General features: G+C 43.9%; 3 protein-coding genes across 4 annotated transcripts; 2 read left to right on the top strand and 1 right to left on the bottom strand.

Moving 5' to 3' along the window:
- The first annotated feature begins 8803 nt into the window (after nucleotides 1-8803).
- Ap4e1 (adaptor related protein complex 4 subunit epsilon 1) lies at nucleotides 8804-71822 on the top strand. Of its 2 annotated transcripts, XM_036185664.1 has the most exons (21): nucleotides 8804-8984; nucleotides 11206-11277; nucleotides 14667-14790; nucleotides 21215-21288; nucleotides 30178-30299; nucleotides 34287-34446; nucleotides 35714-35880; nucleotides 42248-42321; nucleotides 46315-46437; nucleotides 46541-46650; nucleotides 49883-50022; nucleotides 50947-51059; nucleotides 51143-51261; nucleotides 52923-53225; nucleotides 55082-55196; nucleotides 57486-57609; nucleotides 62207-62465; nucleotides 63566-64102; nucleotides 66385-66575; nucleotides 68044-68201; nucleotides 70551-71822. In XM_036185664.1, the coding sequence occupies exons 1-21, from the start codon at nucleotides 8838-8840 to the stop codon at nucleotides 70709-70711; spliced, it is 3393 nt and encodes a 1130-aa protein (XP_036041557.1). In that variant the 5' UTR covers nucleotides 8804-8837; the 3' UTR covers nucleotides 70712-71822. The 2 variants fall into 2 exon arrangements, with proteins under 2 accessions (XP_036041557.1, XP_036041558.1); XM_036185665.1 differs by lacking the exons at nucleotides 30178-30299; nucleotides 34287-34446.
- Nucleotides 71823-75434: 3612 nt separating this feature from the next.
- On the top strand, nucleotides 75435-97615 carry Blvra (biliverdin reductase A). Its single transcript, XM_036183101.1, has 8 exons — nucleotides 75435-75486; nucleotides 81498-81614; nucleotides 84138-84256; nucleotides 86721-86840; nucleotides 87420-87517; nucleotides 92434-92541; nucleotides 95405-95576; nucleotides 97262-97615. The coding sequence occupies exons 2-8, from the start codon at nucleotides 81603-81605 to the stop codon at nucleotides 97515-97517; spliced, it is 885 nt and encodes a 294-aa protein (XP_036038994.1). The 5' UTR covers nucleotides 75435-75486; nucleotides 81498-81602; the 3' UTR covers nucleotides 97518-97615.
- A 2454-nt stretch (nucleotides 97616-100069) lies between these two features.
- On the bottom strand, nucleotides 100070-129662 carry Ncaph (non-SMC condensin I complex subunit H). Its single transcript, XM_036183223.1, has 18 exons — nucleotides 129561-129662; nucleotides 123736-123976; nucleotides 123121-123211; nucleotides 122133-122225; nucleotides 121708-121846; nucleotides 120811-120935; nucleotides 119070-119259; nucleotides 117657-117748; nucleotides 116739-116944; nucleotides 114216-114364; nucleotides 113616-113722; nucleotides 112416-112538; nucleotides 107903-108013; nucleotides 106314-106499; nucleotides 104983-105099; nucleotides 103388-103479; nucleotides 102927-103002; nucleotides 100070-100553 (listed from the first exon to the last, which is right to left on the bottom strand). The coding sequence occupies exons 1-18, from the start codon at nucleotides 129577-129579 to the stop codon at nucleotides 100494-100496; spliced, it is 2217 nt and encodes a 738-aa protein (XP_036039116.1). The 5' UTR covers nucleotides 129580-129662; the 3' UTR covers nucleotides 100070-100493.
- Nucleotides 129663-143299: the final 13637 nt, after the last annotated feature.

The following is a 143299-nucleotide window of genomic DNA, read 5'->3' on the forward strand; positions in this document are numbered from 1 at the left end:
CACGGCAGAGGTAGGATTCAGAATTAGCTGTCTGGGCACAGTTCTGTATAGGTAGTCACCATTCCTACTAGCTCTAAAAGTCTGGTTAATAAGGTTACGTTTAGTCATTGCTCAGTTAAAACCAGACTTTCAAAGGTGCCTTAAACTGTTTTCAACAGGTACAGCATGTTCTTTAGCCTGTGGGACCAAATGCTTTTATGATTCCATTGCAGGAGGAGTCAATTAAGTACTCAGTTAATAGCCAGACTTTATAGCTAAGTTAATAGAAAAGCCATCTCACCCTGGCAGTATTTTGCCACTCCAGCCACTTTCAAGAGTTCATGCTGATTTATGCCCCTTGATAGCTTTTACAGTCTCTGGGTCACTATAAAAATGCATTCTCTCAAAGGCGGATCTCTGTGAGTTTGAGGCCAGCCTGGTCAACAGAGCAAGTTCCAAAACAGCTAAAGCTACACAAAGAAACCCTGCCTTGAAAAACAAACAACAAATGCATTCTCTCATCACTTGTTACTAATGCGTTAAGAGTCGTTACAGTAGCAACAATACTTGTAAGTAAGCTATGGTGAGTATTTGACTGGTGTAGTAAATCACACTAGGATTAGGAAATGGGTAAAATGCTCATCATGCAAGTGTGAGGACCAGAGTTCAATCCCCAGAACCCATGTAAGCCAGACATGGTGGTAGTATGCATTTGTAATCCCAGCACTCATGTGGGGAGGTGGGAGGCGGGGACAGGAGAATCCTGGGAAGCTGGTGGGCCAGCTAGACGCAGTAACACACTTGGGAGAAAGTGCGGAATGACATTTGAGGTTGCCCCGTGACCTCCTGTGCAATGACGTGCAAATGCCTGCATTCACACATAATAACGCACACATGAGCACAGCACATATACACGCAGAAGAAAAGAAGAAAGATAGGATGCCCACATGCTTTCTTCAGAAAGTCAATTCTAAGCTTTTGGTAACTTCTCACAAGCTGTTGTTTCTGCAGCCTTTGATTTCCACGTGAAGTGAGAATATCTGTGTAGCAGACCAATGACATTATGGATTTAGAAAGAGGTCTAAGTAAACTTTACAACTCGTGGACGTGCAAAGGAGAGAGGATGTCGAGTGAGGTTTCTACTGAAGTGGAATCAGTTAATCAATGACGTTTTAACGGTCATTTAAAAATTCTAAACACTCGTATGAAAAACATCCACAGACATATATACCACCAATGTACCAATACTAAAGAATCAGCATTATCCAATCCAAATCCAAGAGGATTTGTATCTATGTGGATCTTGATCTGATCTAATATAGAAGCTTGCAAATGTTATGGAAGTTTGTATGAAAATATAAGAAATTCTATGTGGAGAGCTGCCAAAAGTACTTCAAACATGGACTTACCAAAATTTTGCTTGGTACCTCTCCTGTGAATTCTGGTCTGAGAGAGAGAAAGACACAGGAGAGAATAGAATCAACAAGTCATAGCTGGGGATTAAAATGCCTGACTGTAGTCTCAGCACCTCGGAGGAGGCAGAGGCAAGACGACAGATAGCCTTGGGTTTGAGGCCAGCTTGGTCTTACAAAGCCAGAACTACTAAGTGAGAGCCCTGTTCAAACAAAACAAGAACAAATAACAAATCACCGAAGTAAAATAAAGAAAGAAGCCACAAAATGGAAGGTAGACTGTGATAGCCATTAGTTTATCTTATCCAGAGGAAGTGGATAGCTTTCTGAGTCTTTGAAGACAGCCACTCATATTTCGGAACACACAGGGCCTCTCTACTGTTTTATTATGGGAAGAAGCCCACAGGAAAAGCCTAATTTGGTTTACTCCCTCTTTGGAATGATCTGGGACCCAGTTATTTTCTCTTCTTTCTCTTCTGGACATACTTACACAGTCATCTAGTGACAGCATGGGGAACTACAGCTCCCCTCCAGCTGCTGAGGAAGCTTGTCAACTCATCTGTCATTTTGGATCTGCAATGAAGGGTATTAAGTTGGCACCATCCACCATGACAGAGACCACCTCAACACTGTCATCTGTAGACTGTCCCCTGGACACTCCACCAACACAGACCACCTCAACACTGCCATCTGTAGACTGTCCCCTGGACACTCCACCAACACAGACCACCTCAACACTGTCATCTGTAGACTGTCCCCTGGACACTCCACCAACACAGACCACCTCAACACTGCCATCTGTAGACTGTCCCCTGGGCACTCCACCATGACAGAGTCACCTCAACACTGCCATCTGTAGACTGTCCCCATGCACTCCTTCCACCACAGATCACCTTAAGGAGCAACTTTTTAGATTGTTTTCTTGTGTCCCTCTTCCCTCTGAGAATATCTTAAGAGCCTGATTTGTTAGACTGCCTCTTTGTACCTAACCCCCAACAGAGGTCAACTTAACAACATGCTTTGTCACAGCGTCTCCTGTGTGTCACTGCTAGATGGAAGACCTTTCCATTGTGAACAGCCCCCAACAGAGACCACCTCTTTTTTTCCTTAAATTTTTTAAGAAGATTTATTTATTATGTATACAGTGTTTCTGTCTGCAAGGCAGAAGAGGGCACCAGATCTCATTACAGATGGTTGTGAGCCGCCATGTGGTTGCTGGGAACTGAACTCAGGACCTCTGGAAGAGCAACCCGTACTCTTAACCGCTGAGCCATCTCTCCAGGCCTCATTAAATTTTTTTTATAACTCTTTGAGTACTTTGTACATCACATCGAGTCTCTATCACTCCATGCCTTTCTGCACCCCTTAAACTCCTCTTATGTTTACCCCCTCCCAATTCATGGCCTCTTCTTTATTATTTTTGCATATACATACATATGTATGCACACATATATGCATACATGTATGTGCATCCTCTGAGTTCATTTAGCATTGCTTGTATGAACAGGTCCCCAGGGCTGACCACTTGGGACTGCACATCCAATGCAGGAGCTCATTCCTGGAAGAAAGTGATTCTCTTTCAGCAGCTCTTGTCCATCAGAGCTTCATTTAGGACTGGGACCATGTGGAATGTCCCTTGTCCACACTTGTATGTCATTAGATGTTGTCTTTGTGTCGGTCTTGTTCAGGCAATCATATTGTTGAGATTTCATGGGTGTATTTTCCTTGTCATGCCTAGGAAACACTATCTAGTAACAAGTGTCCTGGGCCACTGACTCTTACAATCTTCCTTCTCCTTTTATGGTTTTCTTTGATTAGAGTTAGGGGTTGTATTGATTATGTATTGGTTGGGGATAGGCACCCCACAGATCCTTAATCTCTGCTTTTTGACTGGTTGTGGATTCCTATAATAGTGAGACTATTTGTAACAGACTACATCTGTTACAAAAAGAAGCTTCTTTGATAAGCAGTGAGAGCTATCCTTATCTGTGGACACAAAGATACATTTAGGATACAGTTAAAAATTATATTGGGCTGGGTAGTGGTCATGCATGCCTTTAATCCCAGTACCTGGGAGGCAGAGCCAGGTGGATCTCTGTGAGTTCAAGGCCAGCCTGGTTTACCAAGTGAGTTCCAGGAAAGGCGCAAAGCTACACAGAGAGACCCTGTCTCGAAACCCCTCACCCCCAAAAATCAAACTTGTAGTCATATTAGGTATGTTTTCAAGGTTAAACAGATGTATTTAGATGGATGGATGGTCTTCATACACCTCAAAGACCTACAGAATATGACATTTAATGTTTAATAACTTCAGACTTTTCATGACAGTGAGACATGTCTACTCTTGGCAGCACCAATTTGCTTCAAAAGATGATGATGGGCATCAAAAAAACCTCTGTATGGAGTTTGCTTTCTTTATGGCAAAAGTTAGCCATGTGGGCAAAGAACTGCCCTTGCCTCAATTTTTGACAGTATACTATCCAAACTGGACCAGCAAGATGCAAAAGAAAGTGACTGCCAAACTTTGCCAAGACAGGGTAGGACAGTCCTTCAGAATTCCCCACTTCTCAAAAATGTCTGTCAGATATACTAGGCCTGTAGGTCAGAGTTGGATGGCCCAGTGTTACAGAAGAACTTTGGGTGACTGTCCAGGAAGCCAGATGTTTCTGTCATTAGGTAACATCTCACCCTTCTGGGGTCTTTGATGGAGTTAAAGACTAAATAATTAAATTTATAGTTTTCCTTAGTTATGATAAAAAGTAAATTAGGTATAAAACTTTAGACTCACAAAGAGTTTTTCTCTAATTTTGCCAAATACAAATGGAATGGATATTGTATCTGTAATTCTTACTTGATAACTGTTTTTTTATATATAGTTTTACTATGTTAAGGTTAAAACCTTTTTTAACTAGATAAAAGGGGGAAATGTTATGAAATTATCCTTTGTACACTGTGAAGATGTGTCTTTGCCAAGGTGCCTTCTGATTGGTTTAATGAAAGAGCTGACTGGCTGGTAGCTAGGCAGGAGGTATTGGAGGGACAGCAAGACACAGAGGATGCTGGGAAGAAGCAGGGCAGAGCCTGGAAAGCCTCAGGCAGACTCAGAGAGAAGCAAGATGAATGTGCTGTATTGAAAGAAGGTTGGGGATTTAGCTCAGTGGTAGAGCACTTGCCTGGCAAAGGCAAGGCCCTGGGTTCAATCCTCAGCTAAAAAAAAAAAAAAAAAAGAAGAAGAAGAAAAGAAAAAGAAAGAAGGTACCGCCATGTGGCAGAGGCTAAATAAGAAATATGGGTTGGCCAGGCAGTGGTGGTGCAGGCCTTTAATCCCAGTGCTTGGGAGGCAGTGCCAGGGGGATCTCTGTGAGTTCAAGGCCAGCCTGGTCTAAGGCCAGCCTGGTCTACAGAGCGAGATCCAGGACAGGCATCAAACTACACAGAGAAACACTGTCTTGAAGAAAAAAAAAAGAAAATATGGGTTAATTTAAAATATAGGAGTTAGCTAGTAACAAGCCTAAGCTATCAGCCAAGTATTTATAATTAATAATAGTAATAAGTCTTTGCCTTCCCTGCCTGCTGCTACATCTTTCCCACCGAGAACTGCATGCCTTGGGAAATGTGAGCCAAGCTGACTTTCTCCCTTAGTGTGCTTTCGTCAGGGTGTCTATTACATCATGTGAAGCATCACACCATTTTTTTTTCTTTCTACAGTTTTATTTAAATCCTAAAGTTTATTGCAAAATCATATTCACATATGAGAATATCATATCATTTGATTCTCACAGTCGCCCTAAAGTGTAGGGATGAACAAAAGTTTGTTTGTTTACCCAGGCTTTTCCGACTGGTAAAGACCGAGCATTTTGCTAAGACTGCACACAAGTTTGTTAAGTCCCAGTTTAGAGACTTTATCACTTCATACTTCAGACCTGAGAGACTCCTGAAGTGACTGTGTTTCTCCACCTTCCCCAGTCTGGGCTTCCTGCCTCGAAGCCCCTTGCAGATGTCTCTGTACTGCATTCTTTGAGGAAATGGGGCTGGCAGTAACTTAGTTTTCTGATGAAATAATTTATGAGCTACTGATTTTTAAACTCGTGTCAGGGCTACTTCAGGGCTGTGTGTGTGTGTGTGTGTGTGTGTGTGTCTTGGTGACCATGGGGAAGTCTGAGGACCACTTGAGGCCATCAGTTCTTTCCTTCCACCATGTGGATTCCGGGGAGTGCCTTTCCCCACTGAGCCATCTCCCTGGCCCAAGGCCCTGCAGTTTTCAAAGACTTGGTTCTCACCAGTCAGTAGAGATTCAGGTTGCAGCAGGATGATTGCCTCTCTTGGAAGTAACTTTGACTCCCTTGAACCTGATCAACTTCTGGTGGCCTGGTCACTGTCTGTACCTCTGTGGATTAGGTGTGTTTGGACATTGCATTCCTACCTCTTACTTCTGGAAAGACTTTTGTTTATTTTGACTTGAGCTTCTTTCTTTTCCTTCTCCTGGATCTTGAAGACTGTTAGGAAAAGTCCTTACAAAGATACTCCTGGAACTGGACTTGTAAAGAGGTGCTCATAGGAAAAGACTCAAAGAGCATAGCATGCTGTTTTTACTTTTGTGTGTTGTTTGTTTGTTTGTTTTACTCTGCTTATTTCTTAAGCTACTTGGGGAAAAGCCAAAAAATGTAGATTAAATCTTTTTATGCTGGGCAGTGGTGGCACATGCCTTTAATCCCAGCACTTGGGACACAGAGGCAAGAGGATCTCTGTGAGTTTGAGGCCAGCCTGGGCTACAGAGTGAGTTCCAGGACAGCCAGGATTACACAGAGAAACCCTGTCTTGAAAAACCAAACCAACCAAACAAAAAAAACCCTCTTCACAAGTAGTCCAACTGGACTGTCTAAATGCATGGTGTGGACCAGAATTTTGTTTCATGGACTGTGGCTTACTAGTGAGTCAGCATAAGCTGAGTCATGGAGGATTTCTAGCCAAATAGAGATTTTCACCACAAAGAGTTTGCTGTAGAGGGATTTATCCAGAAAACACAGAACTCTTCCAAGCTAATGCCAGGCTGATTTGGGTGGGCCGAGGAAGTGGGGAAACACGGTGGACGTAGTCTGCTGGCCAGGGGTCAAAGCAGAGTGAGGAAAGCACAAACAAAGTTCTGTGTGGAACGGGAGTGACTGAGAACTCGGGAGGATAAAACAGGTCATCTCATCCTGGAGTGGGAGGGAGCCTCTCCTTGGAGCTCGCTCTTTCTTTCTTCCTTTCTTTTTCTTTCTTCCTTTCTTCCTCTTTCTTTCTTCCTTCCTTTCTTTCTTTCTTTCTTTCTTTTTTTTTTTTCTGAGACAGGGTTTCTTTGTAGCTTTAGAGCCTGTCCTGGAACTCACTTTGTAGACCAGGCTGGCCTCGAACTCACAGAGATCCATCTGCCTCTGCCTCCCAAGTGCTGGGATTACAGGCATGCGCCGCCGCCGCCGCCGCCGCCGCCGCCGCCGCCGCCGCCACCACCACCCGGCTTTTTTTTTTTAAAGGATGTATTTATTCACTTTATTTTAATGTGTATATGTGTGTGTCTCCATGTATGTATGTATGTTCACCCCATTATTCAGGTGTCCTGCGAGACAGAAGAGGGTGTGCAATCCCCTAGAACTGGAGTTACAGGTGATTGTGAGCTGCCCCACGCTGGGAACAGAACCTCAGAACTCTGCAATAGCTGCCCTGGCTCTGAACCCTGAGCCCTCTCCCTAACTCCGAAGGCCATTTCTTTTGACTGTGACTGTTGCCCTTCCCTGGAGAGTCTAACTTGGCTCTCCCTGATGCCTTTTCAGATTCAAGCTAATTCTCTCCTCTCAAGAAAGAAAGAGAAAGAAAAAAAATAAAAAAAAAAAAAAAAAAAGACCTTGAAAGGTCTCTTTTTCTAAGAACCTGTGCCAGAAATTCAATGAACTTGAGATAGCATGCAGAGCCAAGAGCTGGAACGGAGTCAGGTCCGTTCTTCGTTCTTCTGGCGCCCCCTCGTGTATTAAAATGGAACTTTTTTGGGGGGGGGTGTTTGGTTCGTGGTAGTAGTAGGGATTTTTTGTTTGTTTGCTTTGGAACATAACCTTGGTTGTCTTATAATTCACTCAGTAGACCAGGCTGGCCTCGAACTCACAGACATCCACCTGCCTCTGCCTCCCGAGTGCTGGGATTAAAGGTGTGTGCCACTATGCCCTGCTTAATTCCCCATCTGAAAGTTTTCTAGATCCCACTTGCAGTACGAAGGAATCACCTTCTCTTTTGGCCAGCCTCTAGGGTCACGGACCAACTCCTGTTCCATAGCCTCGTCCTGCAGGATTAATTTTTTGAGCCTCTTAGCGTCATTTTCTAGCCGATTCAGCACAATAATTCAACCTTTGTAAGATGTTTCAGTGGTACTTTCTTTGAAAAGTGGCAGCAACAGAGCTTTGCTTACCTTAGCATGTCTCTGTTTCAAATGTGTAATTTTCCTCCCTGCTCTACCGGCGCCAGGCTACAATTTGAAAATGTTCCCCTGGATAAGATACACTAAGGTGGACATCTTCCAGGCCAGGGTAAAGAAAGCGTCTCTGTCTTCCTTCTGGCAGTGTTACCACGTTCCTTTCCCCTGAGTCAGAGAAGTATCTGATATTGCTTTTCCAGCACTTTTGGATGCAAGACAAAAGATTTGGGGGGTGGAGAAAATTAAGAACGGGTTTCATATAGCCCAGATTTGCTTTGACCTTGATGTGTCCTTGATGATGTCCTTGAATTTTCTTGCTTTTCCCACCCCCAAGTGCTGGGATTACAGGCAAATACCACTCACTACACATGCCTGGAAAGTAAATTTTCTAATCTTTTTAAGCTAATGGAAGTGCCTAGATTTTCTTTTTAAAGTAAACAAAATTTTACTTTGGCATAAAATATTAAATTCTAACAAAACCTGTTTTAAATAAAATTTAAATATTGAGAAAATTTTCAGCAAGTTAAAATTTATCTTTGCCGAACTCGTCTGTCGGGCAAACTTTCCCCTTTGTTGAGGTATAGGAACAAAAACAACTGAAAGATTTTTTTTTTTTTAAACATTTCACTTATCACAGACATTTCACTAACACAAGTTTCCGGTGTTAAGAGCACGATAAAGAAGATGGTGGATCAGGACTGTAGTTCCTGTACCCGGAGCCTGAGGCAGGAGAACGGCATGAATTCATCGTCCTACTACTAGGGAGAGTCTAGAAAATACAAGAATACTCGAGCGCACGCATTTCACCGCTACCGGGAGTGATCTCCACGGCTCTTGAGAACCCTGCTCTCCCTCGTAGACTCGCGCGCCCCCTGGCGGTCTCTCCCGGAACGTCGCCCTGCTCGCACCGCCCCGGCGCGAATAAAGATTTCTTGTTCAAGACGCCGGAAGTGACTACGGAGGCCGGGAGGCTCAGCGCGAAGTATCCGCGACGGGAGGCCGCGATGAGCGACATGGTGGAGAGGACGCTGACCGCACTGCCGGGGCTCTTCCTGCAGAACCAGCTGGGAGGGCCTGCGGCCTCCAGAGCACCCTTCTTCTCCAGGCTGGGCGGCCTCATCCGCGGCGTCACCGCGCTCTCGTCCAAGCACGTAGGTGGCTGGGTCGGCAGGGCGGGGTGGGCCGGGGTGCTTGTCAGCTAGCTGGACGCGGCCGGGCGTCCGCCCCGAGCTTGGGTTTGCTGCCTGCACGGACCTCAGGGAGGCCGGCTCTCTGATCTGGAGGCCGGAAGACCTCGGTGTCCCTTCTCAGCGTTAAACCGGTGTGTAGTCCATGGGAGTGCTTTGAGGACCACATGAGCCGTCAGTCTAGTGAAAATAGCCAGTGCGGTTTGAGTCCTGGACCGCAGTCTCCTACGAAGTTTTTCTTCCCTGTTGAGTTGTAATGTAGTTCCTCTTTTCTTGGAGGCATCACATACCGCAACTGACAACCGTCACTCCCACCCCCGGCGGGGCTGTTATCTTTGCAGAACTTGAGGTTCTTAGGCTGGACCAAACGGCTGGGGCAAAGACGGGCTTTGAAAACGAGTAGTTAGAATAGAAGTTATTAAGTTCCCACGGATTGCGTATGGTACTGATTCAAAGCCTCAAGGAGTGTATGTCTTAAAAACATAATGTTGTGTCATAATTTCCTCAGCAGATATTTATCTAACACAACTATGCGTTAATTAATGAGGAAAATAGTAAAACACAACTCTTTCTAGCAAGGATTAAGTCATCCATTTTGGGCTTAATGTAAGTGTGAGTACAATGTAAATGCCAGGAGAGGAGCAAGAGAAACAAGATGCCTTTTAAAGGTTTAAAATGTGCATGTGTTTTAATTGTAAGCAGATGTGTAGCGATGCTGAGTCGGTCAGGGCTTACTGCACATGCACATCCCACAATTATTATTTGTGTACTTAACATATCTTCATGATTTTCTTTTGCTAATTTGTATGAGGCCAAATACAAAAAATATGTGTATGTACTCTGTGTGTGTGTGTGTGTGTCCGTCCGCGTCAGTCCGCGCTGGCGCGCATGTCCTATGGTAGGGTTCAGAGGACAACTTTGGGTGTTGGTTCTCACCTTCCACCTTGTTTGAGGTAAGATCTCTCTTGTTCTCTTCTGTGCTATGTACTCCAGGCAAGATGGCCAGGGAGCTTCTGGGGGTTCCTCTCTACCTCCAACTCTCACCGTAGGAATTTGGGGATTACAGATACACCTCACCACATCTGGCTTTTTATCTGATGGATTGTGATGCTTAGGCTTATGCAGCAAGTGCATTTATACACTGAGCCATCTGCCCCTGCTCCTCAATGAAACTTTAAAGAATGTGTTTTTTGGCTTAAGTTGCAGTTTGAAACTTCACAGGCAGCTAGATGTGGCAGTGCTTCACTTCTAGGTTTTTTTGTTTGTTTTAGTTTTTTTGTTTTGTTTTGTTTTGGATTCTGCGTGTGTGTGTGTGTGTGTGTGTGTGTGTGTGTGTGTGTGCGCGCGCGTGTGTGTGCATGCGCGCGCACATGAGTGCAGATGCCCTCAGATTCCAGAATAAAGTGTCTGATCCCCTAGAGCTGGAGTTTTAGGCAGATGAGAGGCAATGTGGGTCTGGGAACTAAACTCTGGTCCTCTCCAAAAGCAATGTGTAGCCTTATCTGCTGCATCATCTCTCCAGCCCTCACTGGTAGTTCCTAATTAGCTACTTACTGGCTCTGCCTCCACCACTGCCTCCACCACTGCCCAGCAGCTATCTACTTAATATCAGTAATTTGGTGTGTGATTTATAGATAGCATTGTATAGCCAGGCGGTGGTTGCTCACGCATTTAATCCCGTTGGGCAGAGGCAGGAGGATCTCTGTGAGTTCAAGGCCAGCCTGGTCTACAGAGTGAGTTCCAGGACAAGCTCCAAAGCTACACAGAGAAATCCTGTCTCAAACAAACAAACAAACAGACAAACAGACAAACAAAGACAGCATTGTATTAGGCAATAGTTGGGCCTGTGTATAAAAGTGCTGAATGGGATTGTAACTGTGTGACATGACATGTGTGTCTAGGAGTCAGTTCTTTTGTTCCATCAGGTGGGGTCCAGGAATTGAACTCAGGTCCTCGGGCTTGGCAGCACTCACCTTTACCCCTGAGCCATCTTACCACCCCCATTTCGAATTAAAAAAATTTTTTTCTGCCAAGCTACACTATCAAATGAATGCAATGAAGAGGAGTGATAGGTTATTCTGGAAATAATTCTTCTTCCCAAGGAAGGTTGTATGGGTCAGGGAATGTAACTTTTTTAAGAATGATATTTCATTTTAATTGAAATGATTGTAATTGTATCTTTCAGGAAGAAGAGAAATTAATCCAGCAGGAACTGAGTAGTCTGAAGGTGACTGTTTCTGCTCCTACTACAACACTGGTATGTTTGTACAGTTCAGCACACTTGCATTTGAAGCCTGGTTCCATACACTACGGATTTCCAAATTCACGAAGCAGCTGTTTACTAAGTAGCTGGTTACTCTGTGTTGGCCACTGTGAGGCTGTTTGCACATCTTCAGATTAGGACCTAGTTCTGTTGACGTTTTCTTTTTTAATTGACATGTACTATGTCTTTATGGGGTTCACTGTATCAGTTAAACACAAAATGTACGCAATATGTATTACTACTTAACATTTATTACATTTGAAACTTAGTGTGTGTGTGTGTTTATGTGTGCAAGCCATAATGTGTGTGGAGATAAGAAAATAAGTTGTGGGAGTTGGTTCTCTCCACTACCTGTGTCTGTAGGATTGAATTCAGGTCATCACACTTGGTGGCAAAGACCTTGACTTGCTGAGCCATCTTGCTGGCCTGACACTTGTAAAAATGAGATGGGTGGGTTTTTTTTGTTTTTTGTTTTAAATCATAAAATATGTTTATTTTTATTTATTTGTTTATTTTTGAGGCAGAGTCTTGCTATGTAACCCTGGCTGGCCTAGAACTTACTATGTAGACCAGGGTGGCTTTGAACTCAAAAGGATCCACTTGCCTCTGCTTCTAGGTACTGGGATCAAAAGTGTGTATCAACACACTCAGCCTGTGGAGTCTTTTTTGTGCATAAGTCATTGTGGAAATGTTTATCCCTCTAGGAAATATCAAGATGATAGTTTTGCACAAATACGTGGTCATAAACATGAATATGTGAAGTCCAAGAGAACATAAGTGTTTCTTTTTGTAGTTATAATATTCAGGGAAATAGAATTCAAGACACCATTAGTCTGGTATCTTTGTATATATACATATGTATGTTGTGTATATAGATATGTACATCTGTGTGCATGCTTTGTGATACTTGATAGGAATGCTAAGCAGAAGTAGTTTTCCTCTTTTGCCTTCACACGGTTTTCATTAATGTAATGGGTGTCATTGAATACGGTTCTTGTACTATAAGTCTGGTGTTGGGTAAAACTGGTCACTGGACACAGAGTTTAGCAGTGGGGTAATAACTAATGGTAGCCATGCAGACAGGTCAGTTGTGCGTTTCTAAGGTGTTACAGAGCTGGGACAACTGGAAGGAGACTGTAAAATGAAGCCCAGCATTGAGAATGTCCTTTCTTCTCTAGATAAAGGAACAATAACATATAACAATTTTACTCTGAAGTCATGAGCTGGAGAGACGGCTCAGCAGCTAAGAGCACTGGCTGCTCTTCCAGAGGACCTGAGTTCAGTTGCCAACAACTTTCAAGCATGCAGATGTACATGCAGATAGAGTACTCATATACATAAAATACATAAATAAAAATTTAAAGAAACAAACAACTACAACAAAACCTTCTGAAGTCATGATACATATCCAGGATTGAAACTTAATGGCATAAATTAACATTTTAGGGTTGGGGATTTAGCTCAGTGGTAGAGCGCTTGCCGAGTAAGCACAAGGCCCTGGGTTCGGCCCTCAGCTCCAGCAAAAAACAAAAACAAAAACAAAACAACGAAAAAGAAATTACACACATTCTAACAAATGTTAAAACAAACTTAGTAGTCCTAATTAATATGTTAACGAATTAACTTTTACTGTTTTAAACACAAGTGATTTGAACTAAACTGTATTTCCCTAATATTTTCCTAAGATACACACACACACACACACACACACACACACACACACACACACACCCTCTAAATACTGCTGTCTTGCTTTAAGTTTTGCTGTTCTTTTGTTTTTGTGGTGAGGTCCCGTGTAGTCCAGGCTGGCCTCTGACTCACTGTGCAGCTTTGGATCCTCCTGCTCTGACCTCCAAGGACTGTGCATGCACTGCCACACCCTGTTTGTTTAGATAGTTTAATGTTTTGTCAGCCTTTTATCTAATTATCTGATAGCAGTTAACTTTAACACACACACACACACACACACACACACACATACACACATATATTGAGAGAGAGAGAGAGAACTGAGTGCTGGAGTTAAACATATGCCCACCATGGCCAGCTATATTTTTAAGATTTTTTTTTTTTCCTCAGAGCTGAGGACTGAACCCAGAGTCTTGCGCTTGCTAGGCAAGTGCTCTACCACTGAGCTAAATCCCCAGCCCCTAAAAAAAATTTTTTTTTTTTTTTGGTTTTTCGAAAAATAACATATAACAATTTTCCCTGTGTAGCTTTTGAAGCCTATCCTGGAACTCGCTCTGTAGACCAGGCTGGCCTCAAAGTCACAGAGATCCACCTGGCTCTGCCTCCCGAGTGCTGGAATTAAAGGTGTGCACTGCCACCACCACCCGGCCCTATTAAAGAATTTTAGTTTTGGTTGAGTGGTGGTGATGTATATCACTCAAGAGGCAGAGTCAGGCAGATCTCTGAGTCCAGCCTGGTCTACAGAGTGAGATCCAGAACAGCCAGGGCTACACAGAGAAACCGTGTTTTGAAAACAAACAAATAAAAAAAAAAGTATGTTTGTAAGGCCACATTGTTCATGAAATTATGCCTCTTAGTTCACAATAATGTGAGCTATTTAAAAAGAGAAAAAGAGCACTTATGCAGCAGATGATTATATATCTATAGTATAATAATGCTGAAGAAACCTATGTTCAGTTTGACTTTTTTCCTGTTTCTTGAGATGGGTTCTTTATTCTAGTCTCCAACTCCTGGGCTCCTGACAGTCCTTTGTCAGCCTCCTACCTCAGTTCCTGACTACTAGGATGACAGGAATACAGGGGCTTGCAGTTTGATATTTAAAATTGAATATTTTCATTACAGAATACATTATTATCAACTTGTATCAATTTTCTAGATGTTTTCATTTGGCAAAACATATTCAAATTGACTCTCCCACCTCCCTGGTTTTTTGAGACAAAGTTTCTCTGTGTAAGTACTCTGGCTGTCCTGGAACAAGCTTTGTAGACCAGATTGGCCTTGAACTCACAGAGATCTGCCTGCTTTGGTCTTCTGAGTGCTGGGAGTAAGGCTTGTGCCACCACCGCCCAGTTCTTACTGATTTTAAATGCTAACTATGATCACCGTGGATGAAATTTTGTCTGAAGAATACCTCTAATCTAACTTCTCTGGGCACATAGAATTAGAAGTAGCTTCAGGTAGTTTATAGTGTCATTACCAATAAAATATTGAGCTAATTTTTTTTTACATTAATAGTGTTGGTGATTGTTAGAAGCAGCTTTTATTTCTATATTCTAAGATTAGGCAATTGCTTTGTAATATGTTTATTAGTTCTTCATCACCAGGATAAATGGTTCCATTGCTGGACGAGTGTGACATACAGAAAAAGGAAAGCATTCATTGTTCACATAGTGATTGGGTGTTTCACTTTTCAGAAAATGATGAAGGAATGTATGGTGAGACTTATATATTGTGAAATGCTTGGATATGATGCTTCTTTTGGTTATATACATGCAATCAAGTTGGCCCAACAAGGAAACCTCTTAGAAAAAAGAGTGGGTATGTATATGCTTAAGACTTCTGTTCTTACTGTTTTTTTTTTTTTAAGGTGTTAACCACTGTAAAATGATGGCTTGTATATAGTATGTTTTTAGAGTATTGTGTTATATGTTTTTTTTCTTTTTTATAGTCCTAGGAAGTTTTTATAGTCCTGGGATAGACCCTCATGTACTAAGGCAAGTTCTCTACCACTGAGCTATATCCCAGCCCAAATTTCCAAAGCTAACACTTTAGAACACAAAGCCTATACATAAAATCAGCTTTCTTGGATATGAATCATTTTGGAGTTATAGGGAAGATGAAGAGGTGCTTGATTATGGGATGATTATAGTGAGATGCTACATACACATATAAAACCCATTAAACTGTACATATAGAACAGGTGAGTTTCTTGTATATAATTGTTCTTTAGTAATTCATGCCTTAAGAAGCCTAATTCCATTAATTTAATGATGAGAGGCAATTATTAACATAGTTAATTGGGTTGTTTGTTTGTTTTTCGAGACAGGGTTTCTCTGTGTAACCCTGGCTGTCTTGAACTCACTCTGTAGACCAGGATGGCCTTGAACTCAGAGATCTGCCTGCCTCTGCCTCCCGAATGATGGTATTAAAGGCATGGGGCACCACCGCCTGGTTTAGTTAATTTGCTTTTTATGGCTTTTTGAGACAAGGTTTCTCTGTGCCTGGCTAAGAAATGACTTTTGTAAAATAAAAACTGAAACAAACTAGAATAATTTTAAATATACTGTTCTTACTTCCACAATGCTATATATACATTAGTCAAGAACTTGGATCTGTTTTCAATGGTTTCAGGTTATGTGAAAATCCCCAAAGGAGTCTCTGGGATATGTGGGGATAGAGCATGGTCTTCATCCATGAGCATGGTAATGTCATGCTCCTAGGGATGAGCAGTCTTCATGATGGAGGAAGAGTGGAAGATGGTAGGCATGCAGCCTCCCACATGCTGAGCCCCACTCCACCCCAGATCTTGGTCTGTCTCCCAGATTAGCTGTGGCCTTCTCTCTGTCTTTTTTTTCAAAAGCAGATGTCCATTGGCATCTTCCTGTCCATATTCCAAATTAAATGTGAACTCTTCCAAGATCACTGTTACTCCCTCCACTGGTACCTTATGGTGATAGGTTTCTTTCCTTACTATATAGTAATGTTTCAGCTTTCAAACTAATTCAAACTTTTTATAATCCTGAACTTTTTGTGTTATTGAAGAAATCTTTATTAGTAATTTACTTTAAAATTGATTTCTTTTAAAGCTTCACTACTGCTGGGATTTAGTTCCGGTAGCCTCTCTTTGTCTTCAGGAGGCTCTTCCTAAGGCTCTCAGGCTGGCTCTGCAAGCATTTCATTTCACTGGCAGAGTTGTTCGCATAGCCAAGGGGTTCAGTCGTCAAGCAGTACCTTAAAAATCCCGTTCAGCAGGAGGTTCCTTTTGGTTGTTCTGGTTGTTTCTTTCTGGACTAATCTGATGTGCAGACTGCCCTCTAATTTGTCATATAGCCGTGGATGATCCTGAACTGCCCAGATGCTAGGATTACACCACCCTCCTGGCTTATGTGAACCTAGGATTTGGTGCTTTCTAGGCACCCACCACACAGAGTTTTCATATGTCCAAAACTTTTCTTATTCTTTTTTATGTTAATTGATGTTTTGCCTAAATGTATGTCTGTTTGAGGGCATCAGAAGCCCTGCAACTGGACTTATAGACAGGTGTGAGCAGCTGTGTGGGTGCTGGGAATTGAACCTGGGTCCTCTCAAAGAGCTGCCAGTGCTCCATCTCTCCAGCTCCTTTTTTTAAAAAAAAAGTAATTAATTAATTTTGTCTAAAACTTTTTATTTTGTTTTGGAGCCTGTCCTGGAACTCACTCTGTAGCCCAGGCTGGACTCGAACTCACAGAGATCCACCTGCCTCTGCCTCCCAAGTGCTGAGATTAAAGGTGTGCGCCACCACCGTGAACTGTCTAGAAGTTTTCTAATGATGATCTTCTTTTATCTTCTAACTGGTTAAATTTGGAGTCTTTTTCTCATATTATTTGGTTTTGTTTCTTAAGTTTTGTTACTGTTTTCTTTTCTTTTTGAGACAGGGTCGCATTATCTAGCCCCAGCTGGCCTTGAACTCACAGAGATCCACCTGCTTTTGCCTCCAAAGTTTGGGGATTAAAGGTGTGTGCTAATATGTCTGTCTGAAAAAAATATTTTTTTTTTTACATTATTGTTGAACATTATAAGAGAAGTGAAATTCAACTTCATCTTTTTCATTTGTAAAGGGAGGTATATTAGATATGGATGTATTTGAAATGTCTAGAATTCAGTCCTGGGAGGAGATGGTTATGGTAGATTCCAGATTCAAGCAAGTCTGATGTTTCTTTGTTTTCTTCCTTCTCTGTCTTTCCTTCTCCTCTCCTTTTCATTTTTCTACCTTTGCTATTTCTCTCCTTCCTAACAGTTTTTCAACATTGAGCTATTGAGCTAGCTTGCTTGATGTCTCTGTCTGTCTGTCTGTCTGTCTCTCTTTCTCTCCCTCTCTCTTTGGTATTCCAAGACAAGGTTTCTCTATATAATAGTCCTGGCTGTCCTGGATCTCACTCTGTAGACCAGGCTGGCCTCAAACTCACAGAGATCCACCTGCCTCTGCCTCCCGAGTGCTGGGATTACAGGCATGCGCCACCACTGGCTGGCTAGCTGTTTTTCTTTATTCCCTCTGTATATTATCTTTTTTTAATTGAGAAAATAGTAATACTCCCCCCCCCTTTTAATATTTAAAACACAAGCTAGAGGGATGGCTCAGCAGTTGGGAACGATGGCTGTTCTCCGATAGTTCCTAAGTTCAATTCCCAGAAACCACACGGCAGCTCACAACCATCTGTAATGAGATCTGATGCCCTCTCTGGCATGCAGGTGTAATGCAGACAGAACACTCATACATAAAAATACATAAATAAGTAAATAAGTCTTTAAATATTTAGAACAATTTTTAGTGTCTTTATTGCATGTGTGTGTGTGTGTGTGTGTGTGTGTGTGTGTGTGTGTGTACATGCCACAGCACGTTTGTGGGGGTCAGTCAGTTCTCTTCCTGCTGTGATGCCTTTCTTAGTGTTAGCTATATTGTTAAGGACTCTGGAAACAGATGCAAGTGACTGCCCATTGTGTGCTCCACACTACAGTCCCACATACAGGTGGATAACTTACATGGCTCCATTTTGAGACTCTCTGCAGTGGTAGGGGAGGGGATAGAAACACACTCAGAAGTTAGTAGTTATCATGGTAAAATTACATTCAGGACTATGGAGGATGTGGTGTTCTCATATAGTCAGGCCCGGGGTATCAGTGGAAACTTGGTTTCCCTGCTCTCTGAGTCTGTGCGGAGTATACATATCAAACCACACAATAGAGTTCTATAGAACTTCTTTAAATATTGAAGGCTAGAATTTAGACCTAGCTTTGTTCTAGCCAATTTTTGTTTTGGTTTCCTTTGGCAAGGAGATGGGACTTCAGCCTACTCTCTTGTTCCCTGGCTGACCACTGTGTTGGCACAGGCAGGAATTCTTGAAAATAACAGGTAATTGAAAATACTGGGGCTGGTGGTGGCGGCAGATGTCTTTAATCCCAGCTCTCGGGAGGCAGAGGCAGGTGGATCTCTCTGAGTTTTGAAGCTAGCCTTATCTGAATAGCGAGTCCCAGGCCAGTCAGAGCTATATCGAGAGACCTTCTCTCAAAAAACAAAGAAACAACAATAAAAAACAAAATCAAACAGAGAAAGATAATACTAGATAGTTGGTGGTGTCTTGATTTGCTTTCTACTGCTGTGGTAAATCTCTGACAGTACTAGTTGGGGTTCTTTAGAGGAAGAACTGATAAGATGAATATTTATATGTGGGATTGATTTATTGGAGTGGCTCTCAGACTGTGGTCCACCCGGTCCAACAGTGGCAGACTCCTGACAGAAAGGCCAGAATCTGCCAGTTGTTCAGCCCCCAAGGCCGATGCCTTAGCCAGCCTTCAGTCTAATGCCTTAGTGACAGGATTGATGAGCTTGCCAGTGAGATGAGGGCACACAGGGCAGGCAAGAAGCCAAAACGTCCTTCTTTGGTTTCCTTTCATGGAGAGCTAGCTACCAGGAGATATGGCCCAGATTTAGGGTGGGTCTTCTCACCTCAAATGCTCCAATAAAAATCTTTCACAGGTGTGCCCAGCTACTTGGGTTTTAGTTGATTACAGCTATTGTCAGGCTGATAACAAAGATTAGCCATGACACTAACCAAAAGCAACTTGGGGAGGAAAGGGTTTGTTTCCGTAGTCTGTCACTGAAGGAAGTCAGAGCTAAAGCAGAGCACATGCAGGAGTCTGCCTCCTGCTTGCTCCGCCAAAACTTGCTTTCTTATAGCACTCAGAACCACCTGCCCAGAGGTGGCACCACCCCAGTGGCCTGGGCCCTTCCACATCAATTATTAATTAAGAAAATGCCCCCACAAACTTGCCTCCAGGCCAGTCTGCTGGAGGCATTTTCTTAGTTGAGGTCCCTCTTCCCAGATGACTAGCTTTTGTTAATTGACAGAAAGACTAACCAGCATAGGTGGTGTGATTACTTTGAATAGCTGTTGCTACATTTTGATTTTTAGACTTCACATACATTTCTTTTCATTTCCAACTTTATTTTTGCATCATGTACTGATCTCTGCTTCTTGCCTAACGATACAGTGTGATCAGCTGCCTCCAGTTCCTGCCATGTCCTCTCTACTATAATGACCTGCCCTCAGATTGTGAGCCCAAGCCAACCCTCCCTTCCTTCCTCCCTCCCTCCCTCCCTCCCTCCCTCCCTCCGCTTGTTTGTTTGTTTTGAGACACAGTGTCACTATGTAGACCTGGATGACCTGGAACTTGCTGTAGAGGCCAGGCTGCTCTTGAACTCATGGCTATCCACCTGCTTCTGTCTACTGAGTATTGGGATTAAAAACATGTACACCACACATGGCTTTAAGTTGCTTTATTAGATATTTTGTTCCAAGCTTTAAGTAGCTTTAAAAAAAAAACCAGTTTGTTTATTTATTTTATGTGTTTGTTTTGTTTGCATGTATGTGTGTGCACTGTGTGCATGCCTAGTGTTGGTGGAGGCCAGATTGCTGTCACTTCTTATTAGCCCAAATGCTGGGATTGCAGGCTTATACCAATATGCTCAGTTATATGTAGTGCTGGGAATTAAATCCAGGGCTTTGTGTATGCTAGGCACACCCTCTACCAACTCAGCTGCATCCCTAGCCCAGTACCTCATTCCTTGTCATATCAGATATACTCTGTAGTCATACTTAGTTGTTCTTTGTTACATCTGTTTGTTAAATCACAGAGCATCTTTTTCTTTATTCTTTGTCAAAGCAGGATGTTTGGTAATAGAATTAAGGTTTCTTTAATATGACCTTTGAACTACTTTATTGACTTTGGTGTTGGTGACTCGGGTGTGGGTGATACCTTCACTGAACAGGTGAGTTCTGAGCAAGAAGACAGCTTCTGTTTAAGAGCTCCCTGGCCTTGTCAGCTTTTTCCTCTCTTGTAGGAGAAACAGCTTTCCCCTCCATCATTAAAAAGTTGCGTCAGTTATGCTGCTCCTTTGTGGTCGTGAGACTAGAAGCTGCTGAATGGTTTCCCATGTTGGACAGTGGACACAGACACACAGTGCCTGGGTAGTTGGGGATCGCCACCGTTAGTACCTCCTGAAAGGGCTGAAAGAGCTGAGAAAAGGGGAGTGAGGATGAGAGCTAGGGAATCAGGCCATGGGGACGGACTCGTCTGGGCTTGAGTCCTGCTTCCACCATGTAGTAGCTAGAGACTTTGACCAAGGCCCTGGGTTCGATCCTCAGCTCAAAAAAAAAAAAAAAAAAAGAAAAGAAAAGAAACATAATGTTTAAATAGAAATGCTTGTTTAAGACAGTGAGTACATTTAATGTGGTAGACCGTGTGCCTTTCCTTAACAACTGGTACTTACTCAACACTGTCTTCAAATTGAGAAAATAAGATATGAGTAACATTGTATCAGACAGTCCGGTTTTAGATAGCTCATATGATAATGTAAATAAATCATCAGTGACTGATACTAACATAATGACTTAAGTTTTTGAATAATTGTGTGGTTAGCTCTAAGATAGAGAATATTTTGATTGGTAATGCAGAGATTTTCACTAGAACTCTGTGTCATTCACAGGGCTTGTAGAACCTGTAGTTCTGAGTGTGCCAGATTAAGGACATCTGGAATCTTTGTAGAGGAGTGTGTTAACCTTGTACTTTACACTTAATTTTTGTAGTATCTGTAACTGACATGTTTCACACTTAAAATGTGGGGTAGATTATTGCTTTGACTTACTAGGAAAGGAATTTTTGGGGGATATGTAATAATGAAAACTTTTCCTTCATTTTTCAATAGGTTATTTGGCTGTTTCTTTATTTCTACATGAAAGTCATGAACTTTTGCTTCTCCTTGTGAATACAGTGGTAAAGGTACCGTATCTATTGTGTGCTGGTTAACATGAAGTCTACTTATGTTGGCATATGACATTTCTCTTTAGTCATAATTGCTTAAGTAATTTTGAAAGTGTAGGTTTACTTATGGAATCAGCTTAGAAATATAGTTTATTTGCTCTTTTGTGTGTGTGTGTATGTGTGTGTGTGTGTGTGCGCGCGTGTGTGTGCGCGCGTGTGTGTGTTTTGGCTTTTTGAGACAGGGTTTCTCTGTGTAGCTTTGCACCTTTCCTGGAACTCACTCTGTAGACCAGGCTGGCCTTGAACTCACAGAGATCTGCCTGCCTCTGCCTCCCAAGTGCTGGGATTAAAGGCGTGCACATGCACCACCACCGCCCGGCCAGAAATATAGTTAGTTAGTTAGTTAGTTAGTTAGTTTATATTTTCCAGAGCTGAGGACTGAACCCAGGGCCTTGTGCTTGCTAGGCAAGCGTTCTACCACTGAGTTAAATCCCCAGCCCTATAGTTTATTTCTTAAGACTTATTTTTTAAATTATATGTGTGTGTAAGTGGGAGGTCAGAAGAGAGCCTTAGATCCTTTGGAGCAGAATTACAGGAGCAGAACTCCAGTCCCCTGCAGGATCTACCATTGAGCTACCTCTTCAGTATCTAGGAGGGTTTTCTCTTGTCTGTTTTTGTTTTTTAGACTCTGGTTGGTTTGGAGCTCACTATGTAGACCAGGCTGGTGCCAGACTTACAGAGATCCGCCTGCCTCTACCTCCTGAGGGCTGGGATTAAAGGGTGCACTACATGCCTGGCTGGAGAAAACAGGCCTCTGGTATACTTAAGGTTGGCCTTGAACTTGTGTTTTTTTTTTTTTTTTTAAATAAGATTTATTTATTATATATACAGTATTTTGCCTGAATGTGTCCCTGCAGGCCAGAAGAGGTCGTGAGCCACCATGTGGTTGCTGGGACTTGAACTCAGGACCTTTGGAAGAGCAGTTGGTGCTCTTAACCACTGAGCCATCTCTCCAGCCTGGGCTTGAACTTGTGATCCTCCTGGATCCACCCCTCCTAAGTGATAAGATTGCATTGTGCACCATTACAACTGGTTTATGACATTATGGATTGTGAACGTAGGGCTTTGTACATGCTAGACAAGAATTCTACCATCAGAACTGCATCTCCAGCTGTTACATTTTTATTAATGTGTGTGTGTGTGTGTGTGTGTGTGTGTGTGTGTGTGTGAGTGAGAGAGAGAGAGAGAGAGAGAGAGAGAGAGAGAGAGAGAGAGCGAGAGCGCGAGCATGAGCACGCGATAAGGACCTGTTATTCTCCCCACTCCACCCTTCTTTCTGAAGAAACAGGATCTCATGTTTCTCAGACTGGCCTCAAGCTCACTCTAGCTGAAGATGGTGTTGAACTCCCGATCCTCCTGCCTGTACCTCCACAATGGAGCAGGAATATAGGCATGTCTATCATGACGTTTTCATACAAGTATGTACTGTTGTTGAGCATGAAAGGGTTTATCAGTCTGAGAGTGTTCTGGTGGAGTCTTCAGGTTTTAGTATGGATAGAATCCTGTCTGTAAATAAGGGTACTTTGGGCTTCTTCCTTTTGTGTTTCTGTCTTTCTTTTCTTGTCTTGTCTTGTTGTTTTGAGGTTTTCCACATTGAGTCTGATGCTGGCTGTAAGTTGGCCATATGTGTCTTTACTGTGTCCTTCTATCCCTAGTGTCCTCAGGCTTTTATCACGGAGAGGTGTTGGATTTTGTCAGAATCCTTCTTTGTATTTAGGTGATCCTGTGATTTCTGCCTTGAGTCCACTTACGTGATGTATTCAGTATTAATTTGCAGATGTTGAACCACCCTGCACCTCTGGAATGAAACTGACTTGATTATAGTGCATGATCGTGTGATTTTTTCTTGGATTTGGTGTGTTAGGCTTTGTGTGTTTGTTTTAGACAGGGTCGCCCTATGTTTCAAACCCTGGCTGGCCTGGTCACAAGTTCTGCCTGCTTCTCCCTCTTGCATGCCGGGATTAAAATGTGCTCCACTGTGCCTGACAGTTTGCAAGAGTTTTATCAAGAACTTTGACATCTGTGTTCATCAGAGGAATTAGTCCTTAATTTCTTTTCATGTCCTGATTAGGTTTCATGAAGAGAGTTTGGTAGCATCTCTTTCTTTTTCTCTTCTAGAATAATTTGAGAAAGTTTAGTCCTACATAGTTGTTAAAGGTCTGGTAGAGTTAATCTGCTTTGTGACTTCTGAACTCACAGAGATCCACCTGCCTCTGCCTCTCCAGTGCTGGGATTAATTAGGAGATTTTATTTATTACTGTTTCAGTCCTCTTGCTTGTTGTAGATATATTTAAATTATCTCATCTTGGTTTGATTTTGTTAGGTATGAATCTAGAAATTTATTTCTTTTAAATTTCCCAATTTAGTGTAATATAAATTTTTAAAACATGTTCTAATGATTTTCTGAATTTCATTGGTATCTGTTGAAATGTCTTCCTTTTATCTCTGATTTTATTAATTTGAGCCCACTTTCTCCTTGTCTGTTTTGCCTAAGTGTTAAAAAGTTTCAATTCAAATTATTATTATTATTATTATTATTATTATTATTATTATTACTACTACTACTACTATTATTACTATTACTGGGTCTGTGTGTGTGTGTGTGTGTGTGTGTGTGTGTGTGTGTGTATGGGCACGCGCGTGTGTGCCTGCCACAGAGTGCATGATGTACCGTGTAAATGTCAAAGGACAATTTGGGGGAGCTGGTTCCTTCCACTGTGGATTCCAGGGATTGCACTAAGGTAGTGAGGCTTGTGAAGCATATACTTTACATGCTGAGCAAGGAGGTTCCCTTCTTCAACTCTTCTGACGAATTTTAGCTTAATGTCTATTTTGTCAGTTAGGAGAACACAAACACCTGCTTGTTTCCTAATTCCATTTCCTTGGATTCTCTTTTCTGTCCTTTACAGAAGGCTGTCTGTCTCTGAGTGTGAAGATGCATGCTGTAGAGGCAACAAATAGAAGCATGCTGTTGTGTTTGTTGTTTTAGATACAGTAAGACATTCCGTGTCTTTTGTTTGGTAAAATGAGGCAGTTAGTATGCATAGTTATTACTGTAAGGTGTATATTAATTCTTGCCATTTTGTTGATTTTGTAGTGTTGGCTGTTTTCTTGATCCTCCTTTACCAAACTAATGTTTTTGTGTGGTTTATTTTTCCTGGGCTTCTTGAATATGCTCATCTTTCTTTTCAGTCTGAAGAATTTCTTCAAGTGTCTTCTGTAGAATTGACTTAATTTTTTTTTTTTAAATTCTTCAGCCTTTTCTAAAAGGTTGTTTTTTGTTTTTTGTTTTTTGTTTTTTGTTTTTTTGAGACAGGGTTTCTCTGTGTAGCTTTGCGCCTTTCCTGGATCTCACTCCGTAGACCAGGCTGGCCTCGAACTCACAAAGATCCGCCTGGCTCTGCCTCCCAAGTGCTGGGATTAAAGGCGTGTGCCACCACCGCCCAGCTCTAAAAGTGTTTTATTGGTGTGTATTATTTGTAGATGATAGTGAGCTTCATTATGGCATCTTTATACCTGTAGACAATGCAGTTTGGTCGTGCTCACTCTGTGGTCTTCTCTTGCTCCTCTGACTCCTGCTCGTCCTCTTGGTCTCCAAGCCACCCCCCCCCCCTCTGCTATGTTCATATCTTCTTCTTGTGTGACCTGATGAGTTTCAGTAGGTAAAGTCTTACTAACAGGAGCCTGGGCACCTTACTGGTGGCTGGCTACCCTGCCTGCATCAGACAAGTGCATATACATCCTCAGGGAGGGCTGCAGCCCAGGAGCTCCTTCTCTGCCAGGACAGGATGTTGATGGCCCATTCTTGTGCAGATTCTGTGCAGGTCATTACAGCAGCGAGGAGCTGGAAGTTAGCGTTCTATCCTCCTTCCCAATGTCTCCCTGGCCCTTACATTCTTCCTGCCCCTTCCTCGTGGTGTTCCCTGAGCCTTGGAGGGTGATGAGATGTTCCATTTATGGTGGACGTTCAACAGTCATTTACTCTCATAATGCTTACCAGTTATGAGTCTCTGTAGTCACCGTTAGCCTGTTTTTGTTTCGGGAAAGCTTCTTTTTCTTTCCTCCTTCAGTTTACAGACAGTCTTGCTGCATGTGGTCACCTGGCACTTGTTTTTCAGAGCTTGAAATACAACTCCACGTCCTGCTGACTTTAGAAACTTCCCAAGTTTTGCTGAAACTCTCCTGTTGTCTTGATGAGCATGCCCTTACCTGACTTGCGTTTGTCTCAGTTCCTTTTCTCTTGCTGTGATAAGACACCATGACCAAGGCAACTTACAAAGAAAGCACTTAGCTAACTGGGCTTACAGTTTCAGAGTTATGATGCAGAGCACAGGCGTGCTGGCAGGAACAGCTGAGAGCGCACATCCTGATCCACAGCCATGAGGAAGAGCATGCACTGGGAATGGTATGGGCTTCTAAAACATCAAAGCCCAGCCTCAGGGACACAGCTCTTCCAGAAAGGCCACACCTTCTAATCCTTCCCCAACAGTTTGACCAACTGGGGACAAAACTTACAAATATATGAGCTTATAGGGGTCATCATCATCCCGACACCACAGTGTTTCTTGTAGCATCTAATATATCTTCTGCATATTTGGTGTTTGAAGTGTTGGATGAAATCAGAAGGTTGTTTTCTGGCCTCCTCTGTTTGGTACCCTAAATGCCTCTTATACCTGGATGAGCAATCTTTTTCCTTAGGTTTGGAAATTTTCTGCTGTAATTATATTGAATATGTTTCTGTGTCTTTCTTTTAATGCCTATAATTTATAGATTTTTGTTTTTTCATTGTGTCCAACAGATACTGAATGTTCTACATATAATTACCATTTTATATTTGTTGTAATCTGAATGTTCCAATTCCTGTATCCTGTCATTCTTCAGGCCCTGCTACTCTGCCCTCCCCTTTATCCATTCTGTCAGTGAGGTTTTCCATGGAACTTTTTATTTAAAGACTTAATTGCATTTTACATTTGCAATATTTCAATTTAGTGTTTTTAGAATTCCACTTTTATACCCTGTGTTGATGTCTTTATTTCATTCAGTATTTTGTATTCTCTTGAGATTCATTCATAGTTTACATTTGTCTTCTTCTATGTTTTAAGAATATAAATCATTCTTTTGAATTCTTTGCTTGGGATTTCATCTAATTCACTCTGTTTTGAGTCCACTAATGTGGGCTTAGCAGTTTTGGGAGGGGTTATGTTGCTTTGGTTCTTCCTGGTCCTGGAGTTTTGCAGCGTCAGGTTGGTGGCTGGATTTCTGGGGGGGGTTGTTGTTGTCTTTCTTTCTTTCTCTCTTTCTTTCTTTCTTTCTTTCTTTCTTTCTTTCTTTCTTTCTTTCTTTCTTTTTCTATTATCAGCTTGATACAGTACAAATTCTTATCCTAATAGTGAAATGTTTCACTGAAGCTTGCCCAGTGATTGAGTAAAACCAAAACTTATTATAAGCCACAATCATCCTAGGGTCTCCCCTGCTATGTAGCCTCCCTGGTTCTGTGGGTTGCAGTCTGATTGTTCTTTGCTTTATATCTAGAATCCACCCATGAGTGAGTGCATACCATGTTTGTCCTTCTGGGTGGGTTTCTGGTTTAAATCACCCTACTGTCACTTGTGATCTTCAAGAGAGACGAGGCTGCACAGTAGGCTGAAGTACCCTTTCCTTGCTGCATGGAGTCAGTTCTCAGTTCTCACCCTGGAGAACTCCATCTGCGGGGAACAGTGACTGTCGGTGGGTAGACGCAGTGATGAACCCGGAGAGTGCTGTATGTGCCACCATGGTAGTCACTGTGGCTGTGAATGGAAGACATTCAGCTTACTGATTAGTCGTGGGGTGACAGGAAAAATAGAGGAGGGGAAAGTGAAGGGAAGTGGGAAGCAGCAGGGCAGAGCAGGGGGGACACAGTTTTGACTCATGAAAGCCTATGAAAAGGAAGTGCAAAGGGAAAGAATAGAGAAAGATAGACTTGTATTGCCTAAATTGACATTGGGTATTAAATAAAGGTGGAGGAAACGTAAGTAAAGAGAACTGGTTGGGATGTCTGAGTGCAATCCTGCCTGCTGGCTGGTCCCATTTTCAACTCTTCCCACATTCCTCCTTGGGCTCCTAGATGCCGGTCCCACCTGTGGGCAGTACTTCAAGAGTCCATCTGGGGACCACCATGAGATGGCTAAGCGGGTAAAGTGCTCAGCTTGCAAGCCTGATGATTGAGTTCTATTCCTGGAGCTCACAGAGGGCAGGAGAGAACTGACTCCACACCGTTGTCCTCTGGCCTCTATACACATGTGGCACACACTGCTTCCCTCTTCACACATCATACACACGATTTTTAAAAAGGAGTCAAGAAAAAAAGGTCCAGTTTTAATAGTTCACCATACTTCTGGACTGTTTCTTCCAGTGTCCAGCTCGACATTAAAACCTGTGTCTAGGTTCCCCACAGACTCTAGTTCTGATCAGGTTTCTAGTTGGCTGAGCACTGTACAGATACAATTCAATTTCTTCTCTGCAGGGCAGAGCTGCTCTGCTGGCCAGATTCAGCAGCTAGTCCTGTAATAAATACTGCTCAGAATTTGTTGATAGTGTGGCTTTCCCAGAATCCATCCTCCCTCTACCTCCACACCTTTGTCTTCTGCCCCCTCCCCCCACACTTTAACATGTATGTTTATGAGAGTATAGTGCAGATTTTCTGAGGCTCTCTGTCCTATTCTGGTCTGGTCATTCTCTTTCATTGGGCGGGGAGAGCTCCCCAGGCCCACCAAGACAGAGCCTGGACTTTTCCCTTGTTCCGTTTTGCAAAGTTTCTTTTACTTTGCTGTTAAACTAGAATTGGGGCCATTGCCCAGTTCTGAATGCTTTCCCTGGTTGATTCTTTAGAGAATCTAGCAGAACATGTCTGTCGTCCACCATTTTCTAAAAGCCTCAGGCCTTCCTGTTTATCACCAATCAGACTTTCCATACGTGAGAAGGTGTGTGTGCTCTTTTCTGAATTTAAAGTCATACTATACACACATGTATGTGTATATGCATGTGTGCATGTATATGTACACACATATACCGTGTGTGTGTGTGTGTGTGTATGTGTGTGTGTGTATGAAAAAGAAAGGTTGTACATGAACATGTATGCATGTATATATACACACATATATCAGGTGTGTGTGTGTGTGTGTGTGTGTGTGTGTGTGTGTGTGTGGAGAGAGAGAGAGAGAGAGAGAGAGAGAGAGAGAGAGAGAGGTTGTACATGAATGTGTGTGCATGTGGAGACCATAGGTTGATATCAGGTTTTATTCTCAATTGCTCTCTAGTTTACCAAGATATAAATTGGTTTATTTGGTTATTTATTTGTTTGTTTGTTTGTTTGTTTGTTTATTGTGTGTGTCTTGGGGATTGAACTCAGGTCATCAGGACACACACACATACACACACCAATGTCAATTTTTTTTAAGATTTATTTATTTATTATGTATACAGAAGAGGGCGCCAGATCTCATTATAGATGGTTGTGAGCCACCATGTGGGTGCTGGGAATTGAACTCAGGACCTCTGGAAGAGCAGTCGGTGCTCTTAACCTCTGAGCCATCTCTCCAGCCCTGAATTTTTTCAAGTTTAGAAGAGAAGCCGAGGAGATTGCTTGGTGTGTCCAGTGCAAGTGTGAAGACCCAGGTCTGATCGCAGCACCCTTGTAAAAGCAGTGTACGTTTTGTATCACCTTTCATATAATTTTTAAAGTTACATTTATTTATTGTGTGTATCTCCTGGGGATTGAACTCGGGTCCTCAGGCTTGGTGGCAAATATTTTTACCCACTGAGCCATCTTGCTTGTCACCACCTTTTTCACCAACTGGCTGACCAGTGCACTCCAGGGATTCTCCTGTCTCCTCCTCCCCAGTGTGGGATAACAGACAAATGTGTCATCATCATCATGCCTGGTCTTTACATGGGTGCTGGATCAGACTCAGGTCCTCATGCTTGTACACCGTCTCCCCAGCTCCTTTCAAACTTGAAAAAATTATTTGTTAGTGTGTACATGGCTGTGTGTATGCAGATACTCACACGCTGTGGCATGCATGTGGAGGTCAAAGGACAACCTCTGAGAACTGGTTCTCTCCTACACTGCTGAGGCGGCAGGGTCTCTTGCTTCTGTCATGCTGCAAACTCCAGGCTAGCTGGCCTGTGAGGCTCTGGGCATTTCCCCATTTCAGCATCCCATCTTCCCACAATACTGGTATTAGAGATGCTTACCACATGTCTGGCTTTTTGTGGGTTTGGAGATCAAATTTAGATCGTCAGGTTTGCTTAGTAAACATTTTTTTTTTAACTTGCTGAGCCATCTTACCAGCCTTCTTTTAAACTTTTAAAAATATATTTAAGCCAGGCGGTGGTGGCCCACGCCTTTAATCCCAGTACTTGGGAGGCAGAGCCAGGTGACTCTCTGTGAGTTCAAGGCCAGCCTAGGCTACCAAGTGAGTTCCAGGAAAGGCGCAAAGCTACACAGAGAAACCCTGTCTCGAAAAATAAATTAATAAATGTATAAGTATGTATGAGCATATTCTTTTTGTTGTATCAATTGTAAAGCTGCATTTATATTAACCAGAAAAGTTTGTAAAGTTGTTTTATTAGTTTGGAAAAGTTTAAGGGCTGTAACAAGGAGACTGTTTTGGCTTGTAGCCAGTCAGCTGCCTTTGACCATTACGGAAATGAGACCGGTGCGGGGGTGAGGAGGGGGGGTATTTTGTAGGTGCTGAGGCAGATGTGAATGTCTAAGTTGATTATAAAGTTGGGGAAATGACTATGTAAGCAGGATTGTGATGGTGTTGAGCTTGTGCAGACTGACTTCCTTCTTACTGACGGCAGGACCTGCAGAGCACTAACCTGGTAGAAGTGTGCATGGCACTTACTGTTGTCAGCCAGATTTTCCCTCGAGAAATGATTCCAGCTGTTCTTCCATTAATAGAAGATAAACTTCAGCATTCTAAGTAAGTCAGTTATTTTGACACAGTTGTCTATACTATATATTTCAAAACAGAAATTTAAGTGTATATTTTATTTATTCTTTCACAATTCCATACATCTGTACAATGTATCTTGATCATATCCACCTCTGACTCCCTAGACCCTTCCCAACACATCCTCTTCACCTTCATGTCTTTCCCCTCCTTCTTCTAATAATACTAATAACAACAACAACCTCCTGAGTCCAGTTAGTGCCACCCACATAGGTATGGATGTTGAACCACCCCCCACAGCATGAGCAGCCTAATAGTGGCCATGTCCCAAAGAAACGTGACGCCCACTCCCAACAGCCGTCAACTGCCATTAGTTTCTCAGCTCAGGCTGGGGCCTCTTGGGCCTCTCTACTGTTCATGCTGCAATGTTAACTGGCTTTGTTTTGTGCAGGTTTATAAGGTAGCCAGAGCCACAGTGAGTTCATGGGGCAATGACCAGGTCATGTCCAGAAGATGGTCTTTCTCAGTATTCCTTTACATCCTCCGCTCTTACATTCTTTCCTCCCCCTTTTCCAAGACGTCCCCTGAGCCTTGGGGAGATGGTGTCGGTGATGTAGATGTCCTGTTTATGGCGAAGCACTCATCAGTCACTTTTCTCAGCACTTTGACCAGTTAGAAGTCTCTGCATTAACCACTGCCCTGCTACAAAAGAGTTTCTCTAAGGTTGAGAAAAGCACTAATTTCTGAGTATAAACATAATATTTAGAAGACAGCTTGACAATGTGTCCATTTAGCAAAATAATAGTAGTAGGTTCTGTCATGGGGCCTAGGACCCCAAACATAGACTGTTGACCAGGTTTACAGTACCAGGCATAAATTCTCTCCTGTGGAACAGGCCTCCTATCCAATTAGAGAGTGGCTGGTCCCCCCAGATTAGTCATGCCGCTATTGCACTGGTACATTTGTCAGGTCAGGACTGGTGTATATGGGGTCTGCCTCTGTGGAAGACCATTGGTGACTCTTCTTCCCCAGGGGCCTGCCTGACACTCCTCAGCACTATTGTATTAGTCAGAGTTCTCTAGAGGAACAGAACCAATGGTGCGTGTGTACATACACACACACACACACACACACACACACACACACACACACACGCATACGTGTGCATATATTTTAAAGACTTCTTTTTATTACTTTAATTATGTATATGTATGTGTATGGGTGTGTGCACGTGAGTGCAGGTGCCAACAGAGGCCAAAGATGTTAGATCTCCTGGATTTAGAATCTTAGGTAGTTGTGAGCTGCCTGACATGGGTGCTGGGAATTCAACCTGGGTCCTCAGGAAGAGCAGCACATGTACTGGGCATGGTAGTGCCATGCCTTTCATCCCAGCACTTGGGAGGCAGCAGCAGGTGGAGTTCGAGGCCAGCCTGGTCTACAAAGGGAGTTCCAGGACAGGCCCTAAAGCTACACAGAGAAACCCTGTTTCAAAAAAAAAAAAAAAAAAGAAAGAAAGAAAGAAAGAAAAAGAAGTTAGCTTTAAAATAGTAACAATAGTGAATCACACCTGAAAATTGAGAATCTGGTAATTACTCAGACCTTTTGACTGGATGCTTCATCAGTCAGAATCGTCCCACAGTGGCTGTCCCTCATAGGAGAGGGTAAAATTGGGAAACAGCAAGGGAAACGTGACCCTGTAGTCTCTCACTTCAAAAGTCAAGGTGCCTCAGCAATCCCAGTCTGACGCTGAAGCCCTGAAGGTTCCTGGAGAATCCCTGATCCTAGTTCATGAAAATTTGGAAATGCTGGTTCTGCTGTTAGCAAGGGAATCAGCAGCAGCAGCAGTAACAACAGGGTAAATCAACTCTGCAGCAGGGGGGAGGCCAAGCCAGCAAAAGGTGGGGTGATTTTCCTTTTCTATGCCCTTTTGATCTGAGCTGCTACCCAAAGGTGCAGCCCAGAACTGCAGTGGGCCTTCCCACAGGAGTCCAGGCAGTCAGGACACTCCTTCAGATGAGGCTCCTTACTCAGGTGACTCTGATTTGTGGCAAGTGGACATCAAAAGCAGCTATAACAACTGTGAATGTTAGCCATCAGGGAGCAAGTTTCCAGGTCATTTCCAGCTTGATTAAGAGTTTACAACAGCACAATGCAATATTATTTTAGAATGTTAAATATACTTCTTAAAACAGATGAAGTAGATGATGTATAAGAGGGAAAAAAACCCAAATCTCTTAACAGTCTGTAGGTAAAAAGTGTTTTTATCAAGCATGTGTAGGATCGGGAGGCTGGCTTGGTTGATAAAGTGTATGATGTGCAAACATGAGCACTCAGGCAAAAGGCTGGACACAGCAACACAACAAATTTCTGTAACCAAAGTGTGTAGGGCCTTCAGCAGCACGGTTGCACCACGTAGTTGTGGTAAACCAGGAGCAATGGCCTGTGTTGTTTGGGGGCCTTGGGACCTTCCTGACCAGCAGCTCCTCTAATAACCTGTTTTCTGGGAAAGTGTTGCCTGCTGTTCTAGGGAGCCTCGGTTCAAGCCCTTCCTTTTAAACTGTGTATTTTAATTAGCTTACAAAGCTGTAGGTTTCCATAAGCCTTGGGAAGAGCTTGCTGTAATAGAGGGCTCCCACCTGGTACTAGGAACCTAGTCACAAGCTCCTGTCCCAGGAGGCCATGGGCCATATGGGGGAATGGACTACAGTTGTTTTCCTAAATGGACATGTTGTTAAGCACTCAATATGTATTTATGTTTACCCCTTTTTTCTAATTTAGAATTATGGTTATTCATGTGTGTCCTATATGGGTATATGCTCCTGAGTGCAGGTGTCCACAGAGGCCAGAGGTATCAGATGCCCCTGGAGCTGGAGTTACAGATGGTTGTGAGCCATCCATCTTGGGTGCTGGGATTTGAACTTGAGTCTTTTGCTTGTCTGGTATGTATGATTCTCTGAGTCATTATAAACAAAATAACAATAACAAAAAAACACAAAATCAAAAACAACCAAAGAAATAAAAAACTAGGATATAGTTTTTCATTCAAAAATGAAAAACTGCTTCATTTTTGCTGCATGTTTGGTAGGCATAATCTGCTACAGATGAAGTGTGAGACTGGCTTACACTTCAACGTATTCTCACAAGGCTTGAAAAACAAGTCCCGGAAGAAGAGGAGTACCATTGTTTTGTCCACATGCCCTCATGCTTCCCTGTCACCATAATATTTGGAGTATGCTTGCCTATTAGAGGAAACAATTTTTATCCTTATGTAATAAAGAGACAAAAATAGAATCAAGGGGTTATAGAATTTATTTCTCTTGCTTTAATTGATTACAAAAGTAGTCTGTGCTGTTACTGAAAGTTCTGTAATTAGGGGTATTTATAACTGATAGGCAGTTAACATTTCTTTTGGGCATAGTGGTTCATACCTGTATTTGTCACATTTTGGAGGTAGAGGCAGGAAGATCATGCATTGGAGAGCAGCCTGGGCTGTATAGTGAGACCCCCATCTCATAAACAATAACTTAAAAGAGACTGAGGAGAGGGCTCAGTTGCCAGTGGGCTTGGGGTGTTACTGTGAAGCCCTGAGTTTGGGTCCTAGCACCTCCATAAAAGCCAGGCCTGTCAGCATGCACCTGCAATACTAGTGCTGGAGAGGCAGAGACAGGGAGGTCCCCAGGGCTTTGTGGCCAGCCAGTCTAGTGAAATTGAGTCAGCAAGCTCCAGATTAAGTAAGTAGGTGACCCCGTCTCAAAAAAGAAGGTAGAGAGTAATAAGGAAGATAACTGATATCAACCTGGTCTTTACACACACGCACACACGCACGCACTCACACACAAACATGTATCTCTACACAGTCTTTCCTCCCCCACCAGAAGGGGTCTCCTGAAATCTTACTTCTTACCAAGAAGTAAGATTTTTATCTTTTTCATACTTTGCTGCATTAGAATAAAATAATTAGTAATAGATACTTGATGGCCCAGGTTGCCTTGTTTATATTTCATTTTTTATCCTTAGGGAGATTATTCGAAGAAAAGCAGTTCTGGCATTATACAAATTTTACCTCATTGCCCCTAATCAAGTACAGCATATCCATACTAAATTTCGGAAAGCACTTTGTGACAGAGATGTTGGGGTCATGGCTGCCTCTTTGCATATATACCTTAGGATGATTAAGGTAAGTTGGCAATTTTAGCATGTGCTCAGTTGTTACCATTGTAGCAATATCACATGGAATTAGAAGAAAATGCAGATATTTCAATAAAATGATGAATACTTTATATCACTGTCAGGCTGGAGAGATGGCCCAGTGGGTAAGAATGCTTGTACACAGCAGGAAGGTCTGAGACCAGATCCTAGCTCCATGTAAAAGCTGAGTGTGGCCATCCATGATGCCTATAGCCCTGTGCTGAGGGAGGCAGAAACAAAAGGATTCTGGGGCTTCCTGGCTGACAGTCTTGCTCTAGGTGCAGCAAGAGACCCTGCCTCAAGAGAATAATTCAGAGAGTGATAGAGCAGGATACCCAGAATCCTCCTCTGGACTCTGCATGTTCATAGGCACACACTCATGAACACATGTGTGCATATACCACACATATCTACTATACTCACACACACATAAATATATTTTACACTGTTATTTACTTCTAAATGTAACTTTTGTAAGTTGTTGATAATATGAATTGTATGCAAGAAAGATCAGGAGTTCAAATCCACAACTGGTCAAAATTTAGAGGACAGCCGACTGTGGGGTGCCTAACACAACATCTACAGCACAACTGCTACACCTCAGGCTCGGGGGGCATCCTGAAGAAGGATGGAAGATTGTAAGAGCCAGAGGACCAGGACATCTGTCATAATGTGACTGGGAACTGCACCCATGAAATCTCAATAATGTGGTCACCCAAACAAAACCTGAACACTGACACCAGGAGACATCCCATTGCGGATGGGAGAAATCTCACAAGGTCACACCCTAGATGAAGAGCTACAGGCAATTAATGGCTACTTGGGGAGAATCAGTCTTCTCCGGGAATGAACCCCCTGATAAGCTATCCAACAGCAGGTAGTCATCTTAAACACATGTACATATGAGCAACACTAAATGGACTCAGCAAGTTGTGTGTGTGTGTGTGTGTGTGTGTGTGTGTGTGTGTGTGTGTGTGTCTACAATAATTAAAAAGAAATCATGAATTTGAGAGGGAGTGTGGGAGGGACCTGGGAGGAGTTGAGGGTAGAGGGAGGAGTAGAAGTGATGTAAATACAGTATTTATGTCTGAAATTATAAAATATATACACATATATATGTATGGATATAAAAGAATAACTTTGCCTATATAGGACATTTGAGGTCAGCCCTGGGTTATATGAGACTCTTGTCTCAAAAAAAAAGAAAAGAAAAGAAAAGACATTATTAACAGATTTTTCTTTTTTTTTTTATGTAGGAAAATTCATCTGGATATAAAGATCTGACTGAGAGTTTTGTAGCAATTTTAAAGCAAGTGGTGGGAGGAAAGCTCCCGGTTGAGTTCAGTTACCACAGCGTGCCAGCGCCATGGTTACAGATTCAGCTCTTGAGAATACTGGGGCTGCTGGGAAAGGACGATCAAAGGTAAACTCTCCCATGTCCCGTGACAACCACACCATATCATAGCCTTGACTTAGTCACCAGAAGTTTCACAAAAACCAAATTTCCCAGCTCTTCCAGGCTTACTGGTGGTAAATAAACGAGTGTGAGAACACAGAGTCCTTCAGGTGACCGGGGCATACCTAGCTTGTCCATTTTCCCCTTGTGAAATGTGCTTGCTTAATCATTGGGCTAGAGGGTGAGCCAGATAATAAATAAATAAACGTGGTGTGGGCCACCTGCTGCCTCCTGCAGCTACTGCACTGCTGTTACAGATGAGCAACAGCCATAGCGGACACATAATGACGATTACTGTGGTCCAGGAAAATGCTGTGTAAACACTTAAGCCTGAATTTCAGATGATCTGTATATTTCATCATGTATTATCCTTTTGGGTTTTTTCCCCAACATATAAAAACTATTCAACATTTGCAGGCATAAAGAGGAATGAGTATGACCCAAAATATATTATGTTTATTATGAAAATGTCATAATAAAGCCCATTTTTATTATTAGATGCTAATGAAAACATAAAAGTCATAAAAAGGAACACAAAATATATTCATTATCTGTTTTAGCAAATAATAAATCAAAGATAGAAATTGTCTCTTGGAAGCATCTATGCTGAAATTTAACTAAATCCCACAGCCTTTTTTTAGAGTTAGTTACCGTTTTATAGGAAACACAAAGAGGGATATACTAATGTTAACCACAAGATACAAGCTGTGGAGAAATAGCAGACATGATTTTCATCAACAATTAGATGGAAGAGAAAACTGAAAAGTGAGACTATACAGATTAAAGAAATTTAGAATAGTTAGCCAATTAAAATGTATGGGTCCTGGGCTGCAAGATGGCTAAGAAGGTAAAGGTGCTTTCCACCAAGCCTGATGGCCTGAGTTCAATCCCTGGAACCCACATGATGGCAGGACAGAACTGACTCTTACAAGCTGTTCTCTGACCTCCACATGGGTGCCACAGTCTGTGTGCCCAAACACGTATACATGTATATGAATAGTCTTATTTGGATCCTGGTTTTCAAGGAAACTATGATGTAACTGATAATTTGAACACAAATTGCACGTAAAACATTAAGGAATTATGACTCTACACATATGTGTATATGTTACAAAGGAACTGTAAACCTCTCTCTCTCTTTATATATATATATAAACAAACCATCCTTATCTTGTATAAATGTCCTTGATTTGAAACATTTATGCCTAAGGCACTTTATTCTAGAATTACTTCACAAACAGTCTGCACAAGTAGGAAGTGATTAATTAAGTTAGCCACGACTCAGCTGAGGTGAGGTGGTGAGAGCATGGGTTTACACTACTCTTGTTTGTTTGTGTGTCTTTACATTTTTCCCTAGTAGAAATTTAGACTAAAGTTAATGTCAGCAAGAGAGAGAATACAGTTTTCAATCACAAAAAGAATAAAACACACAAGTATTAAGAAGAATTAGAGACAAACCCACCCTCGTTCATTTCCTGATGCCACCAAACTCTGTTATAGAGAGGTTAGTGGACACTGGTCTTAGGAGGACCATAGTTTGGGAGTGGAATAGTGAAGTTGATGCTATATGATTTGAGAATTTTCACGTCTTACTCATCATGTATATTCTTGCACTGATTTTGTTGTCCTTTTAAGGTTTCAATTAAATGATAGTTTCTTTTTTTATTTTAAAAAATTTTATGTGTATGGATGTTTTTCATTTGTTTGTTTTTTGAAACAAGGTTTCTCTGTTAACAGTCCTGGAGCTCACTCTATAGACCAGGCTGGCCTTGAACTCTCTGAGATCTGCCTGCCTCTGCTCCTGAGTGCTGGGATTAAAGGCGTGCACCACCACCGCCCAGCTGTGTATGGATGTTTTACCTGCATGCATGTCTGTGCACCACATGTGTGCCTGGTGCCCATGGAAGCCAGAAAAAGGTGTTAGAATCCCTAGAACCGGAGTTACAGGTGGTTGTGAGCAACCATGTGGTACAGGGAGTTGAACCTGGATCCTCTAGAAGAGCAGTCAGTTTGCCTAACCACTGAGCCATCTCTCTAGTCCCAAATGCTAGTTTCTTAATACTGAAAATAAAACTAAATAAACCAAAAATAGCTTTCTGGATTTATCAAACCTATGGTTGTCCTTTGCCAGCTCCTACTCCACTTGGAGATAGGGAGAGAGAGAGAGTGTGTGTAGAGAGAGAGAGAGTGTGTGTGTGTGTGTGTGTGTGTGTGTGTGTGTACAATTTTTGTAATGCTTTTTGAAATAACAGACTTTTTTAATTTCCAAGAATTGTACATGTCATAGTTAGAATCTCTGTTGCTGTGATGAAGCACTGTGACTAAAAGCAACTTGGAGAGGAAAGGGTTTATTGTAGTCACACTTCCAACAGTTCATCCTCAAAAGTAGTTAGGTCAGAAACTCGAAACAGGGCAGGAACCTAGAGGCAGAAGCTGATGCAAAGGTCATGGCGGAGTGCTGCTTATTGCCTTTCTCCTTTTCATTGTATCTGTGTGAGAGTGATTGCTAGCTGGGCGGTGGTGATGCACTTTAATCCCAGCACTTGGGAGGCAGAACCTGTCGGATCTCTATGAGTTGAAGGTCAGCCTGGTCTACAGAGCGAGATTCAAGACAGGTACTACACGGAGAAACCCTGTCTTGAAAACAAAAAACAAAAGAGTGATTGCTAATAACCATGTGTAACCATGTGATACAGTCAATACTGGCTGTCTTGAAATCTCCTCTACCAACAAAATTAGTCCAAACCTCTTCAATTTAGCCTCAGCAGATTCTTAAGACAAGGGCAGAAATCAGCAACATTCTTTGCCAGATTATCACAAGCATGGTCTCTAACCCAGTTGCTAATATTATTCTCATCTGAAACCTCTTGAACTAGGCCTGCACAGTCCACATTGCTCTCAGCACCACCGGCTTCCAAGCTCCTAGTAGGATGGCCCATTAATCCCCTACAGCATTCAACAGCTCTCTGAGTCCAAATCCCAAAGTCTTCCACATTTCCCAAAACAAAACAAACAAAGAAATAAACACCAGCATGGTCAAGTCTGTCGACAGCAATAGCTCGCTCCCTGGTACCACTTTGTGTCTTAGTTACATTTCCAATGTCATGATAAAACACCAAGACCACGGCCAGTTATAAATGAAAGCATTTAATTTTGGGGCTCTCAGTTCCAGAGGGTAGTAGAGTCCATGATCATGGCAGCAGGCAGGCAGGCCTGGCCCTGAGAAAGCAGCTGAGACTTTATATCTGATCCACATACATGAGGCAGAAGGAGGGGGCTACTGGGAATAGCATGGGCTTTTGAAAACTCAAAGCCCACCCCAGAGACACCTCCTCCAACAAGGCCATGCCTCCTAATCCTTCCAAACAGTTGCACCAACTGGGGACCAAATATTCAAGTATGTGAGCCCATGGTGGCTGTTCTCATTCAATCCATCTCAGTTCCTGCCCCTACATTGTTTGTTTACACATGCCTTATAGTTCTTGCTCTTTAGACTTTTCTTTTTTAAGATAGTCTTATGGATTCCAGGCTGCCTCCAACTCACTATGTAGCTAAGGATGACCTTGAACTTCTGACATCCTGCTTCCAGCCTGAGTTCCTAGACTACCAGCATGCACCTCTATGCCCAGTTTACATACAATTGTTTTCAAAGTGTCTCCTTTTAAAGTATCTTAGAGCAAGTCTAACTTCATTTAGTTTCTTTGAGAGCAAGGATCTTTCTTTCCTAAGAAAATATTTGCTAATCAGTGTTAAGCAATGGGTCCACCTTTGTTTTAGTTCTTCGCCTTCCAAAGGGACCATCCTTCAGTCTGTTGCTTTTCAAAGTGCCTCATCAGCTTCACATCAGGATCCACCTCTCTGAGTCCTCACCAGTTCTAACTGAGCAGTTACACCTAGTATACCATGGAACTCTAGTTCAAGGTTATTGGAATTCTGCCTGAAAATTAGTAATTTCATGGTACTATATTATACCTTACTGGTCTAAAAAAGGACTCAATGTCATTGTGTGTTGTCAGGAAGTAACTTCAGGGATATTTAGTGAATTTATCTAGTAATTTTATTGTCATTACCTTCTTTGTGAATGGAATTGGAGAGTATATACAAAAATGAATAAGAGCCAGGTGCTGGTGGTGTACACCTTTAATCCCAGCACTTGGGAGGCAAAGGCAGGTGGATCTTTGTGAGTCTGAGGACAGCCTGGTCTACAGAGTGAGTTCCAGGACAGCCAGGGCTACATAGAGAAACCCTGTCTTGAAAAACAAAAAACAAACAAACAAAAAGGTTGAATAAGATACCCTTTGCCTTCAGATAGTTCAGTCAGATGGTAACTAGATTCAACTAAACAGATATGTAGAGTCTAACTCTTACAGTGTAGAAAATTAGAATGTTTTCTCCTTTGTTGAACCAACTATAATGACATTCAGTATTAATAAATCTTATGGTTCATGGGACAGAAGTTTGATGAACAGAATCTTCCAGTTCATTGCTCATAGGTTAAGAACACTTGTTGCTCTTCCAGAAGACCGAAATTCAATTCCCATAACCCTTGTGGCAGCTCACAGCCGTCTGTAACTCCAACACCCTCTTCTGGCCTCCATAGACATCAGGCATGCACATGGTACACAGACATATAAGAAAGCAAAGCACCCATGCACATAAAATATTTATTATCTTATTTATTTGTATATTTATTTATTATATATTTAAAAATACTTATAGTTCATATGACACTATTATGTAGCTCAATGTAGCAAAGTATAAATGTTACTTCCTAACATGATTATTAAGTATTTAATTTAAAAAATTTCTTAGGAAAGTGTTTTATATTTATTTTTTGAATAGTTTCTTGTGTTTTCTAGCATTGTGCATCTTAGATTATTAATATTTAGCTCAACCATGCCCATAATTTTTCCCATATTTTGTGAGGTTTTTGCCTCATGAATACCTACCTTGTCTTGTAAAATTGAGAAACTATACTATAATCTTGGTGTAGTATTATTGAATTTTGTAGAAGGATTGGTTGTATCTGCTATAGAGGAAGAAATACACAATAAAATGACAAATATTAGAATGTCATCCTGGATTCTCATTGAATATTTATACTTCTATCTAGACAAAATGGAAGCACATCTACTTCAAATTGATTTTATTTATTTATTTATTTATTCATCCATCCATCCATTCATTCATTCATTCATTCATTTATTTATTTATTTATTTTGAGCTGAGGATCGAACCCAGGGCCTTGTGCTTGCTAGGCAAGCACTCTACCACTGAGCTAAATCCCCAGCCCTCAAATTGATTTTTTTAACTGTATTTCTAAAAGAAGAGAAAAGCACTGAAAGAGGTGGAAATGTTCATGCCCAGTTTACATGGCTCCAGATCATTTCCATTTTTTTTTTGTTTGTTTGTTTGTTTTTGCTTTTGTTTTTCAAGACAGGGTTTCTCTGTGTAACTTTGCTCCTTTCCTGGAACTCACTCTGTAACCAGGCTGGCCTTGAACTCACAGAGATCCGCCTGCCTCTGCCTCCCAAGTGCTGGGATTAAAGGCGTGCGCCACCAACAGCCCGGCTTGTTTTTTAATTTTTAAAACATATAAAAATTACCAGCTGAGAAGCATTAGTTTTTGTGTTCGTCTCTTGGGGGCAGAGTGCTGAGGCTGCAGAAACATTGCATTTTTAAAAAATTGTTGTTTTTAAATTTTTTAAGTATCTACTTCAATCCAATTGACTGTCACTATAGTCAGTGACCATAAAAACATGAGTGGTTTGTTTATTTTTAATATAAGTAGAAATTAAAATTTTCTTTCTAAGGAACCTAGTTACTCTTTAGGAAAAAACTAGAATTTGAATATTTTTTTATAACAACAAACAAGTTGATACTATCTGAAATAATCTGGATGTGTAAAATATTTTTGGTTGTGAGCCTAGCCTTTAATGTCTAAGCCATCTCTCCAGCCCAAGGATATGTGAAATATTAATATTGTAATTTAAAGCAGAATATTTTGTTATAAATAAAATTATAAGAGCACATGCGTAATAAAATAAGAGTCTGGTCTGTAAACTAGGACCATGTTGAAACAGTATTGGTTTCTGTTTATTTCCTCATTGGCTAAATTAGTCTAAATTAGTCACTTTGGTAAAGGAGGAAGTTTATCTCATGAAAAGACCAAATGAGTTCTTTTGATGTGAAATTTGTATAACTTTACTGTAAAATGAATTTTTTTCACTTGTCTTCTGTAGATCCTCAGTTTTAAAGAGAGAGAAGTTTGAAAAACTATTTTGTTGGGTTAGAATGCTATAATTCTCCCGCAAATAAAATATCTCTTAAACAGGACAAGTGAATTAATGTATGATGTTCTTGATGAATCCTTACGAAGAGCCGAGTTAAATCACAATGTCACTTATGGTAGGTAAAATATGAACATGTTTTCCTAATGACTGGTAGTGCTTTTCAGCTAAGTCTGTTACAATAACATAAATTCCAAAGAAATTTTATGCATTAATTTTAAGATGGTTCTTTGGGTTAATGTGGGCCCTGAAAATAGTAGTAATTTGAAATTGTGGCTTTGTGTGTGTGAGTATAGATATGCAAGTATGTGTGTGTGTAGGTACTCATGCATGTGTGTGCACTTTCATATAGAGGCCAGAGGGCAGTCTTGGATGTTACTGTGAGTGCAGATGTGCAAGCATGTGCACTATGTCTAGCTTTTTCTGTTGGTTCTGGGAAACTAACAGAGGTCCTCATATTTGTTCCTCAGGCTTGCTTGACAAGCGCCTTATCAACTGAGCTATCTTTTCAGCTGTGAAATTGTGACATCTACTAAATATGTACTTAAATTCCTTGTTAGAATTGTCCTTGTTGAAAACACCTACCAAAACATCTAATTTTGAAGATAATTCATTAAGTCTGTGATATATTATGTAAAAAGTTTCTATTTGAAGTTTTTAAAGCATTTAGCCATTAAATTTCTTTGACTGTTCTGGATAAGACAAAAGTAAAATCTAGCCGGGCGGTGGTGGCACACACCTTTAATCCCAGCTCGGGAAGCAGAGGCAGGTGGATCTCTGTGAGTTCGAGACCAGCCTGAGCTACAGAGTGAGTTCCAGGAAAAAAGTGCAAAGCTACATAGAGAAACTCTGTCTCAAAAAAAACCAAAAGAAAAAAAGAAAATCTAGTCTAAAGAACTCTAAATTTTGTTTGAGCACAATCTAACCAAAAATATCAAAAATAAAACTAGTGTCATCAATGTTAGAACAGTACAGTTTTTAATTTAATAATTTATACTTTGTATTTGGATTAGAGCGTGGATTGTTATTGAAAAGTACACAGAGTATAATGCTTTATTATTAAGGTGTCTAGGTGTATTTATGATCTATATGTGTAGATTTACATGTAGGATCAGGCCACAACTTTCTCTCCATCTACTTTTCTGTGTGTTCCAGTAATTGAACTCAGGTTGCCAGGATTTTGTGGCAAGTGCCTGTACCTACGACCTGTCTGATGTATTGTTCAGCTTGGAACCCTGCAGAAGCACTTCTTATTTTAACCACTGCCGAGGGGGGTGGATCGGCCTTCTTTTATAAGCATATATCCAGATTTCTGTAGTGTTGGAGAGCTCTAGGTGGGAAAATAATTTTAAAAATCTGTCAAGTAGGAAAGAGGATGTAGCTCAGTTGATAGAGTGCCTGAAATGCATGACAGCCTGGGCGTAGGGACATGCGTACCAACACATGGAGGGGAAGACAGGAGGACTTCAAGGTTCAAGGTCATCCTTCACTACATAGTGAGTTCAAGGTCAGCCTGGGATGTATGAGACCCTGTACCATCCCCCTCAAAAAAAGAAAAGAAAAAAATTCGTCCAAGTAGTTTTCAATGTAATTACACCTAAATACAGCTTTTGAAGTACTTACTTCTTATACTTGTATCCCAGTAATCTCATGAGCGGCTATAAAAACGTTTAGAGTGTAGATGGACAGTGACAAGTTTTTTGTTTGTAAAATAAATTTTGATACCAGGAGAGTTCTGAATGGTTAAAAAAAAAAATCAGTTATAATAGAAAAACATGATATCGTTTTAAATCTTAGGACTGTTGATATAGTTCAGGGTTCAGCAAGGTTTGTTTGTTTGTTTGTTTCAAATAATGCCCATGATATTAAGTATTTTAGATTTGTCAAGTCACATAGGTTCTCTCTCTCTCTCTCTCTCTCTCTCTCTCTCTCTCTCTCTCACTCTCTCTCACTCTCTCTCTCTCTCACAGAGCCTGTGTTGACCTCAGTCCCTACACAGCTGTAGGTGACCTTGAACTGTTGACATTCCTGCCTCTGCTTTCTCATGCTGGAATTATAAACGTGTTACCATGCCTGGTTCCACCTAGGCTTCTATTGCATATTCTCCCTTTTTTATTAAAAAAAAAATCTTAATTTCTTCTTACTGTCTGTGTGTACATGCTCACAAAAATGCTTACATGCCACAGCTTGCCTGTGGCAGTCAGGACAACTTAGAGTTCCTTCTCTTCTCCCACCATGTGGTCCTGGGAATCAAACTCGGGTCACCAAGCTTGTCCCCTGAGGGCTTTACCCACTGAGCCATTTCACTCCCGTGTTGTTTGGATCTTTTGTAAAATATAAACATGATTTTTAGCTCATAGGCTTTCAAAAGCAGGCTCAGGATGGACTGTGTGTTTGCCCATTTTGTGCATCATCTGAATGTACAGTCAGTAGCTTTAGGTTCACTTACTCCACAGGTTTTATGTTAAAAACCAGCTCCCTTCCTGATTAGTAATTCAGATTCTGATTTATTTACCTCAGTTATAGAAGATGTTATATGAAATCTTTTCCTGCAGAACATTTGTACATTAATTGATGTGTGACATCTGGTGTGGAGTCCTGCTGGTTGTATGTTGAACATCTTACAAGCATGCATAATGGAAATGTGTGGTTGCTTCAGCCTGGAATGTGGGGATGGAGTGATTCTGTTGGCCCTTGATGTACTTTACTTTGTAATTGTTTTATATCTGCTGATTCTGTACGGTGTCTCGCTGCTTTCTTTTTGTTTTCTTCATGTGTTTTTGTTTTGAGATAGTCTTGCTGTGTCTTCCTGGTTGGCCTGGAACTCGCTATGTAGTTGATGCTGGCCTGAACACTCAGCACTCTGCCTCTGGGTGCTGGGATTATAGGCATGCATCACCACATTTTCATTTATGTCTCCTTTCAGATGCTATGATTGCATAGGCCTTGTAAGACTTAATGATGACTTAATAATTCTCTCTCTCTTTAGGGGTGTGTGTGTGTGTGTGTGTGTGTGTGTGTGTGTGTAGTGTAGTGTATTACTGTGTGTACACCTGTGTGTGTTCTGTGTACTGTGTGCAAATGTGAGATCAGAGGTTGACTTCTCGTGTCTTTCTCTGTCACTGTTCACTTTTTTTTTTTTAATTTAAAACTTATTCTATTTCTAATTATGTGTGCTTGTGTATGTGTGTGGGTTTGTGCATGTGAATTCAGGTCCCCTCAGAGGCCAAAAGAGAGCATCAGATTGCCCTGGACCTGGGATTTATCCAATGTGGGTGCTGGGAACTGAACTCTGGTCCTCTGCAAGGGCAGCAAACATTCTTAACCTCTGAGCCTTCTTCCCAGCCCCCACCTTTACCTTTGTTTTTGAGGCCAGGTCTATGTGGGTGCTGGAGATGTGAACCCAGCAAGCACTTTCACCACTGAGCCTCAGTGATCCTTCTTTACCCGACAAAATGCGTCAGCTCATGTTCTTCAAATGAGTTGGAAGAATTTGTATTCTCTTTAATTATTGTAGTTATTCTTTTGATTTTATCAGAAAATTAAAATTGAGCATTTTAAAGATATATAATAACCTGTTCTATATGTTAGAGATTACTTTTTAAAAAGCAGCCTGAAGATTCTTAAATAGTGACCCTTGCCTTTGAAATAAATGGCTATGCATACTAAGATGGTTATTGTGTACTGGTAGAAACTACTTGAAAATTTATTATTTTAAAGTGTTCAAGGAGTGTTGGGAAGATTTGTTTATACAGAAATAACAAATGTATTTTTTAATGTATATGTTAGATTGTGGGCTTCTGAAGGGCAGAGGTTTTTATCTGTTTTCTTCACTGTTGTATCCGTAGTGTTAACAGCATTTCTGGCATAGATAGGAGTTCAGTATATACTTGTATGAATTACTTCTTTTACTGGTGACAAAATTTTCTGTACTGTGTTAACCCAAATAACTGTTTAGCATGAAAATAAAGATTGTTTCTTTAGAAATTTTTTATAAATAAGATTTTAGACTAAAATGTTTCCTCTAGTTAGTTTTATTTCAAGTTCTACACAAACTTGTTCTTCTGTTGTACTTAAATATATCTGTCATTTTTGTATTTCCTTTCCTTAGCTATTCTGTTTGAGTGTGTGCACACAATCTATTCTATTTACCCTAAATCAGAATTACTTGAGAAGGCCGTCAAGTGCATTGGAAAGTTTGTTCTGTCACCCAAAATAAACCTCAAGTACTTAGGTAAGGTAATTGGTTCTTATGATGGAAATTGGAGAAAGAGCTTTTGAGATTGGCTGGGTATGTATTTCAGGTCGTTGAACTATAATGTGATCTTTATTTCTAGGACTGAAGGCTCTTACCTATGTTATCCAGCAGGATCCTTCTCTGGCTCTTCAACACCAGATAACCATAATTGAATGCCTAGACCACCCTGATCCCATTATTAAAAGAGAGGTAAATTAGGGCTGAAGAGAGAATGACTCAGCAGTTAAAAGTGCTTGCTGCTCTTGAGAGGACCTGAGTTCAGTTCCCAGCACCCTCCAATGGCAGAGGGATCCGATGCCCTCTCTTGACCTCCAGGCCCCTGCACACATGTGGCATGTATTCACACAGACACAGATACAGAGCCACATAAATAAATATTAAATCTCCTTTTTAAAAAAAAAGGGGGTAAAATATTTTGAATAGTGTATGTAAAGTGCTAAGTTTTTAAAACTTTTTTGATATTCTTAAGAGAGATTCACATGATGTCCAGTGTGTGTGTGTATATGTATATGAATATATTTTAACTCATGTATATTTAATTCTTCCCTTTTTTTTTTTTTTTTTTTTTTGAGCTGAGGATCGAACCCAGGGCCTTGTGCTTGCTAGGCAAGTGCTCTACCATTGAGCAAATCCCCAACCCAGTTCTTCCTATTTTTAAAATCTTGTTTTTATTCTTTAACAGTCTGCTGTGCACAATCCATGTTAGTCATTTTACTTCCTGTTACCCTCTCTTACTCCCTGGCTGCAGCTGAAACCCTTCTCTTCCCATCATGTCTGTGAGTGTGAGTTTAGTCAGTCTCTTGCATAAGCATGGGTGGCTCATCACTGTAGGGAGCTGGTACCTTCTCTAGCACTATTCGCTGTCAAGTAGTCCCTCACGGAAAGCTGTCAGTTTTCTTAAACACACCACTAACCTGGGTCTTGCTATGTAGCACAGGTGAGACTCAAACTCGTGATGCCCCTGTCTCAGTCACCCAAATGCTAGGATTATAGGTGTGTCACACCTATAATAGCCAGCCCACAGCAATGTTCTTAACTTAGGAACTGGAAAGCTGAGGTCCTATTATGTATATGAAGTTACTGATTTACTGTTTTTTTAATGTAAGTACGATGACAATGGGATCTGAATTCCAGTTCTGGATTCTTGTATTAGTATAAATTAAACATACTCCAGTTATATTATAATACATAATATCTGATGGCTATTAAATGAACTCATTATTAAATAGGAAAATTGATAGAATTCTGTAGAAGTATAAGATAATAATTTGAACTTCATGGGAGAGAGAAGTTGTGCTTCTGTGTCTAGTATTGTTCTGACTTCTTCCTTTTATTAAATTGACTCAGTGTCTCTTTGGGTATCTACATAAAGAGCTCTGCTCATTCTCATATAGAGAAATCACTGTATCTTCATTTAAAGTGGTATATGGGGCCTATTTAAAAAAAAGTGAGAAGTTGATTTCAGATTTAAAACATAATGAGGATTTTTTTCCCAAGACAGGGTTTCTTTGTATAACATCCCTGGCTATCCTGGAACTTGCTTTGTAGACCAGGCTGGCTTCGAATTGAAGAGGCCTGTCTCTGCCTCCTGTGTACTGGGATTAAAGGCATGTACACCATGCCCAGATATTATAATGAGGATTTGTTTTGTTTTTTGTTTTTTTTTATGAGACAGGATTTCACTGTGTAGCCCTGGCTGTCCTGGAATTTACTCTGTACACCAGGTTGGCCTCGAACTCACAGAGATCCACCTGCCTCTGCCTCCTGAGTGTTGGGATTAAAGATGTGTCCTACCACTGCCCAGCTTATAGTGAGGATTTTTTAAAGAGAATGTAAAGCTGGAGAGATGGCTCAGTGATTCAGAGAATTTGCTGCTCTTCCAGAGGACCTAGATTTGGTTTCCAGCACCTACATGGGGTCACAAGATCTGTAACTCTAGTTTCAGGGCATCCGGTGCCCTTTTCTAGCTCTGCAGGTACCAGGCACACATATAACACACAGACATACATGCAGGCAACACACACACATAATACACAGACATACATGCAGGCAACACACACATACACACAAATAAATAAACCCCATTTCTTAAAAAAATATATATTAAATACCTTAACTTCAAAGCAATGAGTTAAAAATGAAGCTTGACTAAACACTGTATTATGCCTGACAATTATAGTTTTTAAAAGATTATGGGGGGCTAGAGAGATGGCCAGCAATTAAGAGCACTGGCTGTTCTTCCAGAGGACCTGGGTTCATTTCCTTGCACCTACTTGGCAGCTCACTAGTGTCTATATCTCCAGGATCTAACACCCTCACAGAGCACACAAAAATAAAAAATAAATAAAAGATTATGCATTTTGAATTTTAAAAGTATTTTAAATAAGTTATTTGCATATGTGCATTTACATATAGACATGTATTTCATGTCTATATGTCAGTTTAAAAATAAAAGACTCAGGCTGGAGAGATGGCTCAGAGGTTAAGAGCACTGACTGCTCTTCCAGAGGTCCTGAGTTCAATTCCCAGCACCCACATGTTGACTCACAACCATCTGTAATGAGATCTGGCGCCCTCTTCTATATACATAATAAATAAATAAATCTAAAAAAAAAGAATCTTTAAAAAAAAAGAGGAGGGGTTGGGGATTTAGCTCAGTGATAGAGTGCTTGCCTAGCAAGCACAAGGGCCTGGGTTCAATCCTTAGCTCCACAAAAAAAAATAATAATAATAATTAAAAAATAATAATAATAAAGACTCTAAGGGCAGTAAAAAATAATTATACAGCCCATCTATTTTATCAGATAGACAGTATGTATTTTTGTGTTGTTAATAGAGTTAGTTGAACACAGTTCAACAGTTTCCTTATCACTGTATCACTATTAGTATTTTGCATTGCTTATCTTTTTTTTAACTTTAGGTTTCTTTTTAATACAACAAACTTGGGCCACAGCCCCAATATGTGGCCCACATATCAGCCTTTCCACAGGGGAACAGTCTCCTTACTGTGCCTGTTTGGTCACAGTGTAGATCCTGAGGGCCCTTCTTAGGAACATAGATGTCTCCCAGCCTCAGGGCACTGTCGTCGGCTCCCCTCCGCCCCCAGTTTCCTCATTTCCCTTCATATCACTTCATCTTATTAGTTCCTTCTTCCTCCCCACCTCAGTTCAAGTTCACACTTTTTCCTTTTTTTAATTTGTGGTGTTGGAGAATAGGATCTAGTACTTCTCATATTCTAGGCAATTAAGTACTCTACCACTGAGCGACAACCCCAGCAACTGGCGTTTCTTTATCTCCTATAGCTGACTCTCCTGAAAATCTCTACAGAAACAGAACAGTTAGCTTATTCTAAACACATTTGTTATATTTATTGGTGTTATCATGTATAGTTTTATAATACTGTTTTTATTTCTCTTAATAGACTCTGGAACTTCTTTACAGAATTACAAATGCACAGAATGTAATAGTTATTGTACAGAAAATGCTTGAATATTTGCATCAGAGCAAAGAAGAGTATATCATCATCAACTTAGTTGGCAAAATAGCTGAGTTGGCTGAGAAATATCCTTTGCTTCTACTGTGACTCATACATACCTTTATGCACTGACTTGAAATGGTGGTACAAATGTGGCCAGTTGTGAATTGAGTTCAGGGACCCAGCAATTGAATTCTTGATTCTTACGTTTGTATAGACTTCTTGGGGGTTGGTTTTTTAGATATCTGTTGGAACTTGGGACTTAGATGTATCTGGCATAGGCCATAGCTTTGACCTAGCAGTGGTTAGCTTTAGAACTGACGACAGAGATATTACAAAGAGGTGCAGTGCTCTGCTCAGGTGGACACTCCACCTCTCTGGAATATGTATGTGATAAGTTTTAGGCCTGCTGAAGACCTCTCCACTGTTGCAACAAACCGAATCAGACCAAATTAGAAAGCCCAGGTCTAAAGGGTAAAGCGCTCCCGGGCGATTGGCCCAGCAGAGCGGAGAAAGGGACGAGACCAGAAGAACCACGAGTCTGTTTCCCAGATGCCGCTTATATATCCCCTGTGGGGGTTGTTCTGAGTCTCTCTGGGGGAGGAGCTGTGTTTGGGGGGCTTTGAAGGGCCTGTTTAGGGAAGGAGATGGGAGAGGGAGCCGAGGTGGATCTTCCACCAGACTCCTTCCATACATTCCAGACTCTTTGGGTATAGAGATGCCGGGGTGCCGAGGGTTGAGGTGGAGCTCCCACCCAAACAGTATGAAGCTTCCATTATTTGCTTGTCATAGGTAGCTGTCTCATTTCTTCAAATTATTCATGTTTATACCTGCTATGTGTAAGCCTAGTGCTTGATTTTATATAGAACCGGGTTTTAGAGCATTTCGGGTAGAAGTTAGGAATAAGCTGCCACACTGGCATGGATTGGAGTTCCTTGTGAAGAGTTGTTGTGTAAGGGATGGTTTCAGTGAGTATCATGAGGAAGTGACTTGTTCTTAACACTGGGCACATATGCTCCCGACAATGTGTGGTTTATTCAGACAATGAATGCTGTGTTCTCAGTGGGAGGAGATGTAATGCACCCTGATATCCTCAGTAACTTCCTGAGACTGCTAGCAGAAGGTTGGTCAAGAATTTTAAATTACGTTTTATTATAGTCATTGGGAGTTGAGGGAAACTAAACTGGTGTTTCAATTTCTTTGTAGGTTTTGATGATGAGACAGAAGATAAACAATTAAGAGTCTATGCAGTTCAGTCTTATCTTACTTTATTAGATATGGAAAATACTTTCTATCCACAGAGATTTCTTCAAGTTATGAGTTGGGTGAGCAAAACCTATTACATGCACATTATTATAACAACATATTTCTCCAGGAATCATTCAGCTCTTCTCAGTTGTCCGTTTTCTTTCCTAATGTTTACTTTTATATCTAAACTACTTATTCTTTGTACCATCTCACTAGTCTGGTCTTTGGTAAAGGGTGTTTTTTTTTTTGTTGTTTGTTTTGGTTTTTGTTTTTTAAGACAGTCTTATGTATCTCAGACTGTACTCAAACTTGCTGTGTAGTCATGGAAAACCTTGAACTTCCCATTCTTTGGCCTCTACTTCCTAGGACTATGGGCATGTACTACTATGCTTGGTTTTATGCTTGCTGGGTATCAAACCCCAGCCTTCATATATGCTAGGCAAATAGTAACTGAGCTACATTCCTAGACCCTCTGCGTATGTTTTACATATAACTGATAGCAGGCATTTGGGTGTAGTTAATGGGAATAATAACAGGAAATAATCTTCTCACAAACAGAAGTCCATTAAAAATTGATTTTTGAGATGGAACTCAGGTTACCTGCTCTTCTGGAACTTTCCATCTTTTACTTAGTAAAGCCTCTTAAAATTAACTGTTTTATTGTTGTTTGTTTTTGAGAGGAGCAGGATCTCCCTTTGCAGCATAGGCTGGCCTTGAATTCATGATGCCCGTGCTTCATCAGTTGGTACTTGTAGACCTGCAGTGCTGTATCCAGTATTTTGTGTATTTTAAATTGATGCCTCACCATGTTGCTTAGAGTCTCTCCTTTTGGACTATTTTAAAGACAGAATATTGCTGTAGCCCTGGCTGGCCTGAGACTCACTATATAGCGCTAGCTCGTCTGGAACTCCTGGCAATCCTACTGTCTCAGCCACCCAGATGCTATGTAGGCACTGGCTGTGATTCCCCTCTGCTCATTCTGTTCTGATGATCTTAGTAGCTGTGTCTAAGATGATAATTTTGTCATTTATAAAATGATTGATTGTTAGACCAGTCATGGATGTCACTTGAGTAAGTTAGATGTGGGGGAAAACGTTTATGTATCATGATCAGTATTCTTTTTTGTTGTTGTTGTTTTGTTTGGTTTTTTTTTTGAGACAGCATTTCTCTGTGTAGCCCTGGCTGTCCTCAAACTCATAGAGATCCACCTCTTCCTCCTGAGTGCTGGGACTGAAGGTCTACATGACCACTGCCCAGCACAAGATCCTTGACACAGCCCTGTGGACTGTCTTTGTCAGTGTCGGCTGAGACTTGTCCAGATGTAGACTCCGAATCTTCTCCACAGTCACTAAATTACACTGTCTAATGATAAAAGCCAGAAATCTGTGCTTTATGAAAGACCTTAAGAAATACTAGAAATCTGTATTTTGTAAAATCATACTCTTACTAACATGTAAGACCTACCTATCTAAATTCTTACTGGAAAATAAACCAGTTTCTAACTGGAAGTTCAGAAGAACGCTAACCTATAAAGGTATTTTACTTTATGTATTGTTACTAATGCATTCCAGTTCTTTTGTATCGAGGATGCAGTTCTTGATATAATCTACAGTGTTTCTTTAATAACGCTCATCATAAAAATATATTGAATACAGACAGAAGTTCATTCTAGCAGTAGGTCTGGATATGGTACTCTCTGACTTGGTATTTACATTTATACCATTTTGTTTTACTCCAGGTATTAGGGGAGTATTCCCACCTCTTAGATGAAGAAAGTCCAGAGGGAGTTATAAGCAGGCTCTACAAATTACTTATGAGTGACTCCGTTTCCTCAGAAACCAAAGCCTGGTTGATTGCCGCAGTGACCAAACTGACACCCCGAGCACATTCTTCTCATAGAGTTGAGAAATTAATCCAGGAATTCACGATTTCTTTGAATACTTGTCTGAGACAGCATGCATTTGAATTGAAACATCTGCACGAAAATGTAGAGCTTATGAAGAGCTTGCTTCAAGGTGCTCAGACCAGTGAAGACACAGTGGTAAGAATCCTGTGCTCCATTCTGTCAAAACTGTGTTTCCTAAACAGAGTCATTGCATGGTGAATAAGGAATGTATCAAAGTATAGTTTCTGTAGCATGTGTGATGGAGTTTGGAGTTTGTCACATGTTGGTAGGAGAGAATTGGAGAGGTCCCATTTGGTCCTGGTTCTAAATGGGTGCAGGGGAGTGCCTCGTTTGCAGCTTCTTGTGGTCTTGAGATTCGGGAAAAGCTGTATGGAGAGGAGAAGGGGTGCTGGAGGGTAACAGGCTCTTTAGCCTTGTGTGGCTTAACTTAGAAGTTGGGGTTCTGGGAGGTGACACTCACACATTTCCATCAAGTCAGGGCCCCGTCTTGAATTTGAACAGTGAAATTCACATCCCATAGAAGAGTAAGACTCATGAGTTTTACTGTGTGATCAGAGGAAAAGGGCAGAGAGCACTCCTGTGTAGCAAGAGCAGGTCCTAGGAAAGGAGCCGCTCGCTGCTGGGGTCATTGCCTAGGGGTAGTAAGGCCCCACGCCTTGAGACATGGGATTCAGTTTCTGGTCACACACATAGCCTCCATCCGGTTATAAAAGGAAAAGAAGAAAAAGAAAGAAAGAAAGCAAATCAGGATCCCTCCATTCGTCAGTATAGCTTCTCTGACATTTTGAGGAGACACAATCTCAGAGCATGCACTCTGGTCCTCTGGATCTTACACTCTTTCTGCCCCTCTTCCTCAGTGTTCCCTGAGCCTTAGTGCAGGAGTGCTGGGATCAAGGTGTGTGCCACCACTGCCAGCTGCGAACACATTCTTTTTCTTTTTTTGGATTTTTGAGACAGGGTTTCTCTGTGTAGCCCAGGAACTCGCTCTGTCCTCGAACTCAGCCTACCTCTGCCTCCCAAGTGCTGGGATTCAAGGCATGCACCACCACACCAGGCAGGAACGTTTTCTTAATTGAGGTTCCTTACTCTCAGGTGACATTAGCTTGTTGACATAAAACTATCCTACACAAGGTCAGATACAGCTTGGGTCCTCTGGATCCTGTGTCCAAAACACATGGTGTCTTCAGCAATAGCAACTTACTGTCTACCTCTGGGAAGCACCAAGGACAACAGCGATAACCTGTATGTTTTAGGAGTCTCTTGGACAACCCCGACCAACAACTCAAAAGAGGGCTGCTCTGCTCGGTGTTCAACTTTTTCTGTGGCTCTTAGGGGAACCTTGTCAGCCTAGATGGGAAATTTCATTTATACACACACACACACACACACACACACACACATGCATGTGTATACACAGACTTCTTTTAGTTCTGTGTCTGATACGAACAGAGCAGGTTGGAGCAGAACTCAGGATGTACAGTTTGGACTACTGTTCCTAGAAGTTGAATGTGGCTTAAATGAGATGAGGTCAGGTGGTCACAGGGTACTGGGTTGGTCCTGGTCCAAACCTGGAACTTGAGGGTAGATGTGAGGACTGGGACGGGTGTGGAGAAGGGAGGATCAGGTGGACTCACCTGGCTAACCACTGGAAAAGGGTGTACAAGATATGGCTGGGTGGAGAGTTTGGATATGATATGGAGAGGGACCTGTAGGTTGTGAGCAGGTAGGGCAGGTCTTGGCAAAAGTCTAGAGGTTGGTAGCGGCACAAGACAGATGGCCAAACTTGGTAGGCATTGGGTGTGGGACTTATCCTAGATCTGAGGGGCTTATAGAGGGTACATTTAGGCCAACTAGACCCCAAAGAAGGATCTCTCCTAAAAAGTTTAAAAGATACATGCACCAAAGTTATATAAATGTACTGTCTAGTCCTCCAAGTACATGCTTCTTTTTTTGTTCTTTTCAATCCTAATTTTTGCCTAACTTTGATGCAGGTGGATGCTTCTTTATCTTTTCTGGATGGTTTTGTGGCCGAGGGGCTCAGTAAGGGAGCAGCACCTTACAAGCCCCATCACCAGCGCCAAGAGGAGCGGCTTTCGCAGGAAAAAGGTGTGTTTTCGTCCTTTTATCATCTAGTGGATTAAGGGGCATGTTGTCTGTTTGGTTTGCATTTAGGTTTTGTTGTTAGTGAGACAGGCTGTGCTCTTGGTGTGGTACAGGCTGGGGGAGAGAGACCTCGAGATCCTTTAGCCTCGGGCTTCCAGATGCTGGATTACAGGTGTGTTCCAACACACCTGGCTCAGGGCTTAGCTTTTAGAAATGTGCAGTTGACACTATAGCCATGAAAGGAGGTTATTACAGATATTTATACCTTCTGTGGCTTTTCATTAAGTCTGCTTTTTATCCTGACTCAGGGGAAAGGTTAGCCTCAAAGTATTCCCAAAGCCATAGACTCCATTCGCATGGGTGTGGAGAGACGACTACTACTCTAGAGTTTTGGAAGAACCTGTGACATGCTAGTCTCTGTGCTGCAGCTTTGGCTGGCCTGGAACTCATAGCGATCCACCTGTCTCTGCCTCCAGAGTGCTGGGATTAAAGGCATGCGCCACCACACCTGGTGAAGGCTGACACTGAATAGTGTGAGCTTATCTAGAAAGGTTCCAGAAACAACCCTGGTCACTGGGCGAGGGACTCATTTTCACTGTGAGTGGTCTAGTGTATTAGATTGTTTCTCTAGCAAAGCATCTGATTAATGATGTCACAAGGAGCTCACAAAGGCAAGAACTTTATATTTCAGAAGCATAGCCTGTGAGGGGGTCTTTTACTGTGACCTTAATGAAGAGAAGACCACTGGGGCATGTGCATGATACCTGGGAATTATTCCTGTGACATAGGCAGAGCACTGGGGCATGTGCATATTACCTGGGAATTACTCTTATGAAATAGCAGGAGCTCCCGTCTTACACGTCTGTGTCTCACTCTTACCTGTTGTAGTTTACTGATAGTCACAGCTCTGCACACTCTGTGTGACACTTGTTGCATCCCCTTGTGTCTGAAGAGGTAGATTGGCCAGTTACAGTTATGTTTCTCTAATTGTTGTTTTTAATGAGGTCTTATGCAGAGCATATGGTTACTGTTCTCTCCCAGGGTTGATGTTAGCTTTATAATTATGAGAACTCCAAATTCCCTCCCTTGATGCTCTGACATCTCTGCAGTTCCACTGTATGATTCAAGATGGCTGCTTGCACGTCAGCAACCAACCAGCAGGGGAAAGGAAATGGGAGAAGAGAATTTCTTTGCAGAGACTTCCCTAGATGTTGCACTCAAAATGTGTGTGTAATTTAATTGACCAGAAGTCATATGGCAGCAGAATCTAGAAACATCTCTTCTGGCTGCCTGTGTCCCTACCTAAGACTGGAGAATTCTGCTAATTAAAAAAAAGGGGAATGGATATTTGGCATCTGCTCTGCTACAATAGTAATAGGAATTTCCTGGTTATGATTTAATTTATTTAAATTATATACATAGTAAAAAGAATTAGCACACGACTGAGTAAACATTGTTTTTTTGATTCCCATTGAGGGCACCGTCCACTCATTTAGATAAAGATGTGTCCAGCGATCATTCATTACGTAGACCATGGCCCTCACCTCACCTTCACTCATTGAGTTCTTTTTTTCTTAGGATAGCAGCAACTTCTCAATATGCCTGCTTCATTTTATTATTTGCCTTTTCCTTTCTCTCTCTTTCTTTCCTTCCTTCCTTCCTTCTTTCTCTCTTTCAAGACAGGGTTTCTCTTTTGGAGCCTGTCCTGGAACTCACTTTGTAGACCAGGCTGGCCTCAAAATCACAGAGATCCCCCTGCCTCTGCCTCCTGAGTGCTGGATTAAAGGCATGCGCCACCACCGCCTGGCCCTTCCTTCCTTCCTTCCTTCCTTCCTTCCTTCCTTCCTTCCTTCCCCCCCCCCCCCCCCCCGCCCCTTTCTCTTTCTTTTTTCCAAGACAGGGTTTGTCTGTGTAGCCCTGGATGTCCTGGAACTCATTCTGTAGACCAGGCTGGTCTCAAACTCACAGAGATCCTCCTGCCTCTGCCTCCCCAAGTGCTGGGGTTTAAGGTATGTGCCACCAGTGCTCAGCTTATTTGCCTTTTCTACTTGAATTCTTTTTTAACTTTCTAGGAGAGATAAAAGGTTAAAAATGAAAGATAGTTTCTCTCTGATTACCTAGTATATGCAGACTTAAATCAGTGGCAGCTGCTTTTCTCTTACTGTACATGTATGATTAGATTGTTGTTGGAGTCCAGCCTTTTAATTATTTCAATAGTGAATGGAATCTCATAAATTTCACTGTTACGCTTTGTTTTAAATATGAACCTCTGTTCTTGTTTTTAAATTATAGTTCTCAATTTTGAACCATATGGACTGTCATTTTCTTCATCTGGTTTCACCGGACGACAGTCTCCTGCTGGCATTTCTCTGGGCTCAGATATATCAGGAAATAGTGCTGAAACAGGACTGAAAGAGTAAGTTTCTCTGCAAAGTTGAGAATTTGGTTGAACTTAACTACCTCCAGCTTCCTGCCTGCTTTCTGCCTCTGCTTGTGTCCTTGGGATTATTATTTGCTCATTTTAGGGTGACTTTAAGAAGTTTTCATTCTCAAATAATGAAAAAGAAGAGACATATTTATGACTGTGTTTAATATCATTGTTCTTAATAATATCTTTGTTCCTGAGAGCTATATTCTATATGAGATTTTGTTTCACTTGCTTCTATTGATGGGTTTCAAGATTCTGATGCTATATGTTTTGTTTTAGAGTTTAAGAACTTATCTGCCATATCTCTGTGAGTTCAAGGCCCACCTGGGCTACAGAGTAAGTTCCAGGAAAGGCGCAAAGCTACACAGAGAAACCCTGTCTCAAAAAAAAAAACAAAACAAAAAAGAGCTTATCTGCCTCCTTCCAAGACAACATAAGCCATGTATAATATATTTGCACATGAGATCTGGAGAGATGGCCCAGCAATTTAGAGCCTGTATTGCTCTTGAAGAGGATCAATTCCCAGCACCCACATCAGACAGCTCACAACTGCCTGTAACTCTAGGGAATCCGATGCTCTTCTAGCCTTCAGCACCTACATGGCAGCTCACAGTTGTCTGTAGTTCCAGTTCCAGGGTGTCTGACCCCCTCACACAGACATATGCAAGCAAAACACCATTGTACATAAAATAAAAAACATGATTTTTTTTTTGGTTTTTTGAGACATGGTTTCTCTGTGTAGTTTTGGTGCCTTTCCTGGAACTCACTCTGTAGCCCAGGCTGGCCTTGAGCTCACAGAGATCCACCTGCCTCTGCCTCCAGAGTGCTGGGATTAAAGGCATGCACATGCACCACCACTGCCCGGATTATATATATTTTTTTAAAGTGATAGATGAAAACATTTGACTTGTCCTCTGGCCTCTACAAGGAATGTAAATGAGAGCATACTCTAATATGACCCTACCAAATGTTTTCAGGGATTCTTTGGCCACCTTGAAAATTGCTAACACCATTGCGTATGTATTTGGGCCCAATTTTCATTCTGTTAAACATACTTTAATGTTTGTGATATAACTAAATTATTTTCAGAAGCATGTTGAAAGTAATAAAGTGAGATAGTGTAATAAAGGACATAGTGCAACCCAGCACACACTAATTTCTGCTGTCATCGTTCTCATGCTAAATTTACCAAGTAAAACTAGTGTACTGACGCGATGCTAAGTAATGAAAGTGGCTTTCCCCTTTGTCAGTGAGCATACTTAAAAGAAGTCAAGGGATGATGTGGGATGCAGCTCACTGGTAGCATGCTCACCTAGAAGGCATGAGAGCGTAATACAGATATGATGAACAAAGAATGGTGTATTAAACGGCAGGAGTTCTAATTCTGTTTTTATCCTTTCCCTCCCTGGTCTGACATCCTTAATTTCTTTCCTAAACATTTAATTTTGGCATTCCAGGCGTGGTTGATGGGTTGGTGATGGTAGAGGTAATAGCTGTTAAGTGTCTCAAACAGAACAAAGCAACAAGTAGAGATGGAGGTCCTCCAGACCCAGGGAGAAAGTCCACAAAATAAACAGTGTTCAGGGATGTGAGAGGCTGATCTGATGAGTTCTTTACCATATGTCCATTTTATGTGTTTTTTGACTTAAATAGACTATGAAGAGTGGATGGAGGTTTTCAAAGACGATCACAGTTCACACATTATTTCAGATTAGGAACTTGTGTGCAGCTGCTAAGGTGTGTTGAAGATAAGATAACAACAATTAGAGAGACTAGTGAAAATGAAGGACTTTAAATATACAATTCTGCACCCGCCTAGGGAAAGGCAAAAAGGGCTGCTGCACTAATGTGGCCCCAGACAGTGGTTTTCAAAGTCCAGTGTTGAGCGGCAACAGCTGCTCTTCAGAGGTCCTGGTCATTCCCAGCACCCACATGGCAGCTCACAACCTTCTGTGGGATCCAATGGCCTCTTCTGGTGTGCAAATATATATGCAAAAAAACAAAAACCATCAATATACATAAAATAAATACATCTTTTTAAAAAGTTTTTAAAGAAAGTTCCGATTGAGAGAAATACCTGTCTTCCCATAGGCTAGGGCTTGCCCCTTCTCAAATTCCCCATCTCATTGGTTTAGGGCACAAAGCCTAATGTAATGAATAATTTGGAACCTGGGACTCCCTTCTTTGGCTGTGGACTCAGTCACACAATAGGGACTTTCCACCTCTAGAGTTCTGAGGCAGGCAGGCCCCAGAACTGGTTCCTCCTGCTGCTCTGGAACTAAGTGCATTTTCACTGAAAATGGACGTAGCAATTGATTTTTTACAGTGAATCAGCTTTCAAGGTGAGTCACTTGCTCTTCTTGTACAGTCCCTGGTAAGCTGAGAATAAAGTCAAGCCCAATTTAGAATTTCTTTTTTCTTCTGATTTTTCAAAACAGGGTTTCTCTGTGTAACAGTCCTGGCTGGCCTGGAACTCGCTTTGTAAACCAGGCTGGCCTGGAACTCACAGAGATTCACCTGCCTCTGCCTCCCGAGTGCTGCGGTTAAAGTTGTGTGCCACCACCGCCTGGCCTGCATATAGGTTTTTAATAATTAGAGTGATAGAGGTGATCTTGAACGGTTTCAGTCAGTACTGATGGCTGTGTTAGACACTGTGAACTCCTAGACTCACAGCTGTAACTTTGGTGACATTATGTGAACCCATATTCTGTTTAAATTTTTAAAAAATTGTATGTATATGGACGATTTTTCTGAGTGTATGTTTATGTATTGTGCATATGCCTGGTGCCTGCAGATGCCAGAAGAGGGTATTGGATCCTCTGGAACTAGAATTACAGATAGTTGTAAGCCACCATGTGGATCCTGGGAATTGAACCTGGATCATCTGGAAGAGCAGACAGTGCTCTTAACCACTAAGCTACCTGTCTAGCCTCTGAATTCACATGATTAATTTGATCCTAGATTTTTTTTTTATTATTTTGTTTATTTATTTTGCCTACATGTCTCATCTTAGGATTTTTGGGCTGAGCATCTGCCTTCTAACCAGTACTTTAAAAAACTCAGCTACAGCTGGGCCGATGGTGGCACACGCCTTTAATCCCAGTACTTGGGAGGCAGAGCCATGAGTTCGAGGCCAGCCTGGTCTACAAAGCGAGTTCCAGGAAAGGTGCAAAACTACACAGAGAAATCTTGTCTCGAGAAAAAACAACAACAACTCAGCTACTAAAAAGATTCTGGGAGTGGGTGAGGTGGCTCAGTGGGTTAAGGCACTTGTTACCATGCCTGATGACCTGAGTCCCATCCCCATGACCCATATAGTAGCTATGTTCCCATATACACAAAATATATAAATAATGTCATTAAAAATTCTGGGCCCTGCCAGGTGGTAGTGGCACACACCTTTAATCTCAGCACTCAGGAGGCAGAGGCAGACGGATCTCTGAGTTCGAGGCTAGCCTGGTCTACAAAGTGAGTTCCAGGAAAGGCGCAAAGCTACACAGAGAAACTCTGTCTCAAAAAAACAAAACAAACAAACAAACAAACAAAATTCTGGGCCATTCAAATGTCTTTGTGGATAAAAGTACCTGTATTCTAACCCAACAGCCTAAGTTCAATCTCCAGGCCCCATGTGGTATAAGGAGAGCACTGACTCCTGCAAGTTATCCTTGGCCTCGACACATGGGCTGTGGCATCTAAATAAGACATAAACAAACAAGTAAATAAATAAAGTAAATGTAATAAAAAATACAAAGAAGAGTTTCTAAGCCTCTTTTCCAAGCTAATCTTTATATCATTTTAATAAAGATTCAACATGTACTGGTTTTTGATTTGTTTTTGTTTTTCGAGACAGGGTTTCTCTGTGTAGTTTTGGTGCCTGTCCTGGATCTCACTCTGTAGACCAGGCTGGCCTCGAACTCACAGAGATCCACCTGGTTCTACCTCCTGAGTGCTGGGATTACAGGCGTGCGCCACCACTGCCCAGTTCAAACATGTAGTTAATGCTAACGTTAATAAAACATTTTTTATTAACAAGTTTATAATTGGTGCATATGTGAATGTTTTGCTTTCAGTGGATTTTAAGATGAATTTGTGCTTATGAATTATTACTTTATGATTGAGGTTGGATATCATTATGTGGCTGAGATCTTATGTTTTGGGCCATCAGAGTTAAAGGTCAAGGTGTCTTTGAGCAGCAAGTAGAGGAATGGGTCCACAGCCCTCTCCTCTGTAACTCACTCAAGAAACTGAGTGAAAATGAGATGGCCTGAGACATTTAACCAGGTCTAGAGTTGTTCTGGTGCTTCAAATTATTCTGGCTTATAAAATTAAATGAAAGCTGGGGGGGGGGTTGTTTTTTTTTTTTTTTTTTTTTTGGTTTTTTTTTTTTTGGGTTTTTTTTTTTTGGGAGCTGAGGATCGAACCCAGGGCCTTGCGCTTGCTAGGCAAGCGCTCTACCACAGAGCTAAATCCCCAACCCGAAAGCTGTTTTTTAAAAGGCCATAGCATAATGTGTTTTTAAAAAATGCATCAAGGTTCTACCTAGTCAGCAATCATTTAAATTGACTTTCTTTCTTAATCTCCTTAGGACAAGTAGCCTGAAGCTGGAAGGTGTAAAGAAACTATGGGGCAAAGAGGGCTATCTCCCTAAAAAGGAGAGCGGAACTGGGGATAAGAGCGAAGTGCCGCATGTTCCTGGAGAGGGCACCACCACGGAGAATGTAGACAAAGCCACAACCAGGAAGGACCAAGCTCAAGGCCTTGTCCAGTCTACAGAAGAGAAAGAAAGGCAGCTGTTGGCCTCCTCATTATTTGTTGGGCTTGGACCAGAAAATACAATCAATTTGGTAAGTTATCTGTTACATTCCTGTAAGAATCTCGGCTTTCTGCTGGAAGCAGGAACCGGATTTCATGTACACATGGTGGATATGTCTCCTGTAACTCTCATAGCCATCGCCTTCCAGCTCTAGGGCTGTGAGTGACATAGTTTGGTTGTTGTTGTTTTTCAAGACAGGGTTTCTCTGTGTAGCTCTCAGAGATCCGCCTGCCTCTGCCTCCAGAGTGCTGGGATTAAAGGTGTGTGCCACCACTACCTGTCAAGTGACATAGTTTTTTCTTGTTTCTTCCTTTCTTTCTTTTTTTTTTTTGGACATAGTTTTTATACCACTGAAGTGACAACATCCATTCGCCTTGAATAAGTTATTCTCTGAAGTCTAGTCTGCTAACACAGGGCCAGAGTCCACATAAACTAATAAGAATGATTAGTGGTGGCAAATTTGGTGACCATCACTAGTTATGGAATGTTTTCCTGCTATTTTTCCTGGTCAGGCTCTGACATTTGTTTTTTGAGGTCAAACCAATTTTTCTTCTCTGCTTACTAACATAGGCCATGAAATCACAATTACCAAACAACAATTTTTAAAACTATTACAACTAAGTTTTGACCTTATTTTATTTCCTTTTCTAAGTCTATGGTTTTTAAAAGTGTTGTTTTGGGGTTGGGGATTTAGCTCAGTGGTAGAGCGCTTGCTAGGCCCTGGGTTCAGTCCTCAGATCAAAAAAAAAAAAAAAAAGTGTTGTTTTGTGTGTTTGTTTTTTTCCAAGACAGAGTTTCTCTGTGTAGCTCTGGCTATACTGGAACTCACTCTGTAGACCAGGCCGGCCTTGAACTCACAGAGATCGACTGCCTTTGCTCCCTGCATGCTGTGATTAAAGGTGTGTGCCACCATGCCAGGCAATTTGTTTTTTTTTTTTTTTAAGTCAGAAGTAAAATTTAGCTGATAGCTTTAAGAATTTTAGGGTTTTACATTTTATTCATCTGAGTTTTGCCAGTCTTTGCTTTACAGATTCTGAGTGTCAATATATTGTTCATTTGAAATTATAGAAGATATTTAAAGCTCATGACTAGTAAAGTAGTGTTTTATATTATTATATTTTATTTTTGCAGTTGGGAAAAGCAGATGTCGTGTCTCACAAGTTCAGGAGAAAATCAAAATTCAAAGTAGCCCAAAATGACAAGACACCCAGCGCTCATAACCCTGCCTCCTCCTCCTTTAGCTCTGTATCAGACGTGGCCCACAGGGATGATGACTGTCTGAGTACTCTGGATAGAGGAGACACTGAACTCAGTCCAGAGCTGTTGGGTTCTGAGTCTGTCTCCGAGCTGCCCTCAGTTGACAGACTCTCATGTGTCAGCTTGCCTGCGCCTTCTTTGTTTGCTGACAACAACATGGACGTTTTCCACCCTTCTTCACCCTCTACACCTTCAACTGTCAAGGAAATCCATTTAGCTTCTTTCCTGGAAGAAACTCCTGAGTGTGGGCATTCAAGTCTCCTGGAAATCTGTAGTAATGACACAGTGTCTGTGTCTTCTTACAAAATCTGGAAGGATGATTGTTTATTGATGATCTGGTCACTCACTAGTAAGACTGATTCAGAATTAACAAATGCTAAGTTAGAAATTTTTCCTATGGAAAACTTCAAGGTAAGACAACAGATAATTTATCTTTTCTGCCTTAATAAAGCTTACTTAATGTTTCTGCCTTTGCATCCAATACCTTATGAATTTGTTCCATATCCTCCTTTCTTCCTTAAAACAAGACTCAGGCCAGGTGGTAGTGGTGGCACACACCTTTAATCCCAGCACTCGGGAGGCAGAGCCAGGTGGATCTCTGTGAGTTCGAGGCCAGCCTGGGCTACAGAGTGAGTTCCAGGACAGGCTTCCAAAGCTACACAGAGGGAACCCTGTCTCGAAAAACCAAACCAAAACAAAAACAAAAAACAAAAAGCACCAGGACTCAGGATACATTACTCTAAAGAAACAAAGGAAGCTTAATAATAATGTATTTGAGAAGGCCGTAGATACTATTTAAAGTGAGTTTCTGTGGAGCATAATGAAGAATGTAGTTGGTCCACACCTTTAAACCCAGCACTCAGAAACAGAGGCAGGAGAATCTCTGTGAGTTCCAGGACAGCCAGAGCACAAAGTGAGCCCTTGTCTCAAAACCCCGAAACCAACAAAAGAATGCAGGCTTCTCACACGGCTTTGGTGTGGAATCTCACTCCTGTGCCGTACCTGCCATGTTACATGGTCGGCTTCCTCAGCTGCTTTGACCTGTTTCTTCCTGTTGAAAGCAAGGCTCTCAACACTGTGTTCCTGTAAAGAGTTCACTGGTTGATAGCTGCAGCATGCTGATTGCATTAAATGCACATTAAATGTGCTCTCTGTATTTCTTGGTATTTCTATGATCTTTCTTCATGCATTCTCTAAGTGCTTTATTTACTCTTGTCATATTCACTGAAATTAACACTTCAGATTATTCAACAGAGTCAAATAGAGCATTAAGAAAAAAGAATATTAAAGGGGTAAACATATACTGATTGCTTTTATTTATTTATTTTTTGTTTTGTTTTGTTCGAGACGGAGTTTCTCTGTGTAGTTTTGCTGCCTGTCCTGGATCTCGCTCTGCAGACCAGGCTGTCCTTGAACTCACAGAGATCCTCCTGGCTCTACCTCCCAAGTGTTCGGATCAAAGGTGTGCACCACCACTACCCGGCCTCTCTGATTTCTTATTTTATACTCAGTACTCGGGCATCATTCTCTTCCACAACTCCAAAAGAGTGCTATATGGTGACTTCTGAAAGTTTGTTGACTGCATTTTTATAAGTGTTCTTGCCACAGTTGTGACATTTGACAGGCATGTGTCAGAAAGTTAGCCACATTTTCGTTTGTTTTGTTTTTCGGTTTTTCGAGACAGGGTTTCTCTGTGTGGCTTTTGGAGCCTATCATGGAACCAGGCTGGCCTTGAACTCACAGAGATCTGCCTGCTTCTGCCTCCCAAGTGGTGGGATTAAAGGCGTGTGCCACCACCACCCAGCAAGCTAGCCATTTTTTTTTTCTGTGAGCTACAGTATATTGAATGAGATATTGTATGGGCCATTAACCAGGGCAGGAATTCTTGAATGCATACATGTAGCATATTTACTTGCAGAACTTTAAAAAACAAAATCTGTCTGAATTCTACCAGTAAAGTTGAGTAGGATTAGAGAGAAGAGAAAGGAAGGCAGCTGTATGATTGTTATAAATCAGGTGGTAGCTAAGTGGTGGTGGCGCACGCCTTTAATCGCAACCCTTGGGAGGCAGAGGCAGGTGGATCTCTGTGAGTTCGAGGCCAGCCTGGTCGGGTTCCAGGACAGTGGGGGCTACATTGAGAAACCTGTCTCAAAAAACAAAACAAAGAAAAAGAAGAGGAGGAGGAAGAGAAGAAGAAGAATCTGGTGGTAGGAGCCATGTCTTGCCTAGCACATAGACACTGGGTTCAGTTCCCCAGCACTGTGCATAAAAGAGTTCTGGTGCCAGATTAGAATTTTTTTTCCTCCCTCCCTCCCTCCCTCCCTCCCTTCCTTCCTTCCTTTCTTTTTTAAGGTTAGATTAGAATTTAATAACCTTTAAAATATGTAAACTACCTTTAGCTAGAATACTAATCTGTTACATAATTTTGACCTATATAGTATTACTGATCTGTTTTAGTGACTTTGGTTTTGTTTTGGTTTTTGAAGATTGAGTTTCTATTGTGTAGCCTTGGCTGTCCTGGAATTCACTCTGTAGACCAGACATTGACTAAACATGAATTTTTGTTTTCATAATGTAGTTTATCAATTTCCCACATTCGTGTGCTTTAGTGCTTACCACTTAAATAGAAGTCTGTTATCCATATAACAGTATATTGATGCTTACTTCAGGATTTTTATTACTTTCATTTACAGATCATTGAACAACCTGGATGCTGTTTGCCTGGGATGGAAACAGAAAGCACCAAATCCTTTCAGTATGGTGTGCAGATGGAAAGCCCATCTGTAGAGGGGACTCTCTCTGGTTTTATAAATTATCAGATGATGGATACACATTCTGTAAAGTTGGAATTTTCTATGAACTTATCATTATTAGATTTTATTAGGTAAATATTTTCTGGCATGTTAAAAGTTATTCATCCATTATGCCCCTTCCCCCCCCCCTTTTTATAGCTAGAGATACAATGCTAGCTCTTAGGGAGTACAAGAATTAAATATTAGACAGTCTTGGGCTAGAGAGAAGACTCAGTAGCTTCCAAGGCTTCCAGAGGACGAGAGTTTGGTTCCTAGCGCCCATTTCAGTGGCATACAACTGCTTTTAACTCTAGCACCACCCTGGCCTCTGTGGAGTACTTGCATAAACGTGCACACCCATGCACAAGCACATGCTATATACACAGAAAGAATATTTTTAAAACCTTGGGGGTTTGGTTGGTTGGTTGGTTTGGTGTTTTGGTTTTGGTTTTTTGTTTTTTTGAGACAAAGTTTCTCTGTGTAGCTCTGGCAGTCCTATAACTCACTCTGTGGACCAGGCTGACCCTGAACTCACAGAGATCCAACTGCCTCTGCCTCCTGAGTGCTGGGGTAAAGGCCTGTGCTACCACTAACCAGTTTAAAAACCTTGTAATCTTATAAGCCAGGCATGGTGGCTCATGCTTATAACTCCAGCAGTCAGGAGGCTGAGGCAAGAGGTTTGTCACCTGTTCTAGCATTGCTAGACTGCATAGAAAGTTCTAGGCCAGCCTGGGCTACAATTTAAGTCTCAACCCCCTCCCACCCTTATTTCATAATTTGAGGAAACACAATATATATGTAACACAATTTTGTGCATAAATAAATTCTTCTGTATCTTTAAATGTAGTACTTTTTAACTATACAAAATCAATGTGTACTTATTACAGAAATTCAAATGTTATAAAAATATAAATAGAATATAAAAGTTGTCTATAATTCACCCCCTAGATGTTCCTGGCATTCATATAACATAATTACGTGTGTGTGTGTGTGTGTGTATGTGTGTGTGTGTGTGTGTGTGTGTGTGTTGATAGAGTCTTAATACTTTGGCTAACTTATTTAAAATTCTTTATATTGATTTTCTTGTGTATTACTTTGGCAGAAATCTCATTATTCCCCAAATCCAAAGTACATGTGATAGAATAGTTTATATTGAGAATTTCTGAAGTTATTTGGTAAAATCCTGTTGGAGGGATTAATATCTAAAAAGAGACAAAATTGAATGAATTATTGAAAGGAAAAGTCCAGTTTACTATCTTCTACTGCAGTAACTTTATCAGGTGGGAAGGTAACACTCAGCATTCTACTCATACCTGGTTTAAAAGCATAAATGCCAGGGTTGAGGATTTAGCTCAGAGGTAGAGTGCTTGCCTAGCAAGCGGAAGGCCCTGGGTTCGGTCCTCAGCTCCGACAAAAAAAAAAAAAAAAAAGGCATAAATGCCTTGGGACCTAGATTTATAACGAATATATTTCATTTCTGTGAGTCATGTGGAATGTGTTTGTTCAGCATCATTAATTATATTCTTAACAACATAAACTAATTTTTAAAATTATTTTCAGACCATTAAAGATCTCAACTGAAGACTTTGGCAAACTCTGGTTGTCCTTTGCAAATGATGTGAAGCAAACTATAAAAATATCAGAGTCGCCAGTTGCTTTGGCTTCTGTCCTAACAGAACTGCAGCAGAAACTGAGACTTCATGTGATTGACGTCATAGGTATGTAGAATTAGGAAAAGGCCGCCCGATGTGAATATGGATTTTCTTCCAGTGACATCCTTCTTAGAGCTATGCCTCTTATCTCATGTTATCTTTAAGATAAGTGTGTTTTCCAGACTGTATTAAAGAATATTTGATTGAACAATCAATGGTGTATAATTAACTATTATTTAGCTTTTGTTTTTCTTTTTGATACTTTAAACATTTCTACATTTGCATGGAGTAGGCCTCAGATCAAACTAGAAAGTGGTTGGTGACTCTCAAAATAGTCCTGTTTCTGTTGCATCAGAAGACACGTCTAGCCTGGCAGGTCAGTAATGTAGGGTTCAGTGTCCACACTGGTTAAGGCCATTGATGCCTTTCCTCCCCCAGCATCCTGCATGGAGTCTTCCTGCACATTGATTGCTAGCCACCAAGGAGCAAGCTTCCAGACCAGTTTCAGCTTTATCAGTATGAGACACTCAGTGGGTGTGGTATCTCCAAATAGTCGTCCTGCCTAGTTGTAGTGAGTTATCAAAAGCAATGTTATCAACCTCCATTGCTTTGGGGTCTCTGGAGCCTCCTGGTCAACAGTTGCTGCTCTAATATTCTACACCTGGCGTTTGGGTTTAGAACCACGTGGCATCTAGGAACAGAATTCTCTATCTTTGCAGGATACCTCTGTTCCAGATTTTTAAGAAAATTATCACGCTGGGCATGGTGGTGCACTCCTTTAATCCCAGCACCCTGTGTGTTGGGGGCGGGGTGTGTGGCAGGGGCAGGTGGATCACTGAGTTTGAGGCCAGCCTTGTCTACAGAGCTACTTCCAGGATAGTCAGGGTGGTCACATGGAGAAACCCTGTTTCAAAAAAAAAAAAAAGGAAAGAAAGAAAAAGAAAATTAATCGTATCTTTTAGTTTTCTTATAAAGCAGTAGGTTTCTATGTGTTTTTTTTTTTTTTCCTTATAACATTAATTTTGCTTAGCCTTAGCCATTCTGACTGGGGTAAGATAATCTGAAAGTAGTTTTAATTGATGACTAAAGATATTGAACATTAAAATTTATATTTCTCAGCCATGTGTATTTTTTATAAGAACTCTATATTTAGTTCTATGTTCCAATTTTTAATTGCTTTGTTTTCTTGCTCTCTCTCTCTCTCTCTCTCTCTCTCTCTCTCTCTCTCTCTCTAGTTCTTTGTGTATTCTAGAAAGCAACAATCTGCAGATAAGATTTTTTTTAACCTATTCTATAGGTTGCCTCTTCACTTGATTGATGATGTTCTTTGCTTTACAGAAGCTTTTTACTTTTATGTAGTCCCTTTAGCCAGTTTTTGTTCTAAATGCCTGTGCTACAGAGGCCCTGCTCAGGAAGTCCTTTTCTGACTTATGTGCTTATGTGTTCAGGTGTATTTCCTACTTTCTTCTCTGTCACATTAAGGTTATCAGGTCTTAGGTTGAAATCCTTGATGCATTTAGAGTTGAGTCTTGTGCAAGTTTGTAGTGAAGATCTGGTCTCATTCTTTTACTTGTAGCTGTCACTGAGACCAGCGCCACCTGTTAAACACACTGTATATTCTCCAAAATGTATTTTTGGCTCCTTTGTTAAAAATTAGGGACTGTACGAACATGGCTTATTTCTCGGTCCTCAATTCTATTGTTTTGATGTGTCTGTTTTTATGGCAGTACCATGCTGTTTGTGAGAGTGGAATATTGAAGTCACTGTGTTGGGTTTAATCTGTGGTTACAGATTTAGTAGTTGTTCTTTTATCAAATGGGACGCACCTATGTTTAGACTTGTGCCGTCTGCTTGCTGGGTTGTTCCTTTATTAGGTATAAAGTGACCCTATCGTTTCTGACTAGTCATTATGTTATTAGTACATGTTAAACTGTATACAGTATCATATACTGCTATTTGACATTATTATTATAGATCTTATTATAGTATACTGTTAGCCTGTTACCAAGCACTTGGGGCACTTCCACTTTTTGTCTGATATTAACAGTGCTGCTGTGATATTCTTACTCTCAGTTCTTCTGATCATACACTCAAAGTGGAATTACTGAATCATATGTTGGTTGTTTTTTTTTTTGATAAATCACTAGATCATTTATATAGCAAATGTATCTTTTTTTACATTAGTAAGCAAGAGTTCATATCTGTCCACATCTTTAGCAGTACTGCTTTTTAAAATATATATAAAATAGTCTTCCAAACAAGTATGAAATGCTGTCTCATAAGTTTGATTGGCATTTCTCTGGTGATTGATGACAAACATCTTGTCATGTGCTTTTGGCCCATTTGTAGATATTCTTGAGGATGTCTGATGAAGTCTGTTTTATTAAGTAACTTTCCCTTTTTGTTCTGTTGCAGGCAATGAAGGGCTATTGGCGTGTAAGCTGCTGCCGTCCACCCCCTGCGTCCTGCACTGCCGAGTGCATGCTGATGCAGTAGCCCTGTGGTTCCGCTCTTCCTGCTCTGTGCTTTCAGACTATTTATCCTGTCACTGTCAAAAGCTGATGGAGACATCCTAGCAAAGCTCTGTTAGATCTTACTTTTTCACATAAATGGTTTACATTTATAAACTTACCAAAGTAAAAGAACTCATGGTACTTCTGGTGGAAATGGGGATTATTGTAAGTTTTGGTTTACGTTTTTTTCTTCTTGATTTCTGATAAGAATGATCCCCAAGAAAATGTGTCACTATTTTATTTTACTCAGGATTGTACAGTGTGTTTGGGTCCCCCCAAATGACCTGAGCTAATGTTATAAAATGCTAATGATTTATATATCATTTAATGTGGAAGAACTGAAGATATTTATTTTGTTATAAATGTTTTATAACAGGCTTATTCTAGCATTAAAGCCAGGACTCAGTTCTCTGCATTGATGCAGGGAACACATGAGATTGGCTTTGGAATGCGGTGTTGGTTGTGGGGAAATTTGTGCTCTCAGTTAGGCTTTTGCTTAGGTCAGCGATACTCCGACGGCCTAGCCTCTACTAACAGTTGTAGGAGATCCTTGAGCATGCTGGGTGTTGGGCAGATCCAATCTGCGCTTTTTTATTTTTTAATTTGTTATACTTAATTTTAAGTAATTTGGCCGTAAAGTATGTCTGTTTGCTATTAGATCCTTTTGGCAATTACATTTTGTGACCATAGTATAAATGGCCAATTGATTTTTCCTGGCTCTTACAACTACTAGTATTCAGTGGATGTAGCTGCAGTAGTAACCATGTAAATATATCGCTTTCATGTTATATTTGTGCGTATACGGCCTCACTGTTAGTAAAAGACGATGTTGTGCCTAGTGTGTATGATGGGCCAAAATCTTGAGATTGTATATTAACTGAAATAGTATTTTATAAAAACTTATGGTGCTGTGGGAAATATTTATTTTACCCTTTCTGGTACTTCACCATTGAAACTATTCAGGTAATACAACCTTTACGTCATTATATTAACTAGCTCATAGGACTGGTTCTCACCCAGGTCGGGCACTCTGGTTTTAGGTTGTCTCAATGCTTGCCGATAAAGATGCTAAGAGGATTCTGTGGAGCTGGGAGATCTCAGTCATCTGTAGTTAGAGCAAAACAAAAGGAGTAGTTTTTAAATTAATTTTTAGGTTATTTTAAAATGTAATGTTTTGTTAATTTCTCTTTTAAAAACATGCAGTTAGCTGGGCAGTGGTGGCACACACCTTTAATCTTGGCACTCGGGAGACAGAAGCAGTAGGAGGTCTGAGTTCGAGGCCAGCCTGGTCTACAGAGCAAGTTCCAGGACAGCCAAAGCTACACAGAGAAACCCTGTCTCGAACCCCCCCCCCCATAAATAAATAAATAAATAAATAAGTAAATAAATAGAAGATGTGCAATTAAACCTTGCTAAAACAGCAGGTGACTAGTATTTCCTGCACATTGAGTTTCTCCCTTTGAGTAGAAAACCTGAGGCATTATCAGACTCAGCACTTTGATGATGAAGGGATTCTGAAGCAGCCAGCTTCATTAACTTCCCTTTCAGCAGCCATCCCTGCTCCTTAGCCTCACTCTCACTTGGACAGAACAGGGCAGCGTTTGGTCTAGCAGATTCTCCTTCTTGGTGTATTCTTCCAGGTGTTCATGTGGCCACTGAGGTTGGGTCGGGTGTGGGGCAGTGGGAGTAAGGTATCTAAAATCACAGGGACAGTGTCCAAAGAGATCATACTTTTGTTGTTTCTGCTGCTTTGTTACAAGGTGTGTTCATGAGAGCAGCAGTGATTGCCATGAGATATGCTTGGCCTACAAAGCTGTCTAATAGAGCAAGTGTAAATGGTAGGTTTGAGGTTCAGGTATAATTTTAGATCTGCCAAAGGGAACATAGTGTCACTTTTGAACTCACTAAATACAATGTAAGGTAACAGGGTTTCTGCTGAAATATTTAATATGATGTTTACAACGTTTTTGATTTGAAAACTAATAATAGAAAAGAGTATATATTTAAAAACTTTGGACCAGTATAGAGTCTATCTAAACTCATTGAATTATGTTCTGAATCAGGCATCATCAACCTTTTTGCATTGTAGAAATATGATCATAAAGTAAGGAGAATTTTAGATCTAGTCTCTTTACTTTATAATCACAATTCAGCCAACGAGGGTAACACTTGGGAGAAGGAGGACTAGCGCTTTGTGCTAGGATGGAGTGGCAGCAGGTACGAGGCAGGAGACAAATACAGGAAAACAGGAAGAGCATTGGGAGCAGCTGGAAGGAAGTGGCCAGGCTCCCCAAGAATCATCCCCAGGAGGTCAGCAGAAAGGCTCCTGGGAGTGTGAAAGGACCCTGTGTTAGTCCTGCTGGAGAAACTGTAGGAGCTGAGTGGTTAAAGAGCGCCCGTGTGCCAAGCTTGCCAAGCACAGCACGTGCTCTGCAGGTGAGTGTTAACATTCTTCTAAAATCTCTGCCAAATGGACTATGGAAAAGTGCAGTATTTTCATTTCATCTTACTGTTCTTCCATCTTATGTTCTGTGGATAAACATGTCTTTGTGGCATGGTAACCCACTAGAAGTGCACTGAATCTCTTCATGTGTCTTTAAGCTGTTTTCCTCATCAGAATTTTAGGAGAGAACATTGCAAGTGAATAACAACTTAATATGTATTTTTTTTTACTTTGTTTTGGCATTGAACTCTGTAATTTTAAAAATTTCAATTGAATGTATAATAAAAATGTATCTATGCTTTTTTGGGTCTGTTTCTTCTTTATAATTTAAGTATATGAAAATTATTTAATCAATATATATATATATTCCTAAATACATAAAGACAACTTTCTTAGTCTGTATAATGTTACTTGTATGTATGTTTTTGCATATGTGTTGTATGTTCATGTTTGTGTGGCTTTGAGTGTATAATCATATAAATTTTCATGTTTCAGAGGCCAGAGGTCAAATCAGGTTTCTTCCTATCTTATTAGTTTTTAAGCTTTTTAAGAATATGACTTAGCTAAGCAGTGTTGGTGTGTAGGCAGACTTTTCTGTCCCACCAGCCAGCTCCCAAATAATCACATAGAGACTTGTTAATTATGAATGTTCTGCCAATAGCTTAAGCTTGTTACTAATTAGCTCTTACATCTTAAATTAACCCATATTTCTTATCTACATAGTGGTACCTTTCTTCAGCATGGCTTGTTCATCTCACTTCTCCCCACATATCCTGGCAACTCTGCCCTTCTTCATCCATGAGCTTCCCCCCCACCCTTCGCAAGTCCTGCTTAACCTCTTCCTGCCTAGCTGTTGGCCATCAGCTCCTTATTAAACCGATGAGAGTTTATACATCTTCAATACCAATACATCTTCACAGTGTACAAAAAAACTGTTCCATAACAATGGTGCATGCCTCAAGAGACAGAGGCAAGTGCATCTCTGAGTTCGAGGCCAGCCTGGTCTACAGAGTGAGTTCCAGGACAGGTATACAGAGAAACCCTGTCTAAAAAAACAAAAAAAGAACATGACTTATTCAAACATAAGTGCTTGGTGCCAGCACTGGTTCCCCTGGAGCTGGAGTTAACAGATGATAGTGAGCTGCCATGTGAGTGCTGGGAATCGATACCAGGTCCTCTGTAGGAGCAACAAGAACTCTTAATGGCTGAGCCATCGCTCCAGCCCTCCATCTTGGTTTCTGGGACAAAATTGTCTCTCACTGAACCTGGAGCTCACTGACAGGCTGCCTGGCCGGCCTATGGCAATCTACCCATCTTTCCTTCCTTAGTCCTAGCCTTTATTTCGAGACAGGGTTTTATGCAGCATGGACTGGCCTTGATTTCCTTTGCCTCCCAAGTGCTGGGATTAGTCTATACCACCATGTCCAGCAATGAATATCTTTTAATTAATTTCTTCTATGTTTATTTTAATTTTATGTGCATTTTTGTTGGTGGGGGCGGTGTTGGATCCCCTGGAACTGGAGTTAAAGGCAGGTTAAGGTCACTCTGGCTGCTGTATAGGTGAAAGACTGCTGGGGAGATCAGGGAGTGACTGTTTTAACTTCTCAGGTGACAGATGATGGAAATGAGGTAAGGAGTGGTCAGACGCCAAGTAATTGTACTCGGTGCCCTATCTGGAGTGAAGACTTCTTGTTTATCTCTTCTCGGGGAAACAAACAAAAAACCACCACCTGGAAATAAAGGCTTGATTTCTTTTTGCAACCAAGAAAACACTATTAGCTTCATCACGGGGTAAAGAAGGGGGAAATGTTGGTCATCTTGAAACAGATAGGTTCCCCTACTTTTCTCCCTTAGTACCCCTTAACTAGACGGTATACTTTGTGCACGGAGCACCCTGATTCTCTACAGTGTGGCTGGCTACTCCTAGGGCATTCCCAGGGAGAGACCAGGCTATCCCTGGGAAAATGTTTCCTAGCTCTGAGTGCAGGGAATCACAAACACTGGTTTCCTAGAATCTTCCGCTTCTTACAGGAACGAACTTTTGTAGCAGATCAATTGTGCTTGGGCCACTAAACTAGAAAAGGTCCCGACTGAACCCACCACCAGAAAAAAAAAAAGCCTCAGGCATTTCCATATGGCGCGAAGGGAGCTGAGAAAGCGATACCCCACCAAAGCCGTGTAAAAACCACTGCATCTTCCACAGGCCACGCGGCAGGAACCCACAGGGTTGCCCAGCTCAGCAGCCTAGGCAGCTGCAGAGGCCGCCCGGCAGAAGCCCCGCCCACCAGCCGGGCAGCCAATCGAATCCCAGCAGCCGCTCGTCCCGCTACCCCTAGCGGCGGGAACGCGGCAGTGCAGGAGAGCCGGAGCCGGGAGCAGGCGGGCGGCCGGAGAGGTGAGCGCAGGCCCGGGAGGGGCGCGGGGCTGGGAGTTCCAGAAGTGCTCAGGCGGGAGCCGGAGGCCGCCGAGAGTCCCCGAGCCGCACTTCGGGACCCGGAGCACCCTGGTCACCCGCTCCTCACTGCCCGGCCCTTCGCAGGCCCGGCGGCGGCGAGCCGGACACTCCGCTCTGCAAGACGAGCGTTACCGAGTGCAGACGTGACACAGAAATGAAATCTGCATCTCGTTTCAAAGTGTTGATGGTTTCGGGCCTCACGTAGATTGGTGGCTGCATCGCGCGGTGTTAATCCACCGGACTGAGTCTGAGCCGGTGGTTGACCCCTTTCATCTCCGGAATGGAGACTTTGAACTCTGCCCTGGAATTTTGAGTGATGGGTGACCATCTGCTTCAGGAGTGTCCTTTACTCTCTCCTAGCTGCACTTTATTATTTGGAAACTGAAGGAAGAAGTGTTGCAAGACGCTGTGAGGATTTCATTGTAGGCTGCATGCTATCCGAAAAACTCAGAAATAAGGTTGAAATTATTTATGTCCTACTTTTTTTTGCCGGAGCTAAGGATCGAACCCAGGGCCTTGCCTGCAAGCGCTCTACTACTGAGCTAAATCCCCAACTCCTTATGTCCTACTTATAAAAAAAAAAAGAGGGGTTGGGGATTTAGTCAAGCGCAAAACCCTGGGTTCAGTCCTCAGCTCAAAAAAAAAAAAGGAAGGAAGGAAGAAAATTAGTTTCTGAACTTTTTGGGGGGCTGGAGAGACGGCTCAGAGGTTAAGAGCACCAACTGTTCTCCCAGAGGTCCTGAGTTCAATTCCCAGCAACCACATGGTGGCTCACAACCATCTGTAATGAGATCAGGCTCCCTCTTCTGGCCTGCAGTCATTCATGCTGTATACATAATAAATAAGTAAATCTTTTTTTTAAAAAAAGAAAGAAAAGAAAAACTAAAGCCAGTGGTGGCACACCCTTTAATCCCAGCATTCAGGAGGCAGAGGCAGGTGGATCTCTAGTTCTAGTCTACAGAGTGAGTTCCAGGACTGTTACACAGAAAAACCCTGTCCCTCCCCCACCCCCCCCCAAAAAATTAAAACATTATGCTTATGCAGTTTTCCTTACAGCTGTCATTGGATTTGGGGCACATTAGCTAACCTCTTCCTGTCTGTTTCCTCATTTGTCGAAGTAGGGGTAAGGATCATGTTTGCTTGATAGGATGTAAGGCAACAGGATTTTCAACGTAAGGTTTAACATTAGCACTCATTATATACAAAGCAAACAATATTGTACTGCAAAGTTCCCCCATAATTAATGAAATTTCCATATTACTTCCAAGAAGTTTTTGAAATTATTAAACTAGAATACTAGAGCTCGTTTTATTGTAAAAGATTGTATTAATAAATATGCAAGCCAGGTAGTGGTGGCACATGCCTGTAATCCCAGCACTCGGGAGGCAGAGGCAGGCGGATCTCTGTGAGTTTGAGGCCAGCCTGGTCGACAAAGTGAGATCCAGGAAAGGCGCAAAACTGCACAGAGAAACCCTGTCTTGAAAAACAAAAAAAAAAAAAAAAAAAAAAAAAGGCATTAAAGCTCATTTTATTGTAAAAGATTGTATTAATAAGTATGCAGATACTTTTCTTACATTGTACATTCCAGAACAACACACATTGAAGTCTAATAGGAGACAAAGTATTATCAAATAACCAGAAAACTAAAAAATATGAATGACTTCCAGACCGTGGGGGCGCATGCCTTTAATCCCAGCACTCGGGAGGCAGAGGCAGGCGGTCTCTGTGAGTTTGAGACCAGCATGGTCTACAGAGTGAGTTCCAGGACAGCCAGGACAGGAGAAATCCTATCTTGCAAATAACCTTAAAAAAATAAAAAAGGGGGGCTGGAGAGACAGCTCAGAGGTTAAGAGCAGTGGCTGCTCTTCCAGAGGACCTGAGTTCAGTCCTCAGGACTCACATGGTGGCTCACAAACATCTGTAATGAGATCTGGTGCCCTCTTCTGTGTACCTAGTAAATAAATAAATCTTTTTAAAAGGGAAAAGAAGGTGAGGGGGAATATTAATGACTAACTACACTTGAATTTTTAGAACTAAGCAATGAATTATCTGAGACTTCTGGGACTCAGGGACATAACTGCTGTTCATATTTTGGTGTGTGTGATCCCAGACTTTCCTGTATTGTCAGTATATTTTACTCTATAGGTCTCATTATAAAACAGGGCTGAGGCAGGAAGGTTGCTGAGAGTTGGAGGCCAGCCTAGGCTGTAGAGTGAGTTTCATGCCAGCCTGGGCTACAAAGTGAGACCCTAGCTCAAAAACAACACACACACAAATCCTGATAAGACAACAAGATGGAACAAAAGGAAGTGACTTGTTGATCTTCACTGTGGAAAAACAGGCAGAGTTGTGGAGGTCAGTGAGTGGAAGAGAGGCAGCCGAGGATGAACTTCAGGTGATTACAGTCGCCACTCTGAGGTGTAGGGAGGATTCTCGGATCAAGGCTGGGGTCTGGGGATAGCGTAAGACAGAGGTAGCTGGAGCCTCTGATGCCTGCTCCAGGGCTGTAGTGACTGTGATCACTACATCAGCTTTGCTGATGAGCTCTGTGTAGAACTGTGCAGGTGTGGCATAGGTAACCCAGCCTGTCTTCCTTTCTTCACCCTCGTTCGGTGATTCTTCATTGGCCAAACACCATCACCAAAGGATCCATTGTCTCTGCCCCTGCATTTTGTATTTGTTTGCTTTTTAAAGATTTATTATTTGTGTGTGTGTGTGTGTGTGTGTGTGTGTGTGTGTGTGTGTGTGTTTGCATATGCACAAGCCTGGGGATACCAGAATAAGGTGGCAGGTCCCTTGCAGTTGGAGTTACAGACATTTGTGAACTACCCAACATGGATGCTGGGAACTAAATTCTGGCCTCTGCAAGCGTGGCAAGTGCTTTTAACCACTGAGCATCTCTCCAGCCCCTTTAGTGCTTTTAACCACTGAGCATCTCTCCAGCCCCTTTAGTGCTTTTAACCACTGAGCATCTCTCCAGCCCCTTTGTTTGCATTGCTGCTTTTACTAAAGAAAGAAAATATCACCAGGGTGGTGGTGGCACATACCTTCTTTAATCCCAGCACTCGAGAGGCAGAGGCAGGAGGATCTCTGTGAGTTCAGGGCCAGCCTGGTCTACAGATCGAGATCCAAGACAGGTTCCAAAACTACACAAAGAAACACTGTCTCAAAAAATCAAAAAAAAAAAAAAAGTAATTTTTTCAATTTTTTATTTTTTACTCTCATAGAGAGTAGTTCTTGACTATGATGATAACATTAAACCTGTGTTCAATGGCACTTGTGTGGCTTGACAGCATACACAGTGGCCTTTTGTCACAATGATAGAAAGCTGATTGACACAGCCCCCCTTAACCTATCATACCCTTCTCTCTCCACTTTGCTGCCAAAGTCTAGGATAATCTGGTTTTAATAGATCTTAAAACATCAAAGACCTTATCCTACAAAAATAAGATTTAAATTTGGTCAGTTTGTTTTTTATTCCAAGGGTTATGTCGATGATCAGACATGGATGTATACCGTCTTACAGCTTTCAATGTGACGTTCAGAGAGAGGTCCTGATGTTGGCCACTTGGTGAGCATTCACAGGGGCACGATTCTCATTATCATGAAAAGAAAAGCCAATTCTCTTTAGATTCTAATGGCTTCATTTTTCTCTAAACGTTTGTCTCCACAATACTTACTAAGTGTTTTGTCCTTCTCTGCTGACTTACTATGTTTCACTGTGTTCACATGACTGTGGCTTGAGGTTCTGATATCTTAGCCTGCAGGGGCCTCCACTAACCCTTTCTCACTCTCTGTCTTTGTGGCTTTGCCTCATAGCCTCAAAGCACAGATAACTCGTCCTGAGGGGAGAGGAGGAAGTTGCTGCAATCATGTTCTTCGCACAGGCCCTGGTAGTCACGTCGCCTTCCCAAGGCATTCCAAGGGTTGCCTCAAGTAAAGTTTGGGTTTTTGGTTTGGGGTTTGTTTGTTTTTTTAAGACTTATTCATTTACTTTTATTTTTCATGTCTGGGTGTTTGCCTCATGTTCGTCTGTATACCACAGATGCCGGAAGAGGGCATTGGCTTCCCTGAACTGGAGTTACATGTAGTTGGCAGCCACCATGTGGATGCCGGGAATGCAGTCAGCGCTCTTAACTGCTGAGGCGTCTCTCCAGTCCCAGAGTTTATGTTTTTATGGGAGTTATTATTTCAGTTACTCATGATTATTATCACCACACTTGAAGAGAATCAGATCCCAGGGCCGGGGCAATGGTAAGAGTGCCCCAGAGTAGCCTTGCCTCCCTCTCAGCCTCTGGTGGTCCAGCTGTCCTGTCACAGTTAGAGTAACACATCTAGCAGGTCTAAACAACAAGCACAAAAAAGTTAACCTTTGCAGGATTCTCTCGCGACCCTCGTGTCTCCCTAAGGCTGGCTCCGGATCAGTGGTGCACCGTCTAAGGGGCCTGGGGTTCCGTATCAAGAATACACAGCCAGCATGCTGGCCGAGGAGTCTCCTGAAGGAAGCGCTGCTGTCACATCAATTTCCTATTCTTTTATATATATATATAATGTATATTTAACTTTATTTTATGTCCTTGGTGTGAGAGTGTCAGATTCCCTAGAACTGGAACTACAGACAGCGGTGAGCTGCCGTGTGGGTGCTGGGAATTGAACCCAGGTCCTCTTGAAGAGCAGCCAGTGCTCCTAACCACTGGGCCATTTCTCCAGCCCCTCCATATCCTTTTCTGCTTTCTCCCTCTGCCTGTGACTCCTGGTCTTCTGTCTGGCTCTTCCTTTTGCTTTAATGTGAAGTGTCCGGAAAGACGCTGAACAGTTCTCTTACAGAGAAAATTCAGGTCCCGTGGGAAGTCAGCTATGAGGAGAAAACGGTACGCTTCGCTTGTCTCTGTAAAAGTAAGCCAGATTAAAAACTGTCATCTCCAAGCTGGAACCTGGGGGACTACATCATCCCCATAGAGACTATGTGACTCTAGCTTCTTATCCAGGATAGGACACAGACCATGCAGATTTAGAAATGTGCCTCTCTAGACATTTGCTGAGATGATATCCCAAGGAAGGTGCCCTCCAGCAGCCTGTGTACCGTTCCTGGAGAGCAAAAGGTGGTGGTGACATTTGAGGGAAGAAGTGGGGGAAATGGGGTCACGTGGGCTGACTGCCCTAGTCAGCCTCTCTGCTGCAGTAAACCTGACCAAAAGCAGCTTGGGGGAGGGGAGGGTTTATTTGGCTACAGGGAAGTCAAGGCAGAACTTAAGGCAGAAGAAGCTCCACCAGGCACTGAAGCTGGGGAGGAAGGCAGTTTCCTGGCTTGCTTCCTCCGCCCTCCTCAGCTACCTTTCTTACACAGCCTAGGGCCACCTGCCTATGGATGGCGCCGCCCTCAGTGGGCTGGCCCCTCCTGTAGCAATTAGCCCTAATGAAGAGAATGCCCTACAGACTGGCCACAGACAACGCTGATCTCGGCAGTTCCTCAGTTATGTTCCTGCTCCAAGCATGTTCTCCAAATTGCAACATCTCCTCCAAGAAAGGAGAAAAGGGTGACAAAGGCAAATGAAAATGTTCCAATGTGGGGGAAACAGGAACTTGGAGAGAATCTGAGGGCTCCTACCCAGCAGTTAAAAAAAAAAAAGCAGAAAACGATGGCAAGGGGTGAAGACTGACCAGCCAGGCCGCACAAAGGAATTCTTAACTGCACTCACTGTCCACTGCAAGCGGCGGAGAGCGCCAGGCTCGCGTTTCTGGAGTCTGCCCCTGAGCTGTTGAGCACCCCTGCTCCTTGTAAGTGACCCCGCGCCACGCTCCGTTAGCAAGCCCAGCTATAGACTTGCTGACTCACAGCTTAGACACGGGTACAGTTGTACCTCGGTCTACCCAGGGCTCCCTTCTGGAGGTGAGTAGATGTCTGTGTCTGCCTGTCACACAACAGTCCCCGCCTCTGGTTCCTCTTACAGTGTTGACGCCTGAAGCTAAGTGTGAATTCGTAGAGAGGTCGGTGCCAGTGTCCCCAGGGTCCTGAACCTCTTTCTATCTTCACAGCACCAACGGAAGAGACCAAGATGAGTGCTGAGGTGAGTTCCATGCAGAGGGCTGTAAGGGACACTATTGCTGCTGTGGGCCTTATTTCTCTCCTAGAATATCCTTTCCCTCTCAAGATTTTTCAAGGGCTGGGAATTTAACTCAAGGCCCCGGGTTCGATCCTCAGCTCCACCAAAAAAAAAAAAAAAAAAGATTTTTCAAAAACACTCCCCCACTAGGCTACCTACTTGTTCATGGCTGTGGGTGATGGAGGAAAAATGATCTCCCCTGAGTTTTTATCTGCTGTGTGCTCCTGGCCCGTGCAGCAAGGCCAACTGATGAAGGATATTTTTTTCAGCGTTCCTTATTTCACCTACTCAATACCGCCCCCCAAAGAGTTTAGAAACATCCCAAACAGTTTTAACATGTTTCCTCTAGGCTACTGGTGTACACATGGCTCTAGGCGATAGAGAAGATATTAGGACCTTCTAGGTTGTTATCTGTGTCCACCTTCCTTAAGCTAGGCCATGCAGCAGGGCCAACCTGTCATGGCCTGGAACCTCCAAAATAATGAGCCTTTTCATAGGTTGATTACTTCAAATATTTGCTATCATCACAAGACGCTAATGTAACTATTGGCCATATTCTTCTGGAAGTGTCTCTATGATAGGGCATTCTGTCTCTGGACACTTTCCTGTGACTGCCTGGATTATCCACTCTAGCCACCAACCAGGAGCTCTTTCTGTCACTGGAGGGGACTGCCGCATATCAGGGGGCTCCCTCTCAGGCCCTGAATTAGGCACCACACCCAAACACCTGTTTTCATAGAGCGATCCTTTATGAATTGGGGAAGAAAAGTTAAAGAGACTGCTTTCTGACTCAGGCAGGAAACAGCAGCAAAAACTTACACCTTGCAGGTGTACCTTTTAAGCAGAGAGGAAGGGGAGGTCTGTGTTAGAAGGGGCTAGGCTGCGGTGGTAGAGATTGGGGACAAGGGAAGGGGAAGGGGACAAAGGAAAGGGGGCAGGAGTATTTGTCCCAGAGGGACAGAGGACCGTCTCTGGATAGAGAGGAAGAGACAGACATGGCACATAGGCAAATGACGGTTTATAAAGATAAAGGGGGAAACCCTGTGTTAGGATGAGGTGTTTAATTTTAATGGGGCATGTTAATTAGGTGGACCAAAGGGGGCTTTTGAGTGCTGGACCTTGGTAATCAGCCTCAGGAGGAGGAAGTGGCCAAATAAGGGAATAGACCTTGGTGGCTCAATTAGAAATGGTATCGAATGGTGTTAGCAAGGCAGAGGGAATGGGGGAGAAGGGCAAGGCCTGCCAGAGCCACATGCTGCAGTGGGCCAGTGTCCCTTAGGTCACAGTGAGATGTGTCTGTCCGAGCAGGTCCACTGCAGTCCACACTGTAATTACTCAGTTGCTTACCCTCATTGAAAGGTCCTGGTCGGACTCCAATCTCATTGTGGCCTAAGACAGTCTTAAATACTGGGAATCCATTTACTTCCTAAGCGTAGTTATCAAGATTTACACCACATAAACAGTGGATTCCAGACATGGCTTGTGGCTGTAATGATAAAATCAATTTTGTTTTTCTCATCCAAGTTATTTTTTTAATTTTTAAAAATTAAAATATAATTGTATCATTTCCCCCTCCAACCCTTCCATATTCCTCCCCCCATTACTGATATTCATGGTCTCTTTTTCATTAATTATAATTGTTCCATATTTATGCACATACATAGAGCTGGGTTTAATGAATGTGGCAGTAACTTTTATATTTGGATTATAATGTATTGTTATTATATAGTTTTTAAAATGAGCCGGGCGGTGGTGGCGCACGCCTTTAATCCCAGCACTCGGGAGGCAGAGCCAGGCAGATCTCTGTGAGTTCGAGGCCAGCCTGGTCTACAGAGCGAGTTCCAGGAAAGGCACAAAGCTACACAGAGAAACCCTGTCTCGAAAAACCAAATAAAAAATAAATAAATAAGTGGACTTCATTTTTTAGTGTAGCTTATTAACATCTGTCTTCTAGCAGTATTATTTAATTACTGTTTAAAGTACCAGAATAGAGCGGATATGAAGGTGGCTGGAATGCAGCCATGGTAAGGACTTAAACAACATGGGTCTTGAGTCTGAATAAAGAGATGTCTTCCTGTGTGCCCTCGTCTGTCAGCCTCTTACATAGCAGGATTGCCTCTGAATGACTCCCAGCTGATTAGAGCCCATGTGTGGAGATGCTGGACTCGGGGGAGGTGTGGCTAACAACAGAAAGTTCCCTTGACAGTGGAGAAGTGGTCGGAGATAGAACCAAATGGGCAGAACCACGTGGGAGATGTCCAGAAGGTCTTTAGCACAGAGAAATGGGCAGAGCCCTTTCTGAAAATGTTTTGGTTCTGAGTCCCTTGTGTCTGAGACCTGGTTTCCGGAGTAGTCTTGCTCCTGCGCTTGGATGTCTGGTTGCCAGCTGCCCTTGCTTGCCAGAACCCGATCCAGCCCTCTGTTTTGATGTGCTGCATCAGATGCCTGGACTGTTTTCAAACCCCACATTGGTCTTTGGTATTTCAGCCTGAGAGGAAATTTGGTGTGGTAGTGGTTGGTGTTGGCAGAGCTGGCTCCGTGAGGATAAGGGACTTGAGGGATCCACACTCGTCGGCATTCCTAAACCTGATTGGTTTTGTGTCCAGGTAAGTCCCACTTGGTTTGTGCTCCACAATTCATGGAAATCACAGTGACTGGTAACACCATAGGGCATGGGTGTTTTCTAGACCCAGAGCTGATAAGGAAAAGCCAGCTTCTTCTGAGAACCACGCACAGAGTGGGCGCTAGAAACTCTAGTTTGGAGCGGTTGGGGAACTGAAGAGTCGGGCCTACAGCTGCATGTCCAGTGAGTGAGGCCCAGTGCAGACCCCACATGGAGCAGCAAAGGGGCATGATGTTTGTGTACTACAGAAGCTACACAGTGAGGTGTGGCCTGAAAGAAGTCTGGGCGTGTGTCACTTAGCCATTCTGTCATTCAGAACAGCCTTCCTGGTGGCTTTGCACAATGTTGTCCTTAGACCATTCTCAGTACTCAGTACTCAGTACTCAGTACCAACTCCAGTTCAAGATGAGAAACAGGGACATAGACCCATTCAGTGATCTTGTTGAGGGTGTAACAACTGCAAAACCCAAGAATTACATTTAAAGGAAAGTGTTTTGAGTCCAACACTATGTGTTCTTTTCACTCTGGTAATTGAGCTGAACTTTTTTTTTTTTTATTAATTTTTCTAAAGTTAACATGCAAATTATTAGGCCTCCTTACGGCATTTTTAAGTAAAGTTTGTCCTGGCTCCTTCCTCATCCTCCGCTTCCCATCTCAGGCCCTTTCTGCCTTTGTTGCTTTTATCTTCTATGTGGATTTTTTTTTTTTTACCCTAACTCGATGGAAACAAATCGAATGCTCCTTCTTTCTTTCTTCATGGTCAGGTCTGCCCTCACCCCACTCACCGGCTAAGCATCTGCCATGTCAGATCAATTATGAAGTAGACACAGATGCTGTGGGGTGAGGTGTGTTGGGGACAAGTTCAGGCAGATCTCTACTTCCAGTGTTCCAGAAGGACATCAAATAAATATTTCATTCCTTTCTTTTCTTTTGTTTTCTTTTTTTCCAAACAGGGTTTCTCTGTGTAGCAATAGCTGTCCTGGAGCTCAAGCTGGCCTTGAACTCACAGACCTGGCTCTGCCTCCTGAGTGCTGGATTAAAGGCGTGTGCCTAGCCAGATAAATATTTTCACAAGTCATAAATGACTACTGTGATGGTCTGTGCAGAAAGTCTTTTTGTGTTTAACTCACGGGGCCACATTCTTCCAGCCTGACTGACTTGAGTTGGCCCCTGTTTCCAGGCGTGAGAGAAAACCATATGTGCTGGGATCTTCTCTAAGTCTGTCCTTTCTTCCCTGTCAGATTCAAGGTGGGGAGAGGGGCCTGCATGCAACAGGGAAATCATGATTATTGTTAGCCAACACACCCCAGTGGACCCTACCTGAGGTTAGAATCAAGTATAATGTGCCCTTGAGGTTGAAGTGGAAATATTCTTTCCATAAGCCCTAGTTAGCTGCACAGTGCATGTCTTGAGACTTCCTCGACCCCCTAGATCGTCTGGGAAGATGGCCCACTCACAGCCCTGCTTTCCTGCGTCCTGGTATCATTGTTCTCTTGTCTATGGTCTCCCTTCTGGGTTCTGTTTCTTCCCTAGAAAGCCTGTCCTGAAACCCTAGGCTAGATGTGTTCCTGGGCTTCCCCAGTCTCCATCCTGCACAATTCTTTTGGTTGTTGTTGGTGGTGCATGTATGTGTGTCTCCATGCCTCTGTCAGAATGTGAGCTCATTCTCCATGGTTTCTCCTACAGTGCCCAGCACACAGTAGGCAGACAATAAGTGTTGGTCAAACCTAGCAGTATGGGTCGGGTAGCTCACAAAGTCCCTGTTGGCTGGAGCATCTGCTGGCTGCCCCAGGTTGACAGCATCCTTCTAGGACCACTCACTCCCTACAGCTTTTGGACTGGTACAGAATAACGTGGCCCTTGCTCCTTCACTACCTCTCTTCTCTGTCATTGTTATAGTCACCTAGGTTTCCATCCTGGCCCCACTGGTCAGCTGTGGCAGTTAGAGCCTCTCTGGTCTAGTTATAATGGAGGCAGGGATGCTGGCTGACTTTTCTCCTGGTGGTCACCAAGCCTTGAAGTATGTGAAGGAGCTTGGAGTAGATGGTAGTTTATACCAGGGTGATTGGTGCATGTGTGAGATTTGGCTCGGTACAGTCATCACAGTATTTGACCAGGAGCTTAGTTTTCCAGTAGGAAATGACCACAGACATCCTTTTATGTGAGATACAAAGGTCTGATTCTTTCTATTTCGAAGACTTCTAGCTCCTGTTACAAGCTATTGGTGGCAGTGCTGGCATTCCCAGTCCCCTGGCTTCCACCCTAATGCTGCTGGCTCTCCTCACTCTACAGTGAAATACCCAGGAAATAGGAAGAGAAAATGAATTTCTTACTTTCCAAAAGCCCCATCCCTTGGCATTGTTGGGAGGAGGCGAGCAGAGTACTACTGTTCATTTAATATAAGCCTTGGCTCTGTCTGCTTTTGAGACTGTGTTATTCTGAAACAGACGAGAACTTGGGAGCCTTGATGAAGTACGGCAGATTTCTCTGGAAGATGCTCTCTGCAGCCAAGAGATTGAGGTCGCCTACATCTGCAGTGAGAGCTCTAGCCATGAAGACTATATAAGGTAGGTTTCCTGATGCAGGTAAGCTTTGCCTTACACGTGGAAAGAGGACTGAGCAAGCTAAAACTATGTAAATGGGACTTAATGGTCAACACAGAACATTCTGGTTATCCTGTGAACTACTGTCAGGCTGAGCAGTGGTGGCACACGCCTTTAATCCCAGCATTTGGGAAGCAGAGGCAAGCAGACCTCTGTGAGTTCCAGGCCAGCCTGGTCTACAGTGTGAGTTCTGGAATAGTTAGAGCTACATAGTGAGATCCTGTCTCCAAAAAAAAGGGGGGCGGGAATAAACCCCTTCTTCCCCAAGTTGCTTTCGGTCATGGTGTTTATCACAGCAACAGAAGGCAGACTAGAGTTTGAACATTGACTAGTCAAATGATTTTATAACTGGAAAAGTTCTTCCTCACAGTATGGACAAAGACTGAGGTGTAGCTCATTCTTTATTTTGCAGGGCACTGACTCTTGGCTGTTTATTACATTTGCACACAGATTCTTGTGCATTGGCAGTGTTGTGCTCTCTGACACACAGGGCATTTGAGTGTTTACCTGAAGAATCCTTCCCCTGTGTTTCTGTTTTCAAAGGCAGTTTCTTCAGGCTGGCAAGCATGTCCTTGTGGAATACCCCATGGCACTGTCTTTTGCAGCAGCCCAGGACCTGTGGGAGCTGGCTGCACAGAAAGGTGATGTATTCTCTGACTCTGGAACATAGACCTTGTGCCAGGTTTCTGCCCCCTGAGGGGTACCATCTTGCTGCCTTTCATGGAAATTGCCTTATCTGCATCTGCTTTGGCGCTAAGAGTTCCCCCATCTCTCTCTTGCCCACAGGCTCTGGAGGTATGAGGGAGTGTATAGATTAGGATGTGGAGGGGTTGTTAGACTCTTGGCTTTGTTGTAATGGAGCAGTGGATTGGTTCCCACATGTGATAGTGTCACGATGTTGATGTTTTGGTTGTATCTCAGAAACTTACTAATGGGAAAATGCCCAAGTCACAGTAATTGATTTCTTTGTTCCATTAAGGGAGTAAGTACTAAATGTTCACTGTACACCAGGAAACTATTTTAAGCACATTGTAGGCTTAGTCAAAAGTTTTGGGGGTAGAGATCTTTGGTGGTACTATAACTCTGCGGTTGATAATAACGAAGAAAAGAGATTTATTTAACTCATGCCACTGGAGGTTGGAAGTCCAAAGTCAAGCAGCTGTGCCCATATGGTATCTGAGAGTTTCTTGTTCTCCACGCAGCAGAACTAAGAGCAGTCTGGAGAGACCCAAAGTCTTAATACTGTATCTTCTTTTTTATCCATTCTACTTTAGGGCTTTCCCCTGAATTTTCTAATTGGGTTATTACATTTTTCAGTTCTGCCTTCATTTCAGCTTGAGTTCTCTTCAGTGTTTCTGTCTCTTTATTGATCCCGTTTTCAGATGCTAATTGTCCCTGTTGTCTGTTCGGCCTTCCGTTTGTGTTCTCTTGGGCATCACTATTCTGTTTAAGTTCATTGCGTTCATGTGTGCTTCTGTCTTCAGCTGTTAAGTTTGGTTGTTGTTGTTTTTGGTTTTTTGTTTTTTAAATCTGTGTCCTGGGGCTGGGGAGATGGCTCAGCACTCAAGAGAAATGGTTGCTCTTCCAGAGGACCTGGGTTTGATTCCCAGCACCTGTATGGCAGCTCATAACTGTCCATAACTCCAGTCCCAGGGCTTCTGATGTCCTCTTCTGGGCTCCACACACGTGGTGCACAGACATGACATACATGCACTCAAAACACCCATACCCACAAAATAAAAATAAAGGTTTAAAAATTTAGCTCAGTATCCTGGGATTCACTTGAGTAATTCTCATTGGAGACTACCTCTCTCGACCTGCTGGCTTTCGGGGAGGACATACTGTCTTAGCATGTCATATTGTGTTTTTCCAATGAGACCTAGGCACGTGGACTCTCTTGATCGTGTGTCCAGTGTGAGAGTCTAGGCTGCCCCTGCTGAACGGAAGTATGGTTTTTGTTGTTGTTGTTGTTGTACAGGTTCAGTTAATCTTGTGTCAGGTACGAGGAGCTGGATAATACTTCCAGATTCAGTGCTGGTTTTGGATAGGAGGAACAGGATGATTCCAGTTCCGTGGTAAAGAAGGAAGCATTGGTAAGAAAGCAGTGATGAGAAAGAAATCAAATGGTATATACCTGGCTGCATCTGTTTGACTGGTGTGTAAGATGTGCAACCCAAGCTATGCCTGGGAGTGAGGACAGTATGGGTGGCCAGGATCTTGGCCACTAAATAGGCTGGCAGACAGTCTATGCCACCAAGGCTAGGCCTGAGGATTGGGTATGGTGCAGGCAGGTGAGGTTCCAAGGACTCACCAGGATGAGCAGGTACACAACTGTGCGATCTGGTTTAGGCATGCAGATCAGGGAGAGAGCAGGCAGGCTAGGGTCCAGGGAGCCCTCCAGACCAGAGCACAGGATGTGCGACCTGGGCCAGGCCAGGAGGTTGGATATGGTGTGGATGGGCAGGATGGAGGACCAACCTGGCAGGACTGGTCCCTTCTTCCTTTAAATCTCTGTTCATTGACCAGCCCCTCCTGCCTTCCTCCCCGACCTCAGGTAAACGTCATTCTCCTCTCTGCTTCCCTCAGGTTGGCTTCTCATAGCCCACATAGTGAATGGCACCATCATGTTTCTTTCTGCACCTGGTCATTTCAGTTTTGTTTAGCATGACGGTGCCATTCACTATGTGGGCTCTAGGCCCCCCTCATTGATGGAAACGACAGGATTTCAGCTTCACTGTGGAAGAGTAGAATTCTGTTGTGGGCAGGCCCCAGTTGGTTTGTTCTGAATCTGTGCATTGACTCTTGGAATAGGGCTGAGATGAACAGGGGGTCAGGTGTCTCTTTGATGCCCCGTTTTCTGTGGCTTACACACGTGGTAGTGGGATTGGTGTGCCCAGTGGGGTGGGTCCTGTTAGGTCTCTCTTGAAGCCTGTGAGGAACTTCCACAGTGTTTTCCACAAGGACAGTAAGTTGTGAGCCGGGGTAGCAATGTGTGGGGTACCCTTTCCTTCAGTCCATATCCTTGTCAGCAAAATTTTGGCCTTTTTCATAACAGACATTCTAAATCGAACGAGTTGATATTTCATTGAGGGTTGTATTTTCATTTTTCTAATGATAAATGTTGAACATTTTTTCCCTATAGAATGAATTTTCTTTGGGAAAATTTCTATGTATATTACTATTTGAAATTTTGATTATTATTACCATTTTTACTGTTGAGTTCTCTATACATTCTGGATATTAACCCTTTTACTGGATCTATATTTTGCAAGTATTTTAATTCATTTTTAAGTAGTGTTTTTATTCTGTTAATTGTCATACATAGCATTTTGGTTTGATGACATGGCATTTGTGTTGTTTTGGCTTCTGTAGTCTGCCCTTTTCTGATCTTTCCTAAGCAATCTGCCTAGTCCAGTTATGGTCATTTGAACAAGAAAAAGGCTCTGATTGGAACACTTGGTTCCCAGTTAGTGGCACTGTTTGGAAACGCACTTGGGAGGCAGAGCCAGGCGGATCTCTGTGAGTTCAAGGCCAGCCTGATCTACAGATGAGATCCAGGACAGGCACCAAAACTACATGGATAAACCTTGTCTTGAAAAACAAAACAAAACAAAACAAAAAGACTTAAGTCTGCAAGTTTGAGGTTATATAGCCTTGTCCTTTTTCTGGTTGCCTCTCTTTCTCTGCTTTGGTTAAAGATGTGCTCACTCAGCTTCCTGCTTTGCTGCCCTGCCTGCTGCCTGCCTGCCTGCCTGCCTGCTGCCTGCCTGCCTGCCTGCTGCCTGCTGCCTGCTCCCAGGCCTGCTGTGCATTGCCATACCTGTTGCTTACATCATGCCCACTGCCTGCTGCCATGCCTGCTGTCCATTGCCATGCCTGTTGCTTACATCATGCCTGCTGCCTGCTGCCATGCTTCCTACTGGGATGGAATCTTCAACTCTTGCTAAGTTGTTTCTGGTGATGGTCTTTTCTCTCAGCCACAGAGCCAGTGTTCTCCAGAATTTACCATGTGTTTTCATCTATTGTCTCCTAGCTTATAGTTAAGTATTTCATATGTAGTGAGTAAGTTGATTTGGTAAGTGTGCAGTGTATTTTGCATGTGAATATACACTTTTCCAAATATCATTCATTGAAGACAGTATCCTCCGTAATATTTGGTGTGGCAGCAGTTTCTTCGTGTGGTAGTAAAAGCACCAGGAAAGGACAAGGGTAAAACTGTCAAAATGTCAGCGACTTTCGGTGCTTCAAAAGAAAGATAGGCTAATGTGGAAAACAGCAGCCTTTGCTACGGAAGCTCTATGCCAATGGCATCCTTGAGAAAAGCTTTGCATTCAGAACATCTACAGGAGTCTACAACTAAAAACAAACCAAGTAACCTGACTAAAGAAAGGTCACATTGTAGAAATTTTCATTTTCCAAAGTGGCAAACAAGTATAACAGGTCCAGTCTTTAAAGGCATGCAGATAAGAACTACAAATATATCTGCAGGGGTCTCTGTGACCAGCATGGTCATCAGAGTCATGATTCTTGGAAGGCAAGAAGGTAGTGCAGTTCAGCATACCTAAGTAGCTGGTGTTGGTTCAAACTTCAGGAGCCTGACCCTGGGTAGTTTATTTTCTATTTTCCTGGTGGTAATTAATTCAATCCCATGTGCATAATAAACCTTAAGATGAGACTACAGGAAAACTCTGTAAAGTACATGTGACACCTTCCATAAAGATAGGTTCTATAGATTGACAAGCTCATAAGAGTCTGTGCACAAAAGTCACCAGGCTGTTAACCTCTCTGCTCTCAGCATTCTGGGCAGATAACAGGTTATACATCCCTCCCTTTAAAGGGACAACCCTGTGTGTTTAACATTCCTGCTTAAACTAACCCTAGGGCTACTGTGGGCGGAGTTTCTCTGTGTCTCTGCAGCGACTTCCAAACAACTCCTCAGGGACTCACTCTTAATTATAAATGCTCGGCCGATAGCTTACTAGCTAACTCTTTTTTTTTTTTTTTTCCTTTTGGTTTTTCGAAACAGGGTTTCTCCATGTAGCTTTGGTGCCTGTCCTGCATCTTGCTCTGTAGACCAGGCTGGCCTCAACTCACAGAGCAAGATCTCACAGGCTGGCTCTGCCTCCCTAGTGCTAGGATTAAAGGCGTGCACCACCACGCCCAGCTCATCTTGCTTCTTTCTGAGTAGCTCCTAATGCCTGAGACTCCATTTCTTACCGGCATTCTCTCTACCCTGAAAATCCTGCCTAGCTATCGGCCAATCAGCTTTTTATTAACAATGAGAGCAACACATTGTACAGTGTACAGAAGGACTATTCCACAGCACACTATTCACCAGAAAATAAGTATTCACAAGGATTTAGAGATGTTAGAACCCATGCACTTTAATGTCAGCTGGGGTATGTAAGGATAGCATGGAGTAGTCTAGTGTGTACTCTGAACACTGTCTGTAGACATACTATATCCTGTTCTGGAGGAAGAAGGACATGACCTCCGGGCACACAGCTAGCTGTACGCTGTGGATAATGGCCACCTTTTATTCCACTTGTCACAACAGGGAAAGTCCTGCATGAGGAACATATCGAGCTCTTGATGGAAGAGTTTGCATTCCTGAAGAAAGAAGTGATGGGGAAAGAGCTGCTGGAAGGGTCTCTTCACTTCACAGGTCAGTGTGAGGCCGGGTTGCTAGTCACGAGGGAGGTTCCCAAACCAGTCATCCTCTGTCCACCCACCACCCGGAGCAGAAACCACCCAGCTTAGACCTGTCACCTGGGCAGTCTTAGGGGCTCCCAGTGCCCCAGGGGCCTCTGCTCAAGGGCAGCTTGGTTCTGACTTCACCTGGCTTCTATCGTATCATTTCCGGTCATGTCAAAAACGAGGAAAAGTTAGTAAGCTTATTGAAGCTGAAAGACAAGAAGCAATTGGAGAGAGCCAACTGCAGATCAGGAGGGGAACATATCCCTAAGTGCCTCAGTGGTACCTGCACACAAAATTTATGTCACAAAGAGATTAGAGGGTCTGGAGAGATGCTTCAGAGGTTAACAGCACACACTGGCTGCTCTTCCACAGACCCGGGTTTGATTCCCAGCATCCACATGGTGAATTACAACTGTCTAGAACTCCAGCCCCAGGGGGCCCAACACCCTGGAAAGCACTGCAGATACGTGGTGTACAGACATACACACAGGCAAAGCACCATACTCAGAAAATGAAGGGAAATTTTTAAAAGAGATTAGAAGCATGGTTCATTAACCACCTTGATGTTTTAATTCTCTCTAGAGAACTTCATGCAAGAACAATAACATCTACATTAATAACTTTTCTAGTTACAACAGAACACCTGACACTAGCAACTTTAGGGAGTGTCCTTTTGCTGCTGCTGAGGTGTTTACACTGTATCCTCAGTCCAGAAGCAGAGACATGAGTGCTGGGAATCGCTCATTTGCTCTTTCCACTTTTTGTTCAGTGCAGGACCTCAGCTGGTGGTGAGTGATGCCCACATTCATAGTGCTTTTCCTCATGTAAAGCTCTCTAATCAAGTTGACAGTGAAGATTAACGTCACTCTGGCTTGTTCTTCCCTTAATGAGAGTTAATCCTTGCTGCAGCCTTGAGTGAAAAGCTGAGTCCCAAATCTCAAGGATGCTTCCGTCCCAGTCTTCCAGGTAGAATTGTTCTTGGTGATGTTTTAACTAGGTCTGGAAAGGGAGTTCAGGGTTTGAGTGCTGGCCTAGCACAGAGACAGGCTCTGAGCAGTCCTCACCACCGCAAAAACGAGACAGCTGGTTGGAGGTTATTTTTCTATGGAATATCATAGGTGAAAACTTTTCAGAAAGGATTGGGAACAGATGTTTGCAGAGGGGAATGTTTTCATACATCTTATTCGGAACAAACAACTTTTGCTCTCTTCCTCCATCAGGTTAGGACAGTGGCAAAACAAGTCAGATAAAATGTGTAATTTGAATTTTTATGTCCATCATTCTTGAAGTATTAGCTGTAGGTAATTATCCAGATCTTAGGGTCACCTTGAATTGAGTCCTTTCTGGTCTACCCTTGAGTGTCTGTACCTCCCTTCACTAGGACTTTTATTACAGAAAGGAGACCCTTCTGTGTAGAAGGGCATTATTGAGCAACAAGAATGTCTTGTCTTGAGAATTTTATGAGTTATGACAGGAAGTGGCATGGCCATTCACTGGAGCAAGAAACTGCTGAGCGTGTGGTATGTGTTGTCTTATAATGAAACTGAAGTTTCGTTATCCTGTGATATGGGTAGAGACCTGAGCTCACAAAGCCGAGTCATTTGACAAAGGGCACACATGTGACAGAGCCAGGCTGGAATTTCACTGTGTGGCTCAAGCTTTTGGTGGCTACTGAGTTCTGTTCAGCATACTGCAGCAGATGAAGACCAGCCCAGAAGGAGCCTGTTTGACACTTAATTCCCTGTGATTTCACTGAACTTTTTGTTGTTTTTATTACTAACCTGCTATTGTTTTGGAACATGCTCATTATTTTAGTGTGCCAAAGGCAAAAGATGTATTCGGTTATAGTGTCATAGAGAGAAGTCCTTCGAACTTAGGTTATATTTAAGACTGGGAGGGCAGAGGCGGGTCGGGAGTGGCCACACAGATTTTTCATGCAGATCCTCATTTGGGGTGAGTGTGCTTTCTTTAAAAACTCAGAAAATGCTTAACATGAGACCAACTTCCTTCCTTCCTTCCTTCCCTCCCCTCCTTCTTTCCCTCCCTCCTTCCTTCATTTTTTCAAGATAGGGTTTCTCTGTATAACAGTCCTGGCTGTCCTGGAACTCACTCTGTAGACCAGGCTGGCCTTGAACTCAGAGATCCACCTGCCCCTCTTCCCAAATGCTGGGATTAAAGGCATGTGCCACTACCACCTGAAAGAGACCAACATTCTTGATCCTGCACTAGACTAAATGCATTTACACTTCAGGTTGTCATGGTGACATTCGCCTTCCGCCATCTGCACAGGCAATGCTTACAAGAATCTAAGTCTCAAAGGCTAATAAAATGTCATAGTTTTCCCACTACCAGGTCTGTTTAAATCACTTATTGAAAAGATAAGTATGTATATGCATGAATATTTCTTTTTATATGCATACCTAATTGTATCCAGTATATTAGAAATAGAAATGTGAAACTTTTTAAAAGATGTATTTTTTTATTATGTATAGTGTTCTGCCTGCATGTATCCCTGCAGGCCAGAAGAGGGCATCAGATCCCATTATAGATGGTTGTGAGCCAGCATGTGGTTGCTGGGAAGTGAACTCAGGACCTCTGGAAAAGCAGTCAGTGCTCTTAACCACTGAACCATCCCTCCAGCCCCCAACAATGTATGTTTTTAAAAGAAAAGAAACATTTTCCATTTAACACCTTGCTTTTCATCCTTTCACTGATCACTGTACACATGCATGCCATGAAGCAGGATGTCCTCTTGATCATTCAGCTTCCCTGGGCATGGATCTTTGTGAGAAAGTCCTTTCCCAGCTCTCTTGGCGTGTGATTTCTTGCAGCTAGCCCACTGGAAGAAGAGAAATTTGGCTTCCCTGCGTTCAGTGGTATTTCTCGCCTGACCTGGCTGGTCTGCCTCTTTGGGGAGCTTTCTCTTATTTCTGCCACCTTGGAAGAGCGGAAAGAAGATCAGTATCTGAAAATGACTGTGCAGCTTGAGACCCAGAACAAGGGGTGAGTTGTGAGAAGTCGGAAGAGACTCTTTATGTCCTCAGGTAGTCTAAGGGTAACCCTTCCCTGGCATCCAGACCCAAGACAAGTGTCTGCTCCTCTAGAGAGAGCTTTCCTCTTGTTTATGTTCTTTCCATCCTTTACGCAGAGGTGTGAAGGAACAATGGAAGTCCAGTTACCATTAAACAAATAATGGCTTACAGAAATAAAGCAAGTAAAAGTTATACAAGTAATTAAAGCTGTATTATTTGCATTTTTTATTTATCTTAGAGATAGGATGCCACTGTGTTGTCCAGGCTAATCCCAAACTCTTGGGCTCAGGCAGTCCTCCTGCCTCAGCCTCTTGAGTATATGTACCATTGCCACCATTGCATATTTCTAGTTATGAGGAAATCGAGGTGCAAGAAACAAGTTGGTATTCTTTATTGCCTCAAACCTCAACACTGTGTTATTTGGAAGGATATATGAAGTTGCCTTAGGTAGATAAAACTGTTTGGAATAACTCAAATTTATTTTATCCAGAATTAAAGTAAAAATAGTAAAGAAATTACATTCAAATTAGTCATCATTCTCTTTTTCTTAATTGTTTTTATTAATTTTTTGAGAAAGGATCTCCCTATGTAGCCCAGGCTGGCCTTCAATTTACTGTTGAGACTGTATAGCCCACCTCCAATTCAAGGATTTCATACTTTAGCTGGAATTACCAACACACCCAGCTTGTTCTGTGAACTTTGCAAAATACACATGGGGACTAATTTTTAGATAAAGTTTGATCAGCTGTTTTTGCTACTTTTTAATATTCAGTGACATATTTGCTTGAGATCACAATCAACTTAGGCAGAGATTTCTGTTTTCCATGGCCAGGTATCTTAGCTCTGCTAATAATAGTATGAAAATATTATAATAATGATAACAATAATAAGCAACATAGGTAAAGGAGTATCTTGGAGAGTGTTGAGTCTGTGAGAGTGGACAAAGATGCTTTGTGGTATTTATAAGCTTGCGTTCCCTGAGAATCCAGTGAAATATAACTTAAGAATTCACACACGAGGTAACAATAGTTTGCAGTTTGCAAGACTTGTGGCTGTCTGCCTTCCCTTAAAGCAACAATAAGACTCAGGGCACAAAGCAGAGTTTACACAGAAGTCCCCTGATGGCAAATAAACAGGCTGACAAAACAAATACCTGGCTACAGTAATGTTGGAAACAGTCACCTATAGCCTTCGGGTGGCGGTGGACATGAGGGTGCCAGCGGGCCACCACAGTGAGTGAGCCTTTCAGGGAATATGGGTCCTGTCACATGAGGTCAGGTGTGAGTACCACCTGCTTTCCCATGTTGTTTTTTTTTGGCCCACGTGTGACGTGTTCACATGTGTACATGCATGTGGAGGCTGGAGGTTAATGTTGAGTGTCGTCTTCTTCCTTGACCAGGCTCCCCTTTATTTACTGAGGTGGGGTCTCTCACTGAGTGCAGACCTTGCAGATTCCATGAGGCTGGCTAACCAGCTTTGCAGGGAGCCTGTCTCTCCTTCCTGGAATCACACATGGGCCACCATGCCAGTGCAGCTGTTGCATGGGTGCTGAGGGTCTCAGCTCTTGTCCTCATGCTTGTACCCCAGCACTGTGTGTGTTTACTCTCCAGCTCTGTGCAGCGTGGCTTGTAACATGCGGAATATTTATCTTTGCAGTCTGTTGTGCTGGACTGAAGAGAAAGCACCCGGGTTAAAAAGAAACAGGTATTTAAACTTCCAATTCAAATCTGGGTCCCTGGAGAATGTGCCAAGTGCAGGAGTCAATAAGAAAATTTTTCTGCAAGATCAGGATATATTTATTCAGAAGCTCTTGGGCCAGGTCTCTGCGGAGGACCTGGCTGCTGAGAAGCAGCGCATCATGCATTGCCTGGGCCTGGCCGATGACATCCAGAAGCTCTGCCGCCCTAAGTGAGGAGGAAGCTGCCAATACCTCTGAGAAGGGAGGGCCAGAGTTTGGTTTTATCAACACTTCATCTCTCTCTTACAATTAAATACGTTGGCTAAACAGAATGAGTATAGTGTTATGAACGGTGTGGGGGTAATGTTTGGTGCTGGGGCCATTCTGTGGGAATATCACGGTTTATAGCCTAGTTTTATTTTGTTTTCCTAGTAGCAGCCCTGTTGGATATAGCCAACGCTGCTTTCATTCTTGTGGAAAAGCTGGCGTGGCAGGGGTGGGAGGAGATTTGACAGTGCAGGTTCCTGACTCTGCTCAATTCAAGGCAGCAGAGGCTGATGGACCAAACACCTGCCAAACTGTCACCTCTTTCCAGTGGCCTTCTGAGTCCTTAGCCTGAGCTGAAGAACTGATCAAGCTATTATTCTGTTAAATAATCATTTCAGAACCATGGTGCTGCCCGATACTGCCTTCTATTCTGGTTTACAGTTCTTCCCACCACACCAGGTCATGTTTTTCTCTCCAGGATTCCTTCCTGTAGCCCAGCAGCTACAACACTGCTGTGGCCACGACCAGTTCTAGTTACTCATTGTTTATCTCTTTACCACTGACTCACTTCCTGTATACCCAAGTGGCTTACCTTTCCACCAGCAGTGTAGATAGAGGTAATCGTTTTACTCACATGCGTGTCATTATTGTTGGCAACCTTCCACCAAAAACCCCCTCCCTCGAGTAACTTATAAGTTACCCACTGGTCACTAAGACAGCATTACCAGAAACTAGTAGTGACTGAGGGACAGTCACACTCCCTAAAGTGTGGGATGCAGCTCAAAATATAAATATGGAAAAATGTCTTGCGTGAAAAGGAACCCTAACTGGGAAAAACAGAAGCCGTCCTGCTATAGTGATGGACTGGTAAGGAAAGGGTTTGGCCAGTCCTAGGTACAGACCAAAAGTTGAGAAAGAACTGGTACCTCCTGCTGTGGGAAACAGGACCCTGCTGTTCCCACTACAGCACGTTCATAATCTCTGAAACCTTCCGACGGAGCTAAGTGGAGCAGGCACTATTTTGAACGTAATTTAGAAGCACGTTTGTGGGGGAGCAGAGTGTGTGGCTCTTTTCTCCATGTTGAAACATTCCCTTAGTGAGGCTCCCAAGACTCAGGAAGCTTGCATTACCATTACCTGACTCCCAAGGCCCTGTCATACAAAGCAGGACAATTGCTAGACAAGAAACTGATGGAGCTACCTACAAGCTGAGCAGGGAGCACCAGGGATGCAGCCTTGGTAAGCTGCCTCTGTCAGCCATGCCCCCATAACCTCACAGACTTACTGCTTCAGTCAAGACAGGTGGTCTGGCTTTGGCACCTAACCTGGATGAACAGAAGTCTATTCACATCTCCCTAGCAAGTTATGCAGGACAAGAGACTGTTAGGGCTTAGAACAAGTTATAAGAATGCCAACTGCACACTCTTGCTTCTTGCTCATCACCCCAGATGCTGACTTGGACAGTATGTAACAAGGATCCTGGGCACACTGCAAGCAACTTTTATGTATTTTTTTTTTCTCTTTGGGGGCCTGCCACCCAGCTCCCAAATAAATACAGAGTCTTATTCTTACTTATGGATGCCCAGCCTTAGCTTGGCTTGTTTCTAGCCAGCTTTTCTAATTTAAATTATTATCCTGTTTCTCTCTAACTACGTTTGCCTCTGAGCTTTTGACCTCTTTATTCTGTGTTTTTGGTTTGTTTTCTTTTTCCTTCTTACTCTGTGGCTGGCTATGTAGCTGGACCCTCTCCTTTTCTCATTCCTCACTCTTCACCTTCTTCCCAGATTTCCCCTATTTCTTCTCTCTGCCTGCCAGCCCCACCTGTCCTTTCTCCTACCTCACTATTGGCCATTCAGCTCTTTATTAGACCATCAGGTGTTTTAGGCAAAGTAACACAGCTTTACGGTTAAACAAATGCAACATGAAAGAATGCAACACATCTTCCTTCGTACCATTAGACAAACGTTCCACAGCATAAACAAATGTAACACATCTTAAACTAACAACACCTTTATCCCCGTTTCCCTGAGGTTATGGGAAGACATTTTCTATCTGGTATGTTGAGCTCTGTGGGACTGGATGAGTGGCCCTGGAGTGTGGATACAGAAGACAGGAGGAGGTCTCTGCAGTCCCCAGGACAGGCAATAGGAGTCTGGACTTGCTGGTGACTAGGAATGAAGGTGTGTGTGATAAGGAGGGTGTCAGTAGGTCACTGTTCAGCCTGTGACTACAGCAGCGCAGCAGCAAGGTGGCTGCAAGAGATCCAGGAGGCAAACAACCAAGCCCTCCTGTGTTGCTCACAGCAGTGCTGAGGCTACATGAAGTGAGAAGGGCAAAAGAACACTTACATATCATCTTTACCATTGCCACCCCTCCCACAGCACCCACAGGTGCTTATAACAGACCTCATCTCCAAACAGGCATTCTTTCTTTCTCCTCCTCCTGCTCTTACGAATCTCCTTCCTTGGTGGGCGTGGCGTCCTGAATAGCTAAGGGGAGTATCCAGGTGTGATGCTAATACTGAATGTCTACTGGGCACTCATATTATACCAGAATGGTTTTATTTTTGAGTATTATATACAATTAAGTTTACAAATGATAAATTTTATGTACATGGACTAGAGAACTCTTTAAAGACAGTGAGAAGATGCTATTCTCCACAACAATACAGAGTGGAAAGTAGATTCTAGTGACCAGAAGCACATGGATATAAAGATTATCTTTATACTCCAGACCAATAAGCTCCCCTCTCTTAGGTGGAGGGTTACCCATGTGGAAACTTCCATCAGTAAGGAGCTTCAGAGCATGGCATTCAAGCCAAGGTGGCAAGAGGGGGAGAGCCACAGCACTGTGGTAGGTGGCTACAGCCACACTACAGCCCCAGGACCTCTCCACCACCTCAGGACGCACTAGGCCTCCCACTGCAGACATTTCAGAGTGGACTCAGTCTCCTTGCATCACAAGAACATCAGAAAGATCCTCTGTGCCTTCCAGCTTCAGATTCTGAGGGAAGACAAGAAATACATAGGCTTTGATAGACTGGGAACCAAATCCTGAGACAATTTTAGTTGAGGAGACAAGGTGACTACAGAGAATGAGGTTTCATCACTACAAGAAAATCCATCTCATGGCAAATGGTTTGTACAAAGCTGCTTTTCACCTAGTGGTGGCGGCAACTCCCACAGAAGCTAACAGCCAGGCCATCTGCCCCTAGGGACTAAGAGATGCAGAGGGGGAGGCTACCAGGAGCCTTGGCGCATGCGACTAACCTGTCTGGCTGCCTCCACAGGTCCATAACCTCATCCCCCAACCGTTACACCCTGACAGCTGCCCTCCCCGCTCTGCTCAGCAACCATCTCGACTCTCTCATCTTTGCCTCAGGCAGCTGTTTCCCTAGGGCAGGCTGAGTGTCAAGCCTTCTTGTCTTTTCCCCACACCCCCAAGGTGCAGTGGTGAGATGTGTTGGTACTCGGCACCCGGCCACCCTCTTCCCTATCACACCTTCCTGATGTGCTGTAGCTCGGGTTCTGCAAGCTATGAGAGCATAGGGACTTAGCTCAGTGGAAGAGCACTTACCTAACACATGTAAGGCCCTACGCTTGGTCTCTAGCACGCGGGAAAGGCGCTTCCAGACTCAGTCAGTTTCTGCTCCTAGCTACAGTGGCAGAGCAAAGAGGGAACTACATCTATCCTGAATCCTAAGCCCCACCACACAGCACATCTGAGGGAGGTCACTAACTAGAGTGATGGACAGACAGGGTCCACATAGGATTGACTAAGAGTAAGAACAAGGCTGGAGAGATGGCTCGCTCACTGGTTAAGAGCACTGGTAGCTCTTCTAGAGGACCTGGGTTCAATTCCCAGCATCCACATGCCAACTCACATGTTGTTTGAATCTTAAATGGTCTTTTAATAAAAAACCCAGAGCCAGATATCAGGGTGAAAGCTGAAAGATCAGAGAAGCAGAACAGCCAGCCACTAGTTCTTATCTGTGAAATACTCAGGCTAAAGAGAGTGAGTTCCTGTTTCCTCATGCCTTATATACCTTTCTCTGCCCAGACATCACTTCCTGGGATTAAAGGTGTGTGCCACCACTGCCCTCTGTTCCCAGTGTAGCCTTGAACTTACAGAGATCCAGGTGGACCACTGCCTCCAGAGTGATGGGATTAATGGTGTGTGCCACCACTGCCTGACCTCTATGTCCAATGTAGTGGCTGGCTCTGTCCTCTGATCCTCACGCAAGCTTTATTGGGGTACACAATATATCACCACACTCACAGCTCTGTCTATAACTCTAGCTCCAGGGGATCCTACACCCTCACACAGACATTCATGCAGGCAAAGCATCAATGCACAAAAAATAAAAACAAATAAAAAAGAGAAGGAAGATCAAGGTGTGGGATGAAGTGTTTGGGCAATGTTTTCCTTGAGATTGCTAAGATCTGAGTAGTCACAGAACTCTGATCTTTGGAAATGTCAAAATATTCCAAGTCCAATCTCATATTCAGCCTGACAGGGTACAAGCTGTGGCCATATTGCACTCTTCAGATAATAAGGCCTCTGAGGACTCCAAATGGGAGCCCTTGATCACAACAAGAACAAGTTGATCCTCTAAAGCCTGAACCATCACCAGGGGAAGGGAGCGGAGCTGCCAGAGCTGGGAACCTGAGTGAGGACATTCCTACTCCAAATGGGAACTTACGTCCAATGCCCACTGACCTTCTTGTTACCAGTCTCCCCAGTCACCCAGTTATTTTTTCAGCCTTTCTTCAGGTTCTTGGCATCTGATGTTTCTATCAGAATCCACACAGAAACACATCCACTGCCATCTCCCTTAACCACAGAGAGGGGGTATGTGCCCATCCTGCCCCCATAAGCTTTTTCTTTTCTTTTAAGCTAGGTGGTAGTGGTGCACACCCTTAATCCTCGCACTCAAGAGGCAGATCTCTGAGTTCGAGACCAGCCCAGTCTACAGAGTGAGTTCCAGGACAATCAGAGCTACATAGAGAAACCCTGTCTCAAAAACAAACAAAACAAAAACAAAAAAAAAATAAGAAAAAAGTTTTTTTTAAATTAATTTTAGTCATTTGTGTGTGTGTGTGTGTGTGTGTGTGTGTGTGTGTGTGTGTGTGTGTGTTGGTATGTGTATGTGAAAGGCCAGAAGGGGTGTCAGATCTCCCTGAGTTGGAGTTACAAGAGTTGTGTATTGCCCAATATGGGTGCTGGGAACTGAACTCAGGCCCTCTGAATAGGATTATGGGCTCTTACCTACTGACTGTGTGGTGACTCTTGGAAGATCTGCTTGCTATAAAATCTCTAGTGAGCTGGCAGGAAAAGGCAGATTCAAACACTCTTGTACTTACTCGGATGACCTACCTTTTCATTGGCTAAATGCAGGAGACAAGCAAAAGCCAGGGGTATGGAGAGGTTCTGAGCCATGAGTGGGGGCAGCCTGGAAAGAAAAGTACAAGCACTGAATAGTCATGTAACTGAGAACGGGGATCCCCCGTCAGGTAGGAATCATACACACACACACACACACACAGCTAAAAACTACCGAGGAACAAAGGATTCCCCAGGCTTTATAAACAAATGCATTTGCAAGCAGGTTTTTCCAGTTTGTATTTGGAAATAAAATGTCTCCTAGACTGTTCCAGCCACTCAAACAGGGAAGCACTTTTTACAGCTTATTCACACATAGGGTAGACACAGCTCCTTTAGGTGTTTACATAAAGCAAGCTGTGGGCAGTGGGCCTGTCATGCTAAAAGTCCCACCAAGACGTTAGCCAGAACACAGAGGGGATATGCACCCCCAGCCCTGTCTGTCCACACCACACCTCTTCTGCAGGTCCTTCGTGAGCCCACTGAGCATCTTCTCACCAGCCACTTCCTCTGGGGTCCCTTCTTTGCCATTGACACTGTGGTTTGCCTAAAAATTTAAATAAATAAATAATAAAAAAACAAAGATATTTATGGTTTGAACACTTAAGTCCATGCTTGAAACAATAAAAACTGTACATTCAATAAAGAAAAGTGTACTGAATAAAACAAAGATAAATTCTTGTTTTTTGTTTTTTGGTTTTTTTTTTAAAGATTTATTTATTTATTATGTATACACGTTTGACTACAGGCCAGAAGAGGGCACCAGATCTCATTACAGATGGTTGTAAGCCGTCATGTGGTTGCTGGGAATTGAATTCAGGTCCTCTTGAAGAACAGTCAGCGCTCTTAACCTCTGAGCCATCTCTCCAGCCCCTTGTTTTTTTTTTTTAAATATTTCTAAAAGACCTTAGGAGATGTTTTAGTTTGGTCTCCACCTAGGCACTCTTAAGAGGTGCTGGATTTTTGTCTTGTTTTTTGTTGTTGTTTGTTTGAGACAGGGTCTTTCTATGCATGAACCCACAGATGTCCACCTTCCTCTGGCATGTGCCACCATGCCTGGCTGAGGTGCTGGAATTTTGTTTTTTTTTTTTTTTTTTTTTTTTTGAGCTGAGGACCGAACCCAGGGCCTTGCACTTGCTAGGCAAGCACTCTACCTCTGAGCTAAATTCCCAACCCCTGGTGCTGGAATTTTAAAGAGAGGTAATCAGGTCACCGGGGTGTGACTGTGGATAGTGGACCATATGCCCCTGTTCTTTCTTTCATAGTCTAGCCACGACATGTGATCAGACCCTACTTTGTGCTTCTGTAAAGTACTACTACAAGACCAAAGCAATAGCAGCCACCCGCTGGAGCCTGACACCTCTAAGGCTGAGCCAATGTAAGTGTCTTTTCTTTGAGAGGAATGTCTCTGCTGTTTGTTACGGTATGCACACTAATACAGGAACTGAGGCTTTCTCTGATAGATCCAAGACCACACAGCTTAGGGTCCTCAATAACCATGAATTTTATTGCTTAGCCAGGAGAATGTGTGTCTGTGGAGTTTGTAGAACAGGGTGGGTCTGAACAGCCATTCGGGGTTCGCCTTACACCCAGGAGAAAGAATCTGGCCCAGGGATCGCTTTTCCAGTGCTCTTGCTGAGAACAACATCCCAAATCGGAACATCGGCTCAAAGCTTCAACACTGTCTGACACTTGTTAAGGTAGTCACACAGTTTATGTTGCAAAAGGTCATGTTTCAGCTTAAGTTGCTACTGGATAAGTACTCCAAATGCTCATCAATACTGGAAAGCATTCAGTTGCTAAGGCAGCACATTTTCATTACCAGTAAGGTAAGACAAAGGCCAAGGCACTAGCTTGCCACGTGTATCAGCTTTCATGTGACCTGCCCGCTCCTCTGCTCAATTTCTGTCATAGAGGCATGATGTCTTTCTTAAGCTTTGACTGAATCTCTCTGCTTTGGGGTCATGAACAACACTGAGCGTCATGTAACTGAGAGAACGGGGATTCTCCCACACACGTGAGACCTAGAGAACATGAGTGCTGTCCCCACCTCTGTGTCAGCCTCCTTTCTGGAGAACTCTGTCAGCAGGCCCCACATACTCTGCTTCAGCTTCTTCATGTCCATCTTTTTGGCAGTCTTGGCATAATGAATTTCTATTTTATTCACCTGAAATAGGAATAACAAAGCAGAATTGGGCAGAAGAAAAGCATTCATTATCAAGTGACTGTAAAAACTAAAGTCTGGAATGAAAAAGTTGGAAATCAAGAAGGAATCCAGGCCAGGCACAGTGGCACATACCTTTGATCCTAGCACTCAGAGGCAGAGGCAACTGGATCTCTGTGAGTTTGAGCCCAGCCTGATCTACACAGTGAGTGCCAAGCTACAAAGTAAGATCGCCTCCAAAAACAAAACAAAAAAGTAACCCTCCTCCCCTAAAAAAAAAAAAAAAAAACACTTCTTTTTGTTTTCACCTTTTGTATTTTGTTGCTTGGTTGGTTTTTAAGATAGGGTATCATGTAGCCGGCCTGGACTTCCTGTGTAGATCTTGAACTTCTGATCCACTTGCCTCCAAGCTGCAGTGCTGGGATTATAAGTGTGTACCACGATGCCCAATTTTAATGAGTCAGAATGTAAAGAGCCAGTGTGGGGACCGAACCAGGGCTTCATATAGCTAGGTAAACACTCCACCAACACAGCTCCACTCCAGATCCTAACTCCTTTTTAATCAGAAGTAATTACATTAAGACTAACATTCCAGTGTAAGCTGGGCAATGGTGCCGCACGCCTTTAACCCCAGCACTCGGGAGCCTGAGCCAGGTGGATCTCTGAGTTCGAGGCCAACCTGGGCTACAGAGTGAGATCCAGGAAAGGCGCAAAGCTACACAGAGAAACCCTGTCTCGAAAAACCAAAAAAAAAAAAAAAAAAAAAAATCCAGTGTGAAAGAGATGAGTAGATTAGGTAGCACCAAGTCTGGCACTTGGTATAGGACATATAGATATTGAACAATAAAATCAATCTGACCAAGGTTTTTAGGAGGCACACAGTTAAGCTCATGAAGCAGCATGTAAAGATATGCTCCCTGCTGCATCCTTCACTCATGTACTTTATTGGCATGATCAATCCACTCCTACTTATGGCCTGGGTTTGATTCTCAACACTGCAAAAGTAAATACAAATTGTATTTGGAAAGATGTCAGTTCTACATAATCATGTAATTAACCAGCAGCAGCTCAACCCTGTCTACAACTCAGCTGCCTGGAGAGCAGCAAGTTAGGATGGAAAAAGAGAACAGGCAGAGTTCAAGATGATGGGACTCCCACATGAGAGGCATGAAACAGATTTCCAGGAAACCACACAATCCCAGCTGCCTCCTCCTCACCTTCTGAGGCTCAGCCACCAAGTTCGACTCTCCATAAGTTGTGATATCTGCTCCTTGGCTTTCAGAAGGAATGTGACCATTCTCCTGTGTTGTCTTCTGTGTACAGCAAGGATCAGATTCGAGGTCAAAGGTCCTAACTGGTTCCGAAAATAAATCGCCTGACTCTTCGTAATCACTGTCAGCAGCCTGGGCAGGGAAACAATGTCCTCAAGTGGGGCAGAAGCTGTCAATGGAGCTTAGAAAGCACCAGAAGGAGTCCATGTACACAAAGCAAACAGAGATCACCCGAGAGTCCACCAAGTGAGCCCCCAAGGTGGAGTGCTCACCTCACTTCTTCCTGCTCACATAAACCTAGAGACAGGGATCTGCCGTCAGCCTGAGACTTCTGAAGCGTGAGTTTAAAGGAGTACAATGACCACAGAGACCAGTGCCATCTTTGCTTAGTAGTCAAGAGCAGGAGATGGGCAAACAGCTCAGTGGGAGAGCGCGTGCGCACACACACACACTACTGTCTATATGTCTCATACCAAGTGTGAGGTACTGGGTTCCACCCCCTCCCCCCATCTCTTCCTGCTGCCTGCCATCCAGATGTAGAACTCTCAGCTCCTTCTCCAGCATTATGTCTGCCTGCATGCAGCCATGTTTCCCACCATGCTGATAATGGACTGAACCCCTGAACTGTAAGCCAGCCTCCATTAAATGTTTTCCTTTATTCATGGTGTCTCTTCACAGCAATAGATCTCTGACTAAGACACCTGGTTTCTGTGGTGCTGGGAACCAAACCCACGGCTTCGTTCATTCATGCTAGTCCACAGACCCAGCCACAGAAAAGTTGTTCTCAGAATCAAGCCCAGAATGAACAGGTCAGAACTGTGAGACAGGCTGGGGGCAGAACTCTCAACAGGCCCCTGGCTGAGTCTCACAGGCCCTGAAGTAGGAGAAGCATCAGCCAAGAAGTCAAGGCTAGATTTTCACTAAAGCACAACAGTCTGCCTCTCCCCAGGAAGGACAGAACCAGACCGCGCCTGCCAGTCCTTTCCTCCCCACATGTAGGTCAGGCGTCTACCCTCCCCCATTCCTTCCACCTGCCGTTCCTTCAGTGGACTCACAATGAGAAACAGGAACGATTCAGAACCAACCGAGGTCTCAAGATGAGACATGACTTGTACAAGTCCTTCTGATAAATACTTCCAGACGGTTCTTGGCCCCACTAGACCACATCACCTTTCACATGCCTATGTGTTTTGTCTCACGGCCAAAATATTAGCTCCTAAGAACAGGAAGTGTAGTTCTATTCCTTGGAAATCCCACAGCAGCCAGGATTAGTGCTATGTTGTGTAGGCCAAAGACTCCATCCACATGTCAACCCATTCGCAGAGGGTGTCCACTGCTTCCTGAACCCAGTGTCTGAGTAAAGCGACTGCACTGAGCTCATTTCTCAGCACTGTCCAGTGGTCTATACTGACACAGATGTGCACCCAGAAAAGCCCCATTAAACCGTCTACAGCCGTCTGCATCCAGAGGGGCGATGGAAACCAGGGAAGAGACCACCCTCTGTCTGGGAGAGGTGAGAGCCCTTCTTCCCTTACCTCAAGTCCAGGGCAGAAGTTGGAGGTGTCATTAGGGTTGTTGTAGTCATAGTCTTCGATTTCCTCATAGTGCTCAGTCTTTGCCTTCTGGTCTTGGCCCATCCTGAGTAACTAGAATAAAGGGTGGGGGGAGGGTACAAAAAGAATTTTCTAGAAAAGCAGCTACTGGACAAAGTTGAGGATATCAGGCTTGTTTCCTATGCTCATTTTCTAGCATAGTCTAGAAGGAAATGACTGACCCTAGAGTGAGGAGCCTAGCAGGCTACAGTCCAATTGAGTCTCCACTGCACAGAATGGCACAAGGCACAGGGCACAGAGCCTCTGCTCACCCCCAAAACCAAAATACTTCCTCATCTCATCTGCAACTGTAGCTTCTGAGTTTTATTTAAAAACAAAAGCTGACCACCTTATCTACAACTTTCTGAAAGAAATTCAACTGTACTTGCTAATAACTCATTTCCTTATTGTAAAGACAGCCTGTTGGGCTGGCGAGAGGACTCCATACGGTGCCTGCCTTGCAAGCATGAGGGCCTACGTGTCTAACCCTAGGTCAGGAAAGCAGAGAGATGGATCTCTAGAACTTTGCTGGCCAGCCAGTTTAGCCGATTGGTGATCACAGGGTGCAGTGAGAGACTGTCTCAGAAAAGAAAGGTGGAGCGAGGAGGAAGCCTCCGTGGGGAAGGTGCTTGCTACCAAGCCTGACAACCTAAGTTCAATCCCCAGGTCCAGTATGGCAGAAGGTGAAAACAGACTCATAAAAGTTGTCCTCTGACCTCCACAAATGTACTGTGCAGTACACATGTGCATGTTCCCACACAGTACACACAAGGGAGACACCCAACATCTACCTCTATTCCAGCCTACATACCTGCATGTACATGCACACACAAAATTAGGCTGCTGTCCCTTTGCTGGGGCAACCACTGCTCACTACACAGCAAAAACAGAAACAGCCAGCTCTTTCTCCTAATTATACGTGAGTCCCATTCAACCTTCCACAGCCTCACAGAACTGTGCTCCCTTTGGAAGTGCTCAGGAACCACAGCCTCAAACACCGGCAGCTCTTCCACACCTCTCTGAGTTGAGGGGAATGGCTGGAGATGTGCTGAGCTTTGCAATACTATCTTGACTATCCTAATACAATCCTATACTTCAAAATCAACCCCTTAAAACAATATTTTTATAATACAAAAATAGTATCAAACATTTAGAAAGTTATGAAATGCCCCACATTCTTCCACTGTTTCTCATGACACAGTAAGTTCTCCTCCACTGGAACACCCTGCTCTGTGTGTGTGTGAGCTTGTCCCTGCCACGTTTCTGGTGTCCTCTCCACAGTGTAACTCCACTGAAGGAAAAGGGAACTCAGCTCCTGCTGCTTGGCTGCCTGCCTCTCACGGGGACTGCCATCTGAACATAAGCAGCAGCAGTTCTTTCTTCCACAGGGAGCAACACAGAAGGCTTTATCCTCCTGCACCCTGAATGTGGCCATCTTGGCAAGCCTGCTGAAAGGTTCGTAAGAAAGGCTACAGGCGGACAGCCATCCAAGAGCCCTGCTCTGCATTCTGCATCGGGCTGTCTGTGCCTTAGTACAGCAATCTCTGCTGTGGCCACAGCTGCAGCTCACAGTACTGCTGCAGCCCTCGTCTCCTCCACATTTCTGTTAAGTGAACAATACTGGTCAGAAAGAAAACAGGCCAGTCTGTGTAAGTAGAGTGTAGCATATTGGTGAATTCAGGAAAATATATGTATATCATTAAAATTATGAACTGAACATGGAATCCTGGTCCTTGAAAGTGATGAAGCATGAGGATCCCAAGTTTGAGGCAAGTTAGGAATATGTAGTGAGTTCAAGGCCAGCCTGAGCCACAAAGCGAACATTGTCTCAAAAGAAAACAAAGCTAGAAGATGCTCTATACTGGCTGTTGTTGTGTCAACTTGACACAAGCTGGAGTCATCAGAGGAAGGAGCCTCAGCTGAGGAAATGCCTCCATGAGATCCAGCTGTAAGGCGTCTTCTCAATTAGTGATCTAAAGGGCAGGGTGCAGCCTATGATGAGTGGTGCCATCCTTAGGCTGGTGGTCCTGGATTCTATAACTAAGCAGATTAAGTAAGACAATAATTAGCACCCCTCCATGGCCTGGGTATCAGCTCCTGCCTCTAGCATCCTGCCCTGCTAGAGTGCCTGTCCTGACTTCATTTGGTGATGAACAGTACTGTGGAAATGTAAGCTGAACCCTTTCCTTCCCGACTTCTTGGTGATGGTGTTTTGGTGCAGCAATACAAACCCTAAAACAAGTTGGTTCCAGGAGTGGGGTGCTGCTGTGACAGACCTGACCATGTTTTGGGGAGGATTGTGGAAGGACTTTGTAACTTGGGCTAGAAGAGCCATTGAGTGTTAAGAGCTCAGTAGGATGTTCTGTGGGAGCTTGGAAGATAGGAATGTTGAGAGCAGTGCAGAGGAGGGAGGCCTGGCTTGGGAAGCCTCAGAGGGAGATTTAAAGACTCTACTAGGACCATTTACTATTTTGATTTAAGATTCTATCATTCTGGTTTGCTGGGGCTGAAGAATCAGCTGTGATTAACAAGATACCAGAACTACTAAGGTTAAACTTTGATTACTGGCTGGGTGGGTGGTGGTGGCGCACGCCTTTAATCCCAGCACTCGGGAGGCAGAGCCAGGCGGATCTCTGTGAGTTCGAGGCCAGCCTGGGCTACCAAGTGAGTCCTAGGAAAGGCGCAAAGCTACACAGAGAAACCCTGTCTCGAATAAACCAAAAAAAAAAAAAAAACAAAAACAAACTTTGATTACTGGAATATTTGATGCTGGTCAGCTAAAGCTGAAAACTGAGTTGTGATTAAGAAGAGAACATCACTGTGGTAAAATCTTCTGGGAAGTGTTTCCTGAGAGTCAGCACACAGAAGCTGTGTTCCAGAGGCAGCTGAGGTTGTACCTTACACTAGCAGCCAAACTTGGTAGTGTAAGAGTCACCCATATGGTACTGGTTTTGAAGTCATGAAAGGGTCATGGAGAGCAGCTGAGGATTGGCACTGTGAGAGGCCTGGAGAGGCCATCAGGGAAGGTGCAGCCTCAGTGGCAGTTAAAGACTCAAGACTGAAGGGGTCATACAGAGAAGTTGAGGCTTGACACCATGAAGAGAGTCTATAAGAAGCTACTGGTCAAAGTGCAGCTTAGCTGCAGCAGAGACCCCAGCATTTTGGAGGTGCCGGTACCATGGGATGGCCACCAAGAACAGCAGCAGCAGTGGAGTGCAGCAGCCCAAGCCTAGGAGATGAGCTGTGTGCTGCAGAGGGCAGAGCCAGAGAAGTGACCCAAGCCCTTTGCAGGAGCCCAAAAGATCATGAGTGGATTGCAGATATTGAATGGTTAGAGTTTGACTTTGCTTTGCTTTGATTGTGACTGTGCCCTGATTTTTCCCTCTTGAAATAAAGTATTTTACTAGACCCCACAGTTGAGAGACTGAATTTTAAAAGACATTGGCTATTTTAAAGGAACTAAATTTTTAATGTTTGAATTTGTAAAGACTGTGGGACATTTTTTATTTAAGATTTATTTATTTTATGTGTATGAGTGCTCCATCTGCATGAATAACTGCATGCCAGAAGAGGGCATCAGATCCCATTATAGATGGTTGTGAAGTACCATGTGGTTGCTGGGAATTAACTCAGGACCTCTGGAAAAGCAGCCAGTACTCTTAACAGCTGAGCCATCTCTCCAGCCTGAGTTATTTATGTATTAATGTGAAATCTTGGGGATGAGTAAGAAAGGAAAGGTTGTGGCTTTTTGTGTGTTAAATTGACAAGGGGTCAGTTGTACCAGCTTGTTTGTGTGTCTACTTGACACAAGCTAAAGTCATCAGAGGAAGGAGCCTCAGCTGATGAAATGCATCCATGAGATCCAGCTGTAAAGTGGACCATTTAGTGATAGAGAGAGAGGGCCCAGCCCATAGTGGGTGGTACCATCCCTGGGTAGGTGGTCCTGGGTTCTATAAGAAAGCAGGCTGAACAAGCTATGGGAAGCAAGCCATTAAGCAGCACCATGGCCTCTGCATCAGCTCCTGCCTCCAGGTTCCTGCCCTACTTGAGATCCTGTCCTGACTTCCTTCAGTGATGAACAGCAAGCTGAAGTGTGAACTGAATAAACTTTTTGTTGTTTGGTATGACGCTTTGTTGCAGCAGCAGAAACCCTAACTAGGACATGCTCCTTGGGAAATTCAATCCCTAGTTCCACAAAGAACTTCAGCTCTGGTAGACGAGGAAACTATAAACTCCTCCTGCAGTTGGCGCTACGGAAGCTGGGGTGTACCCAAGGCAGAGCGCTCCAAGGCGACGGCTCTCCAGTCTGTCCTCCCTGCCCACCCATCTACACCCCATGACTCCTCCTGACTCTCTCCTTCCCTCCAGGTGCTGCCCAACAGTGACACCACAAGCCACCGGATCCACACAGGCCATCAAGAGACAACAGTTTTATGGACGGGAGGCACCATCTTACCCTTATGCCTGGTTTGAGGTGGAGCTGGACCAGAGTATCAGCTTCATAGTGGAAATCTGTGGGAAGAGTGGTGGCTTTGCAATTCTGGTTCTCCAAAGTGGACTTGGTCAGAGTGGTAGCAGCCTAGTCATTAAAAAAAGAAAAAAAAACAAAAAACAAAAAACAAAAAACCCCTTAGTAACAATGATCTCTATCACTCTAAAGGAGTTTAGGAAGGGTGTGGGCATTACTCTACTCCTTGCAATTCTCTGCTCAGTACAATGAAGTGACTGTGTTGGCCATGAGAGGAGGCCTGTAATCGCCACATTCAGAGGGCAGGCAGGCATCTCGTCATGAGTTCAAGATCAACGTGGGCTGTAGAGGGCATGAGACTGAGCAACACAGTGTCCCCCTGTCTAACCTTCTAAGTTGGCCTGTCCCTGGCACTGGCTTTGGGACTATTTCTCAGTGGTCCCTTAGGGATGAGGAAGAATGAGAGCACTAGTTTATTAGTTAAAGTTTTTTGGTTTTGTGGTTTTTTGTTTTTTTGAAACAGGGTTTCTCTGCGTAGTTTTAGTCCCTGTCCTGGATCTTGCTCTGTAGACCAGGCTGGCCCCGAACCCACAGAGATCCAACTGGCTCTACCTCTCAAGTGCTGGGATTAAAGACATGCGCCACCAACGCCCAGCTTAGCAGTTAAAGTTATAGCTGGGCACCAGGGCACATCTGGGAAGTAAAGGCAGGAGGACCAGAAGTTTAAGGCCAGCCTCAGCTATATAGAGAGTTTGAGGGCAGCCTGTGCTACATGAGACCCTATCTCTAGAAAACAAAAAATTAAATATACAATAACTTTCTCTTTATTTCTGTTGTTACAGTGTCTTTCTATGTAGCCCCAGCTAGCCTGGAACTCAGAGAACTTCTGCCTCATGTGTGCTGAGATTAAAGGCGATGTCACACCAAGCTATAGTTTTTTTTTTTTTTTTTTTTTTTTGGTTTTTCGAGACAGGGTTTCTCTGTTTAGCTTTGGAGCCTGTCCTGGAACTCGCTTTGTAGACCAGGCTGGCCTCGAACTCACAGAGATCCGCCTGGCTCTGCCTCCCAAGTGCTGGGGTTAAAGGCGTGCGCCACCACCGCTCGGCTAGAGTGATTTTTGAAAACCCTGTTTGAAAGGGCAAAAGGAGTGCAGAGTAATCTCAGAAGGCACTAATGTCTGGTACAAACCTTTGTTTTCTGAAAATATGCATCAAAATCAATATCATCATCAAAATTCATTTCGAAGTCCTTCTTTGCGCTCTTCTTTCTGGTCTCCACGTAGGAGGCAGTGTCTTCTGCAGAAACAGACAGTATGCACACTCTTCACCTCTATGCCAGCACTGTTCTCACCTCACATACTAGTGGCCTGGTAAGCATCCGGCAGCCTGGTGGCTAACATCGCTACCTCGGTGGACTATGGCAGAATCACATGCCTCACGCCCATCTAAACTTAACGTTGGTGCTGTGCTAGCTGTATGCATCAGTACACGCTCCACTTTTCTTACAGAGCCTGGAAGGCTGGAGGGGACTTCTTCCCTTGTGTCACCCCCACTTATGTGGTGCTGGTACTAGAAAGCAGAACGAGGTCATGAGGCCTGTTCTCCAGACTCCAAGTCTTACCCTTGTCACCCAACATTGACCACTGTGCGGCCAGACGGCTGGCTCACCTCCTCCTCAGGAGACGCAAAGAACAGAGACCAGCAGCATCTCTTCTCCCTGCTGACTGCAGGCTGGCAGGCAGTATGTGCTGCACAGCATTGTCTTCAAGTCCCACCCACAAGTACTCACGCTTGGTTCTATGCCGAAAGCGCCAGTGATCTGGGCCAGCCCACATCTTCATGGTCCGGGGACTGAAATAGGAGTATTCTCCAGGTTTCATGGATAAAAGGGAGCACATGGTTTGGACGTTGCTGTCCCCGAGGGAAATAATTTCTTCCCTGTAATACATACAAATCATTTGTTCATGTATACTGCACAGAACATAAACCATGAATTTACATGTAAAGAAACTGATGTTACTAAATATGCTACCCACCTCCTCTATCACAAAGGATCACTTCCTTCTTTTTCAGATTTTTATATTTCATTTTATATGTATGGGTGTTTTACCTGCATGTATGTGTGTGTGTGCCATGTGCATGCCTGGTACCTTCAGAAGCCAGAGGGTACCAGGCATAGATTCCCTGGAATTGGAGTTCCAGGGCTGTGAGCCACCATGTGGATTCTCTGGTTCCTGAAACAGCCTTTCTAAGTCTAAGCAAACCCATCATTAAGAGACCACCAAGTTTTGACTTGTTTAGTGTTTTTGCCTAATTTTCTCACAAAGTGTTTATAACTATACAAATATGTTGGCTATTCCAAAGTGCTTTGTAAATATTAATCTACCCATCTGAGAAATAAGAAAACATGTAGAAAAGTCAAGGATTTTTTTTTTTTTTTTTTTTTAAAGACAGGGTCTATGTAGCTCTGGCTGGCCTGAAACTCATTACATAGACCAGCACAACACCAATGGTGGCCTGGGTATGGTGGCAGAGACCTATAATCCCTGAACAAGGGAGGATGAGGCAGGAGGATCTTGAGTTCGAAGTCACCCGGGGCTACACAATCATATTTAGCCTCAACAAACAAACAAACAATGCTTTGGGAGCTGGGAGCCAGACACAATTCTCTGACTTAGACGGGTCTTTTTACACATGTGGTCTATGCCACACAACATGACAATCCTAGCTCCCTTCTCTAACTGATTAAGGTCCACAGACACTGCCTTAGTTCCTCCTAAGAGTGGAAAAGATGCTCCATTTTACATACTAGCCCCCTCAAACACTTGGGGATCCCTTTAGTAATGTTAGGTCAGCCAGCTTCATCTGCTGTGTATGACACACATAAGAGGCCTGTCAGCTTGGCAGCTTTGGTGCTTGAGGGAGCCCTCTCCTCAGGCTGAGGCACTGGGAAGCACATTAGTCAACTCTGCCACCCTGTGAGGATGGATGACAGTGATGAGTGAGGGGAGCGCAGTCTTGTGTGTGAGGATCTTTGCACCAGCACTGAGCTGAGCACCAGTCCTTAGATACATGCTACAGAGTAAGAAAAATAGTTAAAATAAAGTCTTTAAAGAGGGAGTAAAGTAATATAAAGGAAAAAGCCACGTAAAGATGGGAAATACGCTGGGCGGCGGTGGCGCATGCCTTTAATCCCAGCACTCGAGAGGCAGAGGCAGGTGGATCTCTGTGAGTTCGAGGCCAGCCTGGCCTAGATCCAAGACAGGCACCAATAATACACAGAGAAACCCTGTCTTGAAAAAAAAAAAGCAGACTGGCCTTCTCTTTAGAATTTTAAAAACAACAAAAACGGACAAAACAAAAACACAACCAACCAAAAGCCCAAGAGACTCTGTATTTCAAACTTAATTTTTAAAATTAAACTACAAAACCCTCACATTTCAAGTCTGTTGGACCCTATGCTGTCAAGGACAAGGACCTAGGCTGTGTCACAGACTAACGTATGTGTAGTTCCACAAGAAGTACAGATGAAACAAGAAGGCTGCAGAGCCTCTCTCCCTGGTCCCCATCTGCACTCTGCTGCCAGCTTTTTCTTTCTTTTTTGGTTTTTCGAGACAGGGTTTCTCTGTAGCTTTGGAGCCTGTCCTGGACTAGTTTTGTAGCCCAGGCTGGCCTCGAACTCACAGAGATCCACCTGCCTCTGCCTCCCGAGTGCTGGGATTACAGGCGTGCGCCACCACCGCCCGGCTTGCTGTCAGCTTTTGGTGGTTAGGCACTTACAGGCAAAGGTGTGAAGAGCCTGTCTCCCTTCGCAACAGCCTGGCCTGATGCTATGCAGAGGCCCTGTAGGCTTCCAGAACTCTCTAGTCACCAATAAATCCTTCAACACATTCTGGGTGACAGATGCCTCTTTGCCCAAGTCTATATAGCTAACCAAACCCGTATTACACCTGTACTCTAAGGCTGCTCTACCCAATCCTCACCCTCTTAGGGGGCCATCTCTGTTCTACCATCTCCTAACATCACAGGCCACTCCTTCAGACTAGTTGTCCTAATGCCTCTGAGCTCACAATTTCCTGCCAGCCAGTCCAGAGGCTCGGTCAGCCAGCAGAACACTTCACTAGTTTAGGCAAGAAGTGGGATGAGCTCTGCCTGAGCAACGGTCGGTTCTGTAATGAAGTGATGCCAACATGCAAAGCCAGGTGTGACCCTCAGCCATGTGGCTCAGCCCCCGTGTGTGAGATGGCACACCAGCCCAGAGAACCGGAGCTGGAGGCCTGTTTGGAAACCTTCTAGGACCCAGGGGCCTTACTGGTTGCTTTGGACCTGGCAGAGCTCCTTCCAGCTCCCCAACTCTTCATGATCCCCAGCTGCAGAAGGGTCTGGCTCATCGTTGACATCAAAGTCTTCCACCATGGGCTCATCAGGGACGTCCCCTTCATCACTGTCTTCAACCTCAGCGTTGATGTCAAATACCTGGTCATTCTTCTTAAACTTGTCCACCAGGGCTGACACAGACTACAGAGAAGACAGGGCTCTTCAGCTGTCCCCATTCTTAGGATCACCCCAGCTCATCCCTGGAAAGCAGCCGTTTTCAGCTTCTCCTTGTCCTCCATCCCACCCCCCAGCCCCACCTGCTAGACCCAGCACTCATTTACAGGAAGTTTACATCGTGCAGTGCAGGTTGAAGCTGCATTGTGTTGGGCACATTTTGAAAAACACAAAACAGGAATCTGCATGCATTAACTGCATGTTTGGAGAACAGTTTTCCACGGAGACCATTTATGTTGGAAGTTGTAGTAAGTAGGCTAAAGGGAGCCCTGCTAAAAATACACAAAGGAAGGCTTTAAACATGACAGTTTCTCAAGAAACAGTGTGCCAGAGGACTTAACCCCGAAGAAGGAAATGCCTCTAGCTGGAGACAAGAGGCTACTATGATAAGCATGCTCAAAAGCAAATCTGACCCTAAGGGAGCAAATAAAACATGGAACTGACCTCAGAATCCACAACTGTATGATGGTCCTGCTAGTGTTCACAGCCCCACCCTCCCAGCTAGGCTGAGAATTCCCAAAGAAGTGCCAAAGGAAATATTTTCTGTACTCTTGAATAAATAAAATTAATGCCACAGTTTTGGTTCCCACTAGGCAGAACTAACCTTAGGCTAGCTAACTGAAATCACCAGCCACTGGAAAATGCCCCAAGCCCTTATAAATCCAAAAGCTGACCACACCTCATTATGTGTTTCACGGTCCCATTTAGTAAACTGGAACTCGGCCAGGGAAGGGCAGAGCTGGCGATCTTCCACACACCGCTGCAAGGGTGCTGCAGGGACAGCAAGACCAAGGAAAAGATTACAGGTGGGCCGAGTCTGCCGCTTGAGAATGACACAGAGGGAGAGGCAGTCACCTCACTGTCCTGCAGGGGCCAGATTGCCAGTATTGGCCAGCTGCCAACATCCTGCTGCTAGACCATTTGGAGGTGCAGACAGACACAGGTGTACCCACAGTGGAGGCAAGCTAATGCCATTCCCAGAGCTAAATGCAAAGGAAAACCGGAGGCATGGACATTTGCTTCTGAAGTGAGCGTTACAGCTGAGTGTACAGGCCTTTTCTTAAAAGCATACTGAGTTCCTTAGTAATCACATAATGGTACTTATTAAATAAAGCAGCTACAGATGGCATACACCAGAGGCTCACAGCCCTAGCTGAGGGCATAAACACAGAAAACGAATAGTTACACGAACAGTTATGCTGAGCAAACGTCTACAAGGACAGACAGAACGGAACTGGGGTAGTGGTGTGTGCCTGTAATTCCAGCCCATAGGAGGGGAGGAAGGAAGGGGCAGGTACAAGGCCGGCCTGGAAAACAGCAGGACCCCTTTAAAAAAGTGACAAGAGTGGGTGCCATAGCAGCTGCATGGTCAGCCCAGAGGGAGAAGATCCATTCCATTCAGCACACAGAAGGGATCACAAGCATACAAAGCATACACAGCTATGACACTGCAGCACATGGCACTCACACCATTCCCTACAACATTCTTGGAAGAGCTCCTGGTCAGTAGGAAAGAGGGAGAATTGGGGGGTGAGGGGAAGATGTTAAGATCTTGTCAAGTCTGAAGAAACTACTAACAGGCTAGGTCAGTTCTTAGACTGCCAGAGTTTGAGAACAATTCACAATACCCCCTTTTCAGAACTGGGAACAACTAAGAACAAGGTATCTCTGTCTGGATAGATGCCTCTTTCGTGCACCCCAGCTCAAACACTGACCCTCCAGATAAGCCTGTAAACACCAGGGTTGGCTATAAACACTGAGTACATGAGGTCCATGGCATACAGGCATAGTGATGGCTTACTATATAGGCTCCATACTGCAGAGAAGGGGAAGTGAGTGGTTGGTAGGCACTGCCAAAGAACACCCAATTTGGCTTTCCAGAAGAACCATCTAAGTAACCAAAGAAGCAACAAGAATAGGACAGGTGGGTTGGGGATTTAGCTCAGTGGTAGAGCACTTGCCTAGCAACCGCAAGGCCCTGGGTTCAATCCTCAGCTCAAAAAAAAAAAAAAAACAGGACAGACTACCCCCATGACTATGAGAAGCTTCTCTAGTGACCGAGATGCACTGATAAAGGGTGGTTCTAACTTACCTTCTAAATCTGTCATGTCTACCCAATCTAAATCTGGCAATTCGAGAGGTTCTCCTGAGGAGAGAGTCTGCATGTCGGAAGGAAAAAGCAGCTCGCTTCTATAGTCCTGGCAGTGAAGGGTGGAGAGAAATACCCCCGCTGTACTGCACTCATCAAAGGAGGCCGCAGTCTTCTGAAACATAGGATCCACCTGCGTGCAAGAACAGGAAACCAGAGAATGGCAGCAGCAGCAGCAGCAGCAGGTGCAAACAAGCTCATACACAGGTCTGTCTACAAGACTGAACGTTGTGCACGGTCAACTGGGGAGGACTTTCTGAGTCATCAGGTAAAATCCGGCTGAAGAAAGGCAGTACACAGATGGATGAACGGTGAGAAGTGTATTTCCAATCTCTTTATATACAACATACCTGGACAGACGTCCTCCAGCTAGTTCCCTTCCACAGGCAGTTTCTAAACAGCTACTTCCAACAAGCCCAACACAGTAAAATGCTATCACAACAAATCATGTTGCTCTAACAAGCTATTGGGATGGAGCTAATCACAAGGTTCTATCCTTCCTATGTTTTGGAGACTTCTGTTTAAGGTGGGGTCTTACTCTATCCCCAAGTTGGCATCTTTTTTTTTTCCGAGACAGGGTTTCTCTGTGTAGCTTTGGTGCCTTTCCTGGATCTCACTCTGTAGACCAGGCTGGCCTCGAACTCACAGAGATCCACCTGCCTCTCTGCCTCCCAAGTGCTGGGATTAAAGACGTGTGCCACCACTACCCGGCCCAAGTTGGCATCTTAAAGCCTTCTACCCCAGGCTCCTGAGTGTCAGGATTACAGGTATATGGAACCACATCTGGCTCACTACTGTTGCTCTGAACAGAAATAGTTCTAAGATCTGGAAGAACCCAACCAGGATGATGAAGTGAAGAACAGGCAGTTGGCAGGGCTGGTGGCTAAGCAATGGCTAGCAACGGTTGCAAGGACGCCCTAAGGCTGGGTCAGGGAGGGTGGCACAGTCATGTGACACCAACCCAGAGTCAGAGCACATCATAACCGCAGGGACAGGCAAGGCAAATGCACGTGAGGCTCAAAAGGAGGAAGTCACTGCAATCCTACTAGGAAGGGAACACTGCGCTCAGGTCTTACTGATGCTTTGGGATATGGCTTCCAAGGAGAAACAGGACTTGGATCTGGTAACACAGATGTGGCTCCCTGGCCTTCCTTGGAGGTTGTGATCTGCCGTCTTCATGACCCCATCTCACCATCCTGGGTCCCCAAAGGACATGTTTCACACCTGCACATCCTCTCATCTTTCTTTTTTAAGATTTAGTTATTGATTATGTATACAGCATATGTGACTGCAGGCCAGAAGAGGGCGCCAGATCTCATTACAGACGGTTGTGAGCCACCATGTGGTTGCTGGGAATTGAACTCGGGACCTCTGGAAGAGCAGCCAGTGCTCTTCACCGCTGAGCATCTCTCCAGCCCCCCTCATCTTTCTTATCATCCAGGCAGCCGCCCAGTTCACTCTCCCTCTCTCCCTCGTGCCCTCATGTGACTGGCCTCACAGAACACTGGTACCATCACTCCTAGTTCCTTTCTCAAATGCTAACCAGCCATGAGCTCCCATCTGGAGCCCAGACCTACAGTCGTGAGTCTGCAGTTAATGATCGAGCCTTTCTTCAAAGCTCAGTCCAGCCATCAACACCAACCCTACCGCGTGCTCTGCCCACACAAAGCGCACACTTCCTCACCTCACACTTTCGATCTGCTTCAGAGACATTGATGTTGCTTAGATTCTGCTCGATGGTTTTGCAGGACAGCTTCTTCTTTGGCTTTGCAGCCTTTTTACTTGTTCCTGGTTCAACAGCACTTCCGTCTAAAGGGTAAGAGCATTTCTTGAAAACCCTCTAGAGCAGTCATAATTTACACAGGAAATCCCCTCAAGTTAACAAGCTCATCTAACCTGCTGCTTACAGAGTACCTGGATTACTAGATAACACATTTCACTTCTAATGAAAATCAGTTTCTGGTTGGGTAGTGGTGGCGCATGTCTTTAATCCCAGCACTTGGGAGATAGAGGCAGGCGGATCTCTGAGTTCAAGGCCAGCCTGGTCTACAGAGTGAGTTCCAGGACAGACAGAGCTACACAGAGAAACCCTGTCTCAGACAACCAAAAAAAAAAAAAAAAAAAAAAAAAAAAAAATCCATTTTCTGAATACACCAAGCAGAAGCTCCCTGGTTAGTGTTTACTAAGTCTTGCTAAATCATTTCTAAAAGCTTTTAGACAGTTCTTTTTGAAGAAAAAGAACTAGTATTGGTGAAAGCAAGCTCCTGTAAGACAATCAAAGGCCTTTAAGAGACAGAGAAACCATCCCGAGAACCCCTAGCACAGCTGTCTAGGTTGGACGAGGCTCACTTCAGTTCCCAGTAAGCCACTCAACCCAAGAGACAAACAGTTGTATAAAAAGTTCACCATCCATCACGAGTTCTCTACAGAATCAAGTAAGCCACATCTCCTGTATTTTCTCATGGAAAACCACATTCTGGAAATATCCATGCCTTCAAAAAAGGTCTGACTTCTTGTGTTTTCATCCTTGCCCAATACACACTAGAAGTAGCCCCTTAAATCCAGGGCCCAGCCTGAGTACCTGCACTATGGCTCTCCGCTTCTTCCTGAGATGGTGCGTCCTTGCCCAGCCCCCCAAGGACTCTGTATACATCAGCATGGACAGCATCCACACGAACAGCATAGATCTTGGTGCTGGCATCCAAGGTGCCAGCAGCCACCTAGTCCAAAAGTACAGCTAGATTCATGAAGATGCACAGACAGGTAAAATCCAGCTAGATTCATAAAATATTTATTGAAGAAAAAAAACCCTGAAAGGTGCTCAAAGACTGATGGGAAATAAAACCATGTTTTTCCTCTGCATTTTGCCCTTTGAGGAAAGGGTGTGAAGGAGCTATAGCACAGTCTCATCAGGAAGGCTCTTGTGTGTTTGCAGAATTCAAGTGTGTTACACTAAGCATTCAAAATAATCGAGTCAGCTGTAAGGAAAGTACCCATGCTTCTTACTTTAAAGTTGGTTGGTTCTGTGTCCTTCTGCTTAAGAATCTCCGACATGAAATCAATTAAATGTAAGCCAAAAGCGTTCTTAGTAGTGATTTTCTAAGGGAAAAAATTCCAGAAAAGTTGATTACTCACAGACTCAGCTCATATAAGCTCCTGTAAATGACACTGAAGTTTATTAGAAATACCCCCACTGATCTCCATTCCCACAAGCACTTGCAATAGAGCCAAATCCACATGCACTCCCCTCCTCAAAGGCTGAAAACGGAGAATTCAGGAGAGCTTGCTGTGCACAGGTCTTGCTCTAAGAACTTTGCAGACGCCTGTGAGGCAGGTCCTCCCCTACTCTCCCTTTAGAGGAGGAACCTGGAGCAGGGAGGTTAGTGATTTATCACAGTCTCCCAGTTTATAAGTGGAAAAGAGAAGGTTCTAATGCAGGGTGGCTCCAGAACTTACTACTCATTTCTAGACTTACATCAGCTGTCTGTAAGCCATATGGCCATATTAGATGTACTGCAACTAGCAGGCCATTCACAAGCAGCAACATCAAAGCTTCCACCAAGAGGCCGGGTGGTGGCAGCACATACCTTTAAGCCCATCACTTTGGGAGGCAGAGGCAGGTGGATCTCCGTGAGTTTGAAGCCAACCTGGTCTACAGAGCAAGTTTCAGGACAGGCTCCAAAGCTAAACAGAGAAACCCTGTCTAGAACTGCCCCCCCCCCACACACACACACAAAAAGGCTTCCACCAAAAACAGTAAAGCCACACTGAGAAAAACCAGCATTAGGTAGCCACACTAGAGAATAAACAAACAATCACATTTTTCTACCTAAATCAAGAAAATCCTATCTCCTTTTGATCAGATACAAAATCATAGTTGGGCATGTTGGTACACATCTGAAATGAGGTGAGGCAGAAGGATCAAAGGTTTGAGGCTAGCCTGAACTACAAAGCAAGATCCTGGCTAAATAAATATAAATCAACAAATACTCACATTTTCAGTAGAAAGCTTGATACAGGTAGAGTAATGTTCTGTAATCTGTGTGTTTGTAAACTTGGATAGGGTAGTTGAGGCATCAATATTCCTAAATGAAAAACAAAAATTCTAGCAAGGATCTACAATACAGTTACTTCAAAACACAAACCCAGGAGGCCAGCAAGATGGCTCAGTGAGTAAAGGCACTTGGTCGTCAAACCTGATGATCTGAGATTGATCCCTGGAACACAAAGTAGGACAAAACTAACCCCTGCAAGTTGTCCTGCCTTCCACATGCACTCACATGCGTATACACATGTGTACACACACACACACAAAACATATTAAAACAAAACAAGCCGGGCGGTGGTGGCGCACACCTGTAATCCCAGCACTCGGGAGGCAGAGGCAGGTGGATCTCTGTGAGTTCGAGGCCAGCCTGGTCTACAGAGCTAGTCCAGGACAGGCTCCAAAGCTACAGAGAAACCCTGTCTCGAAAAACCAAAAAACAAACAAACAAAGGAAACGAAACAAGAAAACTCCTGTGCCCAGAATCAAGGAAGTACTCCGGAGGCTCCAGGACTCCTGCCGCCCACGCCACCCCAAACAGAACCAATGCAGAAATGCGCTCACCTGTTAGGGGAGGCCAGCAGGTGAGTGGAGTCTGTGCTGAACTGCAAGTCAAAGACCCTGGAGCGCCTCCGCTGCAACCGCTCCTTTTCATCATCATTCTGAGGAAAGTCTTCAAGGACTGGAGTGTTCGGAGTGCTGAGAGGGGCCTTCCCAGGCCGGGGCACTGACAGCACCCGCTCCAAAGGTGACGCAACACCGTGCTGGTGTCCACGGGTCTTCGGAGAAGAGTTATTCATTGTTTCTGGCAGTCACAGAACAAAATACTTGCTCAAGAAACCTTCAACAGAATTATTTCCTATTCCCAAAGGGGACTTGGGCCTGTCACAGGGCCACTGCACATTCCCTGCTAAGTCCTAGAATCACGATGCTACACTCTACAGCTTGCGTTTCTTGGCAGGGTGGACGTGGGGGGGGGGGCGCAGAGAGAAAGGTAACAGGACAAATATCCACTTCACGGCTACTGTATATTCAAGCACAGCCAGGAAAGGATGAGGAGGCAAGACTGGAGAGGGAGTTGAGTGGGAGAGCATTTCCTAGCATGTCTGAGGACAGACAGGTTGCATTGCCAGCACTGCCAAGGACAGAGAGACGGATGAGACAAAGTTGCTGCCTTTGATAAGCTCACAAACCAGCAAAAGGACACTGTCACCTACAATATCAGGCCAGGGGGATATTGGTGCTGAGCAATGATGAGGTTGGTCTGTAGTCAAACAGGCTGGGTTCTAATCCCAGCAACTCCATCTCCCAGCAGGAAGATGGGGAAAAAACATTTGAAATATGTCACACACACACACACAGAGCATTCCTAAGAATTGGCCACATATCTCATGCAATCACATGCAAACTACAAAAGCCTTGAATGGTGACATTAGCCAAGCAAATAAATGCAGCTTCTGATGTGATACCACAGGAAATTCTAATAATTTACTTTTATTTTATGTGCATTGGTGTGTTGCCTGCATATATGTCTGTGTTTGGGTGTCAGATCCCCTGGAACTAGAGTTATAGACAATTATGAGCTGCCAATGTCAGTGCTGGGAATTGAACCTGGGGCCTCTGGAAGAACAGGCCAGTGCTCTTAACTGCTGAGCCATCTCTCCAGCCCCAACTACAGGAAACTCTTAGAATCACCTAGGAAATGGTTTTGCCAGAAATATTTAACCTAAATGTTACCTTGTAAGAAATATAAGATCAGAGGAAAAAGTTAGAGGATACAAATAAACATTTAGCTAAATCTAGAATAGGGAAGGTTTACAAGACAATAGTTCACACCTGTAATTCCAGCATCTAGCAGGCTGAGGCAGGAGAGTTGCCAAAGAGTTCAAACCCAGTTTGGGCTATATAATGAGACATGTCTCAAAAAACAAAATGAATAAAACTTATTATCATTAAAGACAAGAACACTGTGGCAGAAGCAGTAGTTCCCTGACTAAGGCATGCCTAAAACAACCCACCAAGGACTGGTGGTGCACCTCAGACCGAAATCCAAGGCTTTTGATTTAAAGTCTAGAGGTGCGTCCCATTACACCACAGCCGCGTCCCATTACACCACAGCCGCCTCTGCTTGGGCCTGAGTACTGGTTATCTAGGGAACACGAAGCTCAGGCGTCCCTGGGGTACTGGTCCAGGTAAGGAGTGTTGAGACACAAACTGTAGTCGTGCCAGGGAGTGCAGAAAAGAAGGCTGAATGGCCCATGCCCATAACTCTGGGTGCAGGTAAGACACTGCAAATTTGAAGCAGGCTGGTCCGTGTAACAAGTTCCAGGCAGGCAGGGGCTACACAGTGACACCCTGTCTCAAAACAAGTCAAAGTAACAAGCCAATTATCAAAAAAGCCAGGGGAGCTCTTCTGGATGAAAAGAAACCAACCAGCCATACAAACCGAAAGTAGCACACAGACACTCAGTCAATCCCTGCTCAAAAAGACAGCTAAGAGCAACACTGGGGGAATCTTGGAGATCTAGAATGAAGTCTAGACTTTAGTCTAAGACATTGACGTTTACTATCTTAGACACCACCGTGACATGACTGAGAAGAGGGTCACTGCTTTAAGGACATCGTGAGAAACAACTTAGGTGTGGAGTGATCTGAAGAGTATAACTGCTTTAAAAGTAAAGGCGGGAAAACGATAGCAACTGCTGGACTCTGAAAAGTCGGAAATCAGATGGTGTGTGTGATGGGCATACATGTTTGGGGGAGGAGGAGGAAGCAGGGAAGGAATAAGGAAGACAGGAACTGTCAGTAAAGTCGCTTCTGGGGGGAGACTGATTTTTCAAGAGGTTTCTCTGTGTAGCCCTGGCTGTCCTGGACCTCGCTCTGTAGACCAGGCTGGCCTCAAACTCAGAGATCCACCTGCCTCTGCCTCCCGAGTGCTGGGATTAAAGAAAGGTATGGACCACTGGCAAGGTCGCTATAAACACTGTAGTCAGAGGAGGCTTTACCAAAAGGTTACAGCAAATCAAAAAGGCATGCACAGTCTGGGAAAACCACACAGAAGCAGGGGGCACAGCCAAAGGTGGGAACATGCTGGCACACATGTGGGCCTAGTGTGACAGAATGCAGTAGGCCAGGCAGCAAGGCCTCTCCAGATCAAACAAAAGCCTCAGGCTCTCCAGGGTCACGGAGGAAAGAGCACTAGCCAGAGGAATGCAAGACCAACTAGCAGGAGCATCCAAACTTGACTCAGGATCACTGTAACAACTTTACACACCCTCCTCCCTTAAAAATATTTAGACAGGGTCTCATGTAGCCTAGGCTGGCCTCAAACTCCCAACAACTGAGAGGGCGACCTTCTCATCTTCCTGCCTCCATCTCGTGCATTCTGGCATTACATGCCTGGTTTATGTGGCACTGGGGCTCAAACCCAGGGCTGGGGGTTGATTACAACCTCAATGCTAGGCAAGCTGAGCCACATCTCGAGCCCTGACTTTGTCTCTTAAATGCAGTGAGAAGGGAGCAACAAAATGAGCTAAGCTGAGCTTCAGGAGGACAGAGGACCCCTCTGATTGTCACAGTGAGAACACACTGAAGAGGAGACGAGAACCTAGCAGGAACACCAATTAGAAGAGGACTTCCAATAGCCAATAGCAAGGAAGGAGATGACAAGACAGGTGCAATGCTGGAGGTAAGAAGTGTCCAGACACCAGAGAGGTCTTCAGAGAAAGTCAGCATATTTCCTGATTGTTGAAATGTCGACTGATAAGACCCAAGGCTAGCTCCAAGGTTATCAACAGTGACTCAGTTGCCAGGATCTGAGGAAGCTACAGGAGAAGCCTGGTGTGGGGCAGGAGGCAAGGCCACAGCTTTAGACTTCTCACATTTCCTAGCCATCCAACTGCACTACGCAGCTGGATATCTAATCGTAGAATTCAGGGGGCAATTTCAGGCTAGACAAGTTGGGAAATCATTTAACACACTGGATGAGCTCTCTAAATAAGTCAATGGAGAAGAGCTGATGTCTGAAACGGGTCCCAAAATACTTCAAAAACTACAGGAGAGAGCAACCAGCAAATGGGCTGGGGAAGCACAAGTTGGGAGGAAAAACAGACAAGGATTCTACCAACTGAGTCACTTGTTCTCTGTTGTTTTCATTGTCTTAATGAATGCAAGTGAGCTAGAGGGTCAACAGGGAGAAGGTACTGGAGAGCTGAGGGAAGGAAGAAATGGCTATCTGGAAATAGAAGGAAATAGGGGTGGGGATTTTGCTCAGTGGTAGAGCACTTGCCTAGCAAGCACAAGGGCCTGGGTTCGATCCTCAGCTCCGGAAAAAAAGAAAAAAATAGAATGACTGAAACAGGAAATGTGGTACAACTGATGGACAGCTTTGAAGGGCCCGCAAAACCAACCATATGGCATCCCTGAGGATTTTTCTCTGGCCACTGTCAAGTGTGCAGAACAAATTCAAACTAACCAGGGTTGTGGGTTCTGCCAAGAACCTGTAAGGAAGTAAGAGGACACAGGGAAGCATGTGATTGGAGTGACTGACCGGGAACATACATAAAGAAGGAACAAGAACACAAGATGGTGACAGGCAGTGAAAAGCAGTAGAATATAGGTTGGCAGAACAAAAGCCTCATGTCTAGTAGTAAGAGAAAATAAGCTGGGCACAGAGGGGTGATATTAACCACATGGGCGACAGAAAGGTACCGTTACTGCTCATGACACATTCATGGTGTGACTATGACCTACTGTTTAGAGCAAGACACAAGATTCCTGGAAGGAGATAAAAGAACCCTAACTCGCACTCATCCCTACCCCTGATTTAAGAAACAGAAAGCACTGCTTCAAGACTGGCTTCATCACTTACCAGCTAACAAAATTTTAGGCAAGCAAATGCTGTTTCCGCTTCACCATTGCCCTAAATGGAAGAACATGTACCTGGCTTTGGGTATAGCTCGGCGGTAGAGAACTTGCATAGCACTCATCCTTGGCTGGTTGGCTGGCATGTGAAGAGAGGGAGGGAGATAGGAAGAAAAGGAACCAGGAAGGGAGCAAGCAGCTGGGCAGACCTTGCTGTTCCAGAACAGGTGATACAATGTAACCACAATACACACAATAACACTTTATAGATTCAACGCCTCTGCTCTGCTCCGCACCCCTACCACTCCATGAAAACAGTCTTGCTGTGATTAAAGACAACTTGCATATGGTCAACAGTGTGGGCACTTCCAGGCTTCCTTTCTCTTGAGACGCAGCAGCATTCGGAATAACTAACGCCCTCCTCTCATCCAGTCTCTCTCATCTGTGCTGGTCCCGGATGTGTACTCTCCACAAGATCTGTCTAGTATTCTCACCTGCACCCATGGCTTTATGATCTAAATGATGGGGAAATACAAATCTTCCTCTCAGCCTATGGACCTCTGTCAAACTCATCCAGTAGATACAGACCCCTTCACCTGCGCACCTGTCCAGGAAGTCACAGGCAACATGTCCAAAATGTAACTATATTCCAAACCTCCTATCAAGGTCTGCCAGGTCCTGCCTACTGTCCATTCTCACTAAGCTTAATTACGATGCTCTTAGTTACTGCCTAAGCTTAGTTACGATGTTCTAGTTAGTTCCTAGCCCAGTCCAGGCTCTTCACTCCTGAATCTTCACTTTTGTACACGCTGTTCATCCTGTAACGTTCTTTCCAATGCCTGCTTAAAAAAATCTGCAGTCCATAAGGGAGAGGAGTCACAGCACGAGGCCCTATCTGTCAAATACTTCCTGGACTGTCCCCACTTGAACACAAGCTCCAAGAGGAAAGGGGTATGTATCTGTTTTGTTCTCCCTCTGTTTTGTTCTCCCCGCCGCCTGACCCCCACCCTCTCTCTTTCAGAGTGAGTCTCGCTTATCCCAGGCTAGCCTCAGAACTCGCTATAGCTGAGGATAACCTTGAACAGAAGTCTCCAGGCTCCACCTCCAGTGCCCAGGCTTCTTCTGGTGTGTATCTCTGCAGCTGACCCAAGGTCTGTCCCAAAGGGAGCGCTCACGACTTTTGAAGCAGTTCCAAAATAAAGGCGCGTGGGCTCAACACAGAGCGGCCACCACTTCGCTTTCCCAGCTCCCCGAACAACGTCCAGTCCAGAGGAAACACCACCTTTCCCCGTTAGAGCGGGAGCGCGGGCAGCGCACGACCCGGCCGCCACTGGCAGCGGCGCCCTGATTGGCCCAGCGCCCCGCTTCCCCCGACTTCCCTCCTCTCCCCTCCCCCGCCTCGGCCCCCGAACCCCCGCCCCGGGCCCCGGCCGAGCCCCGAGCACATTCGTCCCTTCCGGGCTTGCCCGGGCGAGCGCCCCTCGGTCCTGACCCTGCCCGCCGCGCCTCGACCCTCTGGAGCTCACCTGGGCGCGGAGTCCTCATCGCGGCTCCCCGCGGGGTTAGTTTTAAATCGCGGGCGCCAAACGTGGAAGCGCGGTAACCGCCGCGCGACGTCACGCGGGGGCGTGGTCCGGGGCGCGCCTGCGCAGACCGCACGGGTGGCTGATGAAAAGGTGGCTAGAGAAAGCTGGCTGGGAGTCCCGCTTTGAAGTCTATCTACTCCCGGTGGGCTTGAGGACAGCAGTGACCGTGCTGAAGAAGTTTGAAAACACCCCGGTGCCGCCGAGCGCTAGGAGTAGGACGTGTGGATCCCGGTGGGAAAAGCTCTGCTTTGCTAGAATTTGAGTTTTAATGGGGAGGCAGTTTTCTGAAGAAGTGAGGTTCTTTGCCCTTCAAGAGACTTGTGCTGCGTGGGTAGCAAAACGCTGTCCTCATTGGAAGTTCCAGGCAGGCAAAAGGAATGTAGAGCAGTATATTCATGTGTACACGCCCCCCAGAACATTGAGTATATATGTGAATACACCTCCAAGAGCATTGTGTGTGCATGTATACACACACACCAGAGCATTGTATTTACCTGTGTATACACCCCCTAGAACATAGTGTATGTATATGTATACACTTCCAAGAATATTGTGTATGCCTTTATGTGTATACAAACGAACATTCCAGAACATTGTATATGCATGTGTGTATATATACACACCAGATCATTGTGTGTAAATGTGTCTAAACACACATCAGAGCATTGCATATGCACATGTACACACATAGATTGTTGTGTAAGCTGTATATACACCAGAGCATAGTGTATTCATATGTCTATACACACACACACACACACACACACACACACACGCTAAAATGAAGGACATTTTTGTCCATATTCTTATGAAAAACTTTTTGGAAACCATCTACCTACCACCCTTTTTTTAAAAAAAAGAGGGCTGAGGTGTAGCTTTTTAACATCCTTGACATCATTTGCCTGCCTACTAAATGTCATTAGTGGCCCTCATTTTGGTAACCAAGCTCTGCCTTTTGTTGAAAGATACTTATTTAAAAAAAAAAAAAAAAAAAGATTTAGGGGTTGGGGATTTAGCTCAGTGGTAGAGTGCTGCCTAGCAAGTGCAAGGCCCTGGGTTCAAACCTCAGCTCAAAAAAAAAAAAAAAAAAAAAAAGAAAAAAAAAGAAAAAAAGATTTGCCGGGCAGGGGTGGCGAACGCCTTTAATCCCAGCACTCAGGAAGCAGAGGCAGGCGGATCTCTGTGAGTTAGAGGCCAGCCTGGTCTCCAAAGCGAGTTCCAGGAAAGGCGCAAAGCTACACAGAGAAACCCTGTCTCGAAAAACAAACAAACAAAAAAAAGGTTTATGTGTATGAGTGTTTGGCCTGTTTTTATGTTCACTGTTGTGCCCAAAGTCTGGATCCCCAAAAGATCCCCAAGAGACTGAATCCGATGCAAAATCAAAGCATCTTTAATACAGGTTAACTCAGGCCTCTCTGTCCAGCTGACACAGCAGCAGAGCAGGAGGGACCTTGAGCAACAGAGGGCAAGGGTTTTTATAGTGACTAGATGGAGAATTCCAAGACTGCCTAGTTACAGACCTGGGATTGGCTCCAGCCCTCAGTATCTGGGCTGAGCTGATTGGCTCTCTTGAATATAGGAAATTGCAACATTTGTAGCCTTAGCACCTGGAGTTGTTTGTCTGCTTCTGATTGGCCCTTCCAGGTGGCTTCTGATAGACCCTTGCCTATGAGGTGAGGTATTCATGGCTTCTGATCAGCCATTCCCTATGGGATGGGGTGTTAGCTAGGGCAAGAGGTCAGAGGCAGTCGCTGCCTCTAGTTGTGCCTTTACTGTGTGGTGAAGAGTTCATGGCTCTCTCTGTAGCTAAGGCAAAAGGTCAGAGGCAGTCAGGAGGTCAGGAGTGGTGGTGGTGGTGGTGCTTCCTACTCAGGCCTCTTTGCTATGCCTGCAATTCTGCTGAGGCCTGGGTCTCTCATTCCCCCCTCTAGAAGCAAATCTAGAGGACCCAATCATGGGTGTTGGTTTTATGTGGTGGCGCAATGTTATTCATTAAGCAGCACTGTTACCATTGAGAAAAGGTCTGTGACCCGTTTTTTATGGATTCCCCTGCTCATGCACATATGGGCTTACTGAGCTATGCCATGCATGCCCATAGACTGCATGATCACGCAGCACACAGATTACATAGGATGTAAAGCCCTAGAATGACTAATCATTTTACCAGCACATGTATGGTCATGTAAGCGGGAGGGGGGGGGGGGCAGGAATTCCAACATTGGATTCTCTCTGAAGGTCTCTGATGGAATATACTGAGACAGTAGTACCATTAACTTCACTGCGCTGGTCTTTTCCCTACTGAAAGCAAGCAGCCTATTAAGGATACAGGGCCCTAAAGTAAAAGTATTAAGATCAACAGAGGCCCTAGCAATGTGGAGATTAAGGTAGTCAACCACAGAGAGGCATTAAACAGAGATTCAAACCAGATTGCTCATGATCCCTCCCTAACTTTGGCCAGTGACTCCTTTACTATTCCTGAATAATCAACGTAGAAACAACATTCCTCCCCTAAGGCTTGCGCAAAGCCCTCCTTGTTGTAAAAATACAAGATCTAATCCCCATTTGTATTGCAGTATTACTTCGGCCAGGAAGTTCTAGTTTGGCTGGAGGGGGCATGGGGGAGTGTCCAGGGATGTAACAACCTGATAGAGAGACTGAGTTGGCATGGGACCACCTGGTGCTTTGCTAGGGAGCTGTGTGGGCATGGGAGTGGCGTAACCAGGTGGCGATACCATCAACCTTGATGGCAGTGGGGGTGGTCAGGATCATGACATAGGGTCCCTTCCAGCGAGGTTCTAAGGTCTTGTGCTGGTGTCTTCTGATATAAACCAAGTCCCTGGGCTGGAATTGATGTGGAGTAGGTGGTGGAGCCGTCTCCTTCACCGTTACAACTTTGGCCAGGTGTCCTTGAACACCAAGGCTGCTGTGCTTAAGGAGGCAAGCAAGTTAACATCATTGAACTTGGTGAGCAAGTCAGACTGCAAGTTGGGGAGGACAGGAGAGGGTCGTCCAAATGGTGTAAGCCAGATGGTGTAAGGGGAATTTTGTACCCGAACAGGGTGAAGGGAGGAGGGCCACCCAGTCCTGACTAATTTGGTAAAGGTCTCCTTTAGGGTCTGAGTCATGCACTCTACCTGACTGGAACTCTGGGGTCTATAGGCACAATGCAATTTCCAATCTTCCCCAAGTGCTTTTGCTATACCCTGAGTTACATGCACTGCAAAGGCGTGTCCATTGTTGGAGCCAATCAGAACCGGTGTACCATACCTGGGAATGATGTTCTCAAGTAGCTTCTTGACCACCATCTGGGCAGCTTCATGTTTGGTGGGGAAAACCTCTTCCAAGCTTGAAAATGTATCTATAAAAACAAATAGATATTTGTAGCCATGTTTTCTGGTTTCACCTTAATGAAATCAGTCTCCCAGTGAGACCCAGGGCATTCTCCTCTCTGCTTCGCTCTGGGATGCCCCCCCCCCCCCCCCCGCCACTGCCACCGCCTCGGAGCTGCCACAGGGAGCTTGGTGTTATTAGGCTGGCAGGCCAGGCACTTGGAGGCTAACTGTTCCACCTTGTCCCAGAGACTGAACACTTTGAGATGAGACCATCTGAGTAGTTCCTCAGTCTTTTGGGGCCTAGGTAGGTAGCCTGGTAGATATATCTCAACAAGTCCACTGCCATTTTGGCAGGCAGGATTAGTCTTCCAAATCCTGTTAGCCATCATCTTTCTGGCCTTTCAGGTTTCCAGGCCTGAGGCAGGCTATGGGTGAGGGTCAAATCTTCTGTGTATATCCTAGTTTGTCCATCAGCTCATGGAGACCCAACTCTGGCAGCTTTAGAGTTAGTATTGGGACAGCTTGTTCTGCTGCAGCCACCTTAGTGGCCTTGTCTCCCCTCTGATCCCCTCTGATTTCCCCAAGTAACTGGGGAGTTCCCTTTTTGATGTCCCGGACAATGAATGATTGTCAGCTTAGCCAGGAGCCATAGGGCTTTCTTTCTTTCTTCCTTTTTTTTTTTTTTTTTTTTTTTGAGTTGAGGACCAAACCCAGGGCCTTGCACTTGTTAGGCAAATGCTCTACCACTGAGCTATTTCCCCAACCCTGCCATAGGGATTTCTGCAAGTCTTGGATTTAAATTATTTTGATAGTCTTTGTGGTGATATTATGTTCCCCAAAATATTGTGCACCCTAATAAACTTATCTGGGGTCAGAGAACAGAACAGCCACTAGATAGAGAGGCCAGAAAATGGTGCCACACATGCCTTTAATCTTAGCATTCCAGAGGCAGAGATCTGCCTGGATCTCTGTGAGTTCAAGGCCACACTGGAAACAGCCAGGCATGGTAACAAGAGCCTTTAATCCCAGGAAGTGATGGCAGGAAGCAGAAATGTATTTAAGGCGTGAGGATGAGGAACTAGGATCTGTTTAAGCTTTTAGGTTTTTGAGCAGCACAGTTCAGCTGAGAGGCATCCAGTCTGAGGAAACAGGATCAGATGAGGAATTGGCAAGGTGAGGTGGCTGTGGCTTGTTCTCCTTCTTTGATCTTCCAGCGTTCACCCCAATACCTGGCTCCAGGTTTGTTTTTATTAATAAGACCTTTTAAGATTTGTGCTACAGGTCTTTTTCTCAGGTGTCAGAAGTCCCCTTTCTTGATATATAGCACCATGTAGGTGTGACATGGCCAATGCCTAGCAGCTGTCTGTATGTACATTCTTAAGGCCTTGGTCAAGGTGATTAGTTTCTGCCTTCTGGGCCAAAGTACCTGGGGGCAGAGTCTCAGCCCAAATGTCCTCTCCCTCCATCACCACCACCTGGCCTGCATGCCTTTTTCCTTCTTTGACAAAACTGCTCCCAAAGGTGTACCAGGTGAATTCAGCATTGGCATTGGTTGGTTCTTCAGATCAGATCATGTCCCATGAACTTGGCTGAGTATCTCAGGGCAGTCATGAATGGGTTGATCCAAGTCTAGGTCAGGGAGCAGGGTGGCTGTGTTTAAGCCCATTGATGAGGCGAAATGTATTATTCACAGGGGGTGGTGGAGTTGAGGAGGATCTGGTAGTAGGTCCTTGCATTGCTCGACCAGAGCTCAGGAAGCTGCTTGAGAAATTCTCCCACTACATGAGATGTGGTCACAGTCATTTCTTGCCCTAGGGTGAGCTTGTCCACTGGCACAGCCACATCTGGATGGAATGGCAGAAGTCATAAACCCAGCACAGCTGCTTGACAAAGATCCAGCAGAGCTGGGTCACATGATGGCTGCCATGCCACCTTTGGTTTTCATCTCTACCTGTTGCATCCTTGGGGTACTTTTAATATTTGTACAATTTGAGGATATTGGATTGATAGAAAATTCCTTATGAATCATTTATGCCTTCTCCCAGGAATGCTGCTTCTAATCTTCCCCAGGAAAGTCCTGAACATACAATTCCTCCCACTTTTAGGGAGACATCTTTATCTACTTGAAGGTCTTCCTTATGCCTTGGAGGTTGTGACACATAAAGAAGCCAGAGGTCTCTTCATGAGGCTATGAGATATTCTTGAAACATCTGTCCCTGTATTTACACAGGAACAAGCTATTCAAAACAAAGTAAACTTAAAAAGGTCAACAAGATTCAGTGGGCTAGCCGGGCGGTGGTGGCGCATGCCTTTAATCCCAGCACTCGGGAGGCAGAGCCAGGTGGATCTCTGTGAGTTCGAGGCCAGCCTGGTCTACAGAGCGAGATCCAGGAAAGGCGCAAAGCTACACAGAGAAACCCTGTCTCGAAAAACCAAAAAAAAAAAAAAAAAAAAAAAAAAAAGATTCAGTGTGCTAGAGGAGCTGGCCACTGTTCAGAGTATAAGCCTCTTTCACTGTACACTCAATTACGTGACATACTACTCTGCCCTACATAGAGACAAATTGATGAGCAAATATGGAGTGGAAAGATGGTAAAAGAATGAGGTGTCAGGACCTCCCTCTCTTAGAAGTTAGCTCTTGCAGAGCCACTATAATGTCATATGACCAAGGAATAACAGAATGCCAGGATTAGACATATAGACAAATTCTATAAAGATATGAACATTGTATTATGCCAGAATTTGAATAATAACTGTAGCAGCTTTGGCCTGAGTATTTTTCTTGGGCACTCTGACCGTTAAGAGTTAATGACACACTGCTTGAGACTTGGCAAAATGTCCAGGGTAGCTTGAAGATTTTGTTTTGATCTAGTGTCCTTGAAGCAACCAAAGCTACCAGTCTGAGAACAGGCTGTCATATGCTCTTAGATTCTCAAAAATTGGGTTATGGGGTTAATGAGTAAGAATGATAACTGTTTATTAATGATGTCAAAACTTGAGGGAAAATGATTTGAAATGACAACTCTGTTCTGTCATAGTTTATTAGTGATGACTAACAGATGAGCAAAGGAAGTGAAACACATGTCAGCCAGGCTGCAAGATTCTCCTGACCACCATGGCCTGCCTCACTTCCTTCCCTCAACTCCTTACATCCTCTGCTGGGACCTGTCCCACTGGGGATGACTCCTGTATGCTTCTTCTCTGTCCCTCTCCCCTAAAACGGAACTGAGAAGTATTTCCTCCATCACCGCTCTTGCATCCACCCATCTTCAGACCCTGCCCTTGTCCAGAGTTGGATTCTGGCAGTCCGCATCTTTGATTAGCAAGGCAATGGCCTCAAAATGGGGTACAGACAATTAGGCATGGTCAGGAAAGAGTGGGATACTCAGCCCACCCCAGTGTCCACCTGTATTCAGGTAGTCCATGAGTAGTATTGGTCCATGCCTGTAGCCCCAGTACTCAAGCTTTTTCTTTAAAATGGGACCTGGGGGGAAGGGGCTGTCACCAAACATAAGCTGGACAGGCTTCCCCTCCAAGTGTAGAAATGCCCTAGGTTTGGGGAGGGGGTCCAAACCCCGTTCCCCTCAGTCACTTTCTCATACCTTCAGAACTTTCACTTAAAACACTTTCTTAGCCAGGCAGTGGTGGCACACACCTTTAATCTCAGCACTTGGGAGGCAGAGCCAGGCAGATCTCCGTGAGTTCGAGGCCAGCCTGGTCTACAGAGCATGATCCAGGACAGTCACCAAAAACAACAGAGATACCCTGTCTTGAAAACCCAAATAAATACATAAATAAATCAATCACTTTCTTACACTTTAAGAACTTTTCATATCCTCAGACAACACTTTCTCAGACACTCAGAACCTAAGTTATTCTTGGTGCTTACTCAAGCTTCACATCCTCAGACCTTTATCCTGTATGAGTCCATGAAGGCGCAGCTTTAATACCTTATTTCTAAGTCACCTTCTTCCCCTGCTTCCGCCTCCAGTGCGTGACAGGGTTGTTTAGTTCCTCTTTCTGGGGCATTCCTTGGCCCAATGCCCAACTTCCTTGCATTAGGCACACTGGTCTTTTTGCAGCTTTGGCTGTTGCTCTTCCGGGGCGCCTTACCTTGTTCCGGGTCAGGCGGTGTCGTCATCTTTGCTTTTCTTCTGGGTCTGCAGCCCATGCTGCCAGTAGCTTCCAAACCATGTTGCGAGCCTGGTTTTCGTCTGAAGCCGCTCTGGCTTCCCTCTCTATTGCCCGAAACCTCTCCTGTCTTTCATTTTCCTCCATCCTTAGTCTGGCTTGCATCTCATTTGCTACCCCCCACCCCCCACCCCCCCACCCCCCACCCCCCCCACCCCCCGTCAAGTCATCCCCCGACTTACCGGCTAAACCGTCATCTGCTGCTGCTTGGTTGACGACAGCTAGGATTGCTGCTGACCTATGCTCAGCCGCCCCCGGGTCCATGGGAGAGTAAGCCCTAAAAGTCTCCATTAATCAGTCTCTCAAGGTTAGCTGATGGTGATTCATTAACCTCCTGCTCAACACTATACATTTTAGCCACATTAGTTGGGTGCTTAGCAGCCACCTGGAGACCCCTCATTAGAACCTGGCAGTGGACCTTCAGGCCTCCCTACCTTCTGGAGAACTGAAATTCCATTGGGGGCGGGTCAAGGGGAAGCTTGCGTCAATCTGGGCCTGGTTGGCCATGGGGCACACATCATCTCCTGGAACCAGCTTCCAGGCCTCAGTAATAACGCACCCCTTTTCTTCTGTAGTGAAAAGGGTGGGAAGGAGCTGCTGGAGTCATCACATGTAGGCTGATGAGTGAAGCTGACAGAATCTAACAGGTTAATAAGACCCTTGGGGTTATCAGAGAAGGGGGGTTCTCAGTTTTCCAATTATACAAGTCAGCAGTGGCAAAGGGCCAGTTCTGATAAACCCCATTGCCCTGATCATCATCAGGCAGGCCTATCACACAAAGGGGAGAGCAGTGGAGTCCGGCTCACAGGCGGTAGCTTCCCGGGGCACTCTCCCATGGGTGTGAGGGAGACTCGGGATGGGCTCAGCCTCCTCCTGAGCATCTGGTCCTGGGGTTGCACTGGGGGGGGGGGCGCTGAAGGAGATATGGTGGGGGTGAGGATAGGAGATCCTACTCTAGTCCCCCCTCTAGAATCGGGGGGCCGAGGGCTTGGGATCCTTGGGGGAGTTCTTGGCGTCTCCAACTCCCAAGGCAAACACTGTTGAAGATCCCCAAGTCGGTTATGAGTAATGGCTTCAGCCAAGGTGGGGAGGGGGGTGAGGGGTGGGGGGTTCACAACCAGGTCCTCCCAGATATTAATGTAGGGAACCTGGTCAGGGTGTCCCGGGTGTCTGCTAATGAGACATAGGTTAAAAGTGTGTTTCATGGGCCAGTTAAGTCTGAAAGGATGGCCACTCCCATTGACAGAGGTTCTGGAGTTGGCCAGCCTCCAGGTGTTCCCATCCATCTTGTCGGCCACGGTCCCTGAAATCTTTAAGATGGTCAAGGAAGAGGCTCAGTGGGGTAGGAGGACGGCTGGACTTTTGGCCCATTATTTCAGGATGTTCCAGCCACAGAAACAGAACAAACACAACCAAAGATGCACATACGACAGACAAACCAAATGGCCTTGTACAGATCCGAAAGTGAGACTCCAAATTAACGGTTTGCAGTTGCAACCCACTCAGTCTCTGCAAAGGTACCAGGGCATCCCATCCCATCCCCCCCTCCCGTCTCCCAGCCTGTGATCTTTTCAGCACATCTGCCTAGATCTTATAAAGACTTTACAGAAGGAGTTCCACCAATCAGAAACAGAATACAGTCTGTCCAGGCAATTCAGAAAGGTTGCTGGCCCCTGAAGACTCAGCAGAAGGTCATCATGGTGGGCTTGGGGATCCCAGATGAGCACCCAAATGTTGTGCCCAAAGTCCAGATCCCCAAAGGATCACCAAGAGACCGAATCTGATGCAAAAACAAAGAATTTTTAATACGAGTTAACTCAGGCCTCTCCATCCAGCTGACAAAGCAGCCGAGTAGGAGAGACCTCAAGCAGCACTGGGCAAGGGCTTTTGTAGTGGCTAGATGAGGGGTGGGGAGATGGGAGAGTAGGGTGGGGGGGGGGGGTGTTGGGGAATTCCAAGACTGGGATTGGCTCCAACCCTGGTAAGGGTATCTGGGCTGAGCTGATTGGTTCTCTTGGGTCTAGGGAATTGCAACATTGTAACCTCAGCACTCAGAGTTGTTTGTCCACTTCTGATTGGCCCTTCCTATTGGGGGGGTGATTTGTTCATGGCTCCTGATTGGCTCTTCCCTATGGGATGAAGTGTTCACAGCTTCTGATTGGCCTTTCCCTATGGAGTGGGGTGTTAGCTAGGAAAAAGGTCAGGCAGTCGCCACCTCTGATTGGTCCTTCCCTGTGGAGTGAAGAGTTCATGGTTCCATCTGTAGTTACGGCAAAAGGTCAGAGGCAGTCAGGAGGTCAGGAGTAGGGGGACTTCCTGCTCAGGCCTCTTTGCTATGCCTGCAATTCTGCCAAGGCCTGGGTCTCTCATTCACTACATGCACAGCTGGTGCCTGAGGTTAGAAGAGGGTGTCAAATCCCCTGGAACTGGAGTTACAGATGTTTGTGAGCCACCATGTGGGTTCTAGGAATCTAACCTAGTTCTTCTACAAGAGCAACACATGCTCTAAACCAATGAACCATCTCTCCAGCCCCAAAAGCTACCTTTTAAAACTACTTTGCTTTTGCATGAACTTGTTCTCCCAGAAACACTGTAGGATGAGGCAGAGTGGTGTAACATGGCCCCAGACCTTAGCACAACTGATTCCAGGATGAAATTGCCATCCAGGCTATAAAACTCAGCATGTAGACAGCACCACCTGTTGTTGGTTGTTTTTTTACTTTTTGGGGGTCCCTTCACCCAGCTCCCAAATACATCACACAGTGTCTTATTCTTACTTACAAATGTCTGGCTTTAGCTTGGCTTGTTTCTAGACAGTATTTTAAAAAAAAAAAAACTTTAAATTATCTCACCTGCCTTTTGCCTCTGGGCTTTTTCTTTTTCTTTTTCTTATGTATATCTTACTTTCACTCTTACTCCATGGCTGGCTGTGTGGCTGGTCCCTGGCGTCCTCCTCTCTTTGTTCTCTTGCTCTTTCTTCTTCCACATTTCTCCTTCTATTTATTCTCTCTACCTACCAGTCCTGCCTATCCTATCCTTTCTCCTGCCTCACTATTGGCCATTCAGCTCTTTACTAGACCATTAGGTGTTTTAGAAAGGCAAAGTTACACAGCTTCACAGAGTTAAACAAATGCAACATAATGGAATACAACACCTCTTTGTATCATTAAACAAATGTTCCACAGCACAAACAAATGTAATAATGTTAAAATAATATTCTACAACCACCAGCCGAAATGAAAACAAAGATCTAATTCATCAAAGTCCGTAACTCTGAGAAAATCTCTAAATGTACTAATGTACCTTGCATTTTGGCTTCTGTAGTTCTGCTTCTGGCTAACTGTTCTTGTTAACTGAAGTGTGTCAACCCAGGACATGATTTTTGTGCTCAAAGCTCACCCTGAGAAAGGCTTGGGGCCATACTAGATAGAATCCCGAACACCCAGTGTAGTAACTGGCAGACTAACAAAGGCTTTCTCTGAGCTTAAACCCATTTCTGAGCATGGATACCCCAGGACAGTGGAACTATGGAAAGAAAAGATTACAGTCTTCCTCACCTTCCTAAATGCTACTGTCAGCCACCCAGGAACTGCACATCAGCACCCAGGACTAGATGCTCCCCACCTTATCCATTACTGAGCTTTTTGCCTCTGAAAAACCTCTGCAGGCTGCTCACCTTTCCATCCATGTCACCCACTTCCCACTGAGTCTACAATAGTGTTTGCCAAGTGTAAACTTCATCTCATCCCCGCTCAGCTGCTACCACTTCCTCCCAGAAAGTCTGAAACCCTTTCAAAGGTTCCTTTGTTCTGGGAACTTCCAAAGGGGCCTACCAGGGCCTACAGGGTTTGCCCCACCCCGCCCCCATAGGCTCTTCAGCCTCATTTTAATCCTCTCGCCTCCCTCCCTCCACCCCTAGGCCTTTTTTCAGACTTGCCTTCCTCCTGCCTGCTTCTACCACAATTCCTTGGCACACAAGCTCTCTTCTACCTAGAATTCTCTGCATCTTCATCTCCCTCCAGTTAGCTCCAGTCAGGTTCCTGCCAGTTCCCCAGGAAAGCCTTCTGGGATACTGGAGGCTTCTTATTGGAGGCTTTGATGTTCAAACTAAGATCAACAAGCACTGGAGGAGTAACAGGTGGCTCTGAATTGGGGTCCCTGAAGAACTGGGTAGGAATCTCTGACAGATGAAAGATGCTTGTGACCCACTGGACAAGGCTGGAGGCTATTCTGGGGGCAATAATGAGCATCCTAGGCTGACTGCTTGGCCCTGTGCCAGCTCCATACCCAGTGTCTAGAGGCCAGGCATGCCCAGGGCAGGCAGGTCTTTTCACATGTACTATGAATGCTGCCTTTGTTTTGGAGTTCAGGCTATTGAGTGTGCCAAAAGATTAAGTGATTTATCATTGCTATCAGAGGCATGTGAAACTCAATTCCTCTGTACAGAAGTGGCCGGCCCCTTCCCCACTGATAGGCTGCCAGAACACGGATTGTACTCCACCACATTCTACTTCCTTAAAATCCAAGAGACACCACCTTAGTCTGGGTGAGGAACAATAGTTACCGATTGGCTAAACAAGCAACCTTTGGCTACAAATTTGCTAATTTTTCAGCCAAAAGTTGGCTTTTACCATAACAGTTTCTGATTTAAACCATCAAGTTACTGAGAGCAAAAGGGATCGCTGTTGAAAGGGCTTTTCGATATCTTGGCCATGCGGGGGAGCAGGCCTTTAATCCCAGCACTCCTGGGGTGGAGGCAGAGGCAGGTGGATCTCTGAGTTCAAATCCAACCCCGCCTTTAGAAGCAGAGTCAGTTCCAGCACAACTAGGGCCACACAAAGAAACCCTGGATCGAAAAACTGAAGGGAAAAGAAAAAAAAAAAAGGAAATTGCTTTACATTCTTTTTGGCCTCTGAGCAAATGCTTTTAATTTTTGTGTGCAATATGAAATTCCTCATTTCCTAAACCCTGGGCTATGAACAATTAATTTTTGAACTCTCAAACAATAACATACTGTCCTGATCTCAAAACCAATATGATGCATTTTGCTTTTCAGAGCTATTGGACCGGTTAATCTTGTTTCATTCCAAAGCCCACAGGCAAGGTTGCTAGGGCAGGTACTTTATTCCAGGTGCAGCCACTTACTAGGTATGCGGCCATAGGAAAATTGTGCACCCTCTACCTCAGTTTCTTCCTATGTACAATAAAGAACCGATGTGATGGGGCTACAATATGAGCACCGAGTGAATTCCTAACAAAAACAACAGTGTCTACAATGCTCAGTGAACTCTAACTATTCCCATCCCTGGAACGGGTGCTGCATCCTGGGAGCTTGCCAGGTTCGGTATCACAATCAAGTTTAGCTTCCTATCTGGAGAGGTTCCCCATTTCATTGTTAAGAATATTCCCAGTGCACAACAGGTCTGTTCTTCCCATTACTCACTCCACACACACACCCTGTACACTCTTGTACCTTCTGCCCCACCCAAGCTTTGCTGACTATTCCCTTTGTGGTCTTCTCCCGCTCATAATTTCACGTTTTCCGTCTTGGCTGTTCGATGAAACAGCCCTGCAGACCTAGCAATCATACCACCATCTTCTGGCTGCCCCGCAGTCTCCTAGAGCATGCTGTTTGTAGTGACAAGAGCTTTGACTTTGGTTGAGATCTGGGCTTAGGTACCCTGGAAGTTAATAACTTAGATGCTCCTTTACTTTATGGGTTATTCTTTCCCGGCCATTGGCCATGCCACTGGAAACCACAGGGCAAACCACTGTTTTAAGGTGCACCGAGAAACACCAGGATACAGCAGCTAGAGCTGCCAGAGGAAGAACTTCTTGGGAAAGGTATGTACGAATGTTGTTAGTGAACAGGTTCTAATTCATACAGAAAACAGCCTCTATTTTTTAGTGGAGTTAAGATAGAAGCAGATAGTTTTCTACAAAGTACATGAACATTTGAAAAACAGAAATCCCACCTGCACAGAGCCATCACCGCATCCTCTTACCTGGAAAGCAGGTAACATGGGAGCATATTACTTATCTCTATGTAGCAAGAATTTCAAATATTGACTGACATCAGTTTCTAGAATGCTTTATTTTTTCTGGGGTAGGGAGCGTGTGGATTCCTCAGCAGATGCCCCAAAGGCTAGCATGTGA

This window comes from Onychomys torridus, chromosome 4 (assembly GCF_903995425.1).
Source record: "Onychomys torridus chromosome 4, mOncTor1.1, whole genome shotgun sequence".
Lineage (NCBI taxonomy): Eukaryota > Metazoa > Chordata > Mammalia > Rodentia > Cricetidae > Onychomys > Onychomys torridus.

What these genes read in the sequence shown, in the direction of transcription:
- Ap4e1 (XM_036185664.1), top strand. Translation starts at nt 8,838, where the DNA reads ATGAGCGACATGGTGGAGAGGACGCTGACCGCACTGCCGGGGCTCTTC. An exon ending in CCGCGCTCTCGTCCAAGCAC is followed by an intron (nt 8,985 to 11,205) that starts GTAGGTGGCTGG and finishes TGTATCTTTCAG; the next exon opens with GAAGAAGAGAAATTAATCCA. An exon ending in TCATGTGATTGACGTCATAG is followed by an intron (nt 68,202 to 70,550) that starts GTATGTAGAATT and finishes GTTCTGTTGCAG; the next exon opens with GCAATGAAGGGCTATTGGCG.
- Blvra (XM_036183101.1), top strand. An exon ending in GGAGCTGGCTGCACAGAAAG is followed by an intron (nt 87,518 to 92,433) that starts GTGATGTATTCT and finishes TTGTCACAACAG; the next exon opens with GGAAAGTCCTGCATGAGGAA. An exon ending in CTTGAGACCCAGAACAAGGG is followed by an intron (nt 95,577 to 97,261) that starts GTGAGTTGTGAG and finishes TTATCTTTGCAG; the next exon opens with TCTGTTGTGCTGGACTGAAG.
- Ncaph (XM_036183223.1), bottom strand. An exon ending in CAGAACCAACCAACTTTAAA is followed by an intron (nt 121,847 to 122,132) that starts GTAAGAAGCATG and finishes CTTTTGGACTAG; the next exon opens with GTGGCTGCTGGCACCTTGGA. An exon ending in GAAAGGAGGCTGACACAGAG is followed by an intron (nt 103,480 to 104,982) that starts GTGGGGACAGCA and finishes TTAAATTTTTAG; the next exon opens with GCAAACCACAGTGTCAATGG.